General features: G+C 39.3%; 5 protein-coding genes across 7 annotated transcripts; 2 read left to right on the forward strand and 3 right to left on the reverse strand.

Annotated features, from left to right (window-relative positions):
* Positions 1-906: 906 nt before the first annotated feature.
* On the reverse strand, positions 907-4,985 carry LOC137278233 (mucin-22-like). The gene is made up of 3 exons (XM_067810452.1): positions 4,923-4,985; positions 1,745-3,419; positions 907-1,083 (listed from the first exon to the last, which is right to left on the reverse strand). Exons 1-2 carry the CDS (start codon positions 4,947-4,949, stop codon positions 1,773-1,775), a joined length of 1,674 nt encoding a protein of 557 aa, XP_067666553.1. The 5' UTR covers positions 4,950-4,985; the 3' UTR covers positions 907-1,083; positions 1,745-1,772.
* Positions 4,986-30,240: 25,255 nt separating this feature from the next.
* Positions 30,241-43,178, forward strand: LOC137278235 (phosphorylated adapter RNA export protein-like). Its single transcript, XM_067810454.1, has 5 exons — positions 30,241-30,340; positions 31,362-32,226; positions 35,277-35,368; positions 36,819-36,955; positions 38,763-43,178. Exons 1-5 carry the CDS (start codon positions 30,266-30,268, stop codon positions 39,106-39,108), a joined length of 1,515 nt encoding a protein of 504 aa, XP_067666555.1. The 5' UTR covers positions 30,241-30,265; the 3' UTR covers positions 39,109-43,178.
* Positions 43,179-44,930: 1,752 nt separating this feature from the next.
* LOC137276931 (uncharacterized) lies at positions 44,931-48,225 on the reverse strand. Of its 2 annotated transcripts, none has more exons than XM_067808581.1 (3): positions 48,126-48,225; positions 46,607-47,266; positions 44,931-45,414 (listed from the first exon to the last, which is right to left on the reverse strand). In XM_067808581.1, the coding sequence occupies exons 2-3, from the start codon at positions 47,234-47,236 to the stop codon at positions 45,121-45,123; spliced, it is 924 nt and encodes a 307-aa protein (XP_067664682.1). In that variant the 5' UTR covers positions 47,237-47,266; positions 48,126-48,225; the 3' UTR covers positions 44,931-45,120. The 2 variants fall into 2 exon arrangements, with proteins under 2 accessions (XP_067664682.1, XP_067664681.1); XM_067808580.1 differs by having other exon boundaries at positions 47,924-48,195.
* Positions 48,226-66,566: 18,341 nt separating this feature from the next.
* On the reverse strand, positions 66,567-69,172 carry LOC137278237 (la-related protein 6-like). Its single transcript, XM_067810456.1, has one exon. It carries the CDS (start codon positions 68,992-68,994, stop codon positions 67,459-67,461), a length of 1,536 nt encoding a protein of 511 aa, XP_067666557.1. The 5' UTR covers positions 68,995-69,172; the 3' UTR covers positions 66,567-67,458.
* A 4,391-nt stretch (positions 69,173-73,563) lies between these two features.
* On the forward strand, positions 73,564-94,125 carry LOC137276932 (dynactin subunit 3-like). Of its 2 annotated transcripts, XM_067808582.1 has the most exons (8): positions 73,564-73,697; positions 78,549-78,569; positions 88,102-88,186; positions 89,031-89,117; positions 89,545-89,628; positions 90,352-90,410; positions 90,658-90,717; positions 93,668-94,125. In XM_067808582.1, exons 1-8 carry the CDS (start codon positions 73,599-73,601, stop codon positions 93,755-93,757), a joined length of 585 nt encoding a protein of 194 aa, XP_067664683.1. In that variant the 5' UTR covers positions 73,564-73,598; the 3' UTR covers positions 93,758-94,125. The 2 variants fall into 2 exon arrangements, with proteins under 2 accessions (XP_067664683.1, XP_067664684.1); XM_067808583.1 differs by lacking the exon at positions 78,549-78,569 and having other exon boundaries at positions 73,578-73,697.
* Positions 94,126-106,080: the final 11,955 nt, after the last annotated feature.

The raw sequence follows: 106,080 nt of genomic DNA on the forward strand, positions 1-106,080 counted from the left end.
AGTTTGGCGCCAGTCGCTCTCCTCAACTGAACAGAACATATTTATAGCTGTAAAGCGCACTCACTCCCAGTCAATTCACTGCCACCTACGTACAGTTCGTGTCCATTGCAGTCTGAGTTGACGATGCAGCCGGGTAAAGGCCATTCCATGGAAGAGGTGGCAAGCTCGTATATCAGCCATGCCAAGTCGTCGAAGGACTGCTCGTCTCCTGATGATGTGTACTGGTGCTGTTGCTGCCGTTGACGTTACAGCCACGAATCTGGTTTTCCCAATCTTGGGCGGTCTTGGGTCTGGTTTGTTTGCTGGTTTGGTTTTATCAATTTGCTGATGGTGGCATGGCTTCAGCTGACGGTTCTTGGCAACTGACGTTGTGAAGTTTTCATACTGACATCTCGTTGCGCTTGCGCAAGTCTTGGCATATTAGTGGGGTTTGTTTAGGTTAGTGCATATTTGCTCTGTCCATCATCGGTATTTATGACACAGTCGTGCGCGTTCACAGTCATGGGCAGAAAAATATCTTCCACAGTTATTTTTTCACGCTTTGAAAAATGCTCGTAGAAAGTGTTGAGAACAAATGCGTTGTCAGGATAATGCTGCAGTTTAATGAATGTTTACTGCGTGGATCAAACCTGTAGCAGCGTTGTTGTTTTTCATACAATTACTTTTAAAACATTCCTTTGTCTGGGATTTTCCTATCCTGGAATATATATTCATTTTTTATAACAGTTTTAAATGACAAGGTAATGTCTATATCTGCTGCTGTAGCAAGTCCCAAATCATGTGTTCTCTACAAAATAGACATTCTCCATTTCAAAGATGTCATCGGGTTGTAAAATTTGAAGGTTTCAGTGATCCCTTCTAAAGCTCCTCTTCGATTCAGTGAGCCAATGAAAACTGAAATCTCCGTTTTACACAGAAAAATACCATTTGTTTTATTTCAGAAAGTAGACTTTTGAACATGTATTAGCACATTCAGTAATGAGACGGGTCTCCTCTTGAGCTTTACCGCTGGACCAGGTCTAGCTTCTGAGGCTCGTCTCGTCACGCCGTCATATGTGACCATCCACTGGTGGTATCTAGTATCTTTAACAGAAATAACGGTGCAACATAACAAACAACATTTGTGCGGGGCCTATGGATGATATCATGGCAGGACTAACAGATGCCACAGTCTTCTACGCATTACCTCGCTGCTGGCATTTTACTTTTGTGCCCGTACCTCTACACAAAACACTGTGGCTTTCAAAAACCGCGAATATTTGGTTTAGAATTGATCTTCGGCGACCCATGCTTGTTGTAAGACAAGACTAACGGGATAGGTGGTCAGACTCACTGACTTGGTCGACACATGTCATCGTTTCCCATTTGCGTTGATCGATGCTCATGCTGTTTGTCACTGGTATCTCGGTTCCTGACTCGATTTTCTACAGACAGCCACAACAGAGCTGAGATATCGCTGAGTGGGATGTGAAACAACAAACAGTCAAACGGAGCTTTCAAAATACAAAAACATACCGTGAATCGGCGATGCCTGACTTGCACTGTCATGATATAGAAATTAATCGAAATTGCCATTTTTTCGAAATCGTTGCCATTTTTTTTTGTTAAGGTGTCATATAACACTTTCTTCATGTGACACCTTATCAAAACGATTTTTAACTTTTGGCAAATGAAGCATACCCAATTTAAATTACATTTTTCTATCACAAAAGTAAAACTTTCCACAGCTACAGTTGTTACTTACTCGTTTGTCCAATTGGTGATGGAGTTTCTCAAGGTACAGGGTTATAAGCTGGGAATTTCCGTTGGGATTTGATATATTTTCGTAGTCTTTGGACCAGCATTCTTTGCATAATTGCCCCAAATTCGGCATTGCTTATCGGTTCCAGTATATTACCAGTGCCTGTATATGGGTCTGCGTATGGAACGGGTGAACGCCTTGGTTCGAGCGGGTGGCTCAGTTTCGCATTTACCGAGTTCTCTACAGCCTTTACTGGAACAATCTCTTTTATGGCAATTGGAGGATGGTCCGTAACTGGTGACATATCCTGCCCCGCGGCTGGTGCTGTCTGTGTCGTTGCCTGACCACTGACATGTGTCTTGGGTCTTGAATATACCTCTGAGAAATGTTCACCTATTTGCGAAATAGAAGCTGGTGTCTGAGCATCTACTTGAATTGGTGCTGATGTCGTTGTCTGTGCACCTGTCTGGTCATTGACTGGTGTCTGTGCACCTGTAGCATCTGAATATTGTGCTCCTATCTGCAAGGGAACCGTTGTCTGTTCGATAGGCTGGCTCGAGGTTTGTACCGCTGGAGATTCTGTCTGACCAGGATTGTATTTCTGTTTGGTCCATTGACCTGCGAGATAGACCGGTACCCATATAGCACTTGGAGTTGATGTCTGCATGCTTCCTTGACCTGCATCATATACCGATGTCCTACTCTGACCTGAAGTTGATATCTGCATGTTCCCCTGAGGTGCATCATATACCAATGCCCTGCTCTGACCTGAAGTTGATGGCTGCATGCTTCCTTGACCTGCATCATATACCGATGTCCTACTCTGACCTGAAGTTGATATCTGCATGTTCCCCTGAGGTGCATCATATACCAATGCCCTGCTCTGACCTGAAGTTGATGGCTGCATGCTTCCTTGACCTGCATCATATACCGATGTCCCACTCTGACCTGAAGTTGATGTCTGCATGTTACCTTGGCCTGCATCGTATACCGACGTCCTACTTTGACCTGAAGAGCTGCTTCCTTGACCTGCATTATAAACCCCACGTTGACCTGAAACTGAGAGGGAGGATGGCGACTGCATGGCTGCACGCATCTTCTGCATGTCATACTGATGGTATTCCGCCATTTTTCTAAATTGTTCAAACAGATTCCTCATTAAATGTGTCTTCGCCGCATTAGTAGCCTGCGTGATGATCTGATGCTGATGTTGCTGCCCAGCAGATGTTGCAGGCGTAGACTGAACTGACGCTGACTCAGATCCTGCCGTACCTCTGGCTTGTTGGTGATTATATGAAGGCTTTCTTATGAGGACGGTCTGTCGGTGAGTCTCGGGAACACGAGCTCCTGTTGTGGGTAACGGAGACGTCACCTCGGGGGTCTCAGGGGCTTCGTATTCATAATTTGGGGGATAGGTGGCTCCACCAAGTGAATTTGGCCCCCCAGCCTGGACTCCTGGAGCAGTTTGACCTTGAGCCACTTCCGGTGCTTCGATATCTGGTGCTTCGGTGGCTGCAGTGGCAACATTAGCACCTTGGATTGCTTGACCTGGTCTTATCCGAGCATGATAGACTATAGGGCCTTGTCCTTGAGCTACCTCTTGTGTTTCGACTTCGGTCTGACTCTGCTGTTGCGCTTGTCCAAGGCTGCAACAGAGGACTAGGACAAGGGTCCGGCCCTGAAATGTGAAACTTTGGCACTATGACACAAGCAAAACTCGTACCGTTCACTGTTCAAATTCGTTTACTGGCGACCCTACCTCCTACCTGAGCAGTGACTGCTTTTTCTCCATCTCCAAACAACAAATACCAATGAAACAATGAATGATATCAATGCATTATACAACTCTTTCAAATGGAACTAGCTGATCAAACTGCAAACATCATTTAAAACTACATTGTAACGGAAAGTACGTGTTTTGAAACCATCTTAAATATGAAATTAAGTATGAAGCCTTCAAAATAGTCTATTGGAAGAAATATTAAAACACTTTGTACTAAGACCTATTTGTTCTTGGGCTGACAAGTCTTCTCAAGTTTCTTACTCCAATGTGCATTCATAAAGGATACCAAAAGACCTTCCGTGTAATACCATTTTTATTAAACGAGTTAATGATTTGGTATCAAACGAGCCAAAGCGAGCTTGATACTAAATTTTTAACGAGTTAAATAAATATGGTATTTCACAGAAGCGAGTTTAGTATTCTGTTTATTACTCACCAGCATAAATTAACAAGAACTGCTGCAAAATTGCCTACAGTGTGAGGACTCTCAGCTTTCAAGTCTAGCAAGGTCTAATAAAATTGAGACGACGACATTAGCATTGTGACGTCACAACTTTAAACCATTTTGACGTCATACGTCAAGCGGTATTACACTAGTGTAATATTACCGTAAAGATATTACACCGCAGTATCTTCAACGGGCGAGTAATAAAAACGATATCAAGTTGGGTATAGGTCTGATGCCACTAAGGCTGTAGTTGTCATCTAAAGAGACATCAGCCTGTCATGCGACGTAATTAACCATAATTATCATTTATGCTCAGCAATAATTCTTTCCAAGGCTATTTAGCCTTCAAGTATAATATTAATGGTGATCCAAAGAATTAACTTAATTTACTTAATGCGCCAAATATGTATATCGTAATCAATTTGAGAGTTTTTACTTACGTTTAATTATTTGTATTGCTGCCCCAACACCTAACTTCAAGCTAATTTTTCGATTGCACAAATAAAATGGTTGTCATCGATCCATATAAAATATGTTTTCCTATATATTGAAGTTGGATATTGGACATGATTCACATGTGTATTAAACTATAGAACGTTGACTTATCAAGTACTTTATAGCGACAATAGAGACGTTTATGTATGTATTGTCTTGTCATATGTATATCTTCATAGGTAGAATATGTGTGGCATACCTCTCGTGTGCTCAGGTATGGCGTTTTACACACCAAGCGGCGTAAAACCATACTCACTCACTAATGGTCATATAAACAGCTAAAGAAGGTAATGCTCCTAAATATACGATTAAGTAAACGGTATAACATTGATTTGCATGTAACTTTCGTGCTATGCCTCTTGACTTGCTAATCAATTCCGTTCAGAAAAGTTAACATCGGGTAAGACATCAATAAAATCACGGCACAAATTGATAATATGAAACAGAACACTTACAAGGGCGACGTGAGACCTGGGGGACATGATGTCAACGAGGTAGCTGAAGTCGCAAGTGAAGTAGAAAAGACACATGCGCTGCATATATATTTAGATGAAATCTACAAGCTATTGACAAGCTATCAGTCAACTGTGACAGGTGAAACACGATGAGACAACGAATTATGATTTAGTAGCACATGCTGACGTTTATAATCTACAGCTATATGCAGCTGTCTGGTTAAACAGCCTCATTGTACCACATAGCGAACTGTACAATTGAAATGCGTGAATCATGGGGGAGCGTGTATCTCGCTCCGGGTATCTCTATAGTCCATGTTCAGGGTCCACGGAAATTATAACGGGTCTTGTACCACGCAATGTGTTAGCTATCGACGAAGCTTGGACATGATTATAAGCAAGGAAGGCCATATTCAACCTCCGTCACAGAGTATCAGTATACACGACATAAAATCCAGGGCTCCGCTCCAAGTAATAAATTACTTGATATGTCAGAGATGTCTATCTTGAGCAATTTTGAAATCAATAAATATCGTTACTGCGTTTCATGTTACAACAGAAGATTACGAAAGGCAAGTTTCGTCGGTAAAAATAATAAAAATGAGAACATTTCTTGATTCTGTTTTACATGACTCAGAGAGAGAGAGAGAGAGAGAGAACACGCTGTGTTTGTGGTGAGGAATGTTATGACTTCTCACATGCGTACGACATTGTATTCGATAAGATGAAGACAACAAAAGACCTCAGTGTCCCACACCAGACGGTGATCTCCCCGAGGACACTAGTTGTCCACTCGATTGACCAGGTCACCAGTGATGCATATGGTCACCGAGTACACACACATACACACATGTAATCTTTCAGTCTAGTGATGTGATACTGACATTGCTCCCTTCCATGAAGGGAAAACATAGCTATTGGCCATCACAGGTCAGGGAACTTGCTGACCGAATGGTTGTTTATACTGACCAGGTTGACAGATGGCAGCGTGAGCTCACATTGACAGCCACCTATAACTGGCAATATAACAAATATGACTAAAGTTGACATGTACAGTTATCATGTAAAAGGTTGATAAATATTTCAAAATATTCCGATCTGTATTTAAAACTGGCGGTGACGTTGTGCACAACTGTTTTCCAAAGAGGTGGGGTAGATTGTGGGGGAGAAATCTGAGAAATACTAGTACATAGTTCGGGAAAGACAATAATTCCTTGCACTTTGTACCGGCTGCCTACTTTCGTTCAGGACATGACAAACATTCATATCATTTATTAATAGTGTAATATCATTTCTACGACATCGAAACTCACCAATTTGTCATATCTAAACTAGAAAAGGTTTAATACATAACTTCTGGTGTAATGTTAGAAGCAAAATGAAAAATTTAATATAATGCTTGAATGAACCGTTCTAAATGTGGTATGGTGTTAGATGCATAACAGCAACTTTCGAAATACCTGCCAAGCCAGACCGCCCTGAACGGGTGATTTTCAACACGGACGGGAAGACCCCTAAAAGTTCCCTTGCCGACGGTCGGGTTAAAATTTACATATGTATATATGAAGATATTTTGTGGGTAGGTACGTTTTCGTCAGGGCTGGCAGGTTTTACCTCTAACCATCCCTGTAGTCTGGCTTAGTTTCATACCCTGCTCAGCAGCCATGTTTGTTGAAAGAATTATACGTGGTTAAGCCACAAGCCGATACTTCGGGCAATAATTCATTCATCTAGTAAACATCGGTTTGGTGACCTTGTCTGCACATTAATAGCATCGTGATAAGTGATTACTTTATCTCAAAGATGCCATACATCATATATCTTACAATACATGATTGATCGCTGACATGAATGATTCATGTAAAGAAGTGCACACGCTCAATAAGAATAGCATGCGCTAAGGAGGGTTCGAACCATTTAAGCGCTAATACGATCTTATTAACTCCGATTCATTAACATGGGTTTATTATTAGCGTTCAGATGGGATCGCTTCGTATGAATATCAGTGAGTGTAGTTTTACGCCGCATATTGAGCAATACGCCGTACAGAACAAACAAGAAGTGGCAGGACAATACAGATGTCAACGACTGTAGCTATTACCGTCATGAAGTAAGCGATTAAAACAGATGTCAAATATTTTTAATATCGCCTCCACTTAGCCTGCATAAAAAGCTTTGAATGTTTATCGGACACATGTTTTTCAAAAGTGACGGGGGCGGGAGGACGTTCATAAATTTTCTGATAGAAAAAAAGTGACGCGGGAGGAACACATTTATATTTGTCATTATCACTGCTGGTCATATTCCCTCTCACCGTTATGGTTTGTTTTCACCAGTATCATCAACACACACAGCTATGTTCGGAAATAAAAATCGCTAGATTTTGTGTATCAGATTCAAGTAATGAGAACTATGGGTACACATTGGGCAGTCATTTGCATTCCTCAAGTGTTAAGGTCGTACAGACATGATGAAGGCGTCGACATACCATCCACCTGATGAAGGAGACAGCATAATTATACTTCTACACATCGTCTTCCTCAAGAAGATAGATAGATAGATAGATAGATAGATAGATAGATAGATAGATAGATAGATAGATAGATAGATAGATAGATAGATAGATAGATAGATAGATAGATAGATCACGTATAAAAACCTTACAATGACACTTCAAAACCACAATCTTGGTCATCTCCTCCATGCATTGATCAGACACTGATATGGCAAAACTCTTTCCATATTCATAAGACATCTTGTCTGGTTGACTTCACGATTATCGCATGATTATTTATTAATCACTGTCAAAAAGCAATTATGTCAGTTAATAGATTATATTCCAACATAATAGCTAATTACATATATCTCTCTTTGGGCTGATTCGAATTACTGTATTTAGCTATAAAATATCATGTCTGCGAAAACGTTGATACGACACTTCTAATAGACAAAATACAAATAGGTCAGTTAGTACGAAATGCGAATGTAAATCGGGAGAAATGACGACCGTTGTGGTTTATTTGACATAAAAGGACCTACCACCAGCTGGTGACATTTCGTCATCAGTCGAAAAGAAATCCACTCTGTCATTTGAGCTTAGCGATGAAGCCGGTACTTCTATTGACAACATCGGCATATCAGTTTTAATTCTTGTTGATGTTTTTAGTTCCACGGGTTTGTGTTTTCATAAGGGTGATATATTTCGGGAGCGCATTAAACATTGATGCGGACAGACGCGAAACCTTTCAATATCTGAAATTATAACATTTAAAATTTAATTGTTTTTCATGAAACTATATCATTTTTTTCTTGGAATGTGAATTTCTTATGGAAACGTTTTGTTTTTGTATCATGAATGACGTCATCTTTAATTATAGGCGTGAATGAAATGGTTAATCCGCATGAAACAGCAAATTAAATAATCGAAACGATATAATTGTCCCTAAAGTTAACATTAATGCCAAATGATAATACACAGAAGCTAGACTGACAAGGTTACAAGATAATGTGGACGATAGCTGTATACTGCTAAGGGAGCTGAGACTGGATTACGATTGCCTCCTCAGCCTAATGGTGAAACTGACATCGGTGTGTAACATTACTGCACTTCTCTGTTGTTGACTGTGTTGATGTTTTTGTTGTTAGAGATGTCAAATAAACGACAAGGCGGATATGTGAGTGACTTTAGCTTTAGTCACCAGTATGGCGCCGTTTTGTAAATAATTAAGTCTGGACCAGGCGGTATGGACATCGATCTATGAAGTTGGGAAACAATGACATGTGTCAACCAAGTCTGACCCCTCGATCCCGTTAGGCACTTCTTGCAACAAGTATGGGTTACTGAAGGTCAGATCTAACCAGGATCATCACAGGCAAAATGAAAATGTAATAATACTCAGTCGTGATGCTGAGTTCAAAGATCACATTCTTTCGAATCCCAGTTCGATCCCTAATCAGAGCATTGGTGAGGGAGTGAGGTTAATGATTAAACACTTTTAGGAAAATCACAGCAACATTTGTGGGGACAACAGAAATTGTCATCGCACAATACCCATCACGTAATGTGTGAATCAAACTTGGGTCACCAGCTTGAGGATCGAACACTTTAACCTCTAGGCCACCCCACCGCCCCCTCTGCCCCTAATTCACACGAACAGCCGACGTAACTTGTTGTACCGATTACCTAGATCCCATCTGTTTCTATACAAGCCCTTTACAAGCTCCTTACCAAGCAAAAAAAACAGCTCTGGTCATGGTTTGTGAAATTACTTTGGTTAAACAGATTACCTGGTGATTGACGGTGATGAATTACGATCGACTTGGAAACAGTCATTTACCAGTTATACAGATGCGACATTCGTTCTCAATAATGGTCTTTCTATATACGTCTGTCGACATTCTGGGAAAGACACATCAGGCAGACTATTAACGACCTCATGTCAAGACAATGTCATGCATGAAGATAACGTTCTGCCATTCTCGACGGTCGCTTACAGAATTGACATTTGTTTTCTACCTTTTCATTGTCCCTTCTCACGCTTCGAACACATTTTATATCACGTGCATTAAATAAATAAATGTGTGTGTGCGCGCGTGCGTGCGCGTGTATGAGTTTAAATGCTAGTTACGGGCAAATAATAAAGGATTCGTTCCATTAGTAAAATGGTGCAATATTTCCGGAGTTTTCCACTTTCTTTTCTGTTTTCTGTCAGGAAGAGTCACGTTCTACCTTCACATTGTTCATCATGCAAATTATGTGTCCGAAGAGATATTTAGACACAGGTTAATATATGCAACAAATTCTGCAAATTCCTGTGCGTCAGGTGAAATGTATTTATGGACCAGAATGTCTCCTATTGCAACGATGGCCTCATTTCTTTCGGTTTAGGTTTTATACAACCATCCTTCAAGACTGTCACATCTCTATGTAGGTTACATTTTCTGTCTTTGAAATTTAACTTGTAATCGGTGAACTTATTGTCGTTATCAATTATCCTTGCTCAACTTTAAACCAAATGTGTGATTTTCATTTGATGTAGGATTGAATTTGAAATTTACTACATGACCATTTTCACAATGCTCACAAAAGGCGCTTGTCAAGAGATTATGTAGGATTAAATGAGTTCATAAAATCATCTGTGGTCCTCCTGCAATTGTCACTCCACGAACACCATATTGATTACACATAATGTGCAGTATTATAATGACGTATGGGTGGAATGACGATAGAAATGACGTCATAGCTGAAAATTATTTGCGTCTTTCACGACTGAGGTTTTGTTAGATTTCTCTAAAGCGGATCTCATGAGGAAGAAAAATGGTGGGTAACAGAAAAATCGTATATATGGATACGCAGGTTGGTCATGCTGCTTTTCTGAAGCTCTCGTAAGAATCTCTGAAGTACCGTTTTCCTCTTACAGGAAATAAGAAAAACTTCTCAGACTAATCTCTATGGAGCTTTCTACAACTGTGGGTTCAAAATATCACTTTCTGAGGAAGAAAAACGGAAGCGTTTATTGTTATAAAACGCTGCTGATTTAGTGTAAATTCAAGAGCATGGATTTATCTAGCTGAAATGGATGGAGTTAACGATGTGTTTCCAGACTCAAGGACTATATCAAAATGGTAGTTTCCATGCGATGTAAAATGTGTTCCTAGACACCTGGACCATCGCAAAATAATAGTTTGCGTGGGATTTAAAATGTGTTCCTAGACACACTGACACATTACTGACGATGGCATAAATAAGTGTGGTATCTTCCTCTGATGTCAGGGCGCAGTGGCTAAGAATATTGATCACATATTTGTCACGAGCTATGATAATCCAGACCTCCGTGTTATCGCTTTAGTATTCCTATTTCAAAATAATATCCTATTACCCGTGAAGGTCCCGGCGTAGAATAGGCCTTCAGCAACCCATGCTTGCCATAAAAAGCGACTATGTTTGCCGTAAGAGGCGACTAACGGGATCGTGTGGTCAGGCTGTCTGACTTAGTTGACACATGTGATCGGTTCCCACTTGTGCAGATCGATGCTCATGTTGTTGATCACTGGATTGTCTGGTCCAGACTCGCTTATTTACAGACCGCCACCATATGGCTGGAATATTGCTGAGTGCGGCGTAAACCTCACTCACTCACTCCTCTTTCAACTTTAGAACAGAGTCAAAGCAAAATCACAATGGTAGTATGTCGTACCATTTGCTTCGGTTTGATATACGTAACAAACAACTGAAATCGTACCTCATTAATGTCATTTGGTATTTTGTATGACTCAGAGCTCTTCAATCACTTTAGCTCCACGTCAACATGACGGAAGCTTGGCCAGTATCGTGAAGACGTTAAGACAAAGCCGTCACAAAACTTCACTCATATCAGCCGTAAAGCGGAAGGAACATTGAAGGTTTTGCAAAGAGGCGTTATGTTCTCCATTGCTAAATCATTCTCCCTTCGGACACCACGCGCACCTTTCCTGAAACTACATGAAGGAATTGCATGAGTATATATGAAAGGTGGTTCATTGTGAAAGCCCCTTCTTACCTCCAGTGAATTATCTTGGGGGTATTGAGTGAGGAGTGTGTGTGTGTTTGGTGATTATATGTGTGTCTGTGTGTGTGTCTGTGTGTGTGTCTGTGTCTCTGTGTGGCTGTGTGTGTCTGTGTGTGTGTGAGTGAGGGGGATGGCGGGTGGTGGTGGTGTGTGTGTGTAGGGGTGTGTGTGTGTGTGTTGAGGAGCATTTCCCCGTAACTGTTGGCAGTTTTCAGCGTTACAAGCCCCTATGTAACATTTCACTTTTCTCAGTACATTAAAGCTTTTAGTACTGTTTGAGTCCCATCCACGATTCGAACTCACACCATCAGAGCCCGTGGTCAAGACTACCAGTTGTCAGACTTGTCAGATTTAAATGGAAGTAGCCCTGGCTGAAGGGTTACATGGCTGATTCCTTTTACGTGTATGCTTGCCTTATTCTATATGCCGGGGCCCGGGGTAGCCCAGTGGTTAAAGCGTTCATCGTCATGCTGGAGACCCAGGGTCGATTTCCCACATGGTTACAATGTGTGAAATCCATTTCCGGTGTCCACCGTCGTGATATTACTGGAATATTTTTAAAAGAGGCGTCATTCTCACTAACTCACTCCAAGGTATGACGTTTGTAGTGTATGAGTGGCCCGATACAACACAAGCACGAGTCATGGTTAGTTTCAACCAGACATGTTGTATTGCAAACTCGTGGGAATTAAGCATGACGAATGCCACGTCATAAATGTCACTTTTCGGGGTCAAACTGTTATTATGATGATGTATCATTATTAATGCGCTCAAACTAACGACGCCCGTTCTTGTTTTTTTTTTGTGTATCAACGGATCCTATGCGGTTCACCGACCTAACGACATATTATTTTAACAATAGCACAATGATGCACTTGCACGATACAATTTGAAAAGTGCGGTTAACTGACGAAACTTTCATTCGTTTTAGAATGTGGGCTTTGTTGGATGTGCACTTTGTTGTTGTTGTTGTTGTTGTTGTTGTTGTTGCTGTTGTTCATCTATCTATACATTTACTATGTATACTTTGAAGTCGGTAGGTATACATCCCTGTGCGGCATATTCATATATTGCAAACTTAGTAGGTGTTAGATTCATGACTAACGAACGGCCCATATCACTGACACCCTGAGGGTCTTGTCTCCTTTTTTAATCAAACGGTATAAGTCTGTTGGCGAAATCTGTACGCTAACATCAATGTCGCAAATACAGGCATCAGAACGGGACGATCGTATTTCGTATCTAGATATTGCGTGTCTTAGCAACATTCAGTTACTGTAAAATATACCAAACATTCAAAGCATATTTACATTTACAAGCTGTTTTAAATGTGGCATTTTTGTCGTTTTAATTTGTGCTCAGTTTGCCCACAATCACCAGCGGCTGAAGAGTTGATATGAGAGTGGCAAAGGTACTGTAGGTCCCCATGGTCCCTAGTATGAGGATCTACCTTCAGGTGTTGGCGATTTAGAGTCAGTTTTTTACAATGCACAGTTCAAATAGTGTTATTAGTTTTAACTTTCGATACTAGTTTTAGTTGGAATTGTGATATTCTAGTTGCTCTCCTTTGACGACAAGTTTTTATATTATACACATCTTTCATTTCAAGATCACATATGTTCTCGTCACGATGTGACTGAAACATTGCCGATGTGACGTTAAATCTTAACTCACTCACTCACTCACTCACTCACCAAGGAATGACGGCGAAGATTCGGGTCTGATTGTCCACGTAGGTACAATGTCAGGCGTACTACACAAACGGTGAACAAATCATCAAAACTGAACTCACATACACAAAAACAGAACGAAAATCACTAGAAACCGCCACAACATCCTCTAAAACCGAAACAGAGCCACTGTAATGGAAAACTGATCGTCTGAAATGGAAACAAAACTCGCTTATCAACTGCAACAGCTCCCGTGAACGGTCGCCGAGCGCACCAAACGGCAGTCACAGCATCCAAACACGGCAACCATAGCATCCCGAAACTGCATAAATATCATCAAAGATGGCGGAGAGGGGAGACGAACAGGCTGTAGTTAATAACATTTTTCGACACCATGAGTCTAATCTTGAAAATCTGATATCGGGATGTAGCGCATTAACCCCTATTGTATTAAGCCCATGTTCAGACTTTTCAGAGTCAGGCTTACGATTCTGCACAATTTGGTTCCCCATTCGGCCTGTCTCTGAGAGGTCTGAACATAAGTTTGAAGCTTAATACAGTAGGTGGTTGATGTGCTACATCCCGATGTCAAATATTCAAGATTAGATTCATGGTTACGAAAAACATTATTGACTACAACCTGTTCGTCACCCCTCGCCGCTATCTTTGATGATATTTATGCCGTTTCTGTTTCGGTGTATATGAGTTCAGTTTTGGTGTATATGAATTCAGTTTTGATGACTTGTTCGCCGTTGGTATGGTAGGCCCGAATGTGCAAAGACAGCATAACAGGGCATGGGTAATAAAACAATGTTGGGGTGTGAAGAACATTACGCAGAGGGCAACCAATGAATGGGTGAAGCCCAATTCCGGTGTCCCCCTGCTGTTATATTGCTGGAATACTGCTAAAAGCGGTGTGAAACCTCACACTCTCACTCACTCACCGAGATCAGCAAATACAGACTTCCTCTCCACAGACATTTTAAAGCCGCATGATGAAAAAGGCATTTCGACTTTAATTCTCTCGATCTCGTAAGCGATGCCCTAAATGCTCGAATGAAAGGTGTTTCCTAACGTTGCTCGGAATTACAGCAGCGAGGACTGAGATCTGATTTAAAGCGGATTCTTCATAGTAGCAGCAGGATGTTTTAACTTGTACAAGTGCTCATAGCGTTCTTGCGACACATAATTTTAGAGGTATCCTGACAGTACATAGTGCTAAATGATTAACTGATAGGTTTGTCTGTTGTTTACAGTCACACTCAGCAATATGTCAGCTATATGGCTTCCGTAAATAGCCGAGTCTAGACCAACTCGGATCTAATTAATTAGTAAGTTCTTAGTGTTTGTCTTGTACTAATGCAGTATCCTCCCTGCTGTCCATTGTTGCAGACGGGGCCACCCTTTCAGTCAGAGCGAGCATTTGTCAGAAGACCCGTTAGTCAGAATCCAGTTGATCATAAGGCCTGTTAGTGAGAAAGCCCGACAGTCAGAAAAAGAATGAGCTTGTGAAAGAGAGAGTCGGAAACAGATGGAGAAAAAGAGAATGAAAATGAACGTGCATGAGGAAAATAAGTGTGAGTGAGTGAGTTTAGTTTTACGCCCCACTCAGCAATATTCCAGCTATATGGCGACGGTCTGTAAATAAGCGAGTCTGGACCAGACAATCCAGTGATCAACAATATGAGCAAAGATCTGCACAAGTGGGAACCGATCACATGTGTCAACCAAGTAGGCGAGCCTCACCACCCGATCCCGTTAGTCGCCTCTTACGACATGCATAGTCGCCTTTTATGGCAAGCATGGGTTGCTGAAGGCCTATTCTACCCCGGGACCTTCACGGGTTACGGAAAATGGGAGGGCAAAGAAATGGAATATGTAGACCAATAGAAAAGAAATTAGATTGGCTTGACACACTTTCAAATTGACTAATGCACGAACACTTTGCAGGTCACCACCGGTTTGTAATACACGTCACAAACTGCCATAGCAGCTTATGCAAACTACACGAGGAAAAATCCTTGCTTAGTTAGAGATAGGGGACCAGATGACTGTCATTTTGAGTAGCAGAATTTTCAGTGACCTTAAAGTGCTTCATATTTAGGTGTTCATTTTGAGTAGTAGACCATGTGACCTTAAAAGTGCAAGTTCTGCGCCAGTGAGGACAACATCCCTTTCTCCAACGTGCGCTTTAATACCGTGAAGTTACATCGGAAACCATGAACCGGAACAACCGGGAAAAACAAAAACAGAACTAAAGCATGAAGCGTAACCCATATAAGTGCGCAACCACTCTCTGAAAAGGTATATGGTAAGACACATGCTGCACAGATTCGAACAATAATGAGATGAGTTTAGTTCATGATCGTCTCCAGAGGTCTGCCATGCCGGGGCCCAGCGAGGACGGGATGACACCCTGGGGCAGTGTTGTCATGTTGTTGAGTAGGCTCAACTGCAATTGATGGTTCATCTTCATGAACCTCAGTGTCACGGAGTTCACCATTATGACAGTTTGAATCGATGTCACCGTTATGGGAAGCTAGGTAGAGGCTGAGAGTTTTCTTCAGCTGGGTATAACCGTTCGATACCTCTAACGGGTCCAGTGGGTAATGAAATGGTAGATTTCACATGGTAACAATCTGATGGTCGAACAATATACAGCTTGGAACGAACCTGTGACCTAACGAACGCCCTGAGCTGGCATTTGTCTTCTGAAACTCCAGTGACCAGATACTTGTCCATGCCATGTGTCTTTTGTCTACTCCTCTTGAGGAATATCAGGTCACCAACTTGTAATGTGGTACAATCCAGATGGGTCTTCCCACGAGCTTTACCTTTATTGCTATGTGGGTTGTTCATAGTTCTGGCAAGATTCTGTTGTATTATGAATTGCCTGTCAACGATGGGTAACTGTTCTCCTGTTAACTGACCACGTTGTGTGAACACTTCTCGGGATGACAATCCACCCTTTCGGATTCTGGAATTCAGATTGCCAGTGGCTAAGGCGAGGCCAACTGAAGACAAAGGACCACCTTCAGGACGGAGATGTAAGCATTCCATGCCAATTTCCTCAATAGCACGTTCTGCGACCGGGTTTTTGTTGACATTCTTTGAAGAACCAATTCCCAAGTACTTAAGTGGATAGCGTGTATCTTCAAGATAGAGTCATTGGCGAGAGAAACAAAACCAGGTGCAGGATGAACTCGTATTGTGTTACCGGAGTCACCAAGATGTCTGACGTCAGCACAGAGTGAAATGATGGCACTGCGCAGGTCGTCGCGTCGTTCACTGTCGATTAAGCATATAAGTGTGAATGATGACACGGTTTCGCGTGGGACAAACACAAGTTGATCAAAACGTTTCATAACGTCAGCGTCAGTTGCGTAATGCTATTAGGAGACCATCCAAAACAGCCCTGGGAACCACAATGAGTTCACGCACAGACTGGAATGGCTGCAGACGTAGATACCGCTTGACATCTGGTACATCGGTGTGCTTCTTTGAGGGGCGAGTTCTCTGATAAAGGTGGAAGTGTGTCCGTCTGAGATCCGAACATTCATGTCGAGTCACTTGTCATGCCGCACGGTTTGTGAAAGGCATTCGAGCACCACCTTCTACAACATCTTTAACACTCTTTAAGCTGATTCTGCATTCTCCTGGATGAATTTGCACACCTGGGAACTCTGATCTGAGCATGAACATGGATGACGGCTGCAGTAGTCTGTGGGGATATAGTTCTCTCCAGATATGTGGTTCACAGAGACGTTGTACCGACTGATTGTTGACAGAAATGTCGTGACTCGAGAACTTGAAGAAAACGCACCCCTGGTGAGTTTGTTGTAGGCCTGCACACAAGGACAGCTATCAGTCCGTACCTGAGCCTTTGGAGTTGAAGCAGTGATAAATGGAGAAAAGTGTTTTACAGATGATCCGATAGCCAGAGCCTCCAGGTCACAAGGAAGCCATGGAACTTGATGAGTCTTCAGCTTGGCCTTGAAGAAGCCGGCCAGTAACGGTTTGGTATCACAACAAGCATACATTCAGCTTTGGCCTTGTTGAATGCACAGTGCAGATCATCAGTCCAGCAGATCTTGTCTTTTGACTGTTTTCCAGCTGTGGCCTTGTCTAAAGGTTGAAGGAGATCTGCATATGCATGGAGGACACGACCGAGTGCCTTATAGGCGCGAACAAAGGAGCGCAATCCCTGCACCGTGGAGGTGGTGAGACGGAGGACAGTGCTGCAATGCGGTGTTTACTGGCTGTAAGAGTTCCAATGGACCATATCCAACCTAGCAGATGAACAGTGTTGGTTGCTGAAAGTCTGAGATTATTTCCTCTTAAGGCATACAATACGCGGTGCTAGTTGTATAAGACGTGGTCTGGGCTGTTCCCACTAAAGATAAGATCGTCGACCATTTTTGCAACAGAACCTTCTTGAATGAGAGTGCCAAGGACTCGACACATGAGTTCCTCCAGGTATGTTTCAGATCCAAGCATACCCATGGTGTATACTCTGATGCCTTTGTAAGGTGTCACAAGTCCACAATACTTCATTGATGTTGGAGACAAAGGAATTTGGTAAAAGGACTTCAGCAAAGTCTGTTTTGATTATGTATTTCCAGTTTCCAATATCTCGCAATACATTGTCCACATTTGGCATGAGAGATGGCTGAAGCTTACAATATTGACCTATCTCGCCAAATGAGGTTACCAATCGAAACCCATTTGTTCCGGAGTAGCAAAGACGCCCATGTCCTCCAGTTCATCAAATTTGTTTTAAAGTTCTGTCAACATCTCTCTGTTGTAGTGGTGTAAACGTCCTTTCCTCTGATCGGGTAGTGTAGGACCCATTTTCACCATAGCTTCAAGAGGCCCACTGGATCCGTTGTACTTGGATACACGCGGGTTGAAAACTTCTTTACACTCATCGTGTAATTCTCTGAAACCACCACTGAAATCCGGTGGTAAAATGTTGTCGGAGTCAGTTGTTACTGTGGCTTAGTAGGGTGTTGTAGATGTCTTGCAATGTGTCCCCATGCGTCCTGTGTTATGTTCCAGCTGACCTGGTGCCGAATCAACAGCAAGATGCTCCGGATTTGACAGATATGTTCATTCCTCTTCAACAGTAAGGGCTCATTACTTGTGTTAGTAACCCTGATGACATTACCAGCTGATGACACCTCCTGTACATGTGGCCAGGCTATTTCCAGTTTCAGCGAATCGAATCGTGGCTCAGGTTCCCATGATGAATATTGCTTGAGCACGTGGGGAGCTACAATCCCGAGGTAGCACTGTTTTCTGATGTGGGGCCGTCTCGCTGTGGCAATACTGCAATGTTGTTGTCCATAGTAGGCGATAGTTTTACCACCAATTACAATCTGTTACTTAGCAGGGCGAGCTGCAATGTCTTTACTAACGAGGAAAGCGTTCCCGGCTGATACGTCGACGTCTAGTTGTTTTACGACCAGAACATCAAGCTGAAATGTGTCGTTGTTCCTGGTCAACTGACAGTAAACTTCCCCAACTGCGTCCAAATGTGTTATGCTATCTGCCTGACGAGCCATCTGCAAAGAAAGCGTGTTGATAGTTTGATACCCTGGGCAAAGGAAGCCCTGGCCATGTTTGTTGTAGCACCCATATCTAGAGTCAGTATTACAGGGTGTCACCCTGGTCACCAACATCCACAAGACGAGAGCTGCCATATACATGTCATCTCTCAATTTCAGCTACATATCTGAGGTCTTTTATGTAATGAGTATTGTATGCTGGTCTGCCTGCTGTCTTGCAGAAGACTTGCAGACTTTCTGTTGACGAGTCTTGAAATGGTTACTTCTAGGTTACTCACTAGAAATAGCTGCGGCTCTTATAGCTTTCGTGTCCTCAATGCTGGGAAGCTCATCCATCAATGAAGAGACAGCCTGGGAGATTTCTGGTTTCAAAGATGCAAGCGTCTGATTTCTCAATTCGGCACCATATGTTTGCTGCACTAACTGGGGGAGTTTAGGGTGGATAAGCTGGAGCCATAACGCAACGACCATGTTTTCTAGTGTTGGGGTCAGGTCTTCATCTTGGTCAATTTCATCACCATGGTGAATGATATCAGAACGATTGGTCAGTAAGTTATCCTCTATAAAAGCCATCAGACGCTGCTAGAGATCTTCATAGCGCTCATTAGGCTGCATCTTGATGTCAACGAGGTTGAGAAAATTAGCTCCAATGGAATGGAATCCGTAGTGGAGTCTAATCTTTTGTCAGATATATCGAACAGATGTTGAATTCTTGATTATTGAGCTCCTGATGAGTGTAAAGTAATTAGCTATCTGCCCTAGCATAAGTTCGAGGTGCATGGGTGTTTTTTTCTGTTCAGCCGCTTTGCGCCGATTTTCCTACACATCTTCACCATCAGACAGGAATCCTCTCAACAGGTTAGTTACAGTTTTCTTCAGCCAAGTGCTGCGAGGAAGGGAGCAAAATGTACATCTAAGGATAAGATATACACTAAATTCTGCCTCCGGTTTTCAAGCGAGTTAATTGTCCCATTCCTTGTGAGTTGCTTTCGCTTCGGGGCTCGGACGTTAGCCCTGTTGATGAGGTTTTATGAGAGCTTCTATTAGTAAGGTTACACGTGACTTGGATGACCGATTCTTTGTTAAATTCGAGGTTTACTCAACCGTACCTGATATAAGAGGGTAAGCGAGCTTGTATTGTGATCTCTGTGTATTGAAATCTACATTGGCGTAGGTTAAAACCGCTGCCAATGAGGACAAGATCCCTTTCTCTTCAACGTGCGTTTTAATACGTAGTCCAGGAGGCAGCTGGAAAATCTGATGTCGTAGCCTCCTCAGTACTGATTTGGATTGACACTATTTTCAGTTAGTATGATGTCTTGGGCTCATGAAAAGGCCTGTAATACTCTGAGATTATGGTATCAGGTTTTTTTCACAGGCCATTTTATGTGGTGGGGGTCTGTGAGCATTTTCATGACATCTGGTTTGCTGCCCGACAACATCTCAAAGTTAATCATGGATAGTTTTACTACTATCAATCTGATCACGTTCAATTTGAGTTTTGTGTATTGCTAAAGGATGTAGAATTTTTTTACCTACTTTTTCTTTTGAAAATAATCAAAATGGCCGCCATTTTGAACGCCATCTTGAATTGTCGTGTGTTGCCTTCTCGACGATTAAGTTTACATAAAAATTAACACCGAATGTGTCCATATACATCCAATGTTGATACTTTTGATGTTTCTTGACACCTGTATCTTCTAGAGGGGTGGCTTGGACACAATTTGTATGGTCATGTCGTGGTAATATAATGTTTTACAGCTTATTCTTTGAGACAGGGGATTTTAGCGATTCTCCGACTTTTCATGGAAATGTGTGGTGGTGATTTATTTATTAAACGTTTACATTATTCTTGTAACTTGTTTACTTCCAGAGTGACAGCATGCTACATGGAATTATTTCATATTATCCAGAATTCAAAATGGCTGCCAAGATGGTCACCATTGTAGTTTTACTACTTATACATAGCAGAGGATTAAATTTGTACTGATATGTGATCAAACAATTCATTTGGTGTCACTTATTTAACACAGTATGGAAAAAAAACTAAAGTTCAATGTTATGGTTTATAAAAGCTTCACATTCCTAAAATATTTGATGAAATAACAGTATCCAAAGTGTTAGAAACCTATCTTGTTGTAGCTATTCGGTGGTCTGTCAGATAACTCTTAATCACTTTTGATACATTCAGAAGCTTACAATTAACTCTCCTCTTCACTTTCTTTCATATCATATGTTACATCATCTCAGAATTGGAGTCATCCACAAGCCAAAGCTGTTCGGGAAACAATCACCTGCCATGCAAAAAGACATGTCTCTGTGCACAATAAATCAGTTCATCTGCATTGACAGATCTCTCTATTGGCATGCTGACCTTTTGCATTTAGTCTATGGCAGTTCAACCTGTCCACGGGGAGCAGAATCTCTCGACATCAGAGCACCAGAAAAGGGATAAGCTGACCATCACACATGCTCCAACCATGTCAACTGGTGAAGAAATATGATTGGCTGCAGATACTGTTTCAAACATGCACTTGGTAGTTTACTTGCTCATTGCGATAATCTAGACTGTTGGATGTTGGTGGGGGGCTTTTCATTTTATGTCTTGTCTCATCTACAGACATCACTGGATTGTTTGGTACAAATATTGAACTAAAGGTCTGTGCGATGTGATCTGGTAATGTTGATAGGCTTTTGTATTGTAGGTTCTGGTTTGTAGATATTATAATACGCCAGTGTACTGATGTATTTTTGTTTTAATGTTGGTCTTGTTTCTGTGTTGGCAGTGTTTAGCAGTGTATGACAGTGTATGACAAAAACAAGCACTCCTACATGGCGATAAAGTCGGGCACATCCGATTTCCATGAACAAAAACAATTCATCTTGAGTTCACAACTTTCAAAAACAAAACAACAAAACAAACAAATACAATTGGGCCAGCTGTGCAGATTACGTATTTTATTGTCAGTACCAAATCCTCGAACATAAACACATACATTGTTGCCGCAGAATATGTGTCTAAATTGATCTTGTTCAAATTTGAGATTTGAACAATCTCAAAGGTAACTGAAGCCCGACACGTAAAACCAGAGATAAAAAACTTGTTTGAAGAAAACAATCTCTGGAACCGTGTTCCCTCAACGTATGCAACGCCACCTATTCTACTGGAGTGTTTACAGCAGCTGGGTTGCTGTAAACACCATCCTGACTGTACAATCGGGCCATAGCACCGAACCTACTCCATGTGCAGTCGGCTAATCAACGGCTTATACAATGCAGGTATGACGCATTGTAAATTTAAGATTACAAGTTAAACCCAAAGTAACACTGGTGTATGGATCATTCGATACAAATGAATTAAAACATACTGTCGTCCGCGGGTGGGAATGTTGTAAATTGTGATGTGCTTATCACTGCTCATAGCATTCGTGACTCACTCGTGTTATTCTGCGATTACAGTCTGTTTGCCGTGAAAATGTACCGATGAATGCCTCTTTAAACGAAAAAGTAAATCGAATAAAGTGAAACTGAGATTGCAAATTCTTATAATTTTACCTCGCCAATTCAACATTTAATTCTCAGAATTTTATTCAACTTAGGATGAAAGTTGTTTAACAAACGATCATAATTTGAAAGCACTTTCTTTGTTTGTATTAGAAGGGGGTATGCACATTAAATAAAACGCCGAGAAGAATTTGGGTTGGTCTAAGTCAACGCTCATCATGTACCGCACGTGCTCTTGTTTCATTGCTCTAACTACTGTGCTTACCCCTTTGCAATACAGACCAGTAATAACGATCTGAATCTATGATCTTTTGTTAAACAACTTTTATCCTAAGTTGAATAAAATTCTAAGACTTAGATTTTCAGTTGGGAAGATAAAATTACGATTCGAAATATAAATTTCACTATGTCTTTTTTACTTTTCGTTTAAAGTCTTTTTTACTTTTCGTTTAAAGTGAGAAATCAACTCAACGTTGGACACCACCATAACATTCACCAATACATGGCGCACCACAACATCCACTAATACATAGGGCACCACCACCACATGCACCACTACATATAGACACCACCGCCACCGACACAACATGGGACACAACACAGACACCACTAATTACGCCACCACTACACAACTGGAGCACCCAAACCACAGCTATCACTGTATGCATGTCATCATCAAGATATGGTGCTGTGGTGGACACTGAAGTGTTTAGCCCATCGTGTTCAGTGGTGGGTTTTTTCATCCTTCCTTGTGCAAACTAGTTCTAAAGATGTGTTGTGATGCAACATGCATCCTAAAAAGACAAAGTAGGATCATACCTTTTGAACGAATTAAATCTCGATATGGATGAATTTGACGTTAAAGGAACACGCATATGAAAACACAATATTGACACTTAGGTGATTGACAAAGTACATATGATATTAAAAGGTGACTATGCTTGTCGTAAGAGGCGACTAACGGGATCGGGTGGTCAGACTAGCTGACTTGGTTGACACATGTCATCGGTTCCCCATTGCGCAGATCGATGCTCATGTTGTTGATCACTGGATTGTCTGGTCCAGACTCGATTATTTACAGACCGTCGCCATATAGCTGGAATATTGCTAAGTGCGACGTAAAACTAAACTCACTCACTCACTCACATATGATATACTCCCAGTTTTGCGATATTCTAAAAACCCAACAATATAACTTTACAACACATGACACGTTTTATTGATAACAGTACTTCTTTTTTATTCTTTATACCATGTTTCAGAACCACTTCTTTTTTATTCTTCATACGACGTTTCAAAGCTAATTCTTCCTCCAAATCAGCTATTTTTCCCCATATGATAAGATGTTATATTTACTAGCCAGTGTTTGGAATACCTCTTGGCTACATTTTCACCTACATGTACTTTTGCTGAATCAGCTGTCTCGTAGATATGGGTGCATCATCCAGTCATCGTACATTGTAGGTTAAACATTTGAGGATTTAGATCTGGTTTCATATAATCGTAGATTGTACATCTGTTTATTCAGATTTGCATCTAAATCATAGTAGATTGTATATTCATGGATCAAATCAGGTTTTGAATAATCATACATTGCCTATGCGTGTATTAAGATCTGGTTGCAGACAATAGAACATATAAATTAATAGATGTTTTATATAATTGTATCAAATTCCCATTTATTCCCTTAAAATTTAAAGATATTTTTTTGAAATTCCGATGTTTTAATTACCTTTCTCGTGTCTTGTTTCAGGGAAGGGCATATTCGGTAAACTGGATCAACTGCACAAAATGAGGACATAATAATATAGGACTTCACTAAACGTGAGAATCCTTGAGAATGGCTTTAAAACTAACATTTGGGGGGATCGAACCTACACAAATAGTCAAAACGCTTCACTCACTCACTCATTCAGCTAATCTGGACTTTGGGATTTGATGGCCGCGTTGTGTGCGTATACAATCTGGAACATTCTCTGATATTACACTGAAGTGTTTTGACATGTTTCCAAAGTGTGTTAATAAGACGCTGTCAGGTGTAATGAAGATTTGATTTGGGACGGTTTTATATTTAAACTATCCACAAGATATAATGACCGACAAAATCCTGATAGTCACCTAATTGTGAGAATGTAGTTGATGAGTCTCAGATGGCTTCAGTAAAACAATTCCCACTATCCAATGTTCGACATGTTCTAAAATGGGATAACACACTTTAAACCTATTGCCATATGACGAACGGAATCGCCGTACTTCAAACTTAATGGGGATGTGTGCAGACATTATATAGTTGGACATCAGTTGCAATACGTTTGTACAGTTTCCACCAGGTTAACTCCGTTCGCAGACAGACAAACCTCTACCGCATTTAGTTTTTAGTTACTTTGGTATTCCGTGCACATATTCTCAAGACCAAATTAATTGTTCTTAAGACGTTTGTAGTACATTTCTACTCGGTTCTGAAAGAGCGCAATGGATTCTCATCAAGTTCACTTCGCTTTGCGTTTATGTAGGTCTCACACAGGTCTTACTGTGTCAACACTGTGTGCATTACGATATGACACACGGTAGGGTATACAGACACGCGTTTTTAACATGTTCTCCATTTGGGATAAAAACTTCTGCCTGTGAAACATGAACAAATTTACAGTTGTCAACATGCTGAATGCTTATTTCCGGCACTTTTTTTATTGGAAACAGAACAAGAGTACAATGGGTTGGTAAAACAAGAAAGGGGGAAACGAACAAGAACTTGTTGGGTGAGAAACTGGCTTTAACTTGAGAGGCCAACAGCTGTGGAACATTTCATTAACACAGGATCTCCGCCTTGATGATCATGAGTCCTACAATGTTTTGAGAATCATCCCACCCATGTTTGATGAAATTCTTGAATGCATCACCCTTTCATTAAATAAGATTTTCTTGGTCCACCCTTATTTTCTGTGGAGGTATGGTGATCTCTATGTTTCCATCTTGAAACTGATAATTGAAATAAGAATGGGCTGGATACTTACAGAAATCAATCCAGGACATGTCTGCTATTACCACTGCACATGCTAGAATCAGAGTGAGAATGTAGTGCGAACGGGAAGAGGTGTCTGAATACGAGCTGGTTGAGTTAAGAAAGAGCTAGTGTTGGTTAGTGCATGTTAAGAACGTGGTAGGTCTAACGGATATAAACTGACAAAAGACAAGTTTGAACTGCTTGAAAACGTTTTTTTCCCAGTCTATACGTAATACCAACTGTCTAGGGATTGGGCACAGATGAGGTAGACATACTGACAACTGTTTATGATCAAACGAGCATCGTAATTAATGTAATCATTAGTTCAATCTCTTATTACAGTTATTGTTAAGACAAGTCAGGACGTCCTAAGAACTACAAATGTACCTTGGTGTGCCTCGGGCCACAGGCCAACTGTAGCGCAAAATAATAGACATCCATTTTTTACCGAGTTGTGCTCTCACATTTAGAGCCCCACGTGGATCAACTGCTCATGTGAAATAATTTTCACTCAACATTTTAAGCGCAACTCGTGGTAGATCAGACCGTTCTTCGCCTCAATTCCCCCTTCCAGCTTTCGGGTCAACGGAGTGAAGGAACAGGAGGGTATTATTCCATATGGAATACTTACAGTTACCTCCCCTACACCATTCACCCATTACGCCAGAAGTGTTATTCTGTAGAATAAATGTTACGAAACTTCTAACAATAGTGAGGACAGACAAAACAAATAAACAGAAACAGGTTCACGATAAAATTAGGCAAATTTCTGCTTATTCGTGTTCCGTCACTCCGTTCAACTGCAAGCTGACAGGGGTAATGGAGGCGAAGAACGATCTGAATACCACGAGTTGCGCTTAAAATGTTGCATAAAACATATTTCACGTGAGTAATTACTAAATATCGGGTATGAAATGCGAGAGCACGGTCAAGTGATGAAATGGCAGTCTACCTTTGATGGTGACGATACCTTATTTTGACATGACAAATATTTTTCGATCCGAAGCGAGAAAAGTACGTTGCCATCCTTTGCTCCCTTCGTTCGCATATAAGAAGACTTGTCATGTTCTCTATGCTGCGCAACCCCATTTGCGCTACAGTTTGCCTGTGCTCGGGCCTACCAACAGAACACCATCGTTCGTTCGTATGTGCGACAAGACTAGGCTTGTTGGGAGGACCGCTGATTTGTCCCAATGTCTTGGTAGTGGTGTTTTTACCAACAATCTTGACTTCTTGTGTCGTTGACGATCATCTTTGATTCACTCCCTTACTTTGACAGACTCTTGCCTGGCATACCTGTCCCAAACAGCATCAACCCTACTGCATTCGGTTCGATTCCGAATTTATCTAAATGCATATCAGCCAAGTCTCCAAATTTGAAGCAGTTCCCTTTCTGCACATTTGCAATTTTGCCATTCCATTAACTATATGAAGAGCCAGTATTCTCTCCTGTGCTAGTATTTGGCAAAGAAGGACCAAAGACTCCCGTTTAAAGTTCCTCTTACAAACCGCATTTGATGTTTCTTATTGATGTTACACCTGAATAAGCTATTGTAAACGGAACACCAGAAATATCAATGTGCTACTCAGGATTGATGGAAAATCCATTCAGTCTTCCAAATTAGTGACGTGTCATGTCTGTATCTTGTGAACATTGCAAGATGAGTTGTTGTCCCAAAGGATATAATTCACACCTTCTTGCACGTTGAACAGAGCAAAATTATTAATATCATGTGTAGTTAGCTTAACTCTTCCAAGACAAACTTTTGGTCACCCTTACATCGACTGAACCTGAAACTGAAAATCTCCTCTTCTACATTGATTCCCAAAACGTCTGTAAAGCCCAGGGATGAGAAGCTCCACAACAAATGGGTCACACTTTTGAGGCTCATGAAACAGTCTTTACATCTTGTGGACAGGTTTCTAATGCTATGTATGTACCAAATAATCTAGTGATGCGTGTAGATGACGCATTGACAAAAACTCCCACCAACACCCAACAGTCTAAAACGTCTTATCGAGCGAGTTAACTAACATGTACATGTGCGGATACAACCAATCATGAAGATTCCTTCACCAGTTGGCCCTGGTTGGAGCATTTGTGATGGCCAGCTTATCCCTTTTCTGATGTCGAGAGATCCTGCTGCCCGTGGACTGGTTGAGGTGACGTCGAGTAAATGCAAAAGGTTAGCATGCCAGCAGAGAGATCTATGTCAACGCAGATGAACTGATTTATTGTGCACAGAGACGTGTCCTTTTGCATGGCAAGTGATTGTTGCCCGAACAGCTTTGGTTTGTAGATGACTCCAATTCTGACATAATGTAGCATATGATATTAAAGAAAGTGAAGAGGAGAGTTAATTGTAAGCTTCTGAATATATCAAAAGTGAATAAGAGTTATCTGACAGACTACTTTGAATAGCTACAACGAAGTTATCATTTCTCAATTAAGGGGGCAATATCAACATTAAATGAGTGTTATATCAATGTGTGAAAAAATATAGGGGGCAGCTGTATCCCTGCTTCCCCGACCCTGAACAGCCGGAGCTTAGCCGCAGTTATCGGCCTTCAAGCATAGCAACACTTTGGATGATGCTATTTCACCAACTATTTTTGGGAAATGACGCTTTCATAAACCATACCATTGAAATTTTGTTCTTTTTCGATACTGTATAAAACATTTGACATCAAATGAACTGTTTGATTACATATCAGTACAAACTTCGTCCTCTGCTATGTATGGAGTAGTAAAACTACAATGGCGACCATCTTGACAGTCATTTTGAAATGTGGGTAATATGAAACAATTCCATATAACATGCTGTCACTCTAGAAGTAAACAGGAAACAAAAAAACACTGATTCTATCTACAACAATAATGTCAACTTTCAATAAATAAGTCACCACCACACATTGCCATGAAAAGTCGGAGAATCGCTAAAATCCCCTGTCTCAAAGAATAAGCTGTAAAACATTATATTACCACGTCATGACCATACAAAATTACTTGTTTTGTGTCCGAGACACCACTCTAGAAGTGGCGGGTGTCAAAAAACATCAAAAGTAGCAACATCGAAATGAAAATGATCAGATTGATAGTAGTAAAACTATCCATGATTAACTTTGAGATGTTGTCGGGCAGCAAACCAGATGTCATGAAAATGCTCACAGACCCCCACCACATAAAATGGCCTGTGAAAAAAACCTGATACCATAATCTCAGAGTATTACAGGCCTTTTCATGAGCCCAAGACATATCATACTAACTGAAAATAGTGTCAAACCAAATCAGTACTGAGCAGGCTACGAAATCCTATTTCTTGGCCCCGTTTGAGATTCTCCTCCTGGACAAACCGTGAAGATACATCGGAAACCATGAACCGGAACAACCGGGTAAAACACGAACAGAACTAAAACATGAAACGAAACCCGTATAATGGCGCTGACTATTTTGGATGAAGTTTGTGACATTTTATTTTGACAAAACGGATTAAACCAATGTTCTATTTATATATTAAAGATACCTGACAAGATATCGAAATCAATAGGTAATAAAGCTTTTATCAGTTGATATACAAACTCATGGGCCTTGACTTTCGAAGCATTCTGCGTAAAACCTCGCGTAATCAATATTTGCACATCTCACACTTTTCGGTATACGGAAGTAACAAATCGCATTAAAATCAATTATACAAACCTTCATTAATATAAAATGCATATAACAGCATAAGTTTTAGCATTTGACACATCACTATCGTAGCAGAACGAAGCCATAATCGACACGTCAGTATCAAAATCAGTTGCGCGCAACATCATCTGTCGTGATAGCTAAATTCCGGACTAACAGTATGGTGAATAGTTTACGCCAACAGCTGATACCGATGTAATGTTGAAGTTCGTGTCTCACAATGCTGATGACAAGGTTTTTGTCAGGTAATGTTAAGAATTTGTCTACTTTTGTCTGTTTTCGTCAAAACTACGCATTTAAACTAGGAACAGGTCCACTGGTCTTGAATGAAAAATTAAATAATATTCTAGCTACATCCCTTTGGAGGTTCTTACTGAATAAACACAAGCATATGTTCGTAATTCATAAATTAAAACCATTTGATTTGACCATAAAAAGTCACATTAATTGCTTTTGCTTAGTAATTTTTAATGAAATTTGTTGTAAAGTTGCAAGGATATTGTGTCTGAAATGGGCTTCCACAGTTATTTGTGGACAACACGCCATCTTCTGGGGTCATGACCTTTTACCATTACCATTAACCAGTGCAGACGACCGTCAGGTCGGTGATGTCATGAATGAAAATTATGTTTTAGGGTTCATTTTCGTCTTGATGTTTTTGCATTAGTGCAGAAGCATGAAAGTGCGTTTGCCGGAAAACTTTGGATAAAACTGAAAAAAGACCCTACTTTCAAGTTTGTGACTTCCGAATCGTGACAGCAGTAAAACGAAGACGACTTACAAACTCGAAATCTTATTTTTATGTCACAACTTCATCTGTAAAGGTCACGTAAATCCGGAAGTGATAGGTGCGCGAAAACAGATGTCGGCGAGTTTACATTACCTTAGGAATATTTAACAATAAAAGCCCACGCAAGTCAGGAAAATGTGGCAAGTCTATATTTCAACGAAGAACGTCCCATTGCATTTCATTTTTTGAAAATATTAACTGTTTTCTGTAAAATATGTTCGTTCCTGAGACTAGTTGTTTGTCCATACATTCACAGTAAACACATGAGATTTAACAACACACTTAAAAGATCTCTATGTGAGCTAGATCAGGTGACAGTGCCACTTCAGTAGTAGTGAGAACAAAATCGTGTGTAATCATTTTGGTACTCGCAAATAATAAACTCGTGTGGCATGTGAATAACTGAAACTGAACCAGACAACTCATTGGTCATATTCTGTAGCAAAATTCGACCCCGGTGGATCGACTTCAAAGTCAGAGACGGCTAACGCGATCGGTCGTTGTTATCCGTTTGTATGAAGGGGAGTAACTCTAAACGGCCAGATAACCGACCGGAAACAGATCGTTGTGCGATGGCGGACTTAGAAGAAGGTGAAATAGCCGATTCAGACTCAGAAGTGTCTGCACCTGCCAGTACAGGCAATAACGTGAGTTGTTATTTTTGGTATGCACAAAATATAGTCTGTGTTAAGTGTGATGGTGTTCTCGTTTCATATGGTTAATTAAACATTAAGTTTGTGCATCTGTTGTTCGCATACATGCACGTGACGAATGAAAACAATGCTGATAGTGATAGTTGGCTAGCCGTAGAATAGTTAGGCCAGTGTTACATTCGTATCTACAGCATTAGCGCATACTTTTGACTCAGGGAATCCCGTGGCGTTCAGACCATCCGTTTGTGGAAGAAGTACTCTTTTTTTTGCAAATAGTTAAAAACATACACTCGAGAGTGACGTTCAACATACGTTCACTGTGTTTTATCATGATAGTATCTTTTAATATCATATCTTGGATTTGAATAGGTGACTGAGATAACACTGTAATTACGTAAATAAAACCAGAAGTAAAATGTTTAGTGAGTGAGTAAACATGACATCTAAATTAACGCCTTTTTGAATCATGTAAGACTAAGAGTTCCGCGCGTACCCCCCAACACAATCAAAAGCCCAAATTACAAACTGACATGCATATCTGATCCTAAATATACATTTGATAAACTAGAACTACATCATTTATTTTCCCCTTTTGCATTTTTACTTATTTTGCATTAAACGTACTTCGAAGCCCAGAGGTTGCTACTGTATAGATGCCAGAAAAGGATGGAGTAGTCTGGAGTGTACCTCAACAAATTAAGATAATAACTGATTTGTCTGGTCAACATTCTTATTTTGAGACTGTCATCAGCATGATCATGTGGCTGGAATATTGCCAAGAAATGCATATAGACAAAGTTCATATGTAGCTATGCACTCACGTCAAATGAAGAAATCAGGTAATATGGTATTCCAGGCACTTTTCTTGATGTAAATGAGTGAGTATAGTTTCGAACCACACTCAGCAATATTCCAGGCGTATGGTGGCTGTCTGGAACTTCATGATGATGTTTTTGCTTAGGACATAAAAAATTATGACATTCTGACTTTATGATCCTGATTGTATTTGTTTCAGCGAGTGTTCAGTTTTGGTCAATCCTCGTCAGTGCCATCCAATCTGAACCAAACCAAACCACAAGGTTTCAGCTTTTCACGGCACAGAGATTCACCAACACCAGCAGATTCCTTTGGACACCGTAGTTCCATGAGGAATGGTAACAGCTCCGATGACTCAATTGATACCAGTGATGAAGACTCCCCTTTATGGAACTGCAAGAGAACAAAATACCTCAATAAGCTCAAAATGGAGGGAATTGATGCAACCTCTAGGAGTCAGTCCCCCCAGTTCATCAATCCCTTGCGGGACAGACACAGGTCATCACCAGTCCTTCAGTCACCCCCCAAAAAGAAGACAAACAACATCTGGGGTTCAGTGCTACAGGAGCAGTCTCTCACACAGAACATGGTCAGTTTCGGAGTCGACAAAGAAGAGTCCGAAGATGACCTGGACACTCAGGATCGTAGTGTAGAGAGTTATAACTACAAAAAAGCTCGTGAAGATGTGAGACCTTTTCCGCAAGCGGAGGATGATGAAATGGATAGGTCAGATGATGAATTGTTTGGTGGGGTCGTAGATTTGGAGCCGGACACAGAGGCTAAGAACAGAGAGAGAAGGAAGAGGAAGCGAAAACGTCCAGTAAAAGATAGAATTGGTGAAAGGTCTGACCTTGATAGGTTGGGGGCGCGGTTGATGCATGAACATAGACACAAATCCAAGAGGTCAGTGAAGGACCGCCTTGGTTCAAACTCAGGGAAATATAAGACAAACCATCAAGAGCCAAGACCTCGGCCGAATGTTGTTGTGTCAGAGGAAGACCCAGTACCTGTTGTCGTTGATGCTATTGTTGAGGTTCTTGATGAGCCAAAAGTTGATCTCATAAGTAGGTGCTTCGAGTATTCATTTTCAGATAAACTTACATATTAGAATTAGTAGTTCTAGTGTGTCACTATTACTTTTAGAACACGGCAGAGGGGCATGGTTCTACCAGGGCGATGCTTTGTAATTCCCACAATCATATACAATCATCTTGAAATGATACTTGCAACTTATACAGACGTAATGTTACATACATTAATAGTACCAAGGCATGATTGTTAAACTTTGCAACCAATTCACATGGAAATCATTTATACTCTGTCGTGCTGCACTTGCCTACATTATGGGATCGCTAAGATGACTAACATGAAAGAGAAAGAAAGAAAGAGAGAGAAGAAGGGTAGAGGGATAGAGTACAAAGAGAGTTAGCCCCATTGTTTAAACTGTAAAACAGCCAGACCATTTTCTTAGAAAGTTTTCACTATCTTCACCAAATATATACTTTTCAACATCATAATGAAACTTCATAATTTTTAGGAGATGGTTAAGACTTAACTTTTTAAGCGTGAACTTACATTTGTAGATGTTTTTGTTTGTGACAGTGCATAGATTATTGACAAGAATGCTTTCATTGGGATCACCCAGAAAGAAATGAAGTGAGACTAAAATCAATACTACAACCAGTTTCATTTTCGAACCAACTCAGAAAACTTTCAGTTAGAAACTGAACTTTACAGTATTTGTAAAATACATGTTCAGTGGTTTCATTTTCATGTTCACAAAAAGAACAGCGTTGCTTATCACTTTGTCCGATCTTATAAAGGAAAGATTTAGCTAAAAATATTCTGTGACGCAATCTGTATTGAAAGTCTCGAATGGCATAACCTCTGAATGATTCTGAAACATTGTGACATATGCTCTTGTATAATAGGATGATCTGTTTTGCTTTCCCATTTGTTGCATAACAGTTCAAACAATACCTGGTTTTGTTCACACAATAATTGATAGATGAATTTACAATCATCAGAAGGAAGAAGATGTACTAGTAAGTCACAGTTTCTCACTATGGTAATTGTTGGTAGGTCCTGACTTATATTTTTTACAATCGAAAGCCACATACATTAATAACAGTAATTTGAAGTAAAATGAATATGTATCAGGAATATTAAACTCATATTTTATCAATTTTAACTCTTTAATTTCATATGCCTTTGTAAAATTTGGTAAACATCTTTTAATCCTTTGTCATGCCACCTGACGAAAGATGGTATGGTGATTATTTGGAATTGAATTAATGAGTAGGGTTCCCAAGAAAGTATGGACATCAGATATGTTATCAGTTTGCAGGTCTGCATAAATGGAGATAACATCTCTTCAAATTCAAAATGAATTTTCTATGTGCTTACAAATTGCATGTTCATTTTAACTGTCTTTTTTGAAAATTGAGCAGAGTAAGATTGTTACATGGGTAAAGAGATAGCACTGACAGATTTTACCAGCAGGCATGTTGTTATCCTTTTGAACTAATTAATTTTCAAGTATTTATTGAAATTATGAAAATCAGTCATTTTCAGATCTCCATATTCCTTGATGTTTTTTGGACATCTTCTGGCTGCTTTGCCTTGCTTCTAACTATTATTCCTTTTATTTTTTCAGTTTTAATGTTTTCTAACAAATCTACTATTTTCAAGTTTAATTTTGTCATCATTTTTTAAGTCATGGGAATGGGATTCAAGTTTCCTTATAGTATTTTCCAATGATTTTTTCCTAGTTTTGATTTTCTATATTTTTCTTGTAGAGTTTCATTTTCAACAAGTCGAAAAAGGACTGATCATTTATATTATGTTTAACATCTTTCAGAGTATGATGAATCACCAGTTTTATATAGCATTCATCAACCATTTGCGCACTGACATCTTTAACTAATTTTATTGGGAATCATGTGGAAGTGAAGAATTGACTTTCCAATAGCCTGGGCCTCATTGCACTGGTTTCAAGGATAGCTCTAATGATGTATAAGAGTTGTTGGATTTATGGCTTATTCCTATAGAACTTGTTTGAACTACTGATAAAAGGTCTTCTGATATAGGAAATAATCTTATCTACTTTGTTTGATGGGTGATTTCTGTCTCCAGGTGAACTGTATTTCATCAGGGTTAAAGAATCTCCATGGACTGACAAGTTCTAATTTTTCTTTCATTTTCATAATGGGATTATTAGCTTGTAAGTTATTTCTATGTTTGTAAGTGAATGTATCGAGGTTATACTCTTTGACAACACTCCAATATCCAGCAAGGATTGGGATTCCTGGGAGTTGAACTAATTCTGATCTGAGTTTTTTAAAAAAAAGTCTGGTGTATCCAGATCTGAACTGTAAAGATTCACAACCGACATACTCATATCTTTGATATCAATGGCCAAATGATAAAACAGACATTTTTATCGCTTATGAGTTTATGAACATGATATTCAAAGCTGTTTTTGATTAATATCATAACACCGGCACTATAACTTGTACCATGAGAAAAATAAGAGCAAAAACCACATTCTGCCATTCTGGTTTGTCTGTTTAGGAGTGCTATGTGAAAGCAGAATTAAAGTAAAACATATTTGTAGATTAATGATATTACTTCATGAGAATTCTATTTAAGTTCATACCCTTTGGAAACCATCCCTTTACTTAAAGGCTTTTATACATGACAGATAAGCCCTTTCAATCACTTAAATTAATATCCGGCTCCTGATTTCCAGTGGACTAACGTCTTGGGTGAAGTGCTCACTCATAATGACAAAGGTATGGGTTCAGTTCAGTAGTATTTGTGGAGACCATGTCTTGTGTTGCTCCTCTGTGATAGTGCTGAAGTAGCATATATTGCTAGAACAGCATGGAATCAAAATTACTTAACACCAAAAGGTCAGTCATGTCTGAGGTTTTGTTCAGTACATGGAAGGAGTGACCATTGGTTATAGCCCCGGTTGCAGATATTATTGCTCATGTTATCAACCACTTGTTTTGTGGCCTGGTTAAGTACAGGCAGTTATGATGACAGAGCTGGAATGTTGCTGCCTGAAAAGCAACTATTGTTGTTTGATCATTGTTTACTTATTTTCTAGCACGGATTGTGAAGCGACTTGGTCAGAAGAAGGGCATCCAGCTCCTCCGTCAGACAGAGGATGTCGAGGACAGTGGAGGCATGCTAGTAAAGGTGATAAAACTCTTGTAGAGCTCTGGGTCATGTAAAACCACCAGCACCCTTGATAATCTTCAGGGTTTGTCATACCAATAAATCGCCACTAGTACCCCGGACTAGTACCCTGGATGCAATTATTGTATTACCTCCCTTTCCTAGCCTATGGTCCTATCAGGTGTTAACGTTGGAAAGTTGAGTGTACCAATCACAATTCTTTTATCATAATTCACTTCCTCCTTGTGTATCAAATAGATTAAACTTGGCAACATAATTGTTGTAGAGGTGGAATGAGTTCTTGCGTATATTTCTTAAGGTTTCAGATCTTTTAATTTGTCTGCATGAATTTTTGCATAATTCTAAGTTTGACACTGGCAAGTGTGTTTGGAATGACTTATCTGATTGGTTACCATAAGATAGTTGACTCGGCAAAGTGTGGTAATACAATTATTGGATCGAGCCGTAGATGCAAACAAGGTACTTGTGGAGATTTACTGACAGGCTGGACTTCTTCTCTAAACTTGGATCCTCCTGCTTATCTTACAACCACTTCACCATTTTTTACATTTGTCTACTCGTAAGTTGAAAACTTCAAACCTCACTGAAGTGGTGTTTCCTTCTTACAGGGTGAGATTTTATCATTTACAGCCTGCAACAGTGCATGATAAGAATGGCTACTCAGTGTAGGTAGCAATAAATCTTGCTAGATTTAGTTGTTTACTAAAAACTAAGTTTTGTAGAAGTAATCATATAATTGAGATCTATCAATAATGTTTAGGCAACATTTAAGCAAAATCATTAATCATTTATCGGGGTCAGGATCTCTTGAATGTATTTGATACTGAGGGTTTGTTGTGAAAATTGTTAAATATATATTTATATTGCTTGTTAAAACCAGTGACATTATTTTATGGTACAATCAAAATTTTGATGGTGCAGCCTAACCTTCAAGAGAGGTTGAACTCCATTCAGGTACATTAAAAAAAACCCACAAAATCACACCATGTTCTCGGGATCTACTCCTCAGGCTCATTTAATAATACCTGTGTTCTGCCTATTGTGCATCAGTGTCTAGTCATTCAATGTGCTGTAGTATGTTGTGCAGAGCATTGGGCATGACAGGAACCTACAAACATTGGGCCCAATCACTTTTCCACTGAGTTTGTTTCAAGGCTTTTTAGAACCCTTTCCTGAGATGTGAAATGATTTCATCAAAGTGTATTCACCTGAAGCCTTATGTCACATCTGGCTTTCCTCATTGAGGTGGCTTAGTGGTTAAAGTGTTCGCTTGTCATGCTGAGGACCCAGGTTGAATCTCCACATGGATACAATGTGTAAAGCCCAATTCCTGTGTCCCGGTGTGATATTGCCAGAATGTCGCTAATTCCAGCATAAACCCATACTCACTGTAACAAAAACATTTGTCTTTGTCTCACAGAATGGTCATTGTGTCATGTTTGTGTTGCAGGATGGCAGTCGGCGCCGTAGTCCTGGTGGGGTGTTTCTGCAGTTGCTCAAGTCAGATTCTGACGTGACAAAGGCTGACATAGACTACATTTTTGAGGAAAATGACAAGATGTACCTGGAACATATAAGGAGAAAGAAGTGAGTAAATCTGTGCTGGAGTGCCGTCACTTTCATTAGTACACACATCAGATTAGAGATGGTTTAAAGGATGTCCATGTAGGGAATAGTTCTAAGGGAAGTCTAGATTTATCTTCAGGCTCAGCATGTATGTCCTGCAGTCTGTGTAAATGTAGTCTCGGTATTATTTCCGACACTCCTCTACTGAGTCTAACAAACCCTAGTAGGAGGTTGTGTCAGGTAACCTTTTAGATTGACCATTCAGAACACCGCCTACCAAATCGAGTAAGTGGTCATTCGCACACATCTTTTCAACTTTAACCTGTAAAAGGTTTGTACCCGAACAATTCCGAAAGCTATTTTCCGTACATTAGCTTCCTGGTAATGCACATGGAGCACACTACAACACTGTCAACAGTGAATAAACAGTCACTGAAGGTAGCATTTTTGTCAATATTCAAGGATGTCAGTTTGCGGAAATATTGGCTAATGGTGACCACATCATAAGAAAACCCTGAGCGTGTATAATGCAGGTCAAATTTCTGTGTTTTAATGTGGATTTTTCGTTTGCTTAGGGATTGGTGTCAGTGACTGGGAAATTTTGAAAATGCCACCAAACCCTAAACAGTTATTGTTATCTGATTGGTTAAATCTGTTCGGTCGTCTCACATTTGATTGGACGTTCATAGGTTGCTCAAAGGTTACCTGACGCGACCTTCTAGGGTTTGTTAGACTCAGTAGAGGAGTGTAACGAATAATACTGAGACTAAGAGCACATAGGGTGATGTCATGATATGGAGATTAAAATACAATACAGTAAATTCAAAAATTAGTTTCAAACTCCTGGTTTTAATGAAAATGTTTAATGTTTGAAACATGCTTTTATTTGTAATGGTGATGATACCTTTCTATGCAGAGAATTCTAGTTCTGTTACAATTGGTCTTCAGCAGCCCATGCTTGTCATTAGCAGCAAGCAACCGAATCAGGTTGTCATGTTCACTGACTTGTTTGATGCATGTCATCGTATCCCAGCTGCATAAACCGATGCTAATGAGGTCAGAATTGTCTGGTTTGAAAGCTTGTGTTATCTAACACCAGTTACATGGAGAACACTTGACTCTAGTGATGGGTATCACTCACAGTATTTAAATTGATAATCAGAGGTCAGTAATCAATCAATAATCAGTTGTATTTGTAACCTCAGCACAGTACTCTTCTGTCAGTAATGGGACACTGTCATAGCATTGTGCAAACAGAAGGGACCCCAATTAATACTATGATCATATTGGTTGGTTGGTTGGTTGGTTGGTTGGATGGTTGGTTGGTTGGTTGACACAACAAACAGCAGTATTCCAGCTATATGGCAGCAGTTTGTAAATAACTGGATCTGGATCAGACAATCCATTGATCAACAATATTAGCATCATGATTTAAGTTCATTCTCTATATTGTGAAAGTCAGTGAGGCACTGCTTGTCAAATCACAATTCTTTTGCCATTATAATACTGACCCAGTATATCTTGGGTATATTTCGAAAAGCTTTCTTTGATAGTTTGTTATTTCATGACCCACTCAAGAATATTCTAACTATATGGTAGTGGCCTGGATACCAGTATTCCAGTGATCAACAGCAGAAGCATCAATCTGCGCAATAGGGACGTGATGACGTATCAAGGAAGTCATCCACAGTGAAGACTGTTGACCATACTGCCTGTTGAGAGACACAGGAGAGTATGGTGTTTATGTTGCAGATTTACGAGGCAGAAACTGCTAACAACCGAATTGACCTGTATTATTTTATTTGCTACGTATTGCTACATATTACAGTGCTGAGAAGAAAGAGAGGAAGAGACGAATACGCCAACAGAAGCAAATGCAGGAAACAAACCTCATAGCCAGGATGAATGGTGAGACATCCAACAATAACCACGATCACCATGGCAATGGTGTCAGCATGCAGATGGACCCTGACCATAGTAATGGTTTCCACAAAGACAGTGGCAGTGATGACGGCAGTGTGTCAGAAGGGGAGATAACTCCTGACACCTCAGGGGACAGAGACTGTCTTGACACTGAAAGCCATCAGGACAGCAGCAAGTCAGTTGTCAGTGTTGGGGATGGGGAAGAGGACATGCTTACCATCACAGTGGATGAAGAGGAGACAATTGAGTGAATGACTCTTGGCACAGTGGCACATTGTGGATTATTGTGTGAATGCTGTTTACCCAAAACCTTTACATTGATGCTGAGTAATTAACATCAAAGACTGCTTTGTGGGGTGTATTGACAAATATATTGTATTGCAATAATTTGTGATTCAGGTACACTTATTACAATACACATTGTGACATATGTTAGGTGTTGAAGTGTTTGAAATCGAGTAACACTGATTGCATGTGCAGATCCTATAGTCTACATTCCAAAGCATTAGGATGTTCAATCTAAAAGTGAAAAGTAAGACTGAGAGGGATTGTGTTTTCCTGTTTACATTTTACAGCATGTAAGGTATGGTGTTTCGTCAATGAATTATGAAGGAAACACCATCAGTTGTGAATGATGGTGTGTGGAGTTCTTCTTAAGCCAAAGAGAGAGTCACAAAACATCCACTTTTTTAGTCAAATATACCAGTCCTCAGAATATGATATCATACCAGATATATAACCCTACCAGTAATCAGCTCTTAGCTTGGGGGATGGGTGAGGTAGTCTTGTGGTTAAAGCATTTGCTTGTCATGCCGAAGACCCGGGTTCGATTCCCCACATGGGTACAATGTGTGAGGCCCATTTTCTGGTGTCCCCCGCCGTGATATCGCTGGAATATTGCTAAAAGCGGCGTAAAACCAAACTCACTCACTCTTAGCTTGTGGGTAGAGCTGGTGGTTGTGGAGATACAATATTGGTTAAAGATAGGAAAGAAATCGACATTTCACATAAGTGGTGAGTGGTGGCCACTTAATTAAAGAAATTCATCAGTTTTAACAAGGAGAAATGGTACTGCATTTCTGCTGGAACATAATATACACAAAGGTTTGTTTTGTCAACTTGATTCACCAGATAGTCAACAGTGCTTTCCTTGAAAATACTGATTAATGTGAAAAGTGTTATACATGTATTTAGTTATGGGTTTGTCAACTTGTGCCAACAGACATGGAACACAGCTATCCTTGGAACTACTAATTAAGGTGACAACCGTTATATTTAGTAATGTTTTTCTGCATACTTCATCCCACAACAGGCAAATAGAGGACACATCTTGTCAGTTCATGATAGTTCAAATCCCAGGACAGAGAGATCATAAGTTATTATTCATGTGAAGTTTCTACATGTCCATATCTTTTGGGTACAGAGGTTTATTGCATACCAACTTGTCTGTATGTATCTTAACTTGCTCTGGCTGAACATGAAGAGGAGAGGACAAGGTGAAAGGTTGCTTGACTTGCAAAATTTGTGCCAGTTTTTATTAGGGGAGTCCTGTTTTCCAGGTTCTTGTTACCATGTTAAATGTGGAATACTGGATATTCATTTCAGTTTTTCAATTTATTATTGGAATTATAACGGTAAATGTTTCTTCTTTATGGTGAGGTAAGCATTTTGTCTATTACTGAAGTTTATGATGATTATTGCATGGATTGTTAGGTAGTGGGCAGCTCTAAGATTGCTTAAAGACGAATGACTGGATGTCGTACAGTGAGTTCAGTCTGTTGGTTTTTCCAGAAGCAGTTCCATTAAACATTTCATCCACTGAAAAATAACATAACATGGATTCTTCTGGAGGAGAGCTGGTCCTTGGGGCCCTATTGAACAAAGCAATCTTAGAACTACAGTAATTCCAAATCCTATGCTTGGACGAGGACTCATGATCATGGCACTAATATCACTTTGTGTCAGTTAGCCCTGTGATCCTATGCTTATCATTAGATGCCTTTTTATTGAGGATCCAGTACTTCAGGGGGTCATCTGAGCATTTGGGTAGCCTGGATAAGCTTTCGCTTTTCACGCAGAAGATCCAAGTTCAATTCCCTACATGGGTACAGTACGTTGTGCCAATTTCTGGTGTCCCCTGCCATGATATTGCTCGACTATTGCTGAAAGCAGCATAAAACTAAAAACTCCATCACTTTGGGTGCCATTTCACAAAGGAAGTATGATCCCAGCTTCCATACCTTAATACATACGTGCAAGGGTTGTAGGACTAAAGTTGTTTTGTAGTATTGGCCTCTTACCCCGGTGTGTAGTTAGTGTTGAAGCATGTTGTAGCCACAGAGCAGACTGTTGTTTTTTTCTGTATGTGTGGTCAAGTGACCAATGTTTGATGTCGCCTGAACCCCCTCTCTAATCACAGGGCCTCACGTCTTTGTAAAGATTATAGACTTTAAAAAAATCTTTTTGAGATAACCCCATCTTGAAATGCTTCTCAGTACCATATATATAGGATACTAGATGACCCTCAGTGTAATACCAATTTTTTAAACACGTTAATGATATATGGTATTTTTTATACTAAATCTTTCACAAGTTTAATTAAAATGGTATTTCACAGAAGCCAGTTTAGTAGTCTTCTTATTTGTCTAGAAAAATAAACTGACAGAAACCTTCAGTGTGATGACAGTCATATGAATTTTCCACGAGTCAGGCAATACCATTGCGACAGAGGCATTAACATAGTGACATCATAACTGTAACCATTACATCATATGTATAGTGATATTACATAAGTGTAATATTGCAATAAAAATATTACACTGCACTATCTGCCATGGGCAAATAATAAATCGTGACATACTGGAGGAATAAGGTAAGAGATCAAGTGAAAGCACAAGTGTCCCCTTATGTTTTTTATTTTTTTCAGGTGACTTCAAAGCTGTACAATACAAAGCTTGTGAAGAAACCCTGGAAAATAGAGGAAAGCTTGTCCTTTCATGGGATCTCTTATTTTTTTCCCTCAGTATATATTGTACTGTGAAGCATTTTGAGTCAGGGGTCATGTCAAAAACATTACTTATTTCAGTCTTTAATCTTTAACAACAACACGATGGCCTGTGTCCTTGATCTCTCCAGCTCAAGTGTGACAATTGGCGAATAATTAATCTCTATCAGTATAATTACATAGTGAGTGTTGCCACGGAAGGCCCATCAAGTGTCGACCTATGCACTGGGGTAAACAAGTGATAGGACATTGTCAGTCTTTGTCTTTACATCAGGGAGAATTTCTGTTTATGTTGTATATGATGCTATATTGTATTTAGCTGTTGTTTTGAAAAATAATTATTTGTACATAAAACCATTTTCAGAGATTTACACTACTCGAAACAAGTTAAACATCATTTAGTTGAAGGACTGTGGGAAGATGCACCTTTACCTGTGACAGAGTAACTAGAGTAAAATGAAATTAATAGTGTGCTCATGGGGTGAATCGATATGCTCTTACCATGGTACGATACGCATTGTTATACAGGGCCTTCATTTTGGTATACGAGATATGATCACAATGCAGAAAAGTGACAAGCTGTCAGTAAAGAAATACATAGATTTTGACTAAATGATTAAATTTGTAGACCTTTTGGTAAAGGTTTTTAAGGGTAAATAATATGACAGTATGAAAACTGAAATTACAGAATGTTTTATTGCATTACAGTATACTGAACCGAACGGCAAATTACTGTATTTCTACTAATGCTGCATTTAAGGTTGTCTCCCCTAGTATGCTTTTTAACTTCTGTCTACTTGTTTGTGTGTATGGGAGTGTGTATGTCCTATGCTATCGTGACCACCTGTTTGCTTGACCACTGTTACCTATTTTTGAAGGAAACAGGACTTGGGGTGAACCAGTGCACTCAAACCATGGTGCAGAAGGTAGTAAAATGTGTACAGAGAAAGTGTAGTCCCAAGTTTGACATATGTCGTCATGGAAATCCTATTTGTTTTCATATGAATGCAGCCCAATAGATTCTGCTTACTAATCTTTGCTAACCTGAAAATTTGATAACATGACTGTCAGACTGGTATTTTCACAATTTGTGTTTGGAGGAAGAGTTGCTTTAATTACTAGTTCTTGAGACAGATTCCAGTCAAATGCAGGAAAACAATCTTCTAGACACAAATAATGTGCAATTAAGAAAATTAAATATTGCAGAGGCAATTTTTGTTGGTCCTAACTCTTCATTGAATATTTAATGACATTTTGAGATTTTTTGGGTGTATATTTTCATATGTTTTGTATGATTAAAAAAATCTCAAACTTCAAGAGGATTTTTGTCTTGATTGCTTGTCCTAACCTGTTGATGTGACAAGAAGCCACTCTGTACTGGATAGACACCGAGAAAGTTGTTCAGTGCCATTCTCTTTTGAGCACTGGGAGTCCAGTTTATTGTGTCTGTTGTTTTGTTCCAAACAGTACTGTGGCAGTGTGGTAGCAGAGTGGCTAAAGCCTATGTTCGTTGTGCCAAAGACCCAGGTTCAGTTCTCTACATGGGTACGATGTGTGAAGCCCTTTCTTGTGTAAACCCCAACATGATATTGCCAGGTGGGGAGTAGAGCCACACTTACTTACAATCAGTACCTTAGTATATATACATGTCACAGTTTACAATCTTTACACAACACTAATTTTTCAACACGGGGAGTATGTAAGCCATATTTTTTTCAATATAAGAGTACTGAATGGAATTTAATGGTGTGTAAGTAATTTCATGTTTTGTTTCATATATGCACCACAACATTGCTACTCTTGTGTAAACAGGTCAATAAACAATCAAGCAATACTTTTTCAGATAAATACCTCTGTAAATGATTTTAAGATTATTGCTTGATCTGATGCGACTTCTGATTTTTTTCCTATCACATCATGCATATTTTTTGTCCATACATATGCCGATATGGCCCTTATCTGGAGCCCTGCATTAGGTTGAAATTAAGAAAAATAACAGAAATACCTACTACAAGATGTCATTCTGTGAAGCGGCCTTTGACATTTTCCACCAACACAAATTCTAAAGGCATCATCAGTGAGATCTTCAAATGGGACAGATAATTGTGTCATGTCGTTTTGGTTAATCTTCAAAATATTTACACACATAACATTATTGATTTCTCTAGAATGTTTTCGTGCAGTCATGTATTATTCTAAAAAGCAAGTAAAGAATTCAAATTAGAACCATTGAAAGTTATCTTCAAATTACTTATATCAGTTCTGGTGCTTGTTTCACTCTGGAAACAAAGACAAGTTCATGAAATATTGCATAGATACAAATATCTAGTTTATTCTACACCTGTGGGTAATACTGAACCTTGTTTCAGGACAGACATAATAGAGTTTCTTATTATTAAGAACACTGCAAGGAGCTGCCTACTTTCAGCCACATCATGTGGGATGGTGATGTGTTAATAACCTGGATCATAGTAGTGAAGACTGATTGACTGACTGTTGTTAAATGCTACACTCAACAATATATGGCAGTCAGTAAATAATCAGCTAGACAATCAATGACACGAGCATTTTCTACACCAATGGGGTTGTCGAGCCTGATCCCCAGATCAAATCAGTCACCTTTCACTACAAGCATGTGTTGAAGTAAAGGCATGTAATGATTGTACAATTTGAGGAACAAATGCAGAAGGACCCAATCCAAACGTTGTTAACTGGAAATATGATATCTCAGGCCAGAACAATTTTATTTCTTGTATTACGGATCCACCTGCTGTAGAATAAGAATAAGAGCCAAAATAAATGAATTTTCCCCACTCAAAAAATAAAATCCTATTGTTTATATTGGCCAAGGCTGTCAACTAAAAGGAATCTTTTTTCAGATTGTTTTTGCCCCATACAGACTTCATAAATTACCAAATGTAAAATACTTTGAGTACTTAAATGGAATATTACTTTGATTGGTGATTTCATCTTTATTCTTTTCCCCTCCTGACTTTGGGTTTCCTAAGGACAAAACCCATAAAACAAGAAATAAATTTTGTCTGGCCTCAAGGAGAAAGAACAATGGCATCAGACATAAATTAATAGTTTATTGAAAAAGATAAATAACAACGGTAAAATAAGTTACACTTACAGGTTAACTGCATAAAATAAGTTGCTGGTTAACTGCATAAACTATGTTACAGTCTAACTGCATAAGGATCTAATAAAAATAAATTAGAATCTGATAAAAATTAATAACATCTGTAGACATACAGGATCACGCAACTCGACTTTGTTGAGTAGAATGTATCTGGCTATCAATTCTCTCCAACACCTGGTCCATATTCAAGCTTGTGTTACCTAGGTTACAAGGGTAACCCATAAGTAGATCAAATGACATGAACACCTTGGAAGGCCCGCGGAACATCCCATTTTTCTGTTCCAGAAGGTCCTCCACAGCTATGCTATCCTCCCCTGGGAACTTTGCTCTGTGCATTGGTAGTGTCCTTAGCTTCTTAGCAGACAGGGATTCTGTAGGATCCTGTCCAAACATCTCACGTACCTGGGATTCCTGTAAAAGGATGAAGACTTCAACAAATACTAAGGTAACAACAAATCTAACAAGGTAACACCCATTTGGCAACAACTCCAAAGTTACAGCTGATAACAGAGGTACAAGGTGATAATGATTTGTTTTAAGAAGCACATACACTGTGAATGACCCCTCCGAAAATTTGATTAAAAGAAATTAAACACATTTGCAGTCAGAGCAACCTTAGGTATATAGCCTTGTTGCACTGAACAAAAACTGGTTACACCTGCTCCTCAATATACAATTAGGTATATAGCCTTGTTGCACTGAACAAAAACTGGTTACACCTGCTCCTCAATATACAATTAGGTATATAGCCTTGTTGGACTGAACAAAAACTGGTTACACCTGCTCCTCAATATACAATTGTGTATAAAATTTTAATTTTGGTACAAATGATTTTGAGCATTAAAACAAAATCATACTGGGTCTGCTAACATCATGTTATCTTACTTCATAAAGTTTCATGTCATGAACTGAAACAGTCATTGTCTGTGTAGTCGTAAGTGCCACTGTTCCAAACCAGTTCCTCATTAATGTGTTTTCCAGGCAAAGTCTGTGTTCTTTGAGCAACAGTCATGTGATCAACAGCATGAGCATTGATACAAGCAATTGAGATGCATGACCTGACAACACAATGCTGTTAGTCACTTCCCACAACAAGCATGGGTTACCAAGGCCAATTCTAACCTGGATCTTCACAGGTAACAAAAACCTATATGCTGTAATCGAGCATGTGATGTCAGGATGGTAAGATCTCATTATAAGTAAATATATTAATAAACAATACCTGCAGTGGAGATTGATGACAATTTTTATGGACAACAGCAATTGGAATCTATATCGAAATGACACCTTTCACAAATAAAAGAAGTTGTATATCCTTAAAACTTGTCAAAGGCAACTATGCTTGTCGTATGAGGCGACTGACAGGATCAGGTGGTCACTTGCTGACTTCACTGACACAGGTCATCGGTTCCCAATTGTGGAGATTGATGCCCATGTTGTTGATCACTGGACTGTATGGTCCAGACGTGATTATTTACAGACCGCTGCTATATTGCTGGAATATTGCAGAGTGCAACATAAAGCACAACTCACTCACTCACTTAAAAATTGTCATCATTCTTTATCACCTCAAATTCTAAAATGCCCATCAAAGAAGTACTACCTGCAATGTATGACAGAACTGCCTTATGACATCCGACACATGGAGCCAGTACATGGGTTGAAAGTGAACTCTTTTCAGGATTACCTCCCTTGTTTTTGTACACACAGCTAAAAAGTCACACCAGGGGGCACCAACCACTGCCATCTGACCTTGAATCTGGGCCATGTATTGCCTGGGGATACCCATATCCAAGTCATTACCAGAGTACATCTTATGCACAGGGGCTTTGAACTCTGTAAGTCCAATAATATTCTCTGGAAAATCTCTGTCAACAACTAAACCATCTGGGGAAGCACCAATGAGAGTTTTCAGATCGCTGTCTTTGTTTGGAACCCAGAATCCTGAGTCTCGTACTATGTTTCCTGTCAACATTTCATAAGCTTCTTTTATTATAATTTCAGTGTCTATTCCATGTTGTAGATTGGACATTGTATTGCCGTCCAAGTCGAATATTGAATCTTCTGAAATGAGAGACAGGAAAAAGTCAAATGGTTTCCCTCTCCCCACTCCAATGGCATCTCCGAATTGCGATGCTGTGATCACTGTGTTTCTCCGTAGTGAAAACCATTCAGGTGACCTCTGCTGAACTTTGTGTTCAATCCCAGTGCAAGTTGATGACTGGCTGTGCATTATGTTGACAGCTGGTGTAATTCTTGCTACCTGTACAAAAACGATTGAACACCATTCTTAGAAAACAAATTTGTGCTTTCTCATATATGCATTTTCTCTTCTATTGTTCAAACTGAATTATCAACGAAAGATGACTGTAAAGAGAGATGAAAGTCAATGGTTTTAGGGTTATTGCTAGTCTGAACATTTGGGTTCTTTTCAGCAGCAACTGTGCTGGAACAGATTATGAACCCCTGTTGTAAGGATCAGAGGCTGAGTAAATGTGAGTGATTGATTTTAGTTTTATGCTGCACTCAACAATATTCCAGCTATGTGACAGCTGTCTGTAAATAAAAGTTTGGACCAGGCAATCCAGTGATCAACAGCATGAACATCAATCTACACAACTGGAATATGTGGTCAATCAAAGCTGCACGCCTGACCACCTGGTCCCTTTAGACACATCTTACGAGAAGCAGTGAAGATCAACTCTAACCAAGATCTTCATGGTGTAAATATGAGGCTCATTCAAAACACAGTAGAAGTAGATTCCTCTAACCCCAGTCAAAAGCCAACATTACAAACTGACTGGAACTGGTGTAAGAAACAACCAATGAACTTATTTCGTGTTGGAATATTACCGGGGAAGGTGGAAATATTCTATGTGAAAAGAGGTGGTTACAGGCAGAGCTCTTTCCCATTACTTACCCATGTGGACCTTTTCCATGTATCTACGACTTAAAGAGCTTGCATTGCAACGACGATTTTGTTCTCCAAATTCATTAAATGCTGTAAAGAGAGTTCACCTCTAAAAACAGGCTTTCAGTGTTGAAAATCTACCTGTCGGTTAAGAGGTATGTCAGACAAATGAACGGGTACAAAGCAACAGCGAGTCTGTTTCAATGCATACCTTGTACACAGCTGATAATTTCACAACTTTGAATCAGGTTCTATTTTGCGCCTTGACGTATTTCCGGATTGCTTTCAGGGGAGGTAACTCTATATGTCTTGTACAAAATCTCAACTGCAGGACGAACTGGTATAACTCCAGTGACTAGCAATGCCTGTTAATAACCGAAATATACGCGCAGAAATAAATATTTAGATGGAATTTGAAACAGTCTTTATTGATTATTTTCAGTATGTGCTCCACGATATAATAATAAGACATTCAGTTTGTAAAACGGTGTACTTAGAAACGATTACATGCAGTTTTTATGGTTTCTGGTGCAGTGATCGAAGGAATAATCTTTGAGAATGTTTTCTCATTGATTCTTGGTGAGAAAGCTTTTTACGCCTTCGTTGATTCACCATGGAGTCACCGCGTGTAAAGTCTTTAAATATCTTAGGAGGCTTCTGCGTTTTGTCCAAAAATAATAGTACTATCTGGCTCGTGTCCTGCGCTGCCCATGTAGCTTTGACCTTGAGGGGTTTTCTATATTATATAATAATAACTATCCAAGTACTTCATCCTCCAATGTAAATATTCGTTACACACCATTACAAAATGATATTCATATTCATTGTTCTTCGTCTTCTGATGTCTTTCTGTAAGACTATTTCTATTCCAAGCGAGATAGCCTAGTGGTTGAAGCCGACGACCCGGGTTCGATTCCCTACATGGGTATAATGCGTGAAGCCCATTTCTAGATATTGCTAGAATAGTGCTATAAGAGGCGTCAAACCAAACTCACTCAACTCTGACCTAAGCTGGTGACAGCTGCAGCGAAAACTGATGAGATTTTGTAAAATGGAGGTGACATTAATGCAGCTGCAACATTGGTTTCGGAGGAATGTCACCATGGGCATGGGATCCACAATCCTTAGTGCGCCGTTGTTCAAATTCTGTGAGGAATAGTCCTGCAAGAATCACCCATATATATCCAAAGCCCTTATTTAAAGAGAATGTTTTAATATAATTTCCCCAAGATGTATTGAGCCACGGTAGTGTATAGGTCAATGGTTGAGGTAGAGCGAAAGACGTTTGGTCCAGTAGTTAACAATTTAATGACTGTTTGAGTATGGTTTTACGACGCTTTTAGCAATATTCCTGCAACACCACGGCGGGGGACACCAGAAATGGGCTTCACACATAGTACCCATGTGCGGAATCGAACCCGAGCCTCGGTGTGACCAACAAACGCTCTAACCTTTTAAGCTGCCCCATCGTCCACACATTTAAAGGTGAGATCAATATGGATTCAGTGACAACCTCTATCTCATAAAACAACGTTGTTACTTATATATTTTGGCAGATAGATGTACTTTCTAAGTTCTGACATATGGTTGATATCCCCAGATTTTGATTCCGTAGGTTAATATAGTAAGTACCATGGTGTCGAACATCTTGATAGCAGTGTTTGTACGTAAGTCATAAGTGATGGACCTTGTATATAAAAAGACAGACTTTTTTCTGCCGCAGTGCAGGGTACTTGGTGGTTGGGCAGAGTTACGTCCTGAGAGAAGTCACATTCGCTGCCTGGGCTGCATGTAGTGGTGCCAAGGATTATGAGCTTACGACGAGCCCAACCTACGTAAAATATCAGGACCTCCCAACCTCACTTTCAGTTTCAAATTAATTTGTAAAAGAAACTAATGTATAAACTTAGGAGAAATTACAGATGAAATACACCTCACGAATAACTTCAAAAGGAAACTTCCTTTGTACACAGGTAAACAGTAAATTGTTGCTTTAAATGTCAATATGAATTATAGTCTGGTTCATAATTATTGAGAATTTTTCTTCTTACTTTGAGCTATCCTAACACCTCAACTGATTCACTGATACTTAAAACTAAGTAATGGTATAAGGGAGGTAACTCATCTTGGCCTACTGAGTATAGTACAATTAGAGTTACCTCCCCTGAATTTGTAGCAGACGTCATTTTCCTCAGCACTGTCAATAATGTCTGCTGAAGATAAAAGAAGGTTGATTTTTGAGTTGTGTAATCAAGGAATTGATGATGTAAATACATTGGCAGAGAGAACAGGAACTCCTCTTTCTATTGTGTATAGGATTAGGAAGAATTTTAAAGAGGGAAAGGATTTTGGGCACCAGAAAGGAGCAGGGAGACCCAGAAAATTGGACTTCTCAGATCGCGTCCGGCTGGGAATTTTAGTGTCTAAAAAGCAAAGGGCAAGCATCTCCAACATCAGGTATGAAATGGTAGAAAGGGGATCAACAGTTGTATCAAAATCTACAGTTAGAAGAAATTTGATTGATCTTGGGTGGGAGAAAAAGACTGGAATTCCTTCTCCTCTCATGAAACAAGAACATAAAGACAGGCGTGTTGAGTGGTGTTTGGCACATGAAAACTTTGACTGGGAAAATGTGATTTTTACTGATGAAAGCTCAATATGGGTATATCCCAATAATGTGAAAATATGGACAAAATCTGCGTCAGCACCGTTGTATCGACGACCTAAATACAGCCCAAAGTTTCATGTATGGGGAGGGATATCCTTATTAGGAACGACCCCGCTGTGTGTGTTTGAGGGAAATCTGACAAGTCAACGCTACACTAACATATTAGATAATTTTCTCCTTCCAAGTGCACATGTGTTTTATGGAAATGACTGGATTTTGCAGCAAGATAATGATCCTAAACACACCGCAAAACATGCCAAGCAGTGGTTTCAGGAGAAAAATGTGACTGCATTACCATTTCCTGCATATAGTCCTGACTTAAGTCCCATTGAGAACATTTGGGGGATGATGAAGGAATGTGTGAATCAAAAGGGGTTGACAAAAATTGAAGACATGAAGAGAGAAGTGGTCCGATACTGGGACAGCATAACTCACGAGACACTAACCTCTCTGATAGGAGGTATGCCTACCCGTCTTAGACTGTGCCGTGAAGCTCAAGGAGACTTGATAAAATATTAAATTGTTACCTACACAACATGAAAAGGTCAGTTCACTTTCACAATACATTCAATTTTATCTGATTTGTTCTCGTTTAATAATAAGAAATGCTTTAGCTATTCTCAATAATTTTGAACCATACTGTATATGTAGTTAAAATATTTGTATACACCCCAGAGAAATACTTTTCTAACTTCGTTACACAAATATTACAATGTTAGAAATACATTCTCAAATTTATGTAATTCATGTAATATTAATGTATTTCGCACAATATAGTTTTATATTTATGTAAGTCATTCGAAATGAGATCGACAGGGATGTAACACTCTGGATATGTGACAAAATATACTTTGTCTTACAAGTGCACTATAGGACATTTAGATTGAATTACTAAATTGCTTTGATTGATGGTAATATTTGTGTCAGTCATATCTAGTACAATCGACAAACTTTCTAGTAATAGACAAAATAGAAAATGCCATTGTATTTGACTCACCAGACCGAAATTGAGGGAGAGAGAAAGGTGTATTAGGAATCAACCTATTCAGTACTTCGTTCAGGGGTAAGTGAGTGAGTTTAGCTTTACACCCCTTACAGCGGTATTCCCCCAGTATCACGGTGGGATACACAAGAAATGGACTTCACATTGCACTACGGGGAATCGAAACCGGGTCATAAGCTCTATCCCTACCCTGTGCAAGCCCGAGCTCCTAATACATTACACAGAGAAATACATCCATAGGAGAACTATCCTGACTCGCATGTGTACACTGCGCTTTCTCATCTGAATGATGTTTCACGAGTGAGTGAGTTTAGTTTTACGCCGCACTCAGCAATATTTCAGCTATTTGGCGGTGGTCTGTAAATAATCGAGTCTGGACCAGACAATCTAGTGACCAACAACATGAGCATCGATCTTCGCAATGGGGAACCGATGACAAGTGTCAACCAAGTCAGCGAGCCTGACCACCCGATCCCGTTAGTCGCCTCTCACGACAAGCATAGTCGCTTTTTATGGCAAGCATAGGTTGCTCGCTCACTTAAAATATTAAAACGATCGAAGGTCTGAATAAAAACTACACTCTAAAAGGAAGTGCATATCCGCGTCCACTCTCTCTTGGGTAATTTATAAACAAATAAACAACTGATGCAATAATCCGATATTTCATTCGTTTATGTTATCTATGTTAATGAATCACTGGAACGTATAGATTACAACTGTGCTATTTCTCACCAAGAGAAAAGTGAGTTATCTCTCCTTGCATGTCGCTCAGCATCCGTCTTGTATTTCTACTTATCCATGTCTTACTCTGTAACTCGGTCAAAACACCAGAAAACAAACTACGTTGTTACGTCACTGTAACCGAAAAACATATGTTCCTTCAATATATCGTTCACTCCACAGATGTTATCACCAGTTTGATGCCTGGGTGTCAAAGTTAATGTACCAAAATGAGCCCGCGGTGAAGAACAGGCATTAGCGACAGCGAGTTGTTGTTTTGACATTAATTGGCGTCTTGAAGCGCAGATGACAGATGACCTACATGTCACGTGGTATCAGTTATCTAGTGCACTCCGTGCCTGTTATTGGGTAATATGTCTTGGACTCTGGGAACAATACTCGTGAAGCAGTCTCAGATGATGTTAGGATATTAAAACAATATTTAAGAACAACTCAGCACACCTAAAGGACATGTTGTACATGTACACAAAACCGATACACATTGTTGACACTGAAGGGATTTCTTTTTTATCATGAATAAAGCCTAGGGCGTCACATGCTTGAACAAACTCATGCGATATTGCCGCCTTTCTCCTGCTGTCTCCAGGCAAGTAAGTACGATACCAGCTGCTTTTCAATTATGCAAACACTAAACTACACTTTTCATGTGTGAAACATCACCAACGAATTCACAAATATATCAAAAGTTTATCGAATTGGCGTCTTTGCGATCGAAATTAAGGATAACAACAAAATGCTTATGATCTTCTGAAATAATTTTGTTTATTTATTTACACCAAACACACTTGTTATTATGCCCATTATGCTCCTGTGCATTTAAAATTCCCCAGAGTTATGAGCTTAATTAAAATTTACAAAACACTAGTTAAGATCATCTCCTCCGTCTACTTGGTCTGCTGGTATGAATGAAACAACATCCGACACGCAGATTCATTCACAAGCCTCTGTCTGAAACGCATGGCTCTGTAAAAGAAATGAACACCATAATAATCATTGTGTATTTTGACAGGGTCATACTTGACCCGATACAGATGCTTACAACTAGCACTATCTAAACATGTTTCTTACATATACTGAAAGACAAGCAAAACACAAATATGGCGATCCGTTACAGACGTACGTAGCCTTGAGAGTGGCACGTCTTGTGATACATGAACTAATAAATGTCAGCTGTCTAGTCTCAGTATGATGTTAAAAATATGCCCCTTGCTCATACTGGCGCTACATGTTTTTATAATTATGTCAACATTCATGTCATGTGATGTGTATTTACAAACGTCTTTCGGCGTGGGTTGTGTACATAGTGAGTGAGTGAGTGAGTGAGTGAGTGAGTTTAGCTTTACGCCTCTTTTAGCAATATTCCAGCAACATGACGGCGGGGTACACAAGAAATGGGCTTCATACATTGTGCCAATGTAGGGAATCGAATCCAGGTCTTCAGGGTCACAAGTGGACGCTTTAACCATTAGGTTACCCAACCACCCAATGATATGTAGTGGTGCATGTATGTACTACAGCTTCGTGTGTTACACGTGCCAGTGAAAGCCACATATCTGGTGGTACTGTTTTCATTATGTCAATAGCAATGCCTGTGTCACTTCACCAACGGTGTCTATATTATGTCAAGAACGATGTCTGCGTTACGTCACAAACGGTGTCTACATTATGTCAAGAACAATGATTGCGTCACTTTACCAACGGTGTGTACACTATGACAAGAACAATGTCAGTGTTACGTCGCCAACGGTGTCTACATTATGCCATTAACAATATATGTTTTACGTCACCGACGTTGTCTACATTATGTCAAGAACAATGTGGGCGTTAGGTCACCAACGGTGTCTATATTATGTCAATAACAATGTCTGCGTCACTTTACCAACGGTGTGTACACTATGTCAAGAACAATGTCAGTGTTACGTCGCCAACGGTATCTACATTATGTCATTAACAATATATGTTTTACGTCACCAGTGCTGTCTGCATTCTCTCAGTAACAATTAATGTCCGTGTTCCGTTACCAACGGTGTCTGCGTTGTGTGGACAGCGATGTGTGTGTTACGAGCATAATATTGCGTCTGAGTATATGTGAATACGTGAATAATTACTTGCTACAAACTTCAATCTATCGATTATTTAACGTCGTGCGTGTGTGTCGAACCGATGTTTTCCAAAACGAATGTAACATCTGAGATAAAGTGAGGAACATACATGCATTAATACGCGAGTTTCGAAAAGTCAGTGGATACGCCCAGGAATGTGATATAACACCATTGGTTAGAAAAAAAACATCAGTCTCTTAAACCGTATAATCATCCTGTCAAAACAAATCATTTTTAACTTCAGACAGAATCACTACCTATCAACATTCCATCTCATGCAGATGGAGCCCGCAGTCTAGGTAAACTTATCCTCAGTACTTTCCGTTACACTCCACTACTGGGTCTAACAAAACCTGGGTCGTACGGGTCTTGCGGAAATATCACCTAATGGTAACCATGTCAACAGAAACCCCAAAGCGTATATAGTGCAGGTCAAATAACTGTGTTATATGAGGATTTTTGTTTGTGGAGAGATCTGTGTCAGTGACCTGAATATTTTGAAAGTCCCTCCGAGCCCTAAATAGCAGTCGTTGTCTGATTGGTTAAATCTGTTTAACCGTCTCGCGTTTGATTGGACGTTCAAAGATTACCAGACGCGACCTTCTACTAGGTTTTGTTAGACTCAGTGGTGGAGTGAGATTAAGTTTACTTTGACTGAAGGAGCTCGCTGAATTTTATACTTTAACAAGGTATATGTCTGTCACTACGAGTAATTTTAATAGAGACCATTTCAATAAGATTTGGACAAATTGACATGCTCCGTTCTCCTAAAAACACTGTCACGCAAAACCGTGTAAATACTTAGAATAAATAAACAATTTTTTAAAAGTCGGGGTTATGACTAGTCGTCGTGTGCAACAAAGGGATGCTCCTGGATAGTTCCTGGCCCAGTTGGAGGCTGCTTGACACCGGGAATGACGTCGACTGCCCCCTCAGTGGAAGAGGAATGTGACGGCAGTCATACGGTCACAAGGAGGTTTCATTCGGCATTGACCTTGAATCGTGTAAGACACTTAAAATGATATTTTGAATGTTCACATTCACCAATAATTCAATATTAAACATTCCAGGGTCATACTTGTGCAGACATGGTTTTGTATAAAAACCAGTGTTTATATTTTTAATGAGCAATTAACATAACAAAATCGACATTTTGTCGTATTTATGAGTCAAAGGATCATACGCACGGTTCAGAAAAACTCAATTTTCCCATCATGGTCGTGTTAACTCTATCTGTTATAAAGGAAGTCTATATCTCTTAGAATGACAAAAAAATGAGATATTCTTTTAAAAATTATCATTTAAACTATCATGAACAACTTTGGAAACTTGAACACCTCTACGCTTCAGGATATACTTATGGATCTGCACATTACAAATTTCTCGATTTAACAGCGAATTTATAAACGCGATTAGAAGTCCCATTTGTACACGTACGTGTCACACTCTTCTCTCCCCGACAACAGCTGCACCCAACTCCAACGACAAAGCGTAGGTAAAAGACATTTCCAAATATAACACGAACAGCAGATCCCTTTCCTCGCGATGCAATACAAGTGGACCACGGATTCTTAGCTTTGTTGTACGGTATGCCACGTGATCTGAGCAAGCACTGTAATGATGATTCCACGACATGTCGACTCCCAACAGCGTCCATGGTGTTAGACGCTGTGCGGAAGTGTTCAGATGCCACCCCTGAATGTTTTGCCAATACATAGACACAAGATACCATACATAAGAATGCACCGTAATGATAGTTCAAGCAGGGGTTATATTTAGAAAGGTGTGTATGTTTCGCTGTAATGAAACGTATAAGCAATAGTAGTGTGTTGTTGTGAAAGCGAAACACCCATACGTGTATCTAACACTCATACCCCAGCTCACTCGTTAAACGAGAAGGGTTGGGAACTGTAGGTTTTGTGATAATAAATGTACTTCTGTGTACCATCGACCATACCCGCAGTCAGATTGTAAAGATGACCGAGTCTTTTCCCACAAATATTAAAAGGTAACAATTTACCTTGTGTTTCATACCGCCAGGTTGTAAATCTGTATGACATGTATGTGAGGCAGACCCAACACTTCACTGGTGTGAGAGGCTGCAGTTCTGGTAGTGTAATGTTGACACAAAGACGATGAAATTAATAAGTGGTTGCGGAGACATCGTGTGTGATCCGTTGTCACAAACGTATAAATTGTACGTACGACCATGGACTTAGTGAGACAATGGATGAAGGTGATGCCGACAGTTTGAAATAGAGATGCTGATTTTTTAACATGGTGTTGCCATGGCAACAGTGCAGGAACAATCACATATTCTTAAATGCAAAAGAAGGGAACACTGCATACTGAAAGCTACGTAAGAAAATCTACACAAAAACTATTGTGTGTGCATTATGTAGTCCCGGCATGTACACTGCCATTCAGTCTATTATACAGGGGTGGATGCAGTTGTTTGAGAAAGGAGAGGCGCATTTTCACCCATTTTCTCCAGATTGAACAATCATTTAATAAACCGTCAGGCCAAGAGGGGGCTGCGCGTACCCTACTCTTAGATCCGCCTATGTTATACAATGATGATTAAAGGCCTTGTTTAAAGATACAAACCATAATAACTGAGAGACGCGGTTATTACCTAGTGCTGTTTATGCTGTTGCTTTTGATTAACTTTTAATTCGCCCTAGGTCAAGAAAGTGCGCCAACGCAATGTTATTTGCGTGAAACTTGGCGAACTGACTTTTGAGTGAGTAATGACACAACCCCGCTGCCGTGTTGCATCCTTGACTGTACGCAGCGATAGTACATTATGTACAGTATCATTCTGACCCGTGAAGGTTCCGGGGTAGAATAGGCCTTCAGCAACCCATGCTTACCATAAAAGGTGACTATGCTTGTCGTAAGAGGCGACTAACGGGATCGGGTGGTCAGACTAACTGACTTGGTTGACACATGTCATCGGTTCCCAATTGCGCAGATCGATGCTCATGTTGTTGATCACTGGATTGTCTGGTCCAGACTCGATTATTTACAGACCGTCGCCATATAGCTGGAATATTGTTAAGTGCGACGTAAAACTAAACTCGCTCACTCACTCACTCATAGTATCGTTCTGTGGAGTTTTTAACAGCCTACCTGAAAAGCTGTTCCTGCCTTATACGACCGATTCAACTGTATATGTCAACACTAGAAAGATGAACGAGACTGTCTGCCTCGCAACTACATTGTTTTGCATTGTTTTCTGTTGCTAAAGCAAATGTTAACGCAGAAAAGTTTAATATAAGTTTATTATTCAGAAATGGTCGTTTAAGAAAGGTTACATCAGTCACCATTCCTACCAAGCTATGAAGGTCATCTGTCTGAAATATGAAAAGCAATCAACTTGAGTGTTTCGTACATGGCAGTCACTTCACGTGCCTGTCTTTCAGGATGTATGTGGACAAGTTGTATATCATAAGTCCAATGAAACCAGTGTGACAGTTGAATGGAGGCGACAAAGTGTTTAGTGATCTGTCAGATGTTCATGCCAACAAAAGATGTCCACAGCAGTTCACAGGTCTAATCTACGGTACACATATCTAACCCTACATTCCTATTTATAGATATGTTTGAACAGCACATTTCGGTGTTTGCAATATACTCACCGTGGGGTTGATAAGGGTGGGTACGGACATCATGGGGTGCTAGGTTTCGTCATCATTTTACATGTAGTGTACATGGATCGATGGTATTTGATGTTTAAGTATCAACTGCGTTGGTCGATGTTCATGCTGTTGATCACTAGATTGTCTGGTCTAGACTCGAATATATACATATATGTACCGCCGTCCTATAACAGGAATGTTGCCGATTGTGCCGTAAAACTAAACTCAATGTTGTTGAAATAATTTAGCCTTAAATGTCTTATATATGGACTGAAAACACATCTTATTACTAAGGCTCCATCGACGTCAATAATGTCTGCGACATAAAGACAGATATCATAAACATGCCATGATATTCTAGGCGATTGCTTAACACGAGTGTTTTTTTTTCTTGTATTCACGATCCCGGGGGTTCATCTTAAAGGGTTAACCTTTAAATCCCGGCATGTAAGCAAACAAGTCCGACCAAGTCAAACCAGTGATCGATAAAATGAACAACGCTCATACTGTCGGTGTTTGATAGGCTGGTTGCTTGTTGTTTAACGCCGCACTCAGTAATATTCAAGCTACATGGAGGTGGTCTGTGATTAATGGGAGTCTGGACCAGATAATCCAGTGATGAACATGAGCATCGATCTACGCATTTGGGATATGTCAACAAAGTCAGCGAGTCTGACCTCCTCGCCTCGTTAGTCGCCTCTTACAAGGATGGATTACTGAGATTACAACGTTTTAAATGTAAGGTATGACAGCAGCCCTGGTTTGAAGTTCATTCCGGCATCGACAAACAGCAAGTGAAACCACAGAGACTTGTATCGCTTAGAAACGGCGTTCGAAAGACAAATGGGTAGGTGTATAGAGCCTACGCTAGTATCATATATAAGGAAAGCGATGTAACGAAGAAACCACACCCTCCTCGATCAAAGTTACATGTAAAACATTTTAAGGCCCCGTCGAGGCCAACGGATCGAAAGCCAGCTATAGATGTTTTAGGCCACGAATCATCAAAAACAGCTACCTCCGCCATTTCACGCCAAAATCATGGATCATAGGGACTTGTGTATAGACCCTACCCTAGTATACTATATAAAAGTACTATATAGTACTAGGATAGGGTCTATACACTTTCGAACGCCGTTTCTAAGCGACACAAGTCCCTGTGAACGACATATGACATATGGTCTCCCATATCGACACTGATTAACAACTAAAGACGACAGCGTCAATGTGTAGCAATAAGAAACTCTATATAATAACATAAACTCTCCCAAATGCATCACATTACCAAATATGGACGCGGCAATCCAGCCTTTTCTGAGTTCGTCTCATGATAAGCTGGCCAACGTCTTATTTACTCGAGAAGGGCGTATGTCTTCTCTGCGATCGTGAGCGCAATGGGAATAAACAAGGAACCTCGGCTATCAAATATTTATTTGATAGTTTGCAAGAAAACATTAATAATGTGGGACGTTCTACGCAGAAGACGAGCGATACCCCTGGGGCGATCAGAGGAAAACTGTCATCACCTTAATGATCGCAGTCGGTCCTTTCACAAAGGAAATAACATGTATATGCGGGTACATTTCGCGTACATGAGTAGATAGGTTTGACGTAAATGGTCACAGTTTGTCTGAGTGAACTCATTTGGTTTGTCATGAAATGCAGCGCTGGAAACAATAAATGTACGTCAAGACAATAGATGACTCCCTGAGCCATCCCTGCTCCAGAAAGATGTCTTTCCATCAACACTGACGTATGTCGTTCCGTGAGCTGTCTCATGCTTCTCATCCTCGATATCCCCACTATATTGGAGAGTTATGGGAACGTATAGCCTGGAGATATCGAGGATGAATGCTTCTTCGTACCTATTCAGTGTCATTTTGCAAATGGCACGTACGTCTCACGTGAATAATATATACATTTTGCTAATAGCATATTAAACCAATTTCGCATAAAGATAATTAAAGCAATAACATATTGCAATAACATATTAAAAGAACCACCATATAATTTTCAGTTTTAGAAACAACAGATTTCCCATTAGAACCATGATACTTTCTTTTAACAGTGAATATGTATCCAGGTATACATTAATCAACATAATCAAAACAGATCAAAATATATTTCTTAATTAAGAGTAGTTCATTGTGAGTTCTTAAAATACGGAACCAATAATAACTGTCAAACAAGATGGTAAATACACAAAAAATAGGTTGATGTGTTTTAGTAACAAATTTATTGATTGCCTCACTGTGACAGTTCATTCACATACGAAGTTCATGAAATAAAATAAGCCTGCAAAGAATAAACCGTTTTTTCAATATTTAATGGAGGCCTTACTCTGAGATGTGTCAATAACAGTAACGGAAGTTTGACATTTCATAAAGCAGTACGAGGCCAAAGGTCTGAAATGACAAGTATGACAAAGTCCTAGTTAGGTCTAACATTCCCTCATGAGCACCTAGGACTACAACCTAACACTAATATCTTAGAATTTCATAGTCACCATGTCTACAAACTGTGAAGAACCCAAACTGCATTTTCAGTTTATAAATTTAAGTTGATAGTTTATGGTCACATCAAGATAAAAAGATCAATTATCATAAACAAATATCTTTTACTAAAAATGATAAAAATGACATGTTGAGAATATCATATTACTACACATTCAAATTTGCTCGACTTTTGAACAACTTCCGTCTAATATTGGGAGATATGTTTATAGTGTAAAGGGTGAATTTTGACACTAAGGCCAAAAAGTAAAATATCCTGAAAAAAAACCCCCAGTACTTAAGTTTTGAGCCCCACTTCTACCTACACCCACCCACACTCATAGTAAGTTTCAGTGTTAAAAACATATTAAATATTGCAAAAGAATCAAAATATATTAAATATTTCAAAAAGTCAAAATATATCAAATACTGCAAACACCATAGGGTATTTGTTTAATCCCACTACAAACTAGAAGGAAGCCATATTGAAAGACTGGTTAAAGCCTTTGGAACCAGTTAAGGAATGGAAAGAAGGGTGTGAAGCATCAGGTACATTTACTCTCTGAGGGGAAGATGTTTATCATGCATCACAAACACTGGATGTAACATTAGTTCCCCTTACCTTTCTGTCAGGTGAGCTAAATCCAGTCAGGGGAGATACAAAAATATTTGATAACTGTACAGGTAACCCTGAATTATCAACAAATGGGACAATACTTTGACAGGACATGAATACTGACCTTCACCTTTAGTCAAGACTGAAACCTAGTTAAGAAGACAACCTGCTAAGATGTGCAAATTAAACCTGAATAACCTTGATGACGTTGGCTGGCTGGTTGTTTAACACCACATTCAGCAATATTCCAGCTATGGTGGTCTGCATATACATGTAATTAAGTGTGAGCCAGAACATTGATTTACACAATTAGGATACAATGATGTGTCAGCCATGTCTGCGAACCTGACCAACCGATACACTTACAGCCTCCTACGTTGCTGACATTCAGTTCTAACACTGATCTTCACTGGTACTCTTGCAATATGGTATGACATCAAAAGTACATGTGATATGGTCAAATTCTGGAGAAACAAAAATGTATTCCATAATCATCAAGAATTCATTTCTCCAGTCATCACCATACCAAACAACTTGGTATTTCATGCCAGTACACCCAGCAAATATTCCAGCTATATGGCACTGGTCTATTAAACAAGTTTGGACCGGACAATCTGGTGATCAACAGCATGAGCATCAATACATTCAAATGGGACACATTGTACCAGAGTTGGATATAGAACCTGTCAGTCAACGTTTTAACTACTGTGCTAGTATGCCCCATCTCATCCCACCTGGCTGAATGCTGTTTCACAACACCATACAACTAAAGCAGGACAGGTGACCGTCATGTCCAGCTGGTTGACCTGACCTTCAGTTACACTGGAGATATTATTTAAGTGAGGCAGTTTCAGTAATATTCAAAACCAAGGTTATCAATAATAACAGACAATACAGTCTCTTGCAGATGCCCTATCCACTTCACCATAAGTGAATTTAGTTTAATGCTGCTTTTAGTAATATTCTATATCATGGCTGGGGGCACAAGAAATGGGTTTCAAACATTGTGCTGATGTGGGGAATTGAACCCAGGTCTTCAGTGTGAGGAGTAGAGAGTTAAAGTGCTAGGCTGCCGACACTTGTCCATGAACTGATTCCTGTTCTCATCAAAACAGTGGGCGAGTTTAGTTCTATGCTGCACTATTCCAGCTATAAGATGGCAGTCTGTAAACAATCAAGTATGGACCAGACAATCCAGTGATCAACATAGGGAGCATCGATCTATACATTTGGTAATCTTCTTTGGAATCGATTTGTCAACCAAGTCAGTGACATATGTCGTATCTGGGATTACACATTCTTAGTAAAGTACAAATTCTAGTCCCATCCAGGATTCGAACCTGCACCCTTAGAGTCAGGCACCTAACTGCCAGCATACGAAGTCAGCTGCCTACCCCACTCAGCCACCGGGACTTTCACTAAAATGAAAGTCTGACAACTGGTAGTCTAGACTGGGTACTTTTGTGTACCCCTCTGATAAGTGTAAACTGGCATGGCTCCCACAGCCGAAAGTTATGATTACACAATGCCATTTAGAAAAAGGCAAAAAGTGATCAAGGGATACGTCATATTTACGATTAAACTTCCTTAGTACAGTACAACTTATAGTACTCTGAGGGTGCAGGTTCGAAAACCAAACGGGACTCAACCCCAAAAGTACTAGAATTTGCACTTCAGTTAGAAAGTGTAATAACAAATATGACATGTTACATTTGATCATTTTCTAAATGGCATTGTGCAATCAAGTGAGTGAGGCTAACCACCAATCCTGTCAGTCACCTCTTATGTTGAACATGGATTGATGAAGACCCTGATGTTCATGGGTTCATCACTACAGAATTAGACACACTGAGAGATACCTCCCATGCCACACAAATTACTGAAGCAAGCATATCAATGTCCTTCAATCACTAGAGTTCAGACTGTAATGAAAGGAGACTAGGCTTGTGAACCAAAATCATAGGGACAGCAAACCACATGAGGTCTGATGACAAACAATATGTAAAGTCAGATCAGCATTTTGCAGTAGTGGAGAAACAAGTTAAACTTCCTCAAATATCATGGAAGGTCAGCATGATAAATTCACATGCATGACATTTGACTCTGTGAAAAGGATTAACTTAAAGCATAGAACTTCCTGTTGATAGTTGCATTTTCACAACAAAGCTACTACTCAGGGTGAGTCAGTTAAAAAGTTGACAAGGTGGTTGCCAAATGTATTCCAGTGTATTGCCTTACCTTGTAATCAGAAACAGTATGTAGACATTACAAACCTGTGGTTGATAGCATGAGCAGCAAATGACAATGGTTGTAGTCATGGTAAAATAAAACATTATTGAGTGTGTGTTTGAAAACAGTGTATGCATCCATACCAAAACATTGCATCTGTATAAATTCTACAATAAAGAACTTGATCATAAACTGTTGATATTCCTCCAAACAGTATATACCAAATTCACGTGAGTGATTCTCATGTGATGGTGATACACTACCTATTCTTGCATGGAATCTCCAAATGAATCATTGTAAGGACAGAGGTCTAATGAGAGGAGGAGAGCATGGTCAGCATCTATCCCATGGGTATTAGAAAGGACGGTGTCCACTAGAAAACAATGAGTGGGTTTAGTTTTTATGCCACTTTCAGCAATATCCCATCAACATAACTACAGGGACCACCAAAATTGGGCAACACACAATGTATCCAGGTGGGGTCTTCCGTGTAAAGAGCAGCCACTTTCACCACTTAGCTACCCCACCCAAACCAGGTAAAGTGACACCTTGTGGAGCAAGTCAGAGAGCCTCTAAAAACCAACACAAGGTGGATGGAACAAATTTTAACCCAGAAACTAATGAAATTTCAACACAGGTTATCTAAAACAAAGAATTTCCGTTACTGTCACTAATGGTGAAGCTATACAAGGTCACAAATAGGATACATATAGGCCATGATATGATACATGAAAACTTCTTGACTGCAAACAATTTTGTGTAGGTTCTAAATGAACAGTGCAAGATTTTGGTGAAGACACTATCGAGTAAATGATGTACAGAAATAAAATGGAGGAAGTGATAGACACGTGCATGATTGATGATTATGCCAAAATTAAAGATGACAGACATATCTATACAAAACAAACGATGGTGTCATTGTAACTAAGCTGTTCATATCACTGCTGTATATTTCCAACTTCTCAAAGCCATGTAGAGAAGTGAGCCCACGTTTAAACTATAACACTTAATTGAAATTTATTGTGACATTCAACTGACTAAAAATACTAGGTGCTTCATTAACTAGCAGGTATTTCAGCAACTGACTGAGAAAGGCAGAGGTCATGGGTCATTTTGCACATTAGAATGAAAATTAACCCCTTAAAATTTGAACATTTACTATTAATACAAGGGCAGTGGTCCATTCTAAATTCAGAAAATAGCTAATAATCCTGAAAATGGCCCACTGTCAAAGATTTCTTTCCCAGTCCTTGCAAGTGTCTTGTCTTGCATTGATACAAGCAAGAGTTTTGTGTACTGTATTGAAGCACGCAAACTCATCATGCAGTGTTGATTCGTTTCACCCCCCACCTTTAAAGCGTATCATCTTTCCATCAAACATATAAAGATTTTGAAGCATGCAATGTTTCAGCTTCACTTTCATGGGTACTTATTTTCCAGCGTGTAGAATGTTGAAGCTGATTACAACATATAACTGGAGACAATTTACCATCCAACAATGCCAATGATAAACAATATCCAAATTCAGCAATCTGATTGGTTACCAACTTTAAGGAATGCCAAGCCACCAAATACTGCAATCATGAAAGAAGACATCAGGTTAAATCTGTAGTAGTTGAATTATTGGACCCCTAAATATTTACCATTAAGATTAGGCGAACTATTAGGACCCTTTCAGCTAAAATAAAGTAGTCTTTGTGCAAACTGATTGTTTGTACAAGACATTAAAAGATGAATGTATAAACTTCATAAAATTAAACTCTGGGAAACTTGAATTTTGCTTGTCATTAACTGACAAGACTGCCTATGGACTAATGGTAACATCAGTTCCCTATCTTTAAAACAAATGCTGTTCAGACAAACTATCAATATTTGACAAGATATTTAGTCACAGAAACAAATATATTTGACAATGTATACTTGCAGAACAAAAAGTAAAAAGCCAAATTGAGCCCAGAACAATTCTTAATTTCAGGTCTTGAGACGAATTAATCTATACATGATTCCATTTTAAAGATAATGCCAAGGGCTTGGAAGACCGATGGTTTTAATCCAAAACAGCTACTTTAACTTGACTGCTTCTTTTAGCCGTGTTTCTGGAATCTCACTCAGAGTAACACTAGAAACTTTTTTCCCTTCCGGAATTACTCCATGTTTTCAGCATGACTAGCAACCACCAATTTCCCTCCCCTACCCACACGTGATTTGTTTAGGAGATAAACATACTGTAAGTTGATCTCCATTATCAGTCTATGTAAACTTGGTCTCAGTACTTTTCCTTAACTCCTCTGACAAAACGTTATGGGATGTCGCGTCAGGTAACCTTGGAAATTGAACAATCAGAACAAAGCTTACCAAATCGCAAAAGCAGACATTCCCACATACATTTAGAACTTTTACCTTGGAAAGGTTTGAACCCAAACGATTCCGAATGCTATTTTCCACACAATCCCTAATGCACATGCAGCATGCTACTGTACAATATTGTCAACAGTGAGTAAACAGTCACTGATAATAGTGTTTTTGTTAATATTCAAGGTTGTAGCTGATGGTAACCATGTCATCAAAAAGCCATAAGCATGTATACTGCAGGCCAAATATCCGTGTTTTATGCGGATTTTCGCTTATTCAGGGATCAGCATCAGTGACTAGCAAATGTTTTTGAGTCCCACCAAACCCTAAAGAGTAGCTGTCGTCTGACTGGTTAAATCTGTTCGTCCTTCTCGCGTTTGGACAGTCATAGGCTACTCAAGGGTTACCTGAAGCGACCTCCTACTAGGTTTTGTTAGACTCAGTAGTGGAGTGTAACGAAAAGTATTGAGACTAAGCTTACTTAGACTGTCTCCATTACACATCTCTGAGTGACTTGATTAACAAATTGCAATCTAGTATTTATGGTAGAATTGTTGTTTAACACCACACTCAGCAATATTTAAGCTACATGTCGGAAACCTGAAAATAATCATGTGACAATCCAGTGATCAACAGCATGGGCATCAATCTATGCAAGTGGGATGCGATGACAAGTTAGTCAAATCAGGGTCTGACCACCTGATCATGTTGGCCTCACCACCTAATGTAGGAACACCATCGCCATGCATAAGCTGTGCAGTTGCTGATCACATTCTTTCAATATTCCAAAAAAGACAAAATGCAATACTGACAAAATATTAACCACTGGCATTTTAATAATAAACATAACAATCTTAACGATGTACAAAACACTAAAATAACTTAAGATGACATTTTTGCATATAAACATTCAAAAAAAAGGACAAAAGAAATCAGTGGAATGTTCCTACAATCTGTACCAGTTTCACTGGAACAATCCTCCTCCAAAAAATGCATGTGCAGTTTCTGCAGAAACAGTATTCAAAAACATCTATGAACACATGAATATTTACAAATGTATGGATGAGAGATGTTTGCCCACTTCTTAATCATTAACATCGCTAAAATGATGTTGTTCATCTTTCAGAAGTACACTAAAAGTATACTAAAACATTAAGTATAAAAAAAATGCCTACTTCTTAAGGGCACATCTATTCATAAATGCCATTGGTAATCTCCATTGACAAAAAAATATCTGAAATGAACACAATCTATTTCTCAAAAATTTGAGCACTGTATTGACGCTAGATGCAAAATTGTATATCTTTTTGCACACATAAATAATACTCATATAAAAAGGACTTGATTTATCTTAACAAAAATAAATGCTAAGCATACAGAATATTCTAGCAACAATCATGAAAATACTTTATAAATATAACTGTTTGATTACTCTTAGGTTTCATGAACCAGTCAGAAATGTACTTACAAAAATCAGTTATGAAGGAAATACTGGTCTAAACACCTAAATATACTGTTCTTACAAAAATATATTACATTACTGACTTAACAGCAACACAAAAACCTACACGTACTTTATGACACTTAACAAGTTGGACAGAAATGAAGTATAAACTTCAAATGTTCAGTTCACCAATGTACATTTTATGTAGTTTGGCAGTTGCTAAAGATGGACAGTTCTGCATGATCATCATTGTTTCTCAGCACACTGTGTTACTTCTTGGCTTTCCTCGACCAAATCCACCATAGAACCCGCTCGAACCATCTGGTCCCCTGGGGTGACGATATACTCCCTCCATGTCCAGCATTTTAGGGGTAATACCAGTGGCCAAGGTACCATCTGGGTTCCTGCGGCCTAGTCGAGGACTTCCAACTGGACTTCGATCCTGGAGCTCTTGAGCAGCCTTCAGTCTTCGCTGGACCCATGGGCTAGTTGGGGTGCTTTCACCTCCTGAGGAATTTTCAAACCTTTTACGAGACATTTCTGGACTACTTCTAGGACTCAATCGGTTGTCTCCTGGACTTAGCTCAGCCAGTGGAGATTTGCCGTGACTTCCTCGGCCTCTTCTTTGACATCGTGGACTAGACAACGGACTAGTTTTTGGTGTGGTACGGGGGGAGGTTCGTGGCGAGTGATTCGGACTGAGGTGGTTCGGGTCAAGGTCTTTAATCTTTGGACTGAGTCTCTGTGGTTTGGATGGCCCCTCTCCATCAGAACCACTACTGTGACATGATTCATTTTCACCAGCTATTTCTTCCAGTCTTGTCTTCTTTTTCTTCCCACCCCTCCTGCGCTTCTTTTTCTCATCTTTTCCTTCATCTGGCGAAATGTCGTCCTTCTCATTTTTATCATCAGTGTGATCATCATTCTTCTTCTTATTGATTTTCTTTGGAGGTGCCAACATTACAATCCGCATGCCCTTTCTCCAATCACTCGTATCGTTCATTTCCTCACATGCTTTTTTGGCATGCTCGTGTTTTTCAAACTCAATCACTGCACAGACAGTTGTTCCAATTTCTGGATGTTTGGCTGAATGTTTTTTCACATCAGGCGGAATAGTCTTCCCTGGCCGAAGCACACGAATCAATACTATCTCCCCACATTTAGAAAAAATCTCGGCAACAGTCTCTATCGTAGGGTTTTCTGTGGGCAAGTTGACAGCCACAACTGTTCGCGAAGGAGTGGTTTCGTCATATTCCGGGAGGGGCTCCACACGACGAACCTTCGTTCCTTCCTCGTTAACTTCCAACTTATCAGACTGTTTCAAGCTGTATGCTACAACACGATAATCTTTCGTCAGAGATTTTAACTTCTTGAATGATGTAATGAGCTTTAAGCTTACATACCCCAGCTTGTTCCTTCGTACATGTTTCAGCAGAAAAGCGTCTTTCAATATGTTGACATCAGAGAAATAAAATTCCACCTGTTTAATTATTTTTTCCTTCAACTCGTCGTCTGGAGCCTCGAACTGGGGTTGGTCGCCCTCATCGGACCCGTGACTCCCCACGTCTTCCTCGCTTGTGTAGGTGAAACTGCTGCTACTGCCGCCGTCTTCTTCTTTCAACTGTTCAATACGGTCTACTCGAAGAGTCGGTGTAGGTACACGAACTATCACTTCTGAGTCCTTCGTTTCGCGTCCCTCGTGGTCGGAAGCTGAACCCACTGTCTCGATATTCACAATCACCTTCGTCTCCTCGGCAGGAGTTGGTGCCTCAGTGGTTGTATCGTCGCTCATTTCTGCCTTGGTAATACACCAGGACACTCAAAACCGTGTGGGTTGATTCACCTGGGTCTATATACCGCTCAAGACAGAAACTTCTGGCTTCCCAACTCACCACCTCTCTCTCGCACTGACTGCTGTTGTGTGCAGACCGTCTCGATGTGATCCTTTCTAATTTTAGATACGTGACGTCACTGCGTGGTATTTGCGAAACACGTGGGGTTGTTTCTCGTGACGTAGGCTGGTCGCTCTGTGTAAACAAAGTCAACAAGCACAACAATAGTTATGATTCCAAGACGGCGAATCTGTCAGGTATCATTACACATCCATGTGACCGTCATTCGCTTACATCGAAACACAAACTATGTGTGACCAAATTACTTTAGGCTTTTTATATAAGCTGACACATATGGTTCACTCAACGGAAACCCCAATCGTGCCACGTCAGCTCGTTTGTCATTCGTCTTCGAGAAATCACACGAGCTGACGAGGCCCATGGAGGACCGCTTGCATCATGTTCGGGAAATCCGTTATTACATATTCACGACAGTATGAAATATATATTTGACGGAAGAATTTTATTTACCATACTTAGTTTCGAGGACTGGACATATATATTGAACTATATCATTGATCAACATCAGCTGCGTGGATATTGTTTTATTTCGCACTTACAACAATTATTTATAAAAGTGTGACCAATATATTTAATTCAAGGGTATTTCCATGTACAATTCTTTTCACTTCACTTCCTGTTTGTGAAATCCGCACCCCTCTCTGTGCATTAATTTGGGTGGTTATTTCCGTGTTCAGTATAATACACCTCTCCGGCCTCGAAATTCAAGGTGTATACACTTTTAAGTTCCCCTTTCAACTTTAAGTCAGATAACGTCCCATGAAAACACACGTCATCAACAGCGGATGCCCTGATTGGTCGAAACAGTCTTCCTGTCCCTCAAAGCAGGAACAGCCTTGATTTGTTTACAACGACGGCCATGATTATTAGCAGTGAGCCGGTGCTCAAGTTGCAGGTGAATGTTTCAAATAAAATCACTTTATAATTTGACTGGAGAGTAATACAATACACTACGTATTTGTTCAAAATAATTCACAAAAACAACAACAAAGAAATAACCGTTTATCAAAACGACCCTTCAAAATGAAGATAACTTACGTGTACCTCATCATACTTTTGTATTAAAAAACAACAAACAAACAGTAAAACCGAAAAAGCGCAAAATAAAACTAACAAAAACACTCCTAAACAATTGGATCGGAGTGGCAGGTTCTTTTTATTTAACCCTTACGAGCAACCGCTTTTTAAATGGTAAATACAAAAGGACAATATTATGAAATGGATATACACTTGCCTTCATTACAGCATTACAGAAATAAATCAGTCGCCAGGTATGATGATCTCTACCCGTCATCAACTTGTGATATGACACACGACCCAGTTCAAATGCGAATGATCTGCACGCTCAGTCTTTCTATATTCAGAGCCAAGGATTCAAACATTTGATATTAATGGACTGGATGCATGAGTATGTTTTTTACGTCGCCTTTAGCAATAGTCCAACTATATCACCAGAACACTGTGCATTGTGAGGGATCGAACACGCTCTCCAGCGTTATAAGTGAACACGTATGTCACTTGGATACCCATCAACCATATTCGCGCGCGCGCGTTTTCAAAACATAGACATACAAGTGGTGTTGCAGAAACAAGAAGTCGGAATGTGGGTTTTTTAAAATAAAATATAGGTTTACCACAGGGCTTTCAGCAAACAAAACGAAAACGGTAGCAAAGTAAGTTTTCCAGCCCTCTCAACCCCTACTGAATACCAACTGGTCCGTCAGTTTCGTTCCTATTCCTTATATGATACTGTTAGCTTGCATATTGCGTCATGCTATCCAACCATTATGTTTCTGTTTTCAGTGATATCACATGTTGTTCGTGCTATGTAAATAAATACAAAGTAAACATGTTTATGCTCAAATTGCTTATATCCGCGGTAAATGCAGTTGCAACCATGCAACATAACCTTTCACATCCTATACGGATGCACGCGAACCAATGCATGTGGAAATCTAAACTTTCTGAAACGAGGGTCACTATGTTGTTCAGTACAGACCCGTGAAGATCCGGGTTAGAATAGGCGACTATGCTTGTCGTAAGAGGCAACTAACGGGATCGAGTTGTCAGGCTCACTGATTTGGTTTTCACATGTGATCGGTTCCCAAATGCGCAGATCGATGCTGTTGCTGTTGATCAATGGATTATCTAGCATCATAGCGTCAAACTCGCTTTCTCTCGTTTTATACCAAATCATTAACTCCTTTAATGGAAATGGTATTACGCGGAAGGTGTTATTTAGTACTGTGAAGCTTTTCGAGCAGGGGGTCAACTCAGATTTCCTATTTTTTTTGTTTGTTATCTGTTATCCTTGCAGAGACACACTGTCTTCCGGGTACGATAACATCAATCACCCTGGACACCGAGGTTGAACTCCACATCCATCTTCTTGTCTCTTACCTGAATAGGTTTCTGGAGGCCTGTTAAAAATGGTAACCCAGGATCTCAGGGATTCCAGTTACTGTTGAGAAATCCTGTTCACTGCATAAGAGGCACGTTATATGATAAGGAAAATATATGTCATATACGCGGTGACATGAAATCAGTAACTGTATTTTTGGAAAAATGTCACATAGAACTCCAAGGGAGTGAGTGAGTGGGTTTGGTTTTACGCCGCGTATAGCAATATCACTTCGGGGGACACCAAAAATGGGCCTCAAACAATGTACCCATGTGTAGAATCGAACACGGATCTTCAGCGTGACGAGCGATCGCTTTAACCATTAGGCTACCACACCCGCCCCCATTTCACTGTGGCACCATGGACAACGGATGATGTCGTATCTAAGGGTCGATTCGCAAACAATGATAACTTTGGGGCAACTGCCCCCAAGTAAATCGGTTTGAAACTGGAGAGCTGTTGATCTGTTCTGTAAGTGAGTGAGTGAGTGAGTGAGTGAGTGAATTTATGTTTACGCCGCATTCAGCAATATTCCAGACATATGGCGGCAGTCTGTAAGCAATCGAGTCTTGACCAGGAAATCCAGTGATTAACAGCACGAGCATCGATCTGCGCAATTGGGAACCGATGACGAGTCAACCAACCCAGCTAGCCTGGCCACCCGATCCCGTTAGTCGCCCCTTACGACAAGCATAGTCGCGAGCATGGGCTGCTGAAGACGTGTTCTGACCTTCACGGGTCTGATCTGTAAAGAGATAAGAAACCTCATAGATGTACTCTGGGGGTGAAAAGGTTTTGATGTATATTTAGGGTTAGAATGAAGAAAATGTATTAAACCTTTTGATAATACAATTCGGAACGAAAACTGAACATGACATAGATGATTTACTAATGATATGCAAGTCGACCTAAACAAAACAAACTAATAACTGGAGATTTTAAATAGCTCCCATTTTCATCAGGATTCGGGTTTATGCACACAACCTTGTTTGTCAGCAACATTTATAGATTTTGATCTTCTTAAAAAATCACAGAAAGACTTTTCATGCTAAGAAGGAATTTGCAGGTATGCTTTGAATGTTTGTTGTTTTTATACCTCAATCGCTGTAACAACCTATAAGCAAAGAAAAGATGGAAAAACACCCACCAAAACCCTAACACATCACCAGCAAACACCTTCGTACCCGTGGTCGATTTCAAATGTTCGCTCAACGCTGAAATGTACACCTGTCTGGGTTGTCTATCTGGGTTTCCAAGACCCGTAGCGACGGATATGAACACATGCACATTTCAGAGCGCAAGCAGGTGGTCAGTTAATATGTCTCACGGTCTCTGGACCGCATTATTTTCCTTTCTGGAGCTTTGAATCTCTAAATGAAGCTCTAACGGACGCAAGTTTAGACTTCCTCGGGTTCTGAATCCCCCATCCCATTGGGACTCCTTTTCAGTTTAAGGAGATTATTTGTCAAAATGATCGAGCGTTAGTCTGATGGTCAAAAAGTAGAATGATCCGCCTACACAGTGGTTTAGATATATATCCTATCTCAGTACTTTGTGGAATATGACGTCATTTAAAAACTTTCACGTGGGTTGCCTGTGTGACTGTTCTCATGTATATAAATCTACAACAAACGACACCACCTGTTTGGGATCTATCTATCTATCTATCTATCTATCTATCTATCTATCTATCTATCTATCTGCAATTAAGGGTATTATTTCAAACGTTAACAGCTATTTCTTTGTCAGTGTAGGAAAAGACAGAAAATCCTTTGAAGGTATTTATTCGTTCTCAGCTTCGTCTGATGTGCGAAACACATTCGACGGTGTACGTCATAACATGTGACTTTACGTCTGCCTCAAGTGAGTCATCGATCAAAGGGAGGTAATGATGTGGTGCCAATAAAAGTGATGCTCCACGTCATATTTTCCCGTTTCATCAGAAAGTAAATCCTACATTGTTTTGAAGCAAGTATGTAAACGATATTATGACGTTTTACAGCGAATACACTATTAACGAGTGAATGATTCAGAAAACTTCACCGACAAATTTCTGGAGAGCACATCACTGGTGTAGAAAAGATGGCGTCCACCTGCCAAATTGATGTGCTAGAAAAGAGAATTGAAAGGCTTGAAGCTCTCGTTTTCGGTAACGCTGATAAAGATGCGTTATACCCAAAGGTACATGACGATATGAGATTAGTTATGTTTGTGTATTTTATGTAATTATCCACTTTACAGCATGATGAGTGATGTCTGTGATGTAAATTAGCAACTATCTAGATCGACATTAGTACGTTCTGAATATTCACCGTTTTTCTTATATGAGTTACGGTGGAAGTCTTTTAAGCATGTTAAGTGGAAGCAAACATGGATGTGCATATGTTATTTATACCGTTGAAAACACGGGGCCATTTATTTCACATTGCTAAATTTAGCATGCTTCTTGAATGAGTTTCTGTCTATGATCTTTGAAAGTGTAAGACATTCGCCCGTATCCCCCTGAATTTTAATGATGAAGACAAAATATGTATGCGTCATACAGTAGATAGCTTTCACACGAACATTATAGTGTATTCCTAGTTCAAAAGGTTAATTGAATGTTTCTAAAGTCAGTCAAGTTTGACACAATTTTGATTTTCCTTTTCAAACCAAGCTAAGATGGGTTGACAACAATCCATACTTTAACATAAAAACTTACTGCAGATAGGTGTCATAATGCAGTCAGTTGTGTGATCAGAATTGAATGGTGTCATCTAGCTTGTGACGTACCATTATTAGTTACGCCATGTTTTGAAAGGGTGTATGGAACTGTAAGATCCTTGCAATTCCATATTTCCTGAGGTGCAAGGAAATACAGAATTTACAAGAATCTTCCAGTCCCGTACACCCTTTCAAAACACTTGTGTGATGCATGTATTTCCCTTAAAATCTGCTTATTTAGCTTATCTTTAAAGAACATCCAACATTCAGCAGATGCAAAATGTTTTGCCGTCATCTTTCCTAAACGATCATAAAGGCATGGTTTATAATAAAAATGATGAAATTTGAGGTTTTATTAAACGAAATTGTGAAATACTTTTATTGACACAAGCAAAGATAAAAAAATATATTTTGTTGCTTTTTTAATACTCATAACTGTATATGCCAGCTCTAAATTTTTGAGGTGATCAGCCATTTGGCAGCCACATTTCATCTAAGGTCAAGGTCATTTGTCCAAGCTGTGTTATGTGTCAAAGGACAGATTTGACAGTGTGTATGGTTCGTGCACCCTGACAAGTACACCTACATGGTTTTGTATGCTTTTGGTATCAACCAATCAGGATTTGACAAAATTATCTTAAGGGTAATAAATTACCATGTGCATATTTGTAATATCATATCCGTGCACTAAGTTTATGTTCATGATTTTTGTGGCAATGGGAATTGTATTTTTTTTTAATTAGACAATAAGAATGGCATTGTATGATACATAGGTTATCACACTTAAGTGTTTTAGGATAGTTAATATAATGCTTTAGGAATAAAGACACCACAAACAGCTAGTGTCTAGTAATATCAGGAATGGTTAGCGATTATGATGTCATCGCAGACCTCATGTAGCAATGGAACAATCAAACCTGTCATATATTAAAGACCCGCCATATGCATATATATTAGGTAATATGATTTGATTTAAGGGGGATATGTGTGCAATATGTTTGACATAAAAACAAGCAAATACTGAATCAGACACATCCAAAGTTCCAGTTGCAAAAAGATGCTGATCGCTAAGGAAAGTACAAGCCAAGGAAAATATGTTACCAATTGTTTTTAATTCAGATGATGATACAGCATTTTAATTTTTATGTAAGGTTTGAATTTCAATGATTTGATGAATTAAAGATTATCTGAATGTCTTTTTACAGATCTGTTTCTAATACTAACATGAGCAGTGGGAATCTAGTTTTGGAAATATGGCATGCATAGGTGATAAATGACAGCTACCCATAAATAACAGCATGTTCACCATAGAAAAGACCAAAATTTTATGTGTGTGCATAATTAATTTTTATTTTCAGTAAATATGCATCCATAAATGAAACCACTGTGCTTATGTTATTCTCTTTGTTATAAACGACATTATGGTTTTGATATTCCTGCAGGTTGAGGGTGGCGACTGGGATTTTGGTGGGGTCGGATGGGAATGGATAAGAGCCATTATACGTTTTTGTCGTTTGTCATCAAAAGATACAATTGTTCAGGTTTTGTTCTTAATATATGTGTCAAGTGACATAGGCAACTCAGTTGTAAGTCGACTGTTGTAAATCTGCACATTGTTTGTAAATTTGTGAGAATTTAGAATTTTATTGCCTGCTATTGACTTGGAAATAAAAAATTCTTTTTCCAGCGATGGAAGCATCAGCTGTAAGTGTCCCCTTAACAAGCATAAACCAAACAGAGGTCCATTTTGTGCTGACCTGTTGTCACTTGTGGCTAGATCATTTAGTTGAGGGTCAAAATTGACTTTCAGTTTCACATGCAGAAATGAGAATTGATAGGTCTCATGAGTGGTGATCAATTGGGTTATCATGATTCATGAATATGTTTACATTAAGTTTTAATCGATTGCGTGTGATAAAAGTATGGCATGTGACTTGTTGGGCCTTGTCATGATTTAATGTGCTTTGAAGCATTTTTGAACTGTTGGGCATCTCAAAATTTGAAAAAATAGACGTTAATACACACAACTACAGGAAAGCCTGTGGTTAGGATTCATGAATATGTTTACATTAAGTTTTAATCGATTGCGTGTGATAAAAGCATAGCATGTGACTTGTTGGGCCTTGTCATGATTTAATGTACTTTGAAGCATTTTTGAACTGTTGGGCATCTCAAAATTTTAAAAAATAGATGTTATACACACAACTACAGGAAAGCCTGTGGTTAGGATTAAATTTAAACTTGTCGATTAACATGACTAATGGGATTAAAAAGTCAGGATCTGTAATTTGTCATTAATATGTGTCAATGTGTGAAAGTCGCATAGTTTGATATGCACAAATTCAACCCCAGGATTGTTGGTCCAGGCTTCATTATCTACAAATTACAATACAGCTTCAATACTGCTAAGGTTATATAACAAACCAGTGAAGAGTCAGGTTAGAATCAGCAGCCTATGTTTGATGTAAAATGCGACTAACGGGATGGGGTGGTCAGGTTGGCTAACTTGGTTGACACATGTCATCGTATCCCATTTGCAATGATCAGTGTTCGTGCTGTTGATCACAGGAATATCTGGTTCTGACTTGATTATTCATTGATCGCCACCATAGAGCCTGATAATTACTGGGTTTGGCTTTAAGCAACAAACCAACCAACCAACAGTAAACAACAAATGAAAATAGAACGTAGAGAGGATAATCCGTTGTCTTTTTTTTGTTCCAGAATTGTATGTTTCAAATGTTTCTCACACTGACTGTGTTGCTTTGTTTTTAGACATCTTTTTCTCATAACAGACGAATAATCCAGATATTTTGTGTGAGACGATTTCATTTTTATTGCTTCAGTCAGGTATATTAAAAACAAAAAAAGTTACAAAGTACACATGTATTTCCGTTTTGTACCTGGTTGCCATAGCATTTTCATGACGTTCAATTTTCAGTGACAAAAATACCCTGCCAAACTGTGGAGTTCAATTACATTCATAATGCTTCCATATTACCTATGACGACGAACATATTGCGGTTCATATTTTTCATAAGATACCATAGGGCAAAATATCACTTTGTCATGGTAACATGACATCAAGAACAATGCCATGATGCCACAGTTTTTCTGTGACGTTGCATTCTACGTGTGGTGACGACTGATAGCCAGCCCATGTTTGAATTTAGATTTTCCTTGAAGTTTAAGACTTCATTAATGAAAAGAATATTATATTCGTGCCAATAACAGACTATGTTTACGACACTCGTGCCTAAATATTGATATGTCCCTCGCTCTCACTCAGGAAATACCGACATTTAGGCTCTCCTGTCGTAAACATAGTATGTTATGGGCATAAATATAATATCTTCTATTTATCATGTTTATGGTCACTGTACCATAGAATGTCTGAGACAAAAGCAGGAAGACAATGATTTGTTTGTCATTGAGGTAATGTTGAAGGAAGCAAGATATGATGTGTTGTAATTTTGAATATCAGATTCCCCTTATTTTGCAATTAAGTCTTTCTTGAAAACAATAATCAGCTTGTATTTGATGTTGGCTTAAACTGCTTGCTTTATGATCTGATCCTGTGTAAATTACTTCTCAGTCCTTGATCTGTGACACTGGTATGAGAAGTATCATAGTTCTGTTATGAAACGCTGAATGATGCAGGGGTGATGTGGTGGCATACTGGATAAAGCTTTCACTCATCATGCTGAAAATGGGTTTGATTCCCCACATGGGTGAAATGTGTGAATCTCATTCTTGGTTTACCTTGCATGCTATGGCTGGAATAATGCTTCAGTGGAAGTGAAACCATGCTCAAATACCTCAATAATTGTTAAACCTGTGAAAAAGCGTTTTGAGCTTTCTTAACATTTATTTTTAAATATGATTTTTTGAAGTATTAAATATTTGATATTATGATAAATAATAATGGCCATTTATACAGCACCTGTTCCAAACACTTGTGCTTGCTCATAGTGCTAACACATTATTATCCCGGATAACCCAAGCTGCCTGTTAGGCGCTAGAAGGTTATAGTCATATGACTTATCTGACCGGGTACCCATTTTCAGCTCATTCTCAAATGAACCTTGTAAAGAAAATTATATTTTTTCCACTATGAGTGGGTGAGGAAAGAAATAACATTCTGGCATATGTTTTTATGACATGCTGTTCGAGATGGTCAGAGTGAAAAAAAAAATGAGAATTACCACCTTACTGTCCTTTGATTACTCTTCCTGTTATCTCATTATCCTCATTGTGTCTTGTTCATGTCACATGTATGTGCATGCAGCCTGATTAACTTGTGTTTGTTTCCTTGTTTTCTTGTCACAGGATTCCAGCCTAGGTCCACAGGTAAAACACAGCTTGTCTTGCTTCACATGCTTGTTGCTTGCACAGTCACCTCACTAACCCAGCTTCTCCACAGTGTAAGGCCTGTAAGTCTCATGAGGCACTACTTTGTTCCTAAGCTGGCTCCTCTCTCCATTTCCGCAAGCAAACGTGCGATATGTGAGATGTTGCCCAGCTGACACTGGTACTAGATTTCCGGTGACAAGCATGTATTAAAAATACAGCTCTGGTTCCAAATTGTGCAACTGACAAATATGACTTCACTAGAATGGACCAAGTGTACAACCATGTTTGGCTGTCACAGCTGTTCATAGTTGGCTAATTTGGGATGGTTAGATCAGAAATTTGTTACCCTGCAACTGAAAGGATTATTGGTTCCTTACTGTCAACAGTTTGAAAAGGTATAAAACATAGTTTGTCTCCGGAATTACAAAGGTCATTTGAAGTGCCATGATGTACTTACAGGCCCTATTGGTATGTTAGCAGAAGTTATGTGAAATATCTTCATTAGGCCACAACAAATGACTATTTACTACATTGTTTTATGTTTAAAAGCCAATGAATTGTAAAAAAACAAATTTTGTCAGAAAGGACATCAGGAGTATTGTGGAATTTTAATCAGATGAGTGGGGCAATGGTGATGGGCTTGTACTTTGTCTTCTGTGTTTGGTTTAATCACCTGCGTAAATCTGTCAGGATTTCCATCAAGATTCTTTCTCAACACTAACACAGTAATGATAGGTTTGTTAGATAAATTCCTTGTTTCTCGTTACCAACCTGAATCACTGGGGTAATTTCTTCCTGTAGATGCTAATATTAAATTGACATTTCCCTGAAGAGTGAGTGAGAGTGGATTGGGTAGTCTAGTGGTTGAAGTGTTCGCATGTTAAGCCAAAGACCAAGGTTTGATTCCCCACATTGGTACGTGTGAAGACCATTTTTGGTGTTCCTTTGCCATGATATTGATGGACTATTGCTAGAAGCGGCATAAAACCCAACTCACTCACTCACTCACGTGTAGCATATGTCATACATCAAAGCCTACCACACTTACTTTGTACTCTCAGAACATTCTATATTATCACCATGGAAATTCATTGTTGTTCACAACTGAAATACAAGAACATGATGAATGGTAGGAGAGGTCATATTGAACATTAGAACAGATTTTACGTTTATCAATTTTGTAATGTAGTATTAAAGTCAAGATAAATAATAACTTCCTCCCAATCTTATCCCGTATATCTTCAGGGCTTGCGTTTCAGAAAGACGGGTCCAAAACCAGACATTGTGACAAAGTCCCAAGAAACAAGGATATTTATTTTACTTGCCTGATGGAGTAATCTGAGATTTATGTTCGTTAAACACCTCAATTTGAGTTTTGTGTGTGACTTGTTTGCAGTTTCCTTTAGTTTTATGCAGCTTTGTTTGTCTGAAATGAACTAATTTGATGTGGCCTTTAACTAATATGTTTAGCAAAGTATGTTACCAATATGACAATGTATAGCACATTATGAATCTTACTAACGGGGCTGGTCTGTCTTGTATTACAATGAATACATAGTACCATGTGTAACGATTGGGGTGTTCATTAACAGGACGTCTCTTTGGGTGATACAATTTCACTGTTAGTTTACCACAATTAAGTTAATGACATAGATAGTATTCTTGTGGGACAAGTGAAGAAAGTCTTTACGTGCTAAGTGACAGTATTTTGTGATACATGTTACAACTACTAAGATAGCATAAACCTATCGCATGATAACAGATACTTATATATTGCTTGTGATTATACACAGATGAGGACTTTACTCTCTTGGGCATCCTCGATATCTCCAGTGTATACGTTCCAATAAATCTCCATTGCACCCAGGATGATACATCTATGGCTCAGCCAGATAGTTTTATTACATCCCTTTGCTGGCACCGCATTCTCACTGTAGCCAGTTAGCTACCATTAAGTTGCTGTTACATCTGAGCTTGCCAGTGTTAACAAAGATAACTGCAAAGGTTTGTCCCTAGTGCGACTAAGATTTTTGGGAAATCATACTGACAAATTGACAGGTCCAAAACTTTTTAAGAAATCGCAAGAACTCCTCCTCTTTCAGAGTACCTCTACATCATTTGTGTTGCCAACTTAAATCGGATAGTGACTGATACGCTCAACAACTTCCCACAGTAGACACCTGGGCCTCCTTTCACAAAGCACTATGGTGATTGTAAGTCACCAAGGTAGCCTTAGTACAGTGTTAAAGAATGGGAGTTGAGGTTAACCTTAGTAAAACTTAGTAATGGTTGCTTTCTGAAAGGACTCCCTGACTGAATTAAAAGCCAGCAAAGGAATGTAATAAATTCATAGCTGAGCCGTAGATGCATCCAGGGCACAGTGGAGATTTATTGGAACATATATCCTGGTGATATGGTTGGCGTTTCTCAGGCTGTGTCATGTGTACTACTGTTTGGAATTGGTCAAAATCTCTTAATTGATGACTGTTTCATTACAACCGATCATAGAAAATAATTGGTTAACATCATGTATCAAATTTTCCTTTTATGTTTGTTAATAGACAGAAGTTTGCATTTGCAAATTTCAAGATTCTAAAGGATTGCTGGTATCCTGGGAACATAAATGTCCTGGAATATTTAAGATAATTCAGTCTTGGAATGAATTTGTAGCGCTTATGACATGTATATTTGACGACAGACAAAAACAACCTTGTGAAAAATATTGCTTATACACACGTGTGTATCAAATTGTTTGTGTTTGGTCATGAGTAAACATGATGAATTGATTGGTCATTTCGTCAGTGTGACCAGTCTTTATTATTTCACTTAATCACCACTAGAGAGTACTTCTCTTTTTGTTTCCTCTGAATCAGTGGTGGCATTGTTACCTAAGTGTGCTTCATAACATTTTCCAGTTGGGGATTTAGACATTTGCTTGTCGTAACAAGGATCTGTTTTTGAGTACAAAATGTGAAGCCCATTCTTGGTATCCCTCATTTATATTTTGATGAACTTTTTGGGAAAAAAAACATTTCCAATCGTACTCACTTCCATCACAAGTTGTTTTGCCTAGATGCATAATCGTAGCAGTTGTAATATTGTATGAATTTCCTAGAATGATAATCATGATAATTGTAATACTGTATGAGCTGCCCAGAATGGTAATCATGATAATAGCAATGCTGTATGACTTGCATCAAATGTTAACCGTGATTATTGTAATATTGAATGATCAGGCTTTGTTGACTGCATGTTAACCTCCAATTCATCAGTCATTTGGAGTCAGTAATTGGGCACCCCTTATAAGCAAAATGGGACTATGGGGTAACTCAGTGGTAAAAGCGTCTGCTCCTCATACCTAATGTCCAGGTTCGATTCCCCACATGGGTACAAAGTGTTAAGTCCATTTTTGGTGTCCACCACCGTGATATTGCTGGAGTATTGCTTAAAGCAGGGCAAAACCATATACTCTCATTCACAGTGATTGAAAATATTATTGTGGCAGATGTTTGACTTAATCAACAATGTCGCCCAACCTTTTTTTCCTGTCTATCTTAGTGTTGGGAATTAGTTGAAATCTCATAAGTGATGACTGGTTCATTGCCAACGAGCAATCGTAAAAAAAAAAAATTGGTTGGCATCATTTTTCATTATTTCCTATTCAGGTTGTTATTGAAGATAAGTATAATGTGGTTCTCTGTTTTGGGGTGGTGTTTTTTGTTGTATTTAGAACTTTGCATCTGGTGTAAAATGAAATTTGCTACTTGAAAGGAATGACAAATATACCATGGATGTAAACTTCCTGGAAATAAATTGCAAGAGATATGCATTCAGTAAATGAAGTGAGTTTTCTGGAATGTAAACATGTTTTCAAGCCTTGACAGCTTCTAAGATATGTTCCATTGTCAAGTGTTCAAGACACTACACTAAAGAGCAGTTCCAAAATAGCTTTTTTCTCAAGTGTGGATTGATTGCTTGGTGGTTTGTTTCAGTTAATCTTACCACAACTAGTGTCTCTTCAAGACAGGGATTATAAAACAGACCAGACAATGTATTATGTCCCACTCAGCCTTACTTTCTATTGTAACAAAATATAGAAACTTTCACACTACTGGTTAGAAAGCTCTACTTATGCAACCTTACAGGGAGATGTTCTCTGATATTCATGGAAACAGGTATCACATCAGAGGAATACAAATTGCAAGATTTGATAGAGATGGTTGATTATTCTCTCATTTTCTTATGAAGTAAAGAATTTCCCAGCGTTTGAAACTATTATCTCAGAATTGCCATGGCTGATTTTACTGTGAGCTACCTCAATTATAATGTATTAAGTACATATCATGGTATTTGTAACCCCAATTTTAAACTTTATATACCTGAAAACAAAAGAATATATAAACACCATAAAACCAGCTGTGATACTGCCAGCTCTTGCAGGATTCAAATGAAACAGAGTGTTAAGTAGACTTGGAGTTGGTAAAGTGTCTCCCAGTAGGTCATTCCAGTTTGAACAGCAGCATGCAGAGTATCATAGTGATATCCAGGTGTGTAGCATGCCATATTTGTAGGTTACAAAGCTTCATACAAAGCTACAGTATTGAGCTCTTTCCCAACCTTTTAGCATCAATACATGTGTAAGCCCACACTTTTTTTCTTTATTATGGCATCAGACCCCATCTTCCATCCCACTACACATTCTTCTGTAAATGCAAAAATCTTAGATGTTGAATCCTATGTCATCTTTGAATAGTTTGGGCCAAACCAGGAACTACTTAGTTTTAGGATACATGGATGTAATATGTGGACACAACAGATTTTTAGCCAAGTTTCACATATGGGATTCTTGACAACTGTTTCCATCTGTTATAAAAATTGAGTGATTCTTCGGATTACCTGAAACACACGAAATCCTTTTTGCATAGAAGGTACAAACAACAAAGAACTTTGGCTTGTCATGGTTAATGCTTTATGTGTCCCTAATGGTAACCCTGTCATCAACACTGGTGATTTTTAAACGGTTGATTGTTGGTGATTTGTTTTGCTGTTAGCTGAATGTAGGTGGGTGCATGGGTGGTCCCGGTGGCAATTCAGGTTTGGAATAGATCCCAAGGCACCTAGGTTTGTTGTGCATGATAAATTAAGGGATGGAGTGATCAGACTTTGTGACATACTTGATTGTCAAGTCTCATGTCCTGATGGTGAGGGTATTGCTGATAATTTGATAAGGTTTGTCTGGCCCAGATGAAATAGCTCTTGCATCGAGAAAACAAAAAAATGATCTATCAAGTAGAGTATTAGATAAGAAATACATAGAAGTTTAATTTGTTTTCAAAATAAACATTCTTGTACAAAAAGAGGGGAAAAACCCAACTGATTACTGCGATATTGACATGTTAAGTAAATGTTTATTGTGTGAATGAATGAAGTGCTCTGTCTGACATCATTGAGGATCTTTGACGCCTAGGTTAGACAAAAAGTACCGGCATTTGACGTAGGTCCTATAGACCCTGAGGACAGAAATGATCAGTGTCGTATGGCAGTCTGACTATTTTTCATAGCCGTGATAAACACATATCACAAATGTCATTTTTGATACTTAAGTCCATGATTCATCGTATGGCACAGAAGAAAACAAATTGAAGTTGACGTCAAACAACATGTTATTTTTTTCATGTATGGGACAACTGGAAGCTCAGGCTTTCTGTGTGTTTTGTTTTCTTTTTTGTGAAAAACAAACTTGATAGACTATGAAATCATCATCATAACAGCAGGTGGGAATGTATTTGTGAATATGTGTTGTATATAGTTGTTTTCCACTTGTCACTGCCTTAACTTACAAGTTGGGTAGACAAAAGAGTCATGACCTGAAATAATTCTCTTTGGTTATCTTCCATTGAAGGTGATATGTTCGCCATTGTTCGCACATCCATAAAGCAAGTGACACAACTCCTAAACCTTGTCTATCAATGCTACATCAAGGAATTTAGTTAAAATCTAACAAAATATTCAACAATTTGTACTTGGTCATGTGAAATTGACTGAAAATCACTGGAAAATGTCTGACTGCATATGGGCAAGAAGACTTGTACAAGAATGTGTTCATTTGTTTTGAAATAATAGCAAATGATGGTTGTCACATACCTGTGAAGATCTGAGTTAGAATTGATCTTCAGTAACCCCATGCTTGTCGTAAGAGGTGACTAATGGGATCAGGTGGTTAGGCTCGCTGACATGGTTGACACATGCTATCGTAGATCAATGTTCATGCCATTGTCTGGTCCAGACTCAATTGCCTACAGACTGCTGTCATAAAGCTGGAATGTTGTGATCAATGTGGAGTTATGGGTACCAAATTCACAATAGCATATATATCACATTATTTCCATCCTCGATATCTCCAGGGTATACGTTCCGATAAGTCTCCACTTTACCCTGGACGCATCTACGGCTCTGCCAGATAAATTTATTACCTCCCTTTGCTGGTTCAGCCTTCTCACAGTAGCCAATCAGCTAGGCCGCCGTTATAACCGAGCTTGCCAGTGTCAACAAAGGTAGCGGTCGCAACTGCAAAGGTTTGCTCGCAGTGCTTCCCAGATTTTAAGGAAATCATATAAATTGACAGGTCCGAAACTTTAAAACAACATATGCAAGAAAGCCTTCTACCTCTTCCAGAGAACCTCTGCATGGTTTCTGTTGACAAGTATAATTGGTTAGATAATTCAAAAAATGAAAGTGAGTTGTGATTGGTTCGCTCAACTTCCCAGCGTAGACACCTGACTGGATCAAAAGACAGTCAAGGGAGGTAATAAATTTATCGGACAGAGCCGTAGATGCGTCCAGGGTAATGTGGAGACTTATCGGAACGTATACCCTGGAGACATCGAGGATGCATTATTTAGTGTGTAGTTACTTTTACTTTTGAGTATATATGTCCACTGTTAATGATTATGGTAATATTTGAATTTTAATGATGGGTTAAACTTTGCCAGGATATGGTCGTTAAATTGATAAAAGTGGCTTAAAACCCAATATAGTGATTCACTCACACCGAGAAATTGAACTCTGTGATGGTTTTATGCCTAAAGGTTTGCGGTACATCACACGATATGTTCGTTGTCCATGGTAGCAGTGAGATTTTATGTGTTCCTTGTGGATTTTCATCATCCCTCATCAAAAGTGTGATTGTTAGGCTGACTTAAAAAATTTTTCATGCAGTTTATCAGGTAATTTTGATAGAACATGTATTTTTCTCTTGAACTAGAGTGGATTAGAATCAGACACTTATTATGAACCCAGATTCCAGATAGCTATATGTTCACTGACTGATTCATAATTGTAACTGTTAAGGGAAAAAACAGATTGTTAAGAGAAGAATATGACTAAATACGTTTCTAGTTAGAAACTGCCCAAATATGACATCACTTTCAGAAGCTTGTTATGTCATCATGTAGGCCATGTTTAGCAAAACATGTTTAGTAACATCTGGACTGGATTGACATTTGACTCCGACATCAGACTGTGGCTATACATGTAAATGTCAAAAAGTGTCGTGTAACAATATACATGGAATATTGGAAATGTTCTGGAATGTAATAATGTCATTGATGTGTGGACAAATCACTAACTGGAAGGTCGATTTAGTGTTGTTTCATTTTAAAACATGTTGTGGCAATTTTCCACGGCAGCGAGAACCCCCTGGTGATCCCAATGGTGTGTGTAGTGGTGATTTTGTCTCAGCTTGCATGTTGTTGTCTGGAAACCCATTTTGTGGGCATGACACCATGATGCCCTGCACAGCTTACCTTGCACAACACTTTACAACCTGCTGGATATTGTCATGGGTGTCATGTACAATCCAAAGATGTCAAGTCTTTGAATGGTATTTAGCAGTAATACTCACAAATGGGAATTATGTGGCTGTCAATTTATTATGACTGCCACTTTTTCAGGGTATATAGTTCCTCCTCCATCAGGTGAGATTGAAGACCATAAATTGTCTCTCATATGCTGTCATAACAATGAATATATGTTTCCAGTGTTCCCCAAAGACAGCTGTATAATGCCATGCTTTCATCATAATTCAGAGTATCTTTTCATTGTGTTATGGGGTAGCCAAGTGGTTATAGCTCTTGTTCATCATGAAGAAGATATAGGTTTGAATCCACACTTTAGTTTAATACAATGTGTGTATCCTATTTGTGGTGTACCCTGCAGTGATATTGCTGAAATATTGTTAAATGTAGCATAAAAAGTCACTTCTCATCACACGAAACACCTGGGTTTGATTCCCCACATAGGTACAATGTTTGAATTCAGTTTTTGGTGTATGTTGTTATATTGCTTGAATATAACCATACTCTCTGAGTCTATTATGTCAGATAAATTGTTTTATTAGTCTGCTATAGAACATTTCAAAACAAATTTGTCAGCCAGAAATAATGGATGAAATTCAGGGTGTTTTTGCTTGTGACTTTGAATAAATGGTTTATGCATTGGCTAGATGGGGACTTGAGAGACTTTGAAATGATTCATTTATTGTTTCTTATCATCATTATTGAAATCTTTACTTTTTTTTACAGTTTTGTGTGAGTTAATTAATGTATGTTTGGTATGTTATCTGCAGATCACAAATGAATAGCTGTATGAATTTGACCTGAAGTTTCTCTGTTTGATGCAAACTAAGTTTTGGAATGCAGTTTATATATATGGAATCTGATTACAACAGAGAAAAATGTTGAAACAGTTTGTTTGGGATGGAGGAGGCATAAGTTCACAGTTTTCCAGGATATTAAACTGAAATAGTCTTCTTTCTCAATACTTTATCTTGGAATCTGTTGAGAGATACTTAAAGTTGGCAGGTACTCATCCAAAATGCAGATATCTACCATGATAGCATCACAGATATCTGCTGGTATGAAATTTTTTTTAGATCCTTGGCATTTCATATTTTTTGTTTGATATTTACTTACCGTGTTTATAGAGCCTTTAACTACAGACAAACTTTGCCTCCTTTCATAGTTTAGTAACCCTGGAAACCAAACTTGTATGTATTGTGTATTTACAATTGCTAGTCAAAAAAGGGGTGGGATTTTCATGGAGTTGACTGTATGTTTTAGACACTGCAACAGAAAACCAGGGATATTATTTTTTTAGTCTAAAGGTGATATTTAGGAAAACAGTTGTTTGGTTTTGTTCATGAAACTATATATGTTTTTTCTGTGTATATATGCAAGTATTGTTGAAATCAGACTCAAGAATTGAAGAATACAATTTAATGATCACATAATTCATCTGTCATATTGATACATAAACATACATATGAGGTTCATATTCATTGCATTAATGTATTGATTCATGTTTCATCATATTAATCATACATATTTCAGTCATTTCATCCTCACAACATAACCTATGTCTCTTCAAGCATGTGCATGCAGATAGATATTGACACACCTGCTCCAGGTGTGCTTTGGTGAGGCAGGTGTACAGCTGTATGGTGAAAGGTGTTGTATGATGTTTATTTCAGTGTATAGACAATTTGTCGAACATCCAGAGCAAGGTGGTAGCAGCTACAGCTGGTAGGAAGAAGATACCTAAAGCATATGAAAGACGTAAGTTTACCACGAGGCACATGATACATCCTATGCTGACCTCAAAAGTTGACTTGAGAATAGTGTTGGTTAAAATCTCATGATTCTCTACAACTGCTTCTTTAAAACTGATCAGTCATTGAAAATAGTTGGTCAGCATCATTTATCAAATTTTACTGTTTTGTTTGTGCACAAAAAAAAAAAAAATAGTGAATAATGATAGAGAGAAAAACATGTAGTCCTTTGTTTCTGTTCTTGCAAATTCCACTAAATGCATTTGGAAATTTCAGATCTTTAAAGGATGACTAGTATGTTAGGAACATGAATTTCCTGGAATCTTAAAAGTTAAAGATAAATTCAATCATGACTTAAAACGAGCTTGTAGTTCTTATTAATGTAAAGTCAGTGCCACAGACAAAAGCAACCTTATGGACAATGTTGCTAATGCAAAGAAGTGTTCCCAAATTGTTTGTTTTCGATTATTAGAAAACATTTGCTAGGTTGTGTAGTCAGTGCAGACACTCTTCTGTGTAATTGGACCACCATTTCTGGAGATTGTTTGTTGTTTAGTGCCTGTCAGCTTGTTGCCTGTAAATGTTCTAGTTCAGTCAAGCAATCCAGTGACTGATACTGATAAGTCTGCTGACTATGAAGATCTAGGTGGTAGGTTGGTAATGAGCATGTAATCTTCATGGAATTACATTAAATTGTTGACCACTACTTGCTTATGCTGTAGATCACTGGATTGGCTAGTCCAGACTTGATTATTTACAGACCAATGCCATAAAGCTGGAATATGGCAGAGTGACACATAAAACTGCACTCACTCACTTGTCTGTTTATATTGATGATCATGATGTTTCAGTGCCTGACCTCCAGAACTACCTTGACCCTTCTTATACCGAGGAACTGACCACTTCTAATGACACCAAAGCTGAAATCATCCTTGCAGGTCAGACAAAGATATTTGTTGTAATATAATACCCTTCTGGGTGCCTTCTCTTGTGTCATGTAGTCACAGTGGTGTTCAGGTTGTGTGCTAGCTGAGTGGTTAAAGTATCCGCTTGTAACGCTGAAGTCCCAGGTTCGATTCCTCACATGGGTACAATGTGTCAAGCCCATTCTTGGTGTCCTCCCTCCGGCTGGAAGTGTATTATCACCAAATGAAATAATATTTACTCTTTAATTATGCTTATCTTTACTACTATCAGAGAAACAAAACTATGGAACATAGATCTCTGCCTAATGATGACGATTTGAAGGCCAGGAAGTAAGTAATTGGTGTACACAGCAGCAGTAGATAAAATCTCATGTCTGGGGACTTTTCTGTACAGTAGGACGTTTGATATTGTTAATTCTTAAGGGCATTGTGTTCACAGAGGAGGACTTCCTTCGTCAGCAGGCGACTCGACTGGAGAGGATGCAGAACTTGGAGGAGCTGTTTGATAGTGAGCACATAAAGGGTAGGTGTCAGTGAACATATAAAGGGTAGGTGACAGTGAACACGTAAAGGGTAGGTGTCAGTGAACATATAAAGGGTAGGTGACAGTGAACACATAAAGGGTAGGTGTCAGGGAACATATAAAGGGTAGGTAACAGTGAACACATAAAGGGTAGGTGTCAGGGAACATATAAAGGGTAGGTAACAGTGAATGTATAAAGGGTAGGTGACAGTGAACACATAAAGGGTATATGTCAGTGAACTTACAGGGGGTAGGTGTCAGTGCACATATTTATAAAGGGTAGGTGTCAGTAACTGCTTAAAAGATAAATGTCAATCACTGCGCAAAGAAAGGATATCAGGCAGTGCATAAAGGATGGGTATAAAGGATAGGTGTCACTGAATGCATGAAGGATGGGTATCAGTCAGTGCATAAAGGACTAGTATAAAGGGTGGGTGTCACTGAAGGCACAAAGAATGGGTGTCAGGGCATAAAGGGTAGGTGTCATGCAATGCATAAAACTTGGCTCTCAGTGAATGTGTAAAGAGTGGGTGCATCTTGTCCATCAATGGAGATCATACTCAGATAATAATGAATTATTCTTGACATCTATAGATCAAAGATACTAAAATGTAACACTTGCATTAACTGTTTAATCTTTGAAAGTAGAATGTCAAGGATGAATTCACAGATTTTGGTTTGGTTGAAGGGGGATAACTCTTATTATTTACCTTAACATTCCAGCTACACCAAAACTGGCAGGGAAATTGCATGAACTCAGTCAAATTCAGATCAAACAACAGGTAAGTGAGTGAAAGTTAGTGAGTCAGTGCTGTAGTTTTGTATTTCAATGTATCAATAAAAAAAATAGAAGCCAATAATGATACTGAATGGCTCCATATTTGGATTTTCCTTGTTATCTAATTCCTGTATTTTTGTTATTGAGGGTTACATGTTTCTAACAGATTAAATATCGCCACAATTGAGATTTTACGTATAAAGGCTGGTGAAAGATGAATGTTTGAAAGATGAATCTGAATGCCATTGCAGGACCAAGCCTCCCAGTTTAATGATGAAGCCAGAGCCTGTTTAGAAGCCTACAACTCTATAGTATCCTTCAGAAACATTGCTCACAGATTGAAATTCACTGGGATCGGAACTCTCAACTTGATGTGAATCAGATTTCCTTATCTTGGACACCCTTTTCTGGATCACAAGGACATTGACCCTGACCCCTCAGGTGTATGACATGACTGACTTGGTGTTGTCCTGATCTGGGAACTCATGCTTGTCATGGGATGATGTTATTGAGGGGGTGTATGACATGACTGACTTGGTGTTGTCCAGACCTGGGAACTCATGCTTGTCATGGGATGATGTTACTGAGGGGTGTATGACATGACTGACTTGGTGTTGTCCAGACCTGGGAACTCATGCTTGTCATGGGATGATGTTACTGATGGGGTGTATGACATGACTGACTTGGTGTTGTCCAGACCTGGGAACTCATGCTTGTCATGGGATGATGTTACTGAGGGGTGTATGACATGACTGACTTGGTGTTGTCCAGACCTGGGAACTCATGCTTGTCATGGGATGATGTTACTGAGGGGTGTATGACATGACTGACTTGGTGTTGTCCAGACCTGGGAACTCATGCTTGTCATGGGATGATGTTACTGATGGGGTGTATGACATGACTGACTTGGTGTTGTCCAGACCTGGGAACTCATGCTTGTCATGGGATGATGTTACTGAGGGGTGTATGACATGACTGACTTGGTGTTGTCCAGACCTGGGAACTCATGCTTGTCATGGGATGATGTTACTGAGGGGTGTATGACATGACTGACTTGGTGTTGTCCAGACCTGGGAACTCATGCTTGTCATGGGATGATGTTACTGAGGGGTGTATGACATGACTGACTTGGTGTTGTCCAGACCTGGGAACTCATGCTTGTCATGGGATGATGTTACTGATGGGGTGTATGACATGACTGACTTGGTGTTGTCCAGACCTGGGAACTCATGCTTGTCATGGGATGATGTTACTGAGGGGTGTATGACATGACTGACTTGGTGTTGTCCAGACCTGGGAACTCATGCTTGTCATGGGATGATGTTACTGAGGGGTGTATGACATGACTGACTTGGTGTTGTCCAGACCTGGGAACTCATGCTTGTCATGGGATGATGTTACTGAGGGGTGTATGACATGACTGACTTGGTGTTGTCCAGACCTGGGAACTCATGCTTGTCATGGGATGATGTTACTGATGGGGTGTATGACATGACTGACTTGGTGTTGTCCAGACCTGGGAACTCATGCTTGTCATGGGATGATGTTACTGAGGGGTGTATGACATGACTGACTTGGTGTTGTCCAGACCTGGGAACTCATGCTTGTCATGGGATGATGTTACTGAGGGGTGTATGACATGACTGACTTGGTGTTGTCCTGATCTGGGAACTCATGCTTGTCATGGGATGATGTTATTGAAGGGTTGTATGACATGACTGACTGCACTTTGCTATCCACCATCCATTTCTTATGCTTTCCACCGCTGGTGTGTGTCATGGTCATCTTGTCATAAACTTGTGTCAGGGATGATTGCCTGACATTGTATCCCAGTAGCATAGTACTGATAACTAGTCTGGTTCAGAGTTGATTATTTACTCATAGATGGATCCATGGAGATCCATGTTAGAATTGACCTTCAGTGACCCATGCTTTTCATAAGACTTTAAGAGTAGTGTTCGAAATACCTGCTGTCACGTGTGCAGGTACGCTTTGGTCAAGGCTGATAAGCCCTGTGGTGTTGCTGAAATGTTTGGGAGTTTCATACCTTGATAGGATGCAACTAACAGGATTGTGTGGTCAGACTTGCTGACACGTCATCCTATCACATTTGTGTAGGTGAACGCTCATGCTGTTGATCACTGGATTGTCTGGTCCAGACTGGATTAGTAACTGACCACTGCCATATGGCAGGAATATTGCTGAATGCAGCATTAGACAATCCACCAACACATTTCTGGAATATTGCTGATTAACAAAGAAAGATGGAAATAATAACAGTATTTAATCAAGGAGGCAATATTTATGGAGCTCACCAATTTTTTTTATTGCATGGGTAATTTTTAGATATGTGCCATTGCAAACCCTGCATAACAGTGATTCTTGAAAAACAAAAAAAACACGAAAAAACATTGTCATCCCTGCTTCCCTGCTGAATTTGAAAGAATGGTGTGATCATGAATGTCCATATGGCTGTAATACAACCAACAGACTAAAACATTGTTTGATTACAAATGAGGAAATGCATCATAAATTACTGTGAACCGAAGAATAGTTCTCTCACAACCTTGTTTCATGTCATGCATAAGTTGATGATAAAGTGAACCCAAATTAGCTTCATTTTAATGTTGATTCTTTGGAGCTTGTAGAGTTATCTCCCTTTTAATATGGAGATGTTCAATCTTTTGTTGTGTTGTGGTTGAAGCAACAAACGTTTCACTGAGATTCTTCGCTCAGTAATGGAAAACTGGTGAATAATCTCAATAAGATGTTGTTTATGAAACCTTACCGTTTGCTCGTGTTTTTTGCTGAGCGGTCTTGCAAACTGGAAAATATCTTTTCAAATTGCTGTGAAAGCTTGGTTCATTTCCGATGCGAAATTCCAGTCTACATGTGACGTGTCATATAGAAATACAGTAAAGTAAATTTCAGACCAGTTCTATATTATCCTGTCACAACAGTTTGTATATATATTGGTGGCCAATCACAGCGGTCACCAAGTTTATACCAGTGGAGGTTAACAACAAAGCCACAACATGGACGCAGTCCGACAATATATTTGACTCTTCCAAACATTTATTACATCACAAGCAGTAAAAAATAATGTGTAAAGATTGGAATGCTTTTTTGAAAAGTAACCAAAAAATGGTGTGGTTTCTGGATTGGAAGGCAGTAATTAATTTTTTAGCATTTAATGGATTAACATTTAGTTACATGTCTTACCATTTTGTAGTCTGCCAGAATTCCTTGACCATCGTCCAGGTAACATTGTTATCAAAGCAGTTTGTTCAGTGGGATGAAATCCTGACAAAAGCAGAGATAGCTGCTCAGCCAAGGAAGTCCAAGGACTGATAACAGCACAAGCAGCAACACCATGGCATCCTGTGCAATCTGAAAAGTCGGCTAATTTATTTCTAACCATCTTGTCTTGTAGAACAATATCACTTCTTATCGGATAAGGGCTTCAGGTGAATATTTTCTAAATTTTTTGTGTGCTTGTCAAATGTAAGAGACTTGTGATCATACTAAATTTCTTTTTTCCCCACAAAAAAGCACTATTTATACATGTATGTGGAGGAAGTATTGTTTTGTTATTCTTGTATTTTTTTTGTAGATGGTGTGTACAGTCACTGTAGTTTCACCTGAAATTGTTCATTGCTTGCTCTCATCTCTTGTATATATTGCTATGCATATAAATCATTAAAATATTGTCATGCTGATATTGATCCTTTGATTGATGTTAAATGTGCTGGGGACTTCTTCATGCCACAGTCCCCACTACTCAATGGAACCTGTGAAGATGAGAATTGGTCCTCATGGTTGTCTTAAGAAGTGACAGGGTGGTCAGGTTCGCTGATGTGTTTGTTATGTGTAATCACATCCCGTTTGATAGATGTTCATGATCATTGTACGTAACAGGTCCAATCGTCTTGACCCAGAGAGAGATCATTGGTATTTTACTTATTTATATATTACAAGGACTCCACAGCCACCCTTGCATACATATACTCTTGCATACATACACACACCTTCACACAAGCTCAGAATCATGTGCACACAGATCACGCTTATAAAAGTCAATACATGACCAGTAGTTAGGAGAAAATATCAATGATAGTGAAACTCATAACATTTTTTTATATCAACACTTGGAAATTGTTTTAGTTAACAAGTTACTAACCAGAACAGTTACACACTTTTGTATATATGAAAATTTATGTTGTTGAAACAACTGCAGGATCTTGAAATGCAACTTAACATGTGTCCCCATATTTTGGCAGAGGATGTCTTTCTTCAGTTTGTATATTGCCATCAATGCGTCTTTGCATTCCTGGTGTTCCCCCTGTGGTAGTGTGAAATATTTGCTACAAGCGACGTAAAGCCATGCTCGCTCATTTCCTATTTACTCATTGCTTTTTTGATAGCTGGAAGATTGCTGTGTGGGGGGTAAAACTTTACTCACTCACTCGTCAAATCAGCACGTAGGTACCACTTTTTCCAGTTGCAGATTTAAAATGTCCTGCTGCCCTGTCAAGCTTTTTCAGAAATTCCTTATGTCATATGTCTAAGCCACAAATTCGTAATGTTTTCTATTATACCATGGGATGGATCTTGTCCATCGTTTCCGGTTTGGTGTCAACCGAATCGGGCAAGCAATTCTCATGCTTAGAATGGTGGAACACAAAGTATCAAGTCTGAGGCAAACTGATTTGTGCTGCCCTTAGTGCCATCTCCCTATCGGACTAGTGCCTGAAACGCATAAGCGCTTCCATCTTAAAGTGAATGTATTTGTCCCTGCTGCTATAATGGTGAAGAAAAACAACCTGAACCAGTTTAGAGACAGTAGGGTAGTCTGTTGTCAAAACCCGGGTGACAGGCTTTGGAAGATTTCACACAGGAAGTATTATCACACTCGATATCATGTTCCATCTTGAATGTGATTCGTCGCTAGGTAACTTGCAGTTGTCAAGGAAACTGAATTGTTGAAATCACTTGTGTTTTTTTTTATTATTGGAACGACGTTTCATGAGCTGAGGCACTCACTGTGTGGTAATGTTTTTCGCGAATTGAAGGAGTCTCAAAATATATTTCATATTTTTTAATGCACTATAATACACATTTCTACGAAAGCCTAATGCTGCCACTTTTGTAGCATGAAATATTTTTTTTCAAAGACAATTCTCGTTACTTCCAGTATTCCAGAACCTCATCACAAATCAACCTTTCAAAGTAGAATTTCACTGACAACATGTAGGACAACAAATCATAAGTTACCAATGGAAACAGGACGTTGTCTGAATGTTTTGAAACAAAGCCGACTTTGTAATGTTTGTAGTCAAGCCACATGTGACGAATTTCATGTTTTAGTAATATGCCCACCACTTGTCTTACAACGAATGACATTTTTAACAAAATATTTCTGTGTGAATCCCTCTATCTGTATTTTTCTCATGAAATGTGATTTATCAACCACTCACTCTTAAATTATCCAAATATATGAAACACTGTGCCTTTTCAAATGATATCAGGGAAGATACCGTGCTTTCATCCTCCCTATTGAACTGAAAGTTTGTTTTATGACCACTGAAACTCGGGTGGTGTAGGGTGTAGGGTGTGTGTGACTATCAGGATGTCATCTTGCTCGGAGCAGATCTAAAATATACATGCTAGCTTCATCAAACCTAGAAAATAAGAAAAGAAATTCGAAGCAACGAGTAATACTCGAAATTTCAAGTTTTTGAAAGAAACTCGAAGCGACATTCCAGGAGTGTTCAAGTGCAAAACGGTGAAGAGGTTATGTCCAAGATCCCTTCTCAGCACCTCATAACGTCAACTCATAATCGTTGACATCCTTGCTGCAAGTTCTATTCCACTCCATAACGCCCTCACCTATGAAAGACCTCCTTCCAGAACGTTCCTTTCTGATGGACTGCAGATAAGTGTCCTGCCTTCAGCTGGGGGAAGAAAAAAATACGTGACTTATCGTCGAGGACTCTTTTCCATTCATGTGTTCCCCATCACAAATGTAGTCGGTTGTGGTGGACGTCTTGGACGGATGCTAAAAACGTCGAACTGTTCTCTCGGGTATACCAGTTGGATAGACCGATGCTCCTGCTGTTGATAACCGGATTGCTGGTTCAGCCTCGATTGTGCATTGACCATCGCCAGTATAGCTGAAATAATATGTGCGCGTCGTTAAATTAAACTCACTGACTCTAAGATATACTGGTTGCATAGGTCGATGCTACATGTTGTTGATCATCGGATTGTGTGATCCAGACACGATTATTTACAGACCACCGCCATATAGTTGGAATATTGCTTAGTGGGGCGGCAAACAACCAACCATCAGTCTGAGATGGAAGGACTTGTACCTTTCATCCTCTGGCACAATTGGGAGATGCCGAACCAAAGTTAACCGTGAGGGCAGAACAAATCACTTTAACTCTAGTCTCAGTTTTATTCGTTACACAGCAATCCTGAGTCTGACAAACCCTGGTACTAGTAGGAGGTCGAGTCAGCTAACCACTGAGTGATCTATTACCGTCCAATCAAACGCGAGGCAGCCGAACTTATTTAACCAATCAAATAACTGCTGTTATTTTGGACTCCGCGGGACTTGTTTTCTGGATTTCTGGATTTTTTTTTCTTACGGTCGGCGACACTGATCTCTCATCAAACGAAAATCAGCATAAAACAGATATTTGACGTTTAGTTTATACGCTAATGGGTTTCTGATGACATAGGTACCATCAGCTTATATTTCCACCAAACGACATTCTGAAATAGTCACAAATACGCCATTTTCAGCGACTGTTTACACATTGTTGTCAATAATGGTGTCCTTCATGTGTATCACTTGGAAGCGATCGTGCGATATATCGCGGAATAATCGTTCGAGTTTTCGAGATAAAAGTTCAAACTGTGTGTGCAAATGTTAACGTTTGTGATTTGGTAAGCTGTCTTCTGATTGGTCAAGCCTAAAGGTTCACTGAAGCGACCTTCTACTAGGGTTTGTGTTACTGTTTGTGTAAATGAGGCGTTAAACACCAACCAAACCAAATCTATTCCAGCAAAAGTGTGTATATAGTGAACGTGTATTCACAGAATTCCTAAACTATCTTCATACGGAATCTATAATTAATATGTCCAATGTGCATGACCTACTACCTTACTTTTGTAATATCGGACGTGATAATTGCACAAAAGCAGTCTCACACTATCTGTCAGATGCTTATATATGTCAGAACTACCACGGTTGACTACAACCACTATACCATGCATTAATATATAATGCACCGCATCACTTGTCCATTACCTCGTGGTGATAGAAGACTTGTCATAAATCAGAGAAAAGACTTTCCGTGTCATAGGTTTTGATAGCCACATACATAATTCAGTGATGCATTACCGCATCAAGGTACATTTCATGCATACATCATCAAGCACTTTGGAAACGATTACAGGAGACAGCACAATACAGGCTAAGCTTTTAAAGGACGGTATATATCAAGTCTGGACATCCTGCTTACAGTGTTCAGATATTGCATTGGCGGTCTTCTTTTGACAAGGAATCTGACCAGGCGGCTGTTGATCACGCGAGCATACACTGGGGGATGACATGAATGGTACGAAAATGATTCGACAAATCAGGACTCACTTTGAGAGCACCTTCTATGCAGATAACTAACGTTGTGTGTGGAAATCGCACACGCATATGGGTCGCTAAGATCCTGCCATATTCCTGTCTTTATCATTTATGGGATTAGGATTGTCTGCTGCTAAGCTCTGCACTCTTCCAGCTATGTGACGGCGGTCTGTAAATAATCGAGACATGTCCAAACAACCCTGCGATTAACATCATGAGCATCGATCTATGCAACTGGGATACGATGATATGTTTCAACCGAGTCAGCGAGCCTTACCCATTCGATAAGTTGCTGAAGGCCAATTGTAACCCTGATCGTCATGGGTAACTGTAAATAGGAAAAGCCTTTCTTTGTCTCGTGTTTCTCTCTCCTCCTTCTCCTCCTCCTCTCCAGTTCATCATCAGTACGGACCTGTAGCAGCCTTTGAATAGGGTGACGTCTATTTCTTCAGCGGACAGGGTCAATTGGCAAACAATGACAGTAAGGTTTCGTCCTTGATCTTACTTGGGGCCTTCGTCCTGGCTGATGGATGTCATGGGTAGTCGCGGTTTCTCAGTGTGTTGACGAACTTGCCTGGAGTTCTGGTGCTGGATCATCACAGTGACGGATAAATACATTCAGAAATAGATCCAAATCACTCCACAAAATCCCTTAAGATATTAGGTGATTTTTAGACGGTAAAACTTGTGTACAAAGACTTTCTCTAGTTGTATATCCACGTTCTGTCATAAGCTTGCAAATATGTTATTGATAATTTATAAATGACAGACTCTTTATATACCATGTATAGCGTGTGTTTAAAATACAGATTCTAGTACGTTTTGGGAGTATGATCCACTCCGGGTACAGAGGGCTGGGCTGCGATGGTGATAGCGATAATTTACTGCAACATACTATTGCGACCAACTATTGCAATACTATGGCAATAGTATTTTCTCATATGAAGTCATTTCCCAGATGAATGTATTGTTTCTATGAAATAAAAGCAAGATAAAGTTGTTTCAGTCTCGTTTAATAAATGACAAGACACTTACACTTTTGAATTTACTTAAATATCAAAAACAAAACAAAACAACAAAATGTCTTGCGAAAGTTTCGAGGTCCAACTAGCACTTTAACTTCTCACATGGAAACATGAAAGTATTCAGCCCTTTTTAATCTTTTTTATGGGAAATGGACAATGTGAGCGTATTCATACAACCTTGTTGAATGTGCTTGGGACATTGGACTCCAACCATAAATCAGATTGGAAAGCTCACGTCTGACCGATTGTTTATACCTATAACTGTACAAGGCATGAAACAACCGAGTATAGCCTTATACATTGATGTTTGGTCGGCATCCAAGATTGCCAGTAGACATTGCTTTCGGGACTGATACAAATCTGGGCTATGACAGTATGCTAACATACACGAATACATTTTGATTTTTATAGACATAAATTAAATGATTACATGGTATTCGTCCCTACGACGCTTTCAAGTAAACGGATTCACACACCACAGCAAGTCGTTGTACTTGTACTCGGCGCCAGTAGCTGTGACATAAGCAGGACACCATGAATGACACTTACATTGACTGATATGTTTTGCACCATTACACAAGAAAAGTACTAACCACTCACTTATGTAACCCTGACTTTTCATGAACTGGTCGGAGGAAGAAGAAAAAAAGCGACACCCTTTCATGTTCTTTACTAATGGTTTCTGCCATTTCTGACACATATGGTTAGGACATTATATTGTGTTCTTAATACCATAATAAAGGCAAAATAACTGTGATGCGCCCTGATCTTTGGCGAAAGTGGTGCAAAATAGCAACCAGTTGATAATCATTTAATGGCAACAGTCCTTGTCTTTATGCAAGTCAGGAGATGCCCCACGCAAAGGTTTGATGTCCACCGAATGCATCAATATGTCTCGTAGGTGACATTAATGCCATCATTGAGCGAAGACGGGGTAATATCTCACTGAAGTGGTGTTTAATGTCTTATTGAGGGAAGCGTAATACGTTCCTTTGGGGAAGGTCGAGGTCGTTTGAACGAGATGCTGTCCAAGAAGCACGAGAGGAAGATGTTACAGAAACAAGTGGAAGTCGCGATGGCTGTGCAGGTTAGGCGACTGACCTTTGATGGCGATTATGTGCCCGACTCTGAGGGTGTGAGTTCGAATCCCGCATATGACACATCCCAACAAAAGTACTAGAATCGGTGCTTCAGTAAGGAAGTGTGTCCCAAGTGTAACATATGTTAGAGACACAAGGTCGTTAAATGAACTCGGGTGTTGTGTTTTTTAATGACGATGTGTTAAGGGAGCAGTTTCTCACATTCGATGTTTAAGTATGTGAAATGTGTGAAAACATATATTCGGTTATCACGGAACGACGACAGCTGTGACTGGGTGTAAGGGCGGACATGGTGGTCAGGCTCCGTTGATTTCATTGATGGCGTGTCGTCTTACCCCAACCGTATCGATCGGTGCTCATGATATCAATCACTGGATTGTCTGGTGCAGAGTTGATTATAACAGCCCAACATCATATAATTTGCTGTTTCAAGGTCGCTTTAGCAGGAACCCAACATTTTGTCAATTTGATCTTAATAAACTGAGTAAAGATTGTCCTAACTTCCAGTATCTGTGACTGTGCCCTTTCCAGTGTAAATTGAAGCAAATGACAAATATTTGTCAAAACTCTTTTGTGGATTGGCTTGGGATCGACTCATTTATCCGACTCGTTGACTCATCAATAAGTTTTACTTTGTCAGGAAGTGACAAATCAGTTCGCCTACCTTTCGGTCTGCCACAAATATGAAGTGAATGAGAAACAAGCAAGTAATCTGTGATATTAGGACTACAAACTGCGTTAATCTTATCACATTAAATAATGTGTGTTCATGGGAATCAATTAACCATTGAAAACTGAGGTAACGCATATGTGTATTCAACGGACTGTTAATACACTCAGTTATGTCCGATTTATGAAACATTGTTTTCATAGCTAGTTGGTTGTCGGGACTGTTATTGAGAGAGTCCGGATTGTAAAACAAACTTGAATGACAAACTAAGAGCAGTTTACCGGAATTCTGAGAGTAATTATGCGAAAACCATACAAATAGTCCGGACTTTGGTATGTTTTATACAGTAATTATTAATATCCCCATCTTATCAGTCGTATGCCCTGTTGTATTAAAGTTAAATATATACTATATATCGATAACATCAATGTCAGCAATAATACCAATTGTTTTGCCCAATAACTTGTGTTTGTGGCATTTATAGTTTAAAAGTCTATAAGTTTGAAACACTATATTGGTCCATATTGTCTATATTATAGTTTATTTTAGTAGACTTGGTTGACACATGTCATGGGTTCCCAACTGCGCAAATCGATGCTCATGCTGTTGATCACTGGATTGTCTGGTTCAGACTGGATTATTTACAGACCGCTGCCATATAGCTGGAGTATTTCTGACTGCGGCGTACAACTTAACTCATTCACTCTATATAGGTACAAACATTAATGTGTTTCTCTAAGTGCTTCGCCAGTGAATGTCCCACAATAAACGCATTTTCGTGCCCCCGGCATTCTAGTTCGTTAACCTTCGAAATCTAATCTGTACACTCTGACAATATAAACTAGTCATAAAATTCACCCTATCTGGGATGCACACCTATATATAATTCATTCTACTATGACGTCAGTAAACGCTACGCGTTCGGTTTTAAATCAAATTTAGAGCTATTATAATTTCGTTATATACCGCTGATTTCCCAACACAGTATGTTTATGTCCTAAATGATAATAAAAAATATTTACTTACTCTGATTTTCCACTTTCCTAATTTCGAGACTGACTCCCCGTGCTCCTTACCTGGGGTCTGCGATGGAAGTGAAGTAACGCTCACGGGCAAATCTACCGCGCCGATGACGTCAACACCACGTCATGACAGTTATACATGCTATACTCCCCCGCGTTCAGATTCCACAGCTTCCGAAACAACAACAAACCCAAGTGGTTTTCGTATACAGAATTTTAAAAGTAAAATTATATTTATTTTATTTATAGTCTAATAGTCTTTGAGGTGTTTCGGTAATGGGCAATTCTGATACCCTACTTTCCAGAAACAACTGATAATGTTTGAAAGAAATGTATTTTACTACGATACAAATCGAGCAAAGCCCCGCTTCTCTCTGTGTGAAGGGCGTGTTTCCAGGTTCATAGATAATTGAATAGACTTGAAATGTTTTTGTCCACAATACACCATCCAGTCCAATCTAACTAACATTAAACATCAGTCCATCAATTACACGCACCAAATCAAAGCCTCTCGTTCAATGTTCTCCTAATCTATATTATTGACCTGCGAATGCTATTATCTGTGATTTTCAAAACACGAAAATTAAAAAACAAAACAAAACGTATTTCAAGGAGATATGCACCTCCGCCATGTGTGTCCACGCCATGGCAAACAGTGTATCAATACTTATACGTGTGGATTTTGTTTGTTGTGCGATTGGTGGCGAACAGCGAGATCTTGTCACGCGTTCAATGGGGCTTGTAATTGATTACGTAGATGTAATTCGTACTCTTTGGCAGGATATTTAGTAAACAATTATCTACCCAAATGAGATATGCTAGACTGCATCAACCGAGAAACAAGGCTGATCACCCGTTGTCAAATCTTACGAAGTCACTTGGGTTGCTGAAGATCACCTCTAACCCAGATCTTCACATACCCTGCTCGTAATTACATATTCTATGTTGAAGAAAACCAAGTTCTATGGATAGTCAACTTCTTTACTGTAATGAGTGCGACGTTAACACTGTTAGTACCTACATCGAAACGTCGCACTCATTTCAATGAGTGAGTCCAGTCCAGTCCAGTCCAGTCCAGTCCAGTCCAGTCCAGTTCAGTTCAGTTCAGTTCAGTTTCATGCCGCACTCAGCATTATTCCAGCTATACGGCCGCAGTCTGTAAATATTCGAGCCTGGGCCAGACAATCCAGTGATGAACAGCATGAGCATCGACTTGCGCATTTGGGAACCCAGAAGTTATGTCCCCGAACTACAACTCCAATAGACGGTCAATCCGCTTCTATGCTTGAAGGATGGAGTTATTTCCAATTGAGGCACTGATCACATGAGCGAGCAGTCTTATTCAAAATATAGTTTAAAAACTGTCCCAAGGACAGACAAGGGAAGCCATTGGTTATACGTGCTGAAGTATCTGTACTTCATGAAAAATTCAATATTCCCGTTGATGCTATTTCCGAAGGACACGAAAGGTATAAAAAAGCACGTTGTAATGGTTAATAATTAATCATGTAAACATATTGTGTGTCGTCTACCATCTGCACCATACTACTAAAACCAGCAGTGTAGTTCATCTACAAGGAGTGTAAGGAGTGGCCAGCAATTAAATTCTACATTATATCGCATATTTATTTCCTCGTTTTCGTAATGTTGTATTTTAAAAGAATCGAGGGTTAATAGAAACCCAATTTTAGCCAACGCCAACCAAGAGTTACCTCCCTTGCAAATAATAACGTACAAGTAATTGTCAATGAACCAGGTCAAATCATAATACAGAAAATGGGCAAATCCCTTGCGTACAATATTCCCTGTCCTGGGTGGCCGGGGAAACATTTTCGAAACATGCCAGGGGCCAAAAGAAAACACACATATTGAAACTGGATTTGGCCACAAAATAACAAACTTTAGTCAGCAAAACACAGTTGTCTGGACAGCGGAATTAGGATCATTATTGTTATTAATGGCTATTTTGAAAGCGCTTGTGTCCACGCACTTATGCATGCTCAGGGCGCTAACACATTATTCCCCCATTAACCCAAGCTGCTTGTGAGGCTCTAGAAGATTAACAGTCATGACGTATCCCACCGGGTACCCACAACACACATAATGATACCCGTATCAAGTATACAAGGTAATAGATGCTGAACATAGGTCTTGGTAATTTAAGTTTTTTGCCACCATGAAACATGGGTATATATTGTCTTCCGCACGGCAGTATTATGATCCACAGTATGAAAATCGAACCACTCCACAGGACCAAATCAATCGGAAGTTGTTTCGTCCTTGGATCAGATCACTCAAGATCGTAACACTCCCCATTTGCAGAATGAAAGAATTCCCTTCAGGACCATCATGATCTAAAGTAAAGTCAGTACCAGTGTTGTACCAAAAGGAATGCGTGATTCTAAGAGAAGTCTCCACACATTGTATCCATGTGGGGACTCGAATCCGGGTCATGACTAACGAACGCTTGTACGACTTGGCTACATCACTCCTCCAACGATGAAAACAATCTATACTTACGACTGCTCTGTGTATTCTGGCATGGCTGCGTATTTTGTCGGAGCTTGGAATGGACGAGAATTATTGGTTGCCAACTGACATTTAAATTGCAGCAAGACCATCTGCTTTAACACTTACATTGTTATCCACACCTTAAACAGAAATGGACACAAACCTGGGATTCAGTCGTTGTACGGCAAGCCCTTGTCCAACTGCAGCTCACCAACGGAGTGTAGTCGTGAGACGCTGAGACATGCACGGGAACGGAAGTCTCCATTCAAAGTGAGTGATTGAGTTAATATTCTTTACATTGCTCCGGCAATATTCCTACCATATTGCCTTACTTATGTATGTTATGTGAACACACAAAAGTATTTTGATTAATTTTGACAAACCACCATTCAGAGACAAAGGTGCACAATGTGTTTACGTGTGGTAGCCCAGTGGTTAAAGCGTTTGCTCGTCACGCTGAAGACCCGGTAAATTCACTCACTCACACTCACATTTGTTTAAGCGTAAATTACTTAAGTGAAACGGTAGCGTTACCACAGTAATCATAATAATGCTAATATTTGCGCTTAGAATCCAACTCGATGCTGTTCTGGTGTTACATTGTTATCCTGACGGAACTGTACTTTCAAAGCAGCTACTGAGCGCTAAGTACCACCATACAGGTCCATACATCCGCTCTCAGGTGCCCATTTTAAACAGCTGGGTGGACTGAGTGCAATGAAGATGACGTGCCTTGCCCAAGGAGACAACACAGTATGAGACACAGGTCACAAATATATGGTGTGCCCATCCGGATAATCGCTACATACAACCAGATATTTATGCAAATATTCATTTTAAGGAGTGTTAGTTTTCATCTGTTTCTAAAGAATGCTGCCTTAATGTACTTTATATGCATGTGTGTGACACGTATGGCGTTTTCATGCTTAAAATGATTTATAACTTGACTTCAGAATAATATGATAGATATTTTGTGCTTTGGGATTGGGTCATCTATGGTCAGTGATTTTAGAAATTTATATTAGAAAAGAAGTGTACTTCATTTGAGGAAAATATATTTCGCCAATATGTGACGACGACTCAAATACACACCACTAGCACAGTGTCTCCGTGAAGTTTTTTTTACAGATTACAGAGGGGAGTGATTTCATTCTAGATTTTTCTTACTCTGGGGGTGTACCTGTTAGAGGATCAGGTCAGTCTGGTGTGTATCTGGTATAAGGATTAGGTCAGTCTGGAGAGTAGCTGTTATAGTATCAGACAGACAGACAGACAGACAGACAGACATACAGTGAGTTATGCAGGTTGTTAACGTGATAAGCGGCAAGCGTCATAATCTGGCGATATCGGAAAATACACTTGATCCAGGATGCTTTATGAATGACGTTGTGTTATATCTCCCTCCAGTGCAGTTTAAATGTGTTTTTCATGCTCGTATTTATTTCATTCACAAATCATCCTTCAATTGTGGACACGGTAATTGTGGTTTATTGAACGTATAAACATACACGATCATGACAAAATGTCATTACATTTATAATGCGCGATGCGCTAGCAAGAAAATGTGTACACTTACTTTTTTTACATGTTCTTCGATACTGATGGGCAATCATTATTTAATTTCCCGTCTGGATATTTTTACACGAACATGAATAAAATATTATGTATAAAGGATTTTTCTAAATTGCATTTGCATGT

This window comes from Haliotis asinina, chromosome 3, assembly GCF_037392515.1.
Source record: "Haliotis asinina isolate JCU_RB_2024 chromosome 3, JCU_Hal_asi_v2, whole genome shotgun sequence".
In the NCBI taxonomy this organism is placed as follows: domain Eukaryota; kingdom Metazoa; phylum Mollusca; class Gastropoda; order Lepetellida; family Haliotidae; genus Haliotis; species Haliotis asinina.

Coding starts and splice junctions, on each gene's coding strand:
- LOC137278233 (XM_067810452.1), bottom strand. CDS start 4,949: ATGTCCCCCAGGTCTCACGTCGCCCTT. Junction 3,420..4,922: donor CCAGGTCTCACGTCGCCCTT/GTAAGTGTTCTG, acceptor TTCACATTTCAG/GGCCGGACCCTTGTCCTAGT.
- LOC137278235 (XM_067810454.1), top strand. CDS start 30,266: ATGGCGGACTTAGAAGAAGGTGAAATAGCCGATTCAGACTCAGAAGTG. Junction 30,341..31,361: donor CTGCCAGTACAGGCAATAAC/GTGAGTTGTTAT, acceptor TATTTGTTTCAG/CGAGTGTTCAGTTTTGGTCA. Junction 32,227..35,276: donor GCCAAAAGTTGATCTCATAA/GTAGGTGCTTCG, acceptor CTTATTTTCTAG/CACGGATTGTGAAGCGACTT.
- LOC137276931 (XM_067808581.1), bottom strand. CDS start 47,236: ATGCACAGCCAGTCATCAACTTGCACTGGGATTGAACACAAAGTTCAG. Junction 45,415..46,606: donor AGTTCTGTCATACATTGCAG/GTAGTACTTCTT, acceptor ATCCTTTTACAG/GAATCCCAGGTACGTGAGAT.
- LOC137278237 (XM_067810456.1), bottom strand. CDS start 68,994: ATGAGCGACGATACAACCACTGAGGCACCAACTCCTGCCGAGGAGACG.
- LOC137276932 (XM_067808582.1), top strand. CDS start 73,599: ATGGCGTCCACCTGCCAAATTGATGTGCTAGAAAAGAGAATTGAAAGG. Junction 88,187..89,030: donor ACCTAAAGCATATGAAAGAC/GTAAGTTTACCA, acceptor ATGATGTTTCAG/TGCCTGACCTCCAGAACTAC. Junction 89,629..90,351: donor TGATAGTGAGCACATAAAGG/GTAGGTGTCAGT, acceptor TTAACATTCCAG/CTACACCAAAACTGGCAGGG.